We start from the raw sequence: 144,179 nt of genomic DNA on the forward strand, positions 1-144,179 counted from the left end.
GGCTAGCAGTTGTGGAAAAAACATAACGAGAAAGACTACATGTCGCCTATGTGACGTCACCCCATAAAGTTGACTTACCCGTGGTTTTCGCCAACCTCAACGATTTTGTCCTCTCCCTGAAAGAAGGCGGTGAAGTGCACCAAAGACACAGCCATGTCTAGCGGGATCCGTGAGCTAGAGCCGTGAGCTAGTGGTGTTGACGTTTCAAACGCGTCGAAAGCAGCGAAGAGTTGTAGTCCACAAAGTGCTCTCACACAAAGTCTACCCGTATCAAACTTCTACCCGCTAAATTGTAGCATTCTTCACACGAAAGATTATTAAAAAAATTCACAGACAACATATGTTCACATTCATGGCACAATTCAAACGGGACCAGAAAATAATTATTTTCTCCCATTCACTTGCATTGACGCTTTTTCAACTTTGAGGTCCAGCGGGGTTTTAAGGAGGGGCGGGACTTACCAGCTCTATAGTATTCATGGATACAGGAACGGTGTGCATGGAGGGGAGGGGCTGTGTGTGTGTGTGTGTGTGTGTGAGAGAGACGCGTGAGTGACAGAGAGATGGAGGGAGAGCAGGGAAAGGAAATGCAGCTGAACGAAGCTGCCTGTTTTAAATAGCGTTACAATTTTTTTTTATAAATAACGAAACGCAATATGTGGCGACCGGTGTTGAATCTGTGGCGCAACAATCCTTAATATACAAAAGAAAATAATACAGGTCTCTTAAAATAAACAAATTTGTTTTATTCACGCACACAACTGGGTCTGGTCAGCACTCTTTATTCATTACTATGTATTGTCTCGCCAGGATATGCCAGGTGATGGACTGGAGCAACCAATGGCCGTCTTTATCAGTGAGACAGACACCAGGGTTCTCATTGAGGGCACAGAGGTCCTCAGTAACGTGCCCTCAACCGCAGCTGCTGTAGCAATGTTATTTGGACTGACATATGTGCTAAACCTCAAGTATCCAAAAGAACTGAAATTCACTTTTGAGTTTTTTCAGAAAGTTTAAAAGGAACTTGACACAAGAAAAAGGACCCCCAAAATATGTCGCCTCTGCACACTGCTGCATACTCAATGACTGACTGACAGCCTCCATTACAGTGCTTTGATGAACACACACAAACACACAGGATGGCAGGAATGCCTTCACCCCAGTCTCCACTACATCGTAATAGTAGTTCAGTAGTTGTTTGTTGTTTACTGGATGTGGCAATATCTGTTTTGTATTTGATATACATTTATTTCTTCTGCCAAAAATTCCTGAGAGAAGCAGACCAATTGTTTTTATGTATTTGGTCTTATTTCTTATTCTTCGTCTTATTGTTTTTATATGATATATTCACATTTTAATAACTGCTATATATGAAATTCAACTTGAAATGAACTGATTGCTTGAACGGTCTCAGAATTACATTTGTATTTGTAAAACAATGTTTGTTTGTTTTGCCAAAAAAAGTATAATCTTAAAAACTTATTTTCATACAAGATTTAATAAATATTTAAAAGAACGTTTGATCTGACTCATTTATAAAAAAATATATATATATTTTGAGAGAATTTTAATTTTTTAGATTATTACTTGCAATGAATACATATTTCAGATTGAAGAAAACTCAATTTAGATCAAGATGGTTAAAAACCTTTTTTTATTATTTAAGCCAATTTAAAATATTAATTTACACCAAATTCAGAAAAGAGTTTGCATGAAATAAAGTTTGTTAAAAAACATTTTTTGTAATTTAAGCCAATTTAAAATATTGATTTACACCAAATTCAAAAAAGAGTTTGCATGAAATTGAGGAAATTAGTTTGAACTGAATGGTTTCTGAACATTAGGTCAATGTAAAATCTTTATTGTGAATGGTTACTTCAATTTTATTAAGTTAATCCAATGTTTCACTTTTTACAGTGTAGCTATAGTTAGTTACTTCGGATCATAGGCCTATATATACTATGATATATATATAAAACATGATATTATTTAGATATTTTTTATTTAAATGACTATTATTATCATAATTAGATAGGCTATCTTTGCCACAAAAACAGAAGAGACAAGCATTATTTCTGCCATCTGTAGCCCGAAATCATTGCCTGTCCTTTGGTTTGTATAATAGTAGCCTAACTTATACAACTACAGTTGGATTATTAGACAATGTCGAAATATAGTGTATCTGCAGAGTTTTGCATTTAAAGGCATGTAAAGGGAAACATTGACAGAGAAGAAAGAGTTAAAACTCTTCACATGTGCTCGCGCTGACCGCTAACTGAACATCTGAACACAAACGACGATCAAACGCACATCGACGGATCTTCTTCTCTCTGTTCTCCAAAATGTAATCAAATGTATATTTCTGCAAGCATGTTTAAACTGGTCAACAGTGTCTAAGGCAGGCAAAGGCATTCGTTTTCAAGTTGAGTTGGCACGCCACTGCGCAATACACACACATTACCGCGGGATGGCGGGTGTTCATTTCATATGTGGACAATGGTAGCTTATTTATATTGTATAAAGTAATGTGTCCAAAAAAAACGGGTAATGTCATACTTTGAAGTAGTGCTATCATATCGTAATAATCTGTTTGGTTGTAAAATGTATTACCTGAATGAAATTAAATCGAATATCGTCCTGTGGAACGATATTCGTTCCACAGGATATATCGTCCTCAGCATACGAAGATAATAGAGATCTTCATCGCTGGCAAAAATTATGCATTTGCAGATTTGCGTTCACTTGACTGTAGGCTACTGTAGGTCCACAGCCACTTCATCCAACGCTCTTGATGTTCTTAAATCTTCCTGTTACGAGTGTGAATTGAAAGCGCTTCAGACGATTCAGTGCGTGCAGGAAACTGAACAGATCATACAAACTGATTCGCGAACCGATTTAGACAGATCTGCCCACTTGTTTGATGAAGTCTTTGAACAGAATCGACTCAAAAGAGTGATTCATTTGTGAATTGAGCATCGCTCATGCCCAGAAAAAAGATACAGCGCGCTTGGAATAAACTACGCATTTAACAACACGTATTGCATTAAAATAAAGTAACGAGAGGAACATCGCTCAACGTAACGAAGTAAAAGTACCGTTTTTTTATTAGAAATGTACTCGAGTAAAAGTAAAAAGTACCCACATTTAAATCTACTCTTAAAAGTACAATTTTTCCCAAAAAATACTCAAGTAAATGTAACGAAGTAAATGTACTTCGTTACTACCCACCTCTGGAGAAACTTTACTGACACATGCAAAGAAGCACCATGGTATCACTGCATGAATATGGTACTAGAGTACTTTTCCCCCATTAAACATATTAAGTCCATAAAAATAAAGTTGTACAACAGATGGTGCACTCAAGTGATCACCAAAAATATAAACATTTCAATTAAATTGGTATTTTTATTGCTCCATATTTTATTTATAACTTCTGATTTTAAGCAGGATAAATAATGCAACCAGCAACAACACATTTTTATCATATCATTGAATATATAGTCTAGGCCTATTTATTTTCTATAGTATATTGTTTTTCATATAATATAATATTTATTATAATATATAATTATAGATTATTTACAAAATATGCATTTGACTCATACAACAACATTCTAAATCATTATTGTGATGTATGTGTTTAGGGGACAGCAGCATAATTTACCTCAACTACAGAAATATTGTTATTGATCTAAATGTGTTCCTATGTCAAGTTCTTAAAACGGCACTCAAAAAAAAAGGAAATTTGGTGGATGTTCTCAAATTATCAAAGGTTGTACATGATTTGTAGTCTGAGAATTACTGCTAAAGACCTAATAAGATCGAAACCATAAATAAGATAATGTGAAACTCAGCTAATATAAAGCACATATTTAAAAAAAATGACATAACTTTCATCTAAATATAAAACAGACATTACAGTATAAAGCAGTACAGTATCCATGTCCTGAATACCAGGGTTCACAGTCCTAATATTTCAGGCAATCTCTCTTATTATTATTTTTATAAGAATGGAGATTTACTATACCACAGGGAATATAGTGTGAATCTCTGATCCAAAAACAATAACCCAACAGCAGCTGCTCAGATTTTAAATATTTTTCTGAATGCCTTTAAACTGAAACATATCCAGAAGTATGCTGAGTACTCACGATTTGCTGCAGATCATATTGGTTGTGTTTGTTTGCATGATTTCATCAGAGGTCTGAAGCTGCTTATACTGTAGATGCTCCTCTCATTTCCTCTAAACCCTCCACAACCCTCTCATTTCTACACCTACACTCCCCCCTCCCCTCTCTCAGAGTTGAGATATATTCTTAGGAGACAGGTGTCTGTGCTGCTCATTTTAACTATAGCATAAGCAAAACTAACTTTTTGGCACTGCAAAGAAAACACTGAAGCGGCAAAAACATGAAACAGGAAGTGATGCACATCCAACTAAAATAAGCTGCACAAAGCCACAAGAAACCATAATTGATAAATTAAAGTGATATTGAAAAGAAAACATATTCAATATTATGCAGTATTTGGAATGGTGTGTAAAAAAAGCTTATACTCACGCATGACATCACCCTCTATAAAAAGACAGTAGTATTCTCAAAAACACCCTGTTGAAGCACAAGTTGCTGTGGTTTCTGTGCATTGTCTTGCATGTAGTGCTGAAAATAACCACCAGTCAGCTGGAGAACAGAGAGAGAGAGAGAGAGAGAGAGAGAAGCTGTCTGCGGTTAATATGAGCCTGTTAACACCTACTGACATGACAAGTAGTGTACGAATAAGGTTCACGTCCGCCTGATCCTCAATGGTCTCGTCCACTGTTCCCCGCCCCATGGTCTCGTCCTCTGGTTTACGTACCATGGCCTAGACCACTGATCCATGGTCCTCTGCTCCACGGTCCTCGTCCACCACCATGCCATGATCCAAGCCCACTTCCTCCTCATGGGCCTGGCCATCCATCCCGCTCCCTGGGCCTCCTCCACTCCACCACCCTCCTGGACTTTTCGTGTTTTGGTTTATTAGGTCTGTTCTACTTGAAGTGGCGCTGCTCAAACCAATCGGTGTACGACATCAAAGTACCGCGAGAGCGATTAGAGACCAGACGGCTCATATGCTTTCGAATCGCTCGCGGTACTTTGATGTCATACATCAATCGGTCTGAGCAGCGCCACTTCAAGTCGAACACACCTATTGCCTTTTCATGTGACTATCAGTTCTGTCTTCTCATTGGTTCATTGTGTTGATTACTTTCAGGTGTCTTATTATGTCATTAGTCCTTGTGTATATAGCTCTCGTGTTTCCATTGTCTCATGTTTAGGCCCCGTTTACCTATTGTCAAGTCAAGTCAAGTCATCTTTATTTATATAGCGCTTTTTACAATACAGATTGTATCAAAGCAGCTTCACAGTGATAACATGAAAATAATACAAAAAATAATTTCATCATCGTCCACCTTTAAGGCAGATCTATAATATTGTTGAATATTAAATGTCCCCAACTAAGCAAGCCAGAAGGTAAGTATTGTCTCATGGTTATTTTGAAAAACGGAGACATTTCCCTTCGTTTGTGCCCTTCGTTTACCTGCAAACGGAGAATTCGCCTCTCAAACGATTCTTTCTAAAAAGCCAAAGTGGAGATTTTGGAAAACTTAGTTTGCACGTTTGCATGTAAACTGAGAAAATTTCGGGATTCTGATTGGCTAACGTGGGCTTGAGCTTCTCGTTACACTGCCACCTACAGGTTTGGCATGCTCTTGACGGCATATGCACGTGTTCATGTAAACGAACACTTTTCTGAAAACTGACAGGTGTGCACAATGTTATTTTTGAAAACGGAGAGGGGTGAAATGTCCGTTTATGAAAATAGCCGTCCACGTGTAAACGTAGCCTATAGCTTTGTTAAATGTAACCCGCTGTTGGTGAGTCTTTGCTTTCATGGTTAATGGTCAAGTTCATGTCAAATCACTGTCTGGTTCTGTTTACTTGTATCTGTTCACGTTTATTTAAATAAACCGCACATGGGTTCAACTCAGTGGACTATCGTTACAAACTAAATTCAGGTCTGTATTTTGGTATTTAGTGCCATTGAAGTCCCACCCTAATTTTTTTTCTGTTAAATACCCTGTTTCGTTTGGAAATGCACCCCATAATGGAAGCAAAATGTGTTGTGAATACGGTTTTATGTTAATTTTAATTGCAGTCTAGTCAGCCTTATTAAATGCATTTACAGAAGCCATACGCTATTTCAATCTGATGATTAATACACCCTGATGATTAATAAAATATGTGTCTCTAGAGCTTTAATGAAAGGAGGTCATCCTTGTCTACATGGGTTCTCTTCCTTCTTCCCTCAAGTATTCTCCTGGGCTTTGTACTCTAAATGGGACATGCCTCAAAATGGCATCACGGGTCATTAATAGATCCCTGCTATTTCCATACTGCCAACTGCCAAACTGATAATGCAGTTTGACTGTAACAATTCAAAAGCAATTATGTGGTGAAGAAAGCAGCTGAGGCATTTATCACAAGGCACATGATAAATGAATGAGTTCATTAGCAATGAGAAGGATTCAATAGGCCTTGAGAAGCGTGGAGTGAATGAGCTTATATGGGCTCGAGTTGAGGGTGTTTATCTTCCGTTAAAGGTGTATTGAGCTTTACCTTGGCCTCAATAACATCAGCTGTTTATGCTTTGCTTCTGTTCACTGCTAAAATTTCAATCTGCAAACCATTACTTAGAGTAATGTGTCTACAAATGTCTTTAAACTCAAAATAGCTGTAAAACAGCCATTCAAAATTGACTTCTGTATTAATCCATCAAGCTGACATTGATTAACAAGCTTAGTTAAAACTAAGGCTAATGATCTATAGTCAGCTAACAGGGAACGTTCTGGCAAGGTTCTCTCAAAGTTATTAACGAACATTCTTCAAATAAAATTAAAAGAATAGTCTTAAATAATGTTCTCAAAACATTAGCACAAAAACCTTTTTTTGTTCGTGAAATTTTTTTCTGATATGTTTTAGTTCGTCTAACATTTAAATAGTATTACTTCAGAGAAAATTCAAAAGTAACGTTCCAATGTTTGCAGAATGATAAAAGGGAATGTTTCTTTAAAGTCGGCATGAAATCAAAATTGACCCTATTTACTTTGTTAGCGGATATTACTAGTCTTGTGGTGAACAATTAATCCGTGCAAGTTAATACACGGAAAAAAATTGTTTGCCGAAGTTATCTTTAATGAAAGTTTGAAAAGTTTTTCTCCGGGTCTGGAATGGTTCTTTTTCTGATGACATAGGCTTGACGGCTTGGGTTGGTTAATCTCTTAACCACTCCCCTCAACCCGTTACTCTGCTGTGGGAGAGAGATGGAGAGGAGGAGCGCTGAAGTAAAACCCTGCCCTCTGTTCAATATTCCCTTTCACTCGGAAATGCATCACAACACTTCAGAAAAGTCGTTTGCAACTTCCGGTTCACGCGGACTTTAATGTTTGCATATCCAATAACTTTTTTTATACATTTTTAAACCGTTTAAAAATTAAGAAATAATGTTTTCATAACTTAATGGGAACATAGTAAAACATTCTTAAAACATATTTATTTTAGCTGGGTTGGCAAAAGATCTGCCAACCGTTACAATAATCGCTGATGCAGCATTTTTATATTTTATCATGTACAGGCCAGGCTGAATAAAATATGTTTTAATGTTTTCCCCCACCTCGAGTGTTGGCCCACTGTCATATTTGAGACATACAAGTCTGGGGCCGTATTCACAAATAATTTTATCTTACCACTAGGAGTACTCCTAAATCGCACTAAAAGATTTTAGCTAGGAGTTTTCTCTTAAAAGTTATTCACAACGCCTTTCAGACCTACTCTTAGTAAGGAAAAATGACAACTCCTAAACTAAGAGTGAGTCTTCGTTGCTATGGATGACGTCAATTCTCATGCACGAGCTTCCTCGCAATGATCACGGTGATTGGTTGTTAGATGACAGGGCCATCATGCGGAACATAACACAGACGCACCAAATCATGGAATTACGACATCTAAATATGTCTGTGTCCTACACAAAATAATAATAGTAATGTCATCGAAATGCATATATAATGACATGTTTGTGCAGGCCCCAGTGAAGTGTAATTCTAAAAAGGCAGAGAGAGAGAGAGAGAAAAGTTGTGAATTAAATTAAATTAAATGAAATCAAGGTAGCCTAATACCCTAATGAAAACCGCCACTTGCCTAATAATGAAAAACGACACTTGCTTGGTTAATTGACATCCTATTAGCCTAAATAGACTACGTAAAGCAAGGAAATGTTGCTCCTATTGAAGTAATGTAATAGTTGAATGACGGTGGATTATAAACTCGCCAAAACGGAAAAGAAAGCCCAACTGGACGCAGGATCAGTTACTGCTGCTGGCCCAGTTGGTGCTGGAAAAAAATAACGTAATAAAAGGGAAATTCGGCACTGGGATACGGATACAACATCGAGAATTGTGAAGTTTGCATCGAACACAATCTGGGTATTGAGTGGGTTTTCTTTCTATTCACAAACATGTCCTCATCCTGACGTGGTGCATTATTTTAATATGTGTCCCGTCTATAGCACCGACTCCGGGCACACCGGCAATATCCATAAAGCTGGCTTTGTTTCTTTGGAGTTGGCGAATGTCTAAAGGAAAACTTTGTCGAAAAAGAACTGTCGAATAATGGGGTCTACAGAGTGTATTACACAATTGCATTTTCCCCGTTGCCAGGTAGCGAAGTGTTATCATACATTTAAATTCGGCATTGATTGGGTTATTGCGATTAGTTGGCGCTGTTATTGCATCCCTCACAAGATCCACAACAATCAGTATTCCCTCACGGTTAAGGCGGTATCTTTGTAATAACTCCGTGTCATTGAGTGTCTCCAATAACGTACACTGCGTCGCGCGGCGATTTTAAGACCCGTTGTGAATAGGTCTTAGTGAGTTAGGAGTCCTCTCGACTTCTTTTAAGCTGTCCCAGACTTAGGTGCTACTTTTAGGGCTAAAATGCTTCGTGAATTACTCTTAGTGAAAAAAATTAGGAGTCCTAAAGTTAGGAGTGACACGCCCATTATTTTTAGGAGTTGCTCCTAAATTCGCCTGTTAGGAGCCTATGGTTAGGAGCTACTTTTAGCCTTAAAATTCTTTGTGAATACGGCCCCTGATGTATTAAATATGATACTCAAAAAACAAAACAAAAAAACAACAAAAAGATTTTGTGTAAAGGTATGATGAACTGTTCCATTAAAAAAATAACATTTTTATTTTTTCCTGACCATTATTTCATGTCAGGCTTTTTTCCAAGTTGACATTACGATTAAAGGGGTGGTTAAATATGATTTCACTTTTCTAACTTTAGTTAGTGTGTAATGTTGCTGTTTGAGCATAAACGACATAGTTATGCAAGATTCAAAGTTCAAAGCAAAGGAAGATATTTGCTTATAAAGAAAAACATTTTTAAGGACTACATCAAGGCTAGTACCATACTGTCTATGGCTAGTACACGACATTCCTCCCAGTGAGTGACATCACCAATCCTAAAATTTACATAAACCCCGCCCCCGGGAACGGATTATCATGACAGAATATGCTAATCAATGACTAGAAGATAACTACCCATAAGCTACATAAATTCATCAACTAACCATTCAGAAATGTCCTGTTGCTTCTACATGTCACTTCTTCTTGAGTCCTTCTATTATTGTCTGACTCCGGTTTGAACATAAACATTGACATTTTCATTGCATGTCTGTGTGTGGTAAAAGGCCACAAGCTGTTGAAGCTTCGCACTCTGTGTCGTGTCAGCAGACAAAGACACGCCCTTTTGTGCCTGTCCCTCATTTGCATTTAAAGGGACAGGCACAAAAACCGTGCATTTTTGCTCACCCTCAAAAAATGACAATTTTAACATGCTATATACAAATATTTATGGGGTATTTTGAGCTAAAACTTCACATTCACACTCTGGGGACATCAAATACTTATTTTACATCTTGTGAAAAGGGCATTATACCACCCCTTTAAAACAATTTGTCAACAGATGGATGGATTTCAGATGGTTAATAATGAGTAATCATTTCGATTACAGCTATTCACTTTCACACAAGCAGCAGAAATCTTGACGTTTGTCACCTAGAGACACTCTCGAGGTCTTTTCTCTGACAGATTGAAGATACTGTATGAGGATAAATATACACAGTCTCTCTGTTGCGGTCCTGCAGAGGCTGGTTTTAGAACAGACAGATGCACAATCCTGAGTGACAGCAGCACACACACAGAAAGCCCTTATAAGGTGAACCTCCTTTACTGTCTGTCCTGAAGGATGTGATGCCCAAATCGGTTTTCCAGCAATCTAAGAATTCAACTCAAGCATTACTTATTCATAATTACTGAATCAGTTAAAAATTGTAATTCAGATCCTTAAAGACATTAATTGTGTTAACAGGGTTTATAACTAGAATGATATGTTCCTTTAATACAAATCTGTCTTAAAATGTAACTTTCTGAACAGTTGGTTACAGAACAGCTGACAACTTTTGAAACATTTTATGAGTTATAGCAACATTTTATTTACAATACAAATGCACAGGTAAAAGAACATCAGATGGTAGAAAGAATTTACAGTCGCTTCAAACAGGCCAACGCATCCTGTGCAAGACTCACAAGATCATCTATAGCGCATCACAGCCACACATACGTATAAAACACCAAGCACAACAGTGAACTACAGCAAAAATAAGACCAGTATATCTGCATGAATGCTTATTAAGAGATCTGAACAAACAATTATTTGACAATTGCAGTCAGAACGCTGTAGATGACAAGATATATATATAAAAAAAAGTTAATTTTTAATTTGGGGCTGGATCATAATTACCAAACTTGGTCTGTACATCAATCGAAACACAAAATAAATAAATAAATACATAAAAATCAATAAGAAAGTAAAACGTGCGAGCAATGCACTGTACGACAGTTATCGCAGCAGCTGAATATTCACCTTCAAATGTGCATTCAGTGTTCAGAAAACGCAAAGTAAAAAAAGCGAATTAAAGTTAGTCATGATCTGATCAACAAAACAAATCAAGCATTAAGAGTGAGACACCAGTTGGGAAATTAATTTGTAACAAAAGCAATACAAATAAACTGAAAATGATGGAAGCTCATTTTCACCATGGAATTAAATAAATAAAAAAAAACATAAAAAAGGTAATTGCAACCTTTTATCTCACAATTCTGACTTTTTTTCCCCTCAGAATTGTAATATAAACTAGCAATTGGAGTTAGAATTAGTTATATAAGTGTGAGATATAAACTCGGAATTGCGAGAGAGAAAAAATCTGAATTGCTAGTTTATATCTCACAGTTCTAACATTATTTCCAATTGCGAGTTTATATCTGACTTTTTTTCTCAGAATTGCGACTATTTCACAGAATTGCGAGTTTATATCTCACAATTGCGATTTCTCAGGATTGCACCTTTATTTCTCACAATTCTGACTTTATAACTTGAAATTGTACATTTATATCACAATTCTGGCTTTTTTTTTCCTCCAAATTTTGAGATAATTTTGAGATAATAATTACAAGTTATAAAGTCCAAAATTGTGAGATATAAAGTCGAAATTCTGAGAAATAAAGTCCCAACTAGGCCTACCTTTTTTTATTTTTTTAAACAATGGCAGAAACAAGCTTCCATAAAATAGTTGTTCAAAAGTTTGAAAGGAAGGTCATAATTGCACAAAAAAAAAGCATAAATTAAATACTTCCGTATTAACTATCTCGGCCAAGTGTGCAGGGATGTACCGCAGCGCAGATATACACATTTGGGACAGGCACGCAATTTTTTTTTTTTTTTACTGAAAGCCAACCTAAAACATCGAAAAGCACACATCAACACTGAAGAAACAAAACCTTAATGACTATGAACAAATGTACAACTGAGCATTGTGAACGTTACATGAAACCTCTTTACCTAAATCAAGAGTGTTAATCGGGTTAACCTTCCATTTACACAAACATAATCGACGATAAAATGCACACGCATGTGCCAACCTAAAATCTCTGAATTCACGTGAGTATCCATGCATGTTATTGTATATAATACTGTAGTCTATGCCACATGAAAACATCTCAAATGGCCCTGTTAGGGTGAGGTCCCTTAAACCAGTGTTTTTCATAAAAAAAAAAAAACAATTGTAACAAACGGTCTATGGGAGTACTGGAGCAAAAAAACAAAAAACTATTAATTTAGTTGATCTTAGAAGCCATCCTTCGTTTTGTTTTTTCCTTTTGAGCTCCTATTAAGACACATTAAGCACATCACACCAAATGCACAAGTTTCTCAAGAACTCGCCAAACAGTAAGTCGGTCTGTGTAAGACTACTTCTTCTTTAAATACAGGCAAAGGCGGCGCTGAAGACAGTAGTTTCACAGGCACTGTAGCATGTTGGCGAGTGAAGGCTGTGCGGATGAAACAAAGACTCTTAGTGTAAGCAGAGAGCAGCTCAACAGACCAGTAACAGCGTGTGTGTGTGTGTGTGTGTGTGTGTGTAACCCTCTAGGAGAGATTCACGCTTCTGAATCTGGGAATGCTGTCTTTAATCATGACGCTCCATCTCAAATGTCCTCTGTTCTCCTTAGTGCTCTGGAGTCTTCGGGAAGTAAGAGTTCATGCCTTTTGGCGAGGTCTCTGGTCTCTCTCTGTCATTGGCTTTGTCTCTTTTACAGTCTTTTCAAGTGTCTGTCCGAGGTCACAGGTCAAAGGTCAGTGACTTTATTCTCCACAGCTGCAGCGATCTGTTGGAGCCTGTATCCCAGCTGCATCTTTTGAGCTGTGGAGTCCTCCTCTAAAGCTGTGATGATCTGAAGAGACAAAAACACATATTTTAGACATGAAGAGAATGGGCCATCTTTTTATTTCCTGATGTCGGAATCATAACGCTGTGACAAACTAAGTTTGGCTGTGTAGTTTTTCAGACAATTTACACTTGTTTTTCCACCAAGGTCCGTTTCTAATGTTAATTAAGCTTAATGTTGAGATCCTTTCATAAGGATCTGGAGAGCGGTAGGTGCTACTCTGAAAAAAATGTGGTGTATGATTTAGCTAGGAAACTATTTTCACAAATTGCTAGTAGAAAGAATGAAATAGCATGTTCTTTTAAAACATACTCCATATCCATTCATATCCATCTGTCTGATATTTGAAAGTTGTGAAGGTACAGAACAAGCTTTTACAGTTTAGTTAGAAAGAAGTGTCTGAGTCCGAAATCGCCCCCATACCCTTAAATAGGGCACTATTTGAGGGGACAGTCAGTTGTAGTGGCGTCCGAAACCATAGTGGACGTTATCGAGTGCACTCATTCAATCCCACGATGCACTGCAATAACGAGTGTACAGCTGATGTACACACAATGGCTAGAGAATCAGAATACCCATAATGCACTGTGAGAGTCGCACACCGAATTAATTCCCGCGTCTTGCCAGAAGATGGCGACCGCAGAGAAATCATCCATCCATCTGTTTTCCAAACCGCTGGTCCAATGTGGCTACAGAGTAATATCATATAAACTCCTTTTTTAGTGATTATTAAATTGTTTAATTATAGGTTTATACATGATAGTTTCCATGACTGAGTTCAGGATAAATCTTGTCATCACTACTGGAGCTGCCAGTTTGATAAGTTTCAAATGATTATTAAACAGTAAAAACAAACTATGCAAAAGCGGCAGCCCTTCCCACACCCGATTCCACTCACTCGTTTTCATTCACTCCTTTAAGTCCTTCAATATTAGTGGAGTAATGCAGGGAATAGTGATTGAGGGAATAGGGGTGATTTGGAACACAGCTCGTGTCTTTGTCAAGTGACTGAATGTGACAGTTGTGAACATCTTGCTCCACGTTTACAAGTAGTCTATTTTTGTCACTGTGTATGATTGTTATGGTTACTAGGTTGCTCTGCTACCACTAAACACATGTGCCAAAGAATGAGAGTATGAAAAAATTTAAATAAAAACATGCTGTGAATGCCCTCATCACTATTCACACCAGAGCATACAAATATTAATAACTCATCTGAAGGATAAAAGCACCTGAAGCAGAAACAAAAGAACATTTAAATATGATTTCAGTTTAATAATCAAACATTTTCAATCATACACAAAACTTAATGCAACATTATTTTAATATAAAATTAAAAGTGTATATATATATATATATATATATATGAGAGGGGAGAGAGAAAGAGAGAGGGGAATAGACAGAAAGTCTCACCTGATCATAGTATTTGTTGATATACTTGTACAATTCATGCAATGCCACTAGATGATTGACTTCATTAGAGTAGTTCTGCAAGGGAAGCACAGCAGATTATCATCGATTTTAAAAAAAATTCAAAACGGCAGAACATTTTTACACAGGAATAAAATCTGAAATATATATTTTGTTGACTTAAGGATTCATACATAAACTTAATTATGCTTTTTTTTTAAAATTTTCATCATTATTTAGTGTCCATTGTAGTCCTCCTGAGTTTTTTTCCATAAACATACACATCACCATATTCCTCATTTAAATAATTCCCGCCCAAGGCATACGCAAGATAAACAGGACGAGGCTTGGATGCCTTAAGTTAAGTAGTGTGTTGAAACTCGCTGTTATGGTAAGGGGCATGACATTTTCATAACACGCTTGAAGCGGTTAACCAATCACAACACACTGATCCAGACGACCAATCAGAGCACATTGTGCTTTGCAGAAGGAGGAACTTCATAGAGGCAGGAACTAAACCGGGCGTTACTGACAGACTGGGAAGAGAGGTGCTGCTACATGTCAAATATGTGAAAAAAGTATGTATTTTTCGCACATTCAAGCATTAAAACCTTTTCTAGTAGAGCCCAAAAACATAATAGGTCCCCTTTAAAACAATCCCAGCTTTGCAGAGGATCACAACACTCACAAAAGGCAAATATGGTAACCCGAGTATCACAGCGGAAATCCCACAACTCACCCTAGAGAGTTCAGCAAGAGAAGAGTTCATCTCCTGATCACTGACAGGGATGGTCTGTCTTATATCTGAATAATATCTAATGAAATACAATCATCAAAATAGTGTAAGTACACTTACGCAAAATAATGGCATTATACATGAATTAAGTATTAAACTGCACCAAACTCACCTCTCCACCATTTGTTTGTATCGTGGGATGTCTCGAGCGTACAGGAGCTTGTTGATTGGGGAATCCTGTATGTACAAGACATAGAGCCAAACTCATTAGCAGCTGGTCTTTCTATCTGGCTTCTTCTTCTCATAATCCATCTTGTCCTGCTTCATTCGCACTTACCCTGCCCAGTTTGTGATCGGCTATAGTGCAGGAGTCCATGAAGGTCTGAGCAATGACTGACAGCACTGCATCTACATTGTCAGAGGCCTGGACATCGAAGATGAACTGAGGGTTCTTCAGGATATTGATCCAGAATCTTAGCGGCAAGCTACAGAAAGCCAAAATACAAGATGTGACCCAATTACCCATAATTCTTTTGCTCATCCTAAAAAAATAACAACAAGTGTTTTAACCAACCTGTTTGTTTTCCATATGTGGATTGTCTCTGGGTCCGTAATGTTGTGCTGTGTGGCCTGGTCATCCAACAGGTCGAAGAAATATTTCACGGCCATGGGAACCGGCTGACTGGTGCTCAGAATCACAGTGAACAGATCGTCGACGAACTTCTGCAGTGTCCCCTAAAACACACAGTAAACACGAGTGATGCAGCAGTGCTCCGTCTGCCCCTGTTGCCAGCGGAGTGTGACTGTGTGCGGTACCTTCACAGACAGCAGGCGTGTGAGGTAGATCTCTGGGATCGCCTTGGCTCTCTCGCGCTCTTTGTCTCTCAGACTGCCCCGTCTGTGCTTGGGTAGCTCCGCCTCTTCGTTTGCCTTCACCAGGTGCCACTGCTTTACCCCTCCTTCGTCTCCATCATCCAACATCGGGGTCTCTGGGAGAGGAACCGAAAGCATGTGAGAAAGTCTGTAATAGCGCTATGACCAAATGGTTTTCTTATAATTACTTTGGTTTGGTTTATGTGTTAAATCACAAAATTCATTGTTTTTGAAAAGTCTCTAACGCTCACCAACGCTGCATTTATTTGATCAAAAATAGAGTAGACACTGTAATAGTGAAATATTACAATTACTTTCTATTTCAATATTTTTTTAAATGGAATTATTTCAGGAGCCATTACTTCAGAAATCATTCTAATGCGCTGATTTACTGCTCAATAATTAGTTTCAAAGCTCGCTTGTTATTTGCTATCCTCTACGAAACTTGTGGCGTTGTTATTCGGAAGTCGTGAAAAAAAACTAAACTCGGAACAAGGAAACTCACTTTCCCCTGGTATGTAGTCTTGGCTGTCGTGGTGGATTTGCTTGGACTGTCGGGACACCAGTGTTACTGTGGCACCATCTGGGACCTGCAGGAAACACTTACAAATCAACAACGGCTCACAAAAAAAAATCAGCGTGTGAGATTTCACTCCACAAATTGAAGTCTTTAGATTGAGGAAGAACTTGAGAGACCTTGTAGTGCTGTAAAGTGTTGAGGCGTTTCCAGGACCCCTGAACCACTGACGTCAAGTCCTGATCTGACAGGATCAGATGACCAGCCGTTCCCGCCCTCCACTCTAGAAAACACAGGATTACAGGAATTTTAGGATTGTATTATAGTATTTAAATATTAAATACATATTCATTATAAAATAAATATTTTATTACAAATTATTTAATTGTATTATTTTAGTCAATTTAAGTATTTTAAGTAATAAATATGTGACCCTGGACCAGGAAATTGAGATTTATACATCATCTAAAAAAGCTGAATAAATAAGCTTTCCATTGATGTATGGCTAGGATAGGACAATATTTGGCCGAGATACAACTATTTGAAAATCTGGAATCTTAGGGTGCAAAAAAATCAAAACATTGAGAAAATCGCCTTTAAAGTTGTCCATTTATGTTGGCGATTGTGCTGCATTCACTCACAAAAATAAATGTTTTATATATTTACGGCAGGAAATTTACAAAATATCCTCATGGAACATGATCTTTACTTAATATCCTAATGATTTTTGGCATAAAAGAAAATTGGATAATTTTGACCCATACAATGGCTATTGCATATGTTGGCTATTGCCACACATATACCCGTGCGACTTGTGACTGGTTTTGTGATCCAGGGTCACAAATAGTAATTTCTTTGAATGATCAGCTTGATTTTTTTACATTATATCAGCTTACCCAGATGCACAGAGTCTGCGGAGGGTCTTTGGGTGTATGACATGCCTTTACATGTCTGCTCCACAATCTTCTCCTTCACTTGTGTGATGGTGTCACAATCCAGCACTTTGGTGGGGACCGTCTGAGACTCACCAGCACCTCCGTTGGTCACCAGGACATTCAGAGTCTATGGAACAACATGGAAATATGTTTTACTGCTCATGAAAAAGGTCCATAATCTCTTTTAGGATTCTGTAGATCATATGTGAATGTATACCATTGAGCAAAAACATGAATAATACATGAATAAAAGTTTAGATAATGCATAACACTTTCATATAAAGTTGATTTCTGTCTGAAACTGTGTGTCTCACCAGAGTGCGGTACTCCACGTCTTCCCGCAGCAGTCGGTTGTCGTTGAGTGTGTATTTGGCTTTGCCTGAAACCGCGTCCACTGGGCCTTTGTCCACCTGGTGCTTTATGGCTCTGAACAGCATGTAGAACGCCTCACCTGCTGTATCCTGACACAGGACAAAGAAACGTGGATACTTACTAAATGCATCAATAGATGGATGTGAAACATAAAATATTAGTTTTTTGTTATTTTATCTTGCTTAATCCTGTAAGCCTGACATATGAAATAATATCACATTCTTTAAAAATGGAATGGTTATATATAAAAAAAAAATTGTGCATGTGTTTTTTCATGTCATATTTGGCTCATTTAGTATGAAATAGTGAAAATATGGAGCTCATACTAAAGAAAAGGGGATAAATCAATGAGATCTTTATAGCAGACTACTTAAATAAAATGCAAATAAACATCAGTTGTCATTCTATATCTCCCATTAATATGTCTTAGTAAGATTATATTTAAATACTTAGTTTTATAATCAAAGCTCTGGATTAACACTTTATTTTAAGGTGACGTAGTTACATTGTACTTACTCAAACAAGAACCGAGTCATATTAATTAACTACATGTACTCACTATGGAGTTACGGTTAGCGTTTGGTTTAGGTTAGTTACTTGTTATTATTACTATAGTAAGTACATGTAGTAACGTGTAACTACGTCACCTTAAAATAAAGTGTTACCAAGCTTGTAAAATAAAGGTTCCTCAAAAGCCTGATGTATCATATACTCACATTTTAACATGATGTTTCTTAAAAATAATGTATGGATGATCAAGTAAATCTTAGTACCTAACATAAAAGTTATTTCTACATTTACTTCATGAAAATCAGAAAAGATTTCACAACAAAAATGGATGTTTTTAGAATTATACTAAAAGGCATTTTACTGAAACAGTAAAAACTATCAATCCGATACAACACAAATGAAAAATTTGCATATCAAATATGATACAGTAAGTAGGCTTTATAGGGTTAAAGATGACCCTCTATTCAAAACTTCCTAGTCTATAACAACAGTTATTATTATTCAATTCAAGGTACTTTTTCTCTATTACTTTTTCTATGCACTAGTTAAATTTTTTTTTTTAAGATTTACTTCTGCCATTTTCGCCTTTATTACTATAGGACGGTAAGCAGACAAGCAGTGAAGTGGGAGAGAAAGGGGGGGTGGGATTGTGAAAGGTCCGCGAGCCAGGACTTGAACTCGGGTCGCACGCGCTGCCCACGAGGCTATCAACACCGACACATATTTAATTACAATCACTGGCACGTCGTCTTCTATTTTATCTTCTCTCTTCCAGTTCTTTGTATTTCTAACTTACCCTTGTGAGCCAAACCCAAAACAAACCAAACATCACTCACCCTGAGGAAGGTGTAAAGGCAAATGGACATCCAATTTGTCAACAGCTTCTCCACCACAGACTCAGTCCTACAACAGATGAGAGATTTCCACTGAGAATCAAAGGTGCCATAATCATCAATTGTAAAAGATCTACATCCTGTTCATGTGATTTAACATTCTGTGATCACAATATGGACTTGAAGATAATGTCCTCCTCACTACTGACCTGCGCAGCATGAGTTTAGGGTTTTTAGTGGTGTACTGCTCCACCAGGTGACTAAGGAGAGTTTTTAGGATGTCTGTGAAGTACTCCAGCTTGCCGTGCAGTGCCACCGTGAGGAGGGAGGCCACATACGCCCTGTCCCTCGGAGAGAAGGTTCGCTGGGCTTCCAGAGTGTGAATGAACTGTGGGGGAAATGTAATGTGACGTATATGAGATGAGGACACACCCAACCTTAATGGTCCATATAATCTAGTTGGGTTGTTTGAATAATCCTCTCTCTCACAGGTTTAAGGAAAGCCTACCTTGGTGAGGAACAGTTTGCTGTTGAGCAGGTTAGAGAGCTGAACCAGGCCCTGCTCCACCGTGGCCCGGCGACAGGCGGGTACGTCAAGATCCCGCCTCAGTGGAGAATCGCGGTGACCCGGGAAGAAAATCCTCTCTGAGTATTTACGATAATCCAGGAATGGAATCCCAGAGCCCATGAGATCACTGGAGACATCCATCATCTCAGTCATCAGATCTGCACATAACACACACAGTTTATGATTATAAGGGATTTCAAGCATGCAGGCAAAGTCTGATGTTTGTGTGGGAGCGTCTGACCTGTGAATTCCTTTTTACAGCGGTCTCGGACACTCGTCTCCAAATTCTCCAGTTGGATCTGGACTTTTTTATAGTCTCTGAGTGCTTGCTTGCTTTTCCTCCTGTTAAACACACAGACAAATATTAAATACAAACATTAAAAAAACACCATACAATCACGCTGGATAACATGATCATCAAAATTTAAACAAATTACAGAGTTCATGCAGCTAGAACATAATTATATAAAACTATCAATTCATTATATTGCAATTATATGTATTAATTATATATAATTATTTGTAATTAACAATCAACTAGGTAATATAATATATTATTCTTTATTGTAAAGATAGAAATCTAGGTAGGTGTTTTATATAGGTAGGTTTTCATATAATATATTATAATATAATATAATATAATATAATATAATATAATGATAGCTTTCACTTTTTGACCCCACTGTACAGTAGAGGTGTGTCCAAAAGTGATGTCCGGAATGGATATTTGTTTTTAACAAATACAATTTTTTTTTTTTTTAATACAACCATCAAAATATTTTTTTTTAAATATGATGGAAGAACAGGTATTTATCTGACAAAATATTTTGGCAAAAAAGGCAAACTTACAGCTACAGATTTGATTTTACTATGAAAAAAAAAAAGCATAAAAAAACCCCGCTTACATTAATATTTCTTAATATTGCACGTGGTCATAATTTATTTGTATGACAGCCTGGCCAAAAATGATGTCTGCACAATTGCATTGTATTATCATAAATACAATTTTTTTACTTCAAGCACAACTACGCAATATGCTTACAAAATCTTTAAGACTTATTTTTTTATAACATTTGAATAAAGGATGAAAATTTTCTAAAATGTCAAATGTCTAAGGCTACGTTCACACTGTTAGTCCAAATCCGATTATTTTTGTATCTGATCAAAACGGATTTCCATAAATGTGATTTGAATAGGATTTCAAACCACATTTTGTATGGATGTAGCTTGAAACGTATTTGTAAACATCTCATTTCATGTGATTTTTTTGATGTTCACATTAGCTCATTCTGATCGGATTTCAATCGGATATGCACAAAAATCGGATTTGGACTGACAGTCTGAACGCAGCCTTACATTAGCAAGTGGTGCATGATACCTGTATATGAGCACGATGACCAGCACAATAAGAGCCACGATGGAAGCTCCCACCCCGACTCCCACCTGTGCCTCTAGAGGGAAGGCAGCGGGGCCCTGGGAATCATACTGCACCCGTCCCAGAGAAAAGTTCAGATTCCCCATCCTCACCTACACGAACACACACAAAAACAGATTCGCATACTGTATCACTGGCAAAACACCACAAACCCCTAACCAGTTCAGATGTAAGCTGGCGTACGGTGAACTCTGGAAGCGTTTCGGCGGCCTCTCGTTTCTTGGACGCTGCCACCGTCGGCTGCTGTGTCGGGGGCTCGCAGTACAGGTGGTTTCTGGTTAAAGTCTTCACAGCACATTCTCCATCACCGATCAGAGCAGCCACCTCCTCCTTAGACATGGCCAGGTCCAGTTTATCCCCCTAGAATCCAAATTCAGACAAAGCGCTTGCCAAAGAACCATTCAAGTGTGTAAATAACATAATGATTCACACACAGATGAGGAGAGACTGACCTCCACAGAGATGATGCTGCCGGGTTTGTGGCGGAAGGGCTTGCTGGGGTCGTGTTGATTGAGGCTGTGAAGGACCGGATTCGGCTCATAACTGAAGGGGCTGCCGCTGACCGCCTCAAACTCAAAGTGGAGGTTATCCAGGAGGAAACGCACACTGACGGAAGCGCGCAGGGCCTCGGGTCCCACCTCGGGAGTGAGACACAGGATCAGAGTCGAGCTGTTCACTGTGCACCGCTCCTCCACCTGATCAGGACATGAAGAAACAAGACTGTATTTTAATAACTGACATGTAAATGCTGGTCGGTTTGTTGATAGAAGGCACAAGCGCAGACTCACTTGTGTGAACTCTACCTGTTTGACGACACAGAGACTATCTTCAGGACAGTTCGGCTCTGGGACGATTCGACGCTCCCTTCTGAGGGGATCCGCACTCCTCCTCCTCCTCCTCCTCCTCCTCTTCTTCTCCAGAGGGGTCAGGGTCACGAGGATACGTGGCTCCTGAACCACGTCCAGATGCTGGCCAGACACTCGAATGATACGGCCCCCGCTTACACAAACACAGATGATTAATGACTTGGGTTTTATGTATGCTGACTAATAATAATAATAGCAACACATTTTTAATTTCCAAATCACTGATGGAAAAAAAGAACATTAATTTGTTAATTGGTGTGCATGTCTAAAATAACCATAATATCTACCTATAACCTTTCTGTAAATTAATTAAAGAATGACTATGACTTTAATGTTGAGAACAACCCAGTCCAAAAAGACAATTTATAGAAATCTTCTGACATTTGGCTAATAAATAAATAAATAAATCACATGACAGCATTAATTTGCATAAATTACATAAATAGGTCCTACTTGCCAAGTCTTAATTACTTGTATAACTTTATAAACATAAAATAAACAATACAAAAAAACAAACACACACATTTATATATATATATATTGAAATTTATTGTTGAGGATAACCCCTTGAGATGAAACATCTCGTTTTCAAGGGGGTCCTCATGAATATATATATATATATATATATATATATATATATAAATAAATTCAAAATTCTAAAAGCATAAGTACTTTAGAGCTGTAAATGTATCATTCCCTATATAGGAAGATTTTGATAGGTTTTTATTTAAATAAAATAGGCTCTAGCTTTCATTTATTAGCATTTATGATTCTATGAAGAACCTTTAACATACATGGAAACTTTTAATTGCACAAAAGGTTATTTATAGTGGAAAAAGGGTTCTTAGGAATATTAATATGCTCTTCACACTAAGAAAAACATGGTTCTTTTAAGAACTATTCACTGAAAAGTTCTTTAAGGAACTAAAAATGGTTCTATGTCATTGCTGTGAAAACATTTTTTTGGAACCTTTATTTTTAAGAGTGTGGGACAAGCAGTTTGGAAAATGGATGTAAAAAAAAAAAAGAAAAAGAAAAAAAAGTTAAAGTTAAAGTAAAAGTTAAATCCTTAAAACAAGATAAATTTACTTTATTGCATTAGAGAAAATATTTTTTCTTCATTGGCAAAATTGCTCTTTTATACTAAATTAAACTACGTTTTCTTCCTTAATTCATTAATGAAAAATAGACAATACATTTTCTCAAAAACAAGAGATAATAACTTTTGCAAATTGAAAAAAAAAGAAAAGAAAAAAAAAAGATATATACATATGATATATATTCAAAGATGTAAAAATATGATGTTCCTTACCTGAGGAAGCTTTTGGAGGGAGCAGCATGGGTCACATTGGGGTCTGGAGTGTAATGATACATCTTTTCCTGTAGATGGCGCTGAGCTCTACCAAACCGCACTGTAACGCCACTCTCTCCGGTTCTGTTACTCCCTCCAGTCACACATTCAACATGTTCGTTGTTGTACTGCTCGGGAGAACTGTTAGGAACACAAACTGTATTAATACTCTGATCAATCTAATGTATTGTTACCAAGTTTAAACAGGAATATAAATCACACACACACACAAAAATCCTGTGAAATTTAGGGAGCATATTAGATTTATAAATTGATATATTTGGGACATAACTCATTGTTTTGGATCTACCATCAGACCACATCAAGCAACATCTTTAACAGAAGGATGATTAATTATATGAGACATAATCAGCTGACATGATATCAGTTGTGACAATATCAGATAGGGTGTGTGTGTGTATGTGTGGTCGAGATGATATCATAATGAGATTTACTGATGACTTCTGTCAGATTGGACTGCTGTAGAGGACGATGCTCTCTCTACACAGTCACTTACATGTGACATGGGACTCCACCAATCAGGATGCTGATCTCACTGGCACGGCCCGTCAGAAGGTTCTGTCCCGTGATGGTGAGCGATGTGCCGCCTGACATTGGGCCTTTCAGAGGAGACACTCCCAATAACACTGGGTCCTTGAGTTTAGGAAAACAGAACACGAACACGCGTCAGAAAACACTGCCTTATAACATGGATCTCATCCTACTAAAGCTCATGAATGACACACATAAGACATATTAAGTAGAGCACAATTTAAAATAGATATCACTGTTTTTCCATGATTCTGAATACACACCTAAACAAAATAACATGTAAATAACTAGAGGTTCAGACAAAATGTTAATTGCTGCGGTTTTTTAATTTATTTTTTAATTAATTTGAATAAAAATAAAATAAAAATAAAAGTCGGTTTTAATGAATGATTCAACGACTTCATTACTGGATGAATCAGTGTTTTTGAACAAATCTCTTGAATGAACGATTCAATAACAAATACATTTTTTAACGGTCTTGTCGCCACCTATGGTGTAATAATGTAATGATCATTTCAAAAGTTCATTAACTCTTTTTTTTTTCTTCTTTTTTTTTATCACTGCCATATACATCAGTGTTTATATCTTAACTATAAACTTTTCTCCCAGTACTTCTGATAATATGAATATTTTTAACACCGAAATAAAACAGTTTGTGAAGCTTTTTTCATAGTTGATTCAAGCTGTTAAGATTTATACATTTTTAACTTCATTGGCAAATAATTTTTTCCAAGTTTAAAGCATAAATCTCACAATATTTCCTTAATCCTTTTCCTTCCATTTTTCCCTTAAATTAATTTTCATTTTATTTTTTAAATTAAAGTTTTAATACCTTTTGCAATTTTGTAAAATTAAATAAAAACTGTATATGGTAATTGTATAAGAATTGCTTTCAGAATTTTTTTTCTCTCACTCCACTGGCAAAATGTTTTGTTTTTTTTACTCCTTGTTTGAAGCGTAAATCGAATTATATTTCCTCCTTTAATTCACCACTGAAAAATAAACACATTCTCTTAAAATAAAAGGTTTTAATGAGGGCAAGACAGAAAAATGGTTTAAGAAAATCCATTTTTGCAGTGTTTAAAAACAGTCAAATACCTCCCTGCCTTTAATAAACACTGCATGAATTCCTTGCATATCATTCAGTCTTGCTAAACCACTGTTATTCCTTTAGTGGCATGATGGATTAATGGTTACCTGGTAACGGAAGCGCTGGGCAGACTGCCCGATTCCTCCGCCTTTAACCTGCACCGAGACATGCCCGTTCAGTTCCCTTGCGCTCGCTGTGGTCTCACAAACAATGCTAACAGGCACAAAAGAGACCTCCCATCAATCAGTGCAGCGGGTCAATACTCTTCATCACACTGTGGAACTCAATCGCCTGAAGCCACTAATACAATGTCATTAACGAAGGCTAGTAATTTACAGCAAGCCCTCACACAAGATCGTGTGGTGAGACACACTGCTGTTGGATTTACCTGGAGGACACCTCGTATCTGTCCGGGATGACGGTGCAGGGGACGCCCGCTACAGTCACAGACTGCTGGATGTCTTCAGCTCTCTGACCCAGATTAGAGCCAGACACCGTCAACACGGTGCCGCCCTCCACTGGACCAGAAAGAGGCTCAATCTGAGATCAAACACAAATGAGTAATCAATGTAATCAGTAATCTACCCAATGATATAACCGGTGAACATGAAATCCCATACATTTGCATTGCATGAGGGAATGGAGACTTTGTTTTTGAAAGACGTCTCTTTATGTTCAGTAAGGGTGCATTTATCAGATCAGAAATACAGTAAAAACACTAATATTGTGAAATATTATAACACTTTTAATACGCGTTTTCTATTTGAATATATTTAAAAATGTAATGTCTTCCAGTGATGCAAAGCTGAATTTTCACCACAATTACGCCAGTCTTTAGTGTCACATGATCCTTCAGAAATCAATTCACTTCTCTGTTTAAGATGAGATCGTTATGAAACAATAATGAATTTAAACGCATTCAAGAGACAGCAATACACACTGAAAAGAAGTTTGTGAAGGCAGCTCCGCTGAATAAAAATATCTGACTATTTCAATGCATGTGTATCAACCGAATTGAAATAATAATGTGTATAGGTTCACTAAGGGCTAAAAAGAATACATGTAAGCTTAATCTGTTTTAAAGCTTTATGTTAAAACTTGTATTTATAATATGAATATAAATTCAAAGTTTAATACTAATTGACAATTAATATAATAATTATATGAATATTATATGAATGATACAGAAATATAATTCATATATAATAAATCATTTTTTAATTATAAACTGCTTTAAAGATATACAGATATACAGGGGGAGCGGCTTATGTCACTTTACTCGCAGCTGATTGGTCCAGTTTTGGTTTGCAATCTCTAACACAGGGTGCGTAGATTGTCGTTTCGAATACAATTACTTAACTCGCTGCTTAACTACCATAGTATGAGGCATCGTTGAAGAAATCAACAAGCTAGTCACGGCTGTTTACCAAAACCGTATTGTCGCAAATTTGTAATTCAACCACGTTGGTTAAGGATATCATGCACGTGGTGGAGTCATTACTTCTTCTAATGAATCTGTTTGAGATCGAATTAATGCTAGATGTTTTGCTATAAATTACGGACATGGCATCTGAGGACTATTTCAAATTTTTTCCCTCAGTTATTTTGCTTTATTTCCAGATTCAATCAATACTAGAGCACGTACGCACATGCACACTCTTTAAAACAGTGTTTTAAATCTCTTGACAAACTAACAACCACGACACCCCCGCAACATTACTCACATTTTCTTCAGTAAGAAGCTTACGCCACTGCACGCAAACGTCATCTAGTTCACCGTGTCAGGTGAAATATTTGCTATCTCAATTCGAAGGCTGCATCCTCCAAAGGTCGCATACTTCATAAAGGATTGTCTTATTTCATAACAGTAACCATTATTAAATTGACCGTTATTCTCAGTGAAGCATGACTTGTAGTAATTTCTTAATGACTTTGAAATGTAGTGGTCAGTTTACTGAAATTATGCAGGCTCAATGACGTATGCGGCCTACAAATGCGACCTCATTATGATCTGATATGCCCTGATTTATTACAGTAGACAAAACAATTACTGTACAAACACACAGGTCAGCACGGAAAGGCCGGCCCCTCAGGGTGAGAAACAGAACCACATCTTCATTTAAAGGACAAGGGTCGCTCCTTCAAGGACAATCATGAATATTTCAGATGAAAAATCTTACAATGCTGTTTAGCCTGGCAGTTTTATTTCAATTTCTTGAAGGGACAGTTCAGACAAAAATGAAAGAGTTAAAGATCTTTTTTGTATGATATGGAGGGAAAAAAAATACAGAATGAGTGTGAGTAAATGGTGACAGACTTTTCATTTTTGGGTGAACTATCACTTTAACTGCCTAAGCGCACTGTGAAGGGCTCACAGCGAGCAGAAGGAAAGCGCGTGTCCCTCACCGTGTGTATGTGAGGTGCAGGGCAGGTCTGCTGGACGCGGCCGGTGCAGGAGCTCTTGAAGACGCAGCTGGAGCGAGAGCTCTCGCACCACACGCACCCGTACTCGCGATCGGCCGTGTGACAGCGACTGCAGTCGGAGCGGCCCACGGAGCAGTTATACAGCCGTACTGCAAAGACAAAAACACACGTGAAACAACAGCCACGTACACACTGCAGTTAAATTCAGCTGTCAATTCACCTTTTAGGGCTTTATCCTGTTCTGTACACACACACACACACACACGCGCACACACACACACACACACACACACACACACACACACACACACACACACACACACACTTAAGTAATATTACTTCAGTCTATTTAAAAGAAGTATCCAATTAAGAAATATTACAGAAATTGAATCAAATGAAAAAATTGTCTTTAGTGTAGGCCTTTTAGTGATTGCGATGCATCGTAAAAACTATTATATTCCACAGCTCTAGCGGATACCAAACACATGAAATGCCAGGACGTTGCTATGGTTACTACTAGTTTCGGGAGCGAGTCGGGTTCTGTACACACACAGAACAATAATTTAGGGGACTCACTTCTGTATTTAAATGCAGTTGTCATTCCTGAAACTTAACAGTGTGTACATGGCCAAATAGAAAAAAAAAACATTCAAAACAGCTAAGTGCCGGTCAACACAAACAATGGGTAACGTACCATGCAGGTCTTCTGGGTAATCCATCTGGAAGGAGTCCCTCCTCCTGACTGAGATCATGCTGCTGTATTCCTCCACGACAGCTGAGTATGAGTACTTTTTAACCAAGAAACAATCACAATCATTTTAAATACCATAACAAAGCTTTACACAGGCATGCAATAGTTATTGCTAGCAGTTATCGCTATTGCTACTAGCATTATTTAACACAATTCTAGCCTGATCTAACATGTTAGCATGTTTTAGCATTTTGCAAGCATGATTAGCATGTTGCTAGTATGTTTTAACATGTTGCTAGCATGTTTTAGCACACTGCTAGCATGTTTTAACACACTGTTAACATGTTTTACCATGTTGCTAGCATGATTTAACGTATTGCTAGCTAGAATTTGCTAGCTGTTTTTGATGACCACTTTAAAGTCGCATTTAGGTTGTGCTCGCGGACCTGGTGTAGCTGGCATGTAATGAAGAACAGAGATGGCTGAGTGTCGTCCACTTCCACGTAAGCGTCCACCACCACCGACCGGCCCTCAATCACCAACACACACTGGTAATCAAGATCTTTATCCTTAAAAAAAACACACAGACAAAATATTTATATTTCAAATAAATGCTGCTAAGTGAGCATAATCAGACATTATGCTCATAGTCATAGTCACAGTCTGACCACGCTAGACTATCAAGCTCCAACACGCCTCAAGACGTTGCATCACCTGATAGAGGTGTAAGTTGCGCCCCACCAGAGTGATCTTCCTCTCAACATCGACAGGTAGAAGAGAGCTTCCCTGGATGCTCTCCACACACGGACAGGCGTGAGAACCTCTGCTCATCAGTAAACTCTCTTCATCCTGATCACACACAGATGGACAATACACTTTATTACACACACCACTGCCTTTAAAGGAGCAGACATGGAATATATATTAGCTTCTGCTATATTTAGCAACACAGACTGACAGAACAACAAAAGTGAGTGTGTTAGACACAGATTAGACAAAAAACAAAATGGACAAATAAAGAATGGGGAACAGCCACCAGACCCAAATTAAATATTAAAGAAATGCTCTGGGTTCATTGTTCATTCAAATATTCATTCATTGTTTTGCCATAGGGATTGTTGTTGTTGTTAAATAATTATAAGCCATGAACCAACTGCCAGCTACAAGGTGAATCACATTACAAAAATTGATTTGACACAAAAAGGTATTGGAAAATTGGACAAAAAGGTACAAAACAGTGTCATTTAATGGGGAAAATAACTACAATATTAACAATATTGTATATATAACAATATAAATATTTAAATAACATATTTAAATATGTTATTTACATATGCATACAAATATTTAAGTAGTTTGATAGCTTAGGGAAACTGACTCGATTGCATCATTTGCAGCTTATGACATGATTTGCTGGCTTCGAATCCCTGTTTGGTGGAGATTTCTCAGCAGAATCATGTTAATGTGTTTATTTTTACCAGAAATTCCACTGTTAATTGGATTAAAAATAAGCTGAAATAATTTGGCCTGATGGATTCAACAAAAGGATATATCACTTCAAAGGTTTATGTTTTCGTTAAAAATCAATTCCCCTATGGAGAAAATTAATGGGATTTTTTTTACTTCCGGAACCCGACTGTTGCACTGAATAAAATTAGAAAGGATAGTTCATCCAAAATAAAAATAAACATTCTGTCATCGTTTACTCACCCTCATGTCGTTCTGTGTGACTTACTTCCTTCTGTGAAACATAACAGAATTTTTTTTGTCCATATAATTTCATCGTATGGACAAAAAAAAAATCTGTTTCACGAGACATATCTAAACATTTATTTTTCCATGTTTAACAGAATAACAAAAGTCAAACAGGAATGACATGAGGGTGAGTAAATGATCATAAAATTAAAACATTTTGGGGTGAATTATCCATCTAAACTTTATTTAGTGCATTACTATAAACTCGATTTTTGCTTGATTTAACAAACTGATGGATGAGTCAAAATTAATTTCTGTGCAAATCAACATCATCATGAACCCAGAACATCCCTTTAATGTTGAGACATTAAATGCCTTTAATATATAATTAAGGTTAAATTAGTAATAGAGCAGAACTGCTTTCATCTATTTAATTATACATCCCATCATTCACGCATATAATTCCCGCTTTATGTACGTTCAACCTCCAGCCTCTGCAGCGCAACATGCGAGCAGAGTTCCCCCGAGGAACCACACTCACCAGGAGGAAAAGGTCATCCGAGTCTGACTGGTAGTCTGTGTCTGGAGCGAGGGGGAAATCGGATGAATCAGGCCCTGCCTCGCCGTCGCCAGAGGGGGCGCTGGCTGACGACACCGGGACGCCCGTGTCTATGAGGGCATCTATATCCATCTCCGCCTGCGAGAGGGTGACCACTTCAGTGGAAGATGAGGGCAGCGCTTCACTCAACGGCCCCATTGTCACCACTTCCCCAGCTCTCAATGCGGGCAGCGTCACTTCAGCGGCCTCTTCACGCGATGAATGTCCCACAAGTTCTTCGTATGATTGCGGGGTCGGTGTCGACAGCAAACCTACCTGGATGCGCTCCTCCACCCAAGAGCCATTTTGCGAGAGGGTCGTTGCCTCTGTGAACGAATCGGTTGACTCTGTAGTGGCACTGGACGGGCGCATGGAGGACGTTGTGACGTGGTTGGGGGTAGTGGGTGCATCGGTGAGTGGGGTTGTGGTTTCCAGAGGTGTGGTGGGGGCGGCAGTGGGCTCTGGTGTAGTGGGAGGGGTCACTGAAGGGGTGGTCAGGACAACGGGTTCATTTGTAATGGCAACCTCAGTGGTCGAGAGGGTTGTTGTCGTGGGTTTGGAGGTGGTATACGTGTACGCGTCAAAGTCTTTTATTGTTCGAGGAGCAGATGTGGGGAGCATGAACTTTAGACGAACACAGGACAACAGAGAGAATGAGGGGAAAAATTAAACAAATGGCAACTGAAATAAACTCGAAACAATAAACAATGACGCTGAATTAAACTAAATCAAAAATCATAAAACACACAAGCAAGTGTTACATATAGGAACCAAAAAATGGTTATTCAAAGCAAAAAAGGAACTGGAAACACGTACAGTGGGGTCCGAAAGTCTGAGACAATATTGAATATAGCCAATTTAAAATTCAAGTGAATCTACGTTTTTAACAAAAGAAATTGAATGACAAATTGTATAATAAATATTTTACACTTTGCGCTCATCAATTATGCACTTGCACTTATCAATTATGTAAATTTGTCAAAAAGAAAAATCAGGACAAATCTAATACATATACATTCACTTCAACTTTTCATACACATTGTTATGCTGATTAAATAATGTATTTAAAACAAATTAAAATACACTACAGTTCAAGTTTGGGGACAGTCATTTTTTTTTAAAGAAATGGATACTTTTCTTCAGCATTAATAGATGCATTAAATTGATGACATTGATGCATTGATGACATTAAAGTGACAGACATTTATAATGTTAAAACATTTATATTTCAAATAAATGCTGTTGTTTTAATCTTAATATTCACCAACTGTTTTCGACATTGATCATTTTGCTTCAAATCATATTAGAATGTGTTCTGAAGGATCGTGTGACTGAAGACTAGCGTATTGATGCTGAAAATTCAGCTTTGCATTACAGGAATAAAATCTTTAAATATATTAAAATGGATAACAGTTCATTTAAATTGTAATATTTCAAAACATTACTGTTTTCACTGTATTTGTGAACAAATAAATGCAACCTTGGTAAGCATAAGAGACTTCTTTTAAAAAAAATGGTACAAACCCCAAACCTTTGAATGGTATGTAGATATAAAATACTTTGCTAAGAAATTATTTTAAATAAGACCCATGTAAAATTTGCACTGTTGGTCTTAGACTTTTGGACTGTACCACAATTGCACACAGCATATCAAACTCACTGATTTAACTTCACATACTACCAAAAACTTACATTCTGGTTGTAGATGATCGCACCGTGGTCACACGTGGACCGGTGAGTGCACACATGCTGGTGGATGCACCAGTTACATTTCCAACGGCTGTTCACACAACCACTACACCTAAAAACACAACAAGACAGAAAAGAATGGGCCGAAAGTTAGGAGTGACTGCGTTAATTAAACTCATCTACACCCCCCTGAGCATTAAGATGAAGATAGTAAAGCTGCCCTGCATTCAGAATAGCTGAGCTCTACAATTACACATGACTCCCCTCTAAACTCAAACAACATAGAGCTGAGTTCACAGCGTTCCCACATCGCAAATCAAAAAGCATCAGGGAGAGCCGTCCCATCAGCGGCTGTCTGCAGGGGTGTATGGGTAAGGGAGGATGGTCAGGGCAGAGGATATGGCAGGGCTGTGGAATGGTGGAATGTGGGAAACAGCTGTTAAATCATCAGGGATGTGTTACTGAGGTCCCGAGAGAGAGAGAGACAGCTGCCCTGCCCCTCTCACGCCTCTGGGACATTCTTCAACACACGACAGTCGCTTACCAATGGATGTTTTAATATTGCTCTTGGATGATGATGGCATGACACGGAAGTTGGTTAATAAATGGTTAAAAACGTTCTTACATGTATTTATGCTATAGTACAATTTTGCCCACTAAAGTATAGTAAATATATATTTTGAAGCATGTTTCCAATGTTTTTTTGGTCCTCAATGTTTTTCCATACAATTAAAGCCAATGGAATCCAAAACAACAGTGGACCCCCACTATGGCAGTTTGTTTCCACAACGAAAAAAAGAAAAAAGAAAAAGGTAATTGGGATTTTTCATCTCACAATTCTGACTTTATTTCTCAGAATTGAGTCCAAATTGTGAGATATGAAGACGCAATTGTGAATTGGTTCTCACTATTGCGAGTGTACATCTTACAATTGAGTGCAACAGTCGGGAAGTAAAAACTAAATTTTCTCCATAGGGAAACTGATTTTTAACGATAACTTATAAACCTTTAAAAACAGACCTACTGTGAGCTACGAGGTTAAGTCTTGAATTAGCCTGATGGGGTTGTATTTGCTATAACAACCACCTCGCTATACATTATCCCACTTATTGCATGGCTACCTACCAAATAAATCAATAATTTGACACAAAATATTGATTTAAAAAGGAGTTTATTTATTTAAAAACGACTGAATTGTTTCCGTTAAAGAACACCGTGTCCATGGCAATGCTCTGTTTTTCATGGCAGCGGTCTGTTATCAGGACTAACCGACCGCATTCTACATTAGAATTTAACCAAGCCATGTAATAATGGCTGATATTTGCTTCTGTTAAAGCAGTCAGCCCACATTATTTTAACTTATTTTTTTAAATAATTGTTGAACAGAGGAATTCTTGATGAAAAACTACATTAGTCATAACGCTGAATAGAAAATTTGACCAGACTCTGGGGAAAAAAAAGCGAAATTGGGCAGAGCTAAAGACCTGTGTAGCCCTCTCACATGAAGCACCGCAAATTACATATTCAAGTTGATCTCTCCAAGTTCTCAAAATACTTAAATATTTATATATATATATATATATATATATATATATATATATATATTAAATAGAGCAGTTTTATATTCCTCCATCTTTTTTAATTCCATTATGCTGTTTGCAATGCTTCATGGGATTGTTGTTCTTTCCCTAACTAAAGACGTTAAGTACACAGTCTTGTACCTTTGTATGTGTCAGATTTTCAGATTTTGTAATGTTATAATCCACCTCATAGCTGGTGGTTTAGGTTCATGGCTTATAATACTTTTTTTTTAAATCCCTATGGGAAAAATATAATGGATTTTTCCACAATTCTGACTTTATAACTTACATTCACAATTTTTTTTTATTCTTTTTTATTCGGTGCCGGAAACAAGCTTCCGTACCTTTCACTGGACAAAAACAGTTCAAGTGCTACAAGTTTGGAATGACATGGGGGTAAGTAAATATATTTTTTGGAGAACTGTCTCTTAAAAAAAAAAAAAAGTACTGTATTTCCGTGATTGCTTGAGAGATGTGACTTACGGCATGCTGCCCGAGAGCTGCTGCACCACAGAGCAGTCGTAGAAGGTGAAGTCTGCGCCCGCTACGGTGACAGTCCGGAAGCGCAGGGACAGTGTGACGGACACAGAATCTGTTATAGAGGATAAACATGAGAGAAGTCGAGCTCAAATGGCTAAATAGAGGTCACAAAAACACAAAGCTGAATTTTCAGCATCATTACTCCAGTCTTCAGTATCACATGATCCTTCAGAAATCATTATAATATGATGATTTGATGCTCAAGAAACATTTCTTTTTATTATCAATGCTTAAAACATTTGTGCAGTTTTTGTGGAAACCATAATAATTTCCCCCAGGATTCTTTGATGAATAGAAAGTTCAAAGAACAGCATTTATTTGAAATAGAAATCTTAACATATTATAATAATATAAATATATGATTAGTCCTTTCTGAATAAATGTATTAATTTATTTTTTACAAATCCCCAAACTTTTGGTAGGCAAGTCAATCTTGGACTGAAATGATATTAACTCGATTGGTGCTTGATTGATCCCAACTCATAAAACGGTTCACACACAGGTTTCTACACATGTAAACCAGTTCCTTAAGGACAGTTTTCATAGGGAATGACTCAAGGAAGCCAAACATCATTTGCATGAGGGTTGTCTTACCCTCTCCCTGTTGTACAGGTGGAAGTCTGTGGGCCTCAGGAGTGGCACAGGTGACCGTGGAGCCCTGGACTGAAGCAGCTGTTTCAGCGTCTTCAAAGAAACACGAGTACATGTCACCCTCTGACAGACTGGGCAAGCCCAGGACATCCACAGCGATCTATAAAAAGAAACATTAGTCACGGTTGTAGTCTCAAAATCATTGCCCAGTAAGACAAAACCATGCATATGTATATATATGTATATATATATATATATATATATATATATATATATATATATATAGCTTATTATGTCATATACACTATTGTTCAAAGTTTGGGTTCTTTTTTAAAGAAATTAATACTTTTATTCAGCAAGGATGTAATATATTGAAAGTGACAGTAAAGACATTTATAACGTTACAACATTTTTCTATTTAAAAAAACAACAACCTTTCTGTTTTCAACATCGGTAATAATCAGAAATGTTTCTTGAGCATCAAATCAGCATATTAGAATGATTTCTGAAGGATCATGTGACACTGAAGACTAAAAATCCAGCTTTGCCATCACAGGAATAGATTCAATTTTCAAATATATTAGAATTGAAAACAGTTATTTTAATTTGTAATAAAATATCACAATATTACTGTTTTTACTGTTTTTTTTTTAAATGAAATAAATGCAGCCTTGGTGAGCATATGGCATTTCTTTCAAAACCATAAAAACATCTTTCGAACCCAAACGAATGGTAGTACATAAAAGACATTAACTTGACATATTGTAGGATTTCTAATCCGACAATGGAATTGCTTTAGGGCTGAAGGGGGACTGAATTTTTGAAATTCACAACATCATCATTTCTGATTGAATGATTTTATACCAGTTTCTGTTCTCCAAGGCTGGCGTTATATCGGCTCAGCGACTCCACTTTCAAGCACTGCTGCTGCTCATCAAAACTCCACAGCCAATGACCTTCAACTGAGCCCAGCCTACAGTCTGAACGCATCCCACACCTGGAGGAGTGAGCAGAAAAAAGAAACACGTGAGATAACTGACAGATAGAGAGAAATACTGCTAAAATAAACTGAAAACTGCAAAGCCGAAACTCACCGGCCGTCAAGAACGCACCAACCACAGTAAGGGTCTTTCACTGCCAGACAGGAAGTGCAATCCGTGTGCTTATCACACTCTGCCACTGGCCTCTTCTCCACCTGACCACACGACACAGCAGGACAAATCATTTATTCACACATCACACAGGGATGACCCAGAGATTTCACTCCAGGCATACTGGTGAGTGTGCTCATGACCCACATTAAATCTGCACTTTTATATATATATATATACTTGTGTGTGTATGTGTGTGTGTGTGTGTGTGTGCGTGCATGTGTATGTATGCATGCATGCATGTATATATATATATATATATATATATATATATATATATATATATATCATTACATGTCTGTCTTAACCAATGAAAAGTATTAAAAAGAGCTTGTGACTGATCCTCATAATTCCATTGGATCCTTAAAATGTCAGTCAAACCTCAAAGCTCCGCCCACCTCTATCGTGAATGAGGTGCACACATTTTGGAGCGTCTCTGCTTGTTTGCAGTTCAATGGTAAATAAAGAACTGGTTCTTTGAAGAAGTAGTACAGCGTTTTCTTTACTCAAGTAACACTATATATAAAGGATAATGTTTATTACTAAGTCTAGCATTTGTTGTTGAGTCATAGCCAATACATTGCCTACCTACACTTTGACTTTAATAACATGAGATTTTGTCCAAATTACAAAAAACAAAACAAAAAAAAAGCTACAAGAAACTTTACAACCTGTCAGTTGGTGAAACCGTAATGCGATGCACTTACTGCCTCAAATGCGGCTGTTCTAATTATAGACAACATGTCAAGTATGTCAAGTATTTGCTGGTAACTCCATTTGAGCTTGGTTTTTGGTAAATGTTAATAATCCAATGACACATGCAAGTGTTTCACCATATATGAAGCCAAAATTTCAACTTTGACAATGCAGTGTTTAATTATTTAATAATAATTATTAAATAATTAATTCTGCCCGACAGCAACAATATAATTATTACAGAATAATTATTACAACATACCTAATTCTAAAACATACCTAAAAAACTGATCAAAGATATAAATTACATACAATTTTTGGAACAATTCATTTTTTTTTAAAGACGTTTCTTATGCTCACCAAGGCTGCAATTATTTGATAAAAAATTAAAAGTAAAAACAGTAATATTCTGAAATATTACCACAATTTTAAAAAACTGTTTTTATATCTAATTTATTCCTGTGATAAAAGTTGAAATTTCAGCATCATTACTCCAGTGTCACATGATCCTTCAGAAATAATTCTAATATGATCATTTGATGCTTACCGGTAGTTATGATAAATTATTATTGCTGTTCCATTATTTATAATGGTTCTTATTATTATTATCAATATGGAAAACAATATTGCTGACTTTTTTTAATCAGTTATTGCAGATTAATATTTTTTGTGGAAAACGTGATACGTTTATTTCAGGATTCTTTGATGAACAAAATGTTTAAAAGAACAGCATTTATTTGAAATATAAATATTACATTTTTATTTCTAATATTTAAACATTATAAATGTCTTTGTCAGCTTTTAAAATTACATTAAATGAATTAAAAAAAATATTCAAATATAAAATAGTTATTTCAAACTGTAATAATATTTCACAGTATTACTGTTTTTATTGTATTTTACAGATCAAATGAATGCAGCCTTGCTGAGCATAAGAGACTTAAATGCTTAAAAACCTTAATTATTCCAAACTTTGAGCGGTAGTGTACTTATGGTATGATTTTTTGAACTCACAGAATGGCTGGTCATGATATAAACGTGTCTATGGGTGGAATCCAGAAGTAAGTCACTGTTGATGGCCAAACCAGGTTGGATGAGAAGGGTGGAGTAGTTCTTCACCTCTCCCGAGTTATCCAGGAACAACTATCATGAGATAAAAAGCACAATGAACAAACCACGAAAAAAGTGATTTTTAATAAGTAACCTGACAATGGCTCCTAAGAACTTCCTCAAGGTTTAATTGCATATTTAGGCTTATGAAACTACATCAATTGCAACAGGACACCTTAGAGACACGGAGAGAACTGGATGCGGACAGGTCTAACTAAAAGTGCTGAAAGTGTCTGCTGAAAAGGTTTAGCGCTGGACGTACAATGATCTGAGCGAGGTGCCTAATGCCTCTTGAATTCTATCACAACTGGGGTCGATTTCAGCAAACCAGATTAGAATAGTGAGAATTCCATCAGAAGAGGAGGTATCCTGCTTAAGAGTCTCAGACACCTTATACCAAGAGCTGCTCACGCACTCCGCCCATTCAGGTTTGCCTTTTAACGGGATTAGCATTGACAAACTGTCGGCCACATTCTACTGCAGGAGGAATCATGCATTGCAACATTATTGTATTATGCAAGACTGAACAGTTGTGTGTATGTAAGTGTATGTAGAGGAGATATAACTGCATGTGTGTTTGTGTTGGATAAAAGCGTCTGCTAAATGATTAAATGTAAATATATTAGGGGTGTGACAAGACACTTATCTCACGAGACAAGACACGAGACACAAGATTGGGTTCACGAGAACGAGACGAGATTTTTGCACAATATTTTATAGACATCCTCAATGACAAAATTCATGACTGGAAAATAGTCTGCAGGTGCATTTTGAAATGTGTTAACTAATAACCTTGTAATGAATGTCATTTCAGTTCTACTTTGGGAGTATGAATTATCAAATGCATTGAAACACAACAATATACAAGCACTGTAAAAGGTTTTGCCACAAACTCAACTGACTGGCTTTTCTCCTGCATGATTTCACATGAGTCTCTTCAGGCCTTACTGTACGTTTATAAGCTTCCAGAACTTCAATTATGAGGTCACACACAACCTCAATCCCTTGTCTGTCGTTCTTCAGACGTTACAGTACTCTCTCAATATTCAATGTGCAAACAGAGACAAAAACAGCCACAACTACACAGTCCAGAGATAAGGTTTGATATTGGGAGACAGACTATTGAATGCAGCATAATTTGCGCGCATCAGGGAGCTTGTGTTTTACTTACACTTTTAAATTTGTACTTGTTGTACAGGGAGCAGCGGTGCTGAGCGCACATTCTACAAGATAAGGCATTTATCCGACGTTTAGGCTCTGTTGCGCAACGAATCATCCGCCATCGTCACGCGATCAGTGAACTGTGATTCGTGTGACTGCAACTCGTGCTGGATGAGCAGAGCAGACATTTACAATGGTTTTTAGATAAAAACAGCCAAACGACATGTAATGTGAATGTAGCGTGGCATATTCTATGCTGACCCACATTGTATGATTTTTAAGTAATTAATTTGCATTTTATTGCATGACATAAGTATTTGATACATCAGAAAAGCAGAACTTAATATTTGGTACAGAAACCTTTGTTTGCAAGTACAGAGATCATACATTTCCTTTAGTTCGTGACCAGATTTGCACACACTGCAGCAGGGATATTGGCCCACTCCTCCATACAGACCTTCTCCAGATCCTTCAGGTTTCGGGGCTGTCGCTGGGCAATACGGACTTTCAGCTCCCTCCAAAGATTTTCTATTGGGTTCAAGTCTGTAGATCTGGCCATCTTGAACTTCTTCCATTTTCTAATAATTGCGCCAACAGTTGTTGCCTTCTCACCAAGCTGCTTGCCTATTGTCCTGTAGCCCATCCCAGCCTTGTGCAGGTCTACAATTTTATACCTAATGTCCTTACACAGCTCTCTGGTCTTGGCCATTGTGGAAAGGTTGGAGTCTGTTTGATTGAGTGTGTGGACAGGTGTCTTTTATACAGGTAACGAGTTCAAACAAGTGCAGTTAATTCAGGTAATGAGTGGAGAACAGGAGGACTTCTTAAAGAAAAACTAACAGGTCTGTGAGAGCCGGAATTCTTACTGGTTGGTAGGTGATCAAATACTTATGTCATGCAATAAAATGCAAATTAATTATTTAAAAATCATACAATGTGATTTTCTGGATTTTTGTTTTAGATTCCGTCTCTCACAGTTGAAGTTTACCTGTGATAAAAATTACAGACCTCTACATGCTTTGTAAGTAGGAAAACCTGCAAAATCGGCAGTGTATCAAATACTTGTTTTCCCCACTGTATATCAGCAGCAGGTCATAGTCATGTTTAAAGTGCCCCTATTATGCTATTTTAAACTTTCCTAATTTTGTTTCCAATGTCTCCTACTACATACATCCAAGGTAAAAAAATTTTTTTCTTTTTCTCATAATATACATTGCAGCATCACCTCTTTTCTCACAGTGTCCGAAACTATTCGATAACGGATTCAGTCTCTAAACTGCTCCTTTCCAAGAGCTTCCTCTGCTCTGATTGGTCAGATTGTCCAGTCTGTTGTGATTGGTCTACTCTGCTCTGATTGGTCAGATGGCCCAGTCTGTTGTGATTGGTCTACTCTGCTCTGATTGGTCAGATGGCCCAGTCTGTTGTGATTGGTCTACTCTGTTCTGATTGGTCAGATGGCCAGTCTGTTTTGATTGGTCTTATTCTGCACTGATTGGTCAGATGGCCAGTTTGTTGTGATTGGTCTACTCTGCTCTGATTGGTCAGACGGCCCAGTCTGTTGTGATTGGTCTACTCTGTTCTGATTGGTCAGATGGCCAGTCTGTTTTGATTGGTCTTCTCTGCACTGATTGGTCAGATGGCCAGTCTGTTGTGATTGGTCTACCGCTTGCAGCACGGAAGTTAAACAACCATTAGCATATCTGAATTTCAGCTCAGGAGCTTCCTCAGCACTTGATACACAGTGATATGAACAGTAACAATGGCGCCAGTTTTACCATATCAATTCCAGTGCGAGTCCTTGCAAAGTGGATTTGCAGCGCTGAAAACTGTATCTTCTTGACATGTCGACAACACAAACCAAACTCTTCCAGGCCTCAGCTACAACTGTGTTTGAGGGTGTTTCAAAATAGACGTTGTTTACGAACAGCCAATTAAGACCATAGGCTGGCATTATGCAAATTTGTTACAAACCTACATATGTTTTGCAGAAGTGAGACTGGAATTGCTGACGACTTGTTTCGGTAGTTCAGAATCGATTCCTTCTTTGAACCAATAATTTTATTTATCATGCACTTTGATCTTTAAAACTTTGCAGACCTTTTACATTCACAAACAGCTTTATTACACGCTGTATGAAAAGCATAATAGGGGCACTTTATTAGCCAAACTTTAAAACCTTATGCATATACAGTAGTGATGACGGCTATTCAAAAACGTTGTCGTCTAAATGCGTCACTTGCCTTCCACTTCAAAAATGTCACACACGCTTGTGAACAATGACATTGACTTGCCAAAATGTGTCAAAATTGCAGAGAACAGTGTTTCACTGTCATAGGGAGGTGTGGGTCGTGTAATGTTGTCTAGAATTAACCAAACACTACGGTTTAACCTTTGACCATTGAGGCCTAGACATAACTTGGTCTGTGTTCAAATTTCAGCTCACGAGCCCTTTGAGTTTACAAGCAATGTCAAAATGAGTCAAAATGATTAGTGGTCTCTGAGTAATCGCAAACCCTGCAAATACACTGTTTTATATATTGTGGTTTGTGGTGAAGGCTGCTGAGCAGTCCGACTGAGAAAACACAAAAAAGCTTAAGGTATGCTGTATCAGCACCATCTCGGCTATGACACATTCGCCCAGAAGGCGAAATCTCTTTCCTGCTTAAGTACACAGATAATATTACCATATTAAGTGGGCTAATATTTCCCTAGCGGTTTAAAAGGCATACTATAAATCATAAATAAATTGTTTTAGATATGACCAGTTAAAAGAGCTCATTTTCATGTTACATACCTTCTGCAAATTGCCCCTGGAGTCACCCAGGAACACAATAGTGTGCCCCTCCTTCACACTAACGGCGACAGCAGTGAGACGGGCGGATGGGCTGTGAAATACGGCTTTGGCTTCAACTGGCTTCCGGCTGGCCATTGGGCTCGGGGTGTGGTCCGAGCCACAAGGATAAGCGTTCAGGGTGTTCTGCAGGACACAATAACAAGTTTTCGTGACTTTGGTTTTGGCAAAACCATTGTGACATAATCCAGTTTCATGTTGTGTAATAATAAACTCTGCAAATCTCAAGGGTTTTTTTGTACCGTAAGGGTTTAGTTCTCAGACTATTGCCTCAAGGCTGTCAAATCCTCTTAGTTCAGAAAGCCAGATTAGATGAAGATTATCTTGGTCTCACACTAGGATGGCAAGACTGCTCCTTTCTTTGAGACTAACGCTATCAAATCTGCTCCAGCGGTCTTTGATAAAATCTAGCCTGAATGTCATGCCATGTTCCCTCTTTATTTAAGGTGAGCTGTGATTCTGTTTGTGTACCAGACTAAAGAACATATGGGGATCAGGAAAATGTGTTTGAATGTTTGAGGATTTGCAAGAAACAAAGAATCATGTAATTGGGTGGTGGTGTTTGGCTCTGGATCCGTAACATTATACTGAAAACGATAGTTTACCGAAAAATGAAACGGGTTATTTTTTCACCCTTATGTTCTAAAAAAAAACTATATGACTTACTTTCTTCTGTGCGATATAAAATGTGAGATTTTAAAGAATGTTACAGCTGCTCTTTTCCAGTCAATGAAACTGTATGGGGAAAAGCATCTGTCAAGCTCCAGAAACGAACAAAAAAGCACCATAAAGCATTATGCAATTATAAAAGTAGTTTATATGACCTGTGCAATATATGCCAAGTCATCTGAAGTTATATGATAGCTTTGTGTTATGAACGGACCGACATTTAAGTCACTATTTTAGTAAAGCAACAAAAAGGTTAGCAGAATAATAAAATACATAGTGTGCGGCTTCAAGAGTATGGCCAATAAGATCCCATCTATGGTACAGTGGTCACTGGTTTATCCAATCTATGGTACCCTAACCCAAAACCCATCCTAACCTATGATACATCCTTTTTTTTTTTTTTTTTTTCATCCATCCCCATTCACTTTCATTGTATGAAAAAGAGCAGCATGACCATTCTATCTCCGTTAATGTTTTACAGAGAAAGTAAAGGCCCGAGTATACTTAATTTTCCACGTTCCACTCCTGTTGAGTGCGCAAGCCTTTTGAAAGTGTACTGCTTCGGCTATGTGCACACTATCTAGTGGACTTTGTTTTAAGCCCTCATGTCACTCGCGGACACAAAAATTGGGCTGCATGCGGACAGTGTATGACAAAAATTGTACCGCAGATGGCCAAAGTATACTTTGGGCCTAAGTCATACAGGTTTATAACAACATGAGGCTGAATTAATTATTACAGAATTTATATTTTTATGTAAACCATCATTTTAACAGGCAATTCTCATCTTTCTAGACGTCTTCTAGATATCTAACCCTCCTCAGACATGTATTTCTCCTTCCTACCCTCTCTTCTAGCAGACATCATTAGTAGTTTAAGCTTGTGGGGTTTATTGATCCGAATAACCCTGTTTAGGAGTGAGCAGGCCGGGTTCTGGATGCTGAATAGGCACATACATGGATGTCATGAAGAGGTTGCCTGTGAGCCCACATCTTTAAGGTCTTTGATTTGTCTAAAGATCTTGTTAGGACTAATGCTAGGTAGGCCTGTCTTATGCTCATCAAAGAGTAAATCATAATTCACTCAGATCATGGCAGGCAGAATAGTATGAGCTAAAGCAATTTGCCTGAGAATTAATGAGGAGCAATGCTTCTAAATTAGGATAAATGTTAGTTTGAACACACCGTTAGAGGAAAACGATGCGGCCCAATTCCCTAGAGATACATTGTGGGCATCCTTTTCCCATTTTCCCCATGCTTTTCAATCAAAGTTAAACTACTATGATGAGTATGTGGAAACGGTTGACCTCAAAACCTATTTATATGGATCATTTATAATGTTTCAATGTGAAGTGCATCTGTCAGATGTTCCTGTAAAACAAACACTGTACGACTGTATCAGAATCAAGTGTGATGAATCAAATACATATTTAGCATCATTTAAATGTTCTGGCGTCTTCAAGGCTTTTTTAACCCTCTTATTTAAGCCCAGCAGGTCAAGGCCACTTTTAACACTGGGTCATGTAGCGTTTGGGGTGCTAACATCATATTGCAAAACATCGTAGGCATACAGTGTGAAAAAATGTGGTGTGATATACTAAAACAAACTTTTGAGATATACTAAAACACACTTTTCAGACTCTCACCAGAGAGAAGTCTTATGACATCCAGTTATGACATTGTGATTGAGGTAAAAAAATAAATACAAAATTCTATGAAACATATGCATGGATAAATCGTTCACAATAAGATCTAACATTCATTTAGAAAATAAATAGGGTATATTTTCCTTTCTTTCTATAATATTGTGTCATGCATACTTAAACTACAGTTTAAGGGTATACTTGAAACTCTTTACTCACTGTGGGCAGGTTGGCACAGTTGGATTTGACGTCATACTCAATGTATGCCACCTTATTGCCGTATTTATCCCCATACTGCGTGTAGCACAGGTCTCGTGTAGCATCAATAGCGTTGTCCACTTTATCCAGAGAGTACACACACAATGCCGACTCCTCACTGGGTCCATTAGCGGCACTAACAGCGGTTGAAAAAACTCCCATCAAAACTTGCGAGTCTCTAGATTCCTCACCACCCACCTGCGCCCCCTGAAGGAAATTGTAGTTCCTTTCTGGCGAGCCCGAGTGACACATTAGCGGTACCTCAACGTAAGAGTAATACGCCTGATCGTCCAGACAGACCCGTGCCACATACGTACGATATTCCCGGGAGAGAGCTTTCAGGTCGCGCCTATAGAATAAAAAGTAGACGTGGTTGCGTCGAGCAAAGGTTGCGACAAAATTGTGATCGTACTCTGAGAGGCGTCCGGCAACGGCGAGCTTGGCAGTTTCCTCGTAGGAAAACACTGGCTCTGCCGAAAGTTGGCGAGTGGAGACCGGCGGGTGACTGCTGGTGTAGCCTCGGCCCACATACAGGACGGGATCCTTGTCTTGCGGTCGCACCACAAGCCCGACCGTTGACGTCGTAGGGTCGTTAGCTGCAACATACTGTGTATCAACAGGTCTTTCGGCAGAGAAGAGGACTTGGTTCACATTGGCTAGGCTGCGTTTCTGGCAGGTGCCCTGGTGTACGCTGCCACAGGTGATGAGCTGGAGGGAGTATGGATCCACCAACAGGAGCTTGTTGTGATTGCTAACGAGCCCAGCCTGAGGGCAGTTCTCCAGGGTTACCGGAGGCAGACAGTCCTTGCTGTCTCTCACCGGGCCGGTTCTCTCATCCAGTTCAAGACGGAGCCCATCGAGCCCAGCCAGCTGGAACAGATGGTCCCGAGCCCCCACGTAGACCGTTCCTACACTGGGGTCAGGGTGCAATGCCAGGTGCTGGAAGACTGTGTTGTTGGACGAGAAGCGAGGGTAACTGCTGTGGACCCCCAGAACACACAGGATGAGGGACTGAAGCAGGGTCAAGATGAGGGCCATCCCACACTGCACTGCAAACACACTGATCGCATATGATATGAGTCAGTATTACAGCAATATTAGCTCACAGCACAGTGCCAAACATAGTACAGTTCAACAAAGGCATGTTAGGGATAACTTTACACTAATTAACAATAATTATCAGGAAGTTTTAAGATTAAGACAAGTTCCAATGGGACTGTTTGAAACGAATATTAACAGAAAAATTTAATAAAAACAGAAAAAACCTAATAAAAAAGTACTGTGGTGGTACCATGGTACAGTGATGGTATATACATATACAAACAGTATATACTGCATAATAAAAAAATGTCCCATAAGCATTACTATGATACATTTCCCCCCAAAAAAGGATTATAGTATTATAGTTTAGTTATGCTTTTTTTGGACAAGATATCATGGTAAAATAACCATGTTCATACACATGTTTGTGTAGGTGTATACATATTTAAATACATATTTTTTATTTATATAAATAAATAAAAACATGATATTATCAGGCTACATGTACAAAAAAAATCATTACCATGATATTAGTAAAATAAATAAATAAATAAATCAAAATAAACAAATAAATCAAAACCAAGGTATTACCATGGTATAGTACCACCTCAAAAGCAATAATACTACGGTAAGTAAAATGTATTTCCTGTTTCTATAAGTGCATACATATATTATAAAGGTACTCAAAAGAGTATTATACCAAGCTATACGAGCAAAAAAAGTGTAAATGTGTTTACATATGAATGATGTGGTCAAAAATATAAATGAATTATGATTTAATAAGAAAACAATCTTCAGACAAGGCCTGTTAAAACAGCCACATTTAAGTATGATGGGGAAAAACAGACATACCATTTGTCAGACATATAATGTTCGGGAGGCTGCTGTCCTCTTGGTTATCCAGTGGCATAGCACATGCCTGTGGAGACAGTCTGTGAGGGTAGAAAAACATGCCGATTAGCTCTTACACACACCGGCATTGAGCAATCTGAAGAGAGGAGGCTTAATGCCACTGTGGCTCATGGGAGACACAGCTGTTGAGCTGAGCAATGCTTCCCTGACAGGAAATTGGATGATATGGGCCCTAAGTCACCATCGAGGCCCTAATGCATTGCGCTGCAGTAGCAGATTGGCAGAGATCTCGTACTCTGAGGAGGCAAACTGTCAATGATGTTTTATATGAATTAGATGTGATTAATAAGAGGCCATCATAGGGTAGAAGTCTCAGCTTTCTTGAGGCAATTCAAGCCGACCTAAACAATCAATAAGATAAAAAGTGAAATAATGTGATTTGATGACTTGTGTTATCGTTCAGCATCACCCGATTCACCATTTCCCTAAGTGGAGCACCTTTCTTTCATTACTCACATTCACTGATCTCGGTTTAAATGCACAGTAGAGAGACACTTACAAATCTGACTGCAGGTCAGTGAATAAGATGATTTTAGAGTCTTATTATTCATGATAAATATCTTTAGTTTGGCTATTTCCTGCTAACAAATTATTTGTGTGATAGACTATTAACCAGGCAATTACTATGGAGCAACTTTAAAAGTTTATTTTCCCTATTAAAAGACTAAAAGATAAAAGGAGGAAAGTGAATCAAAGCATTAAACCATTTTAAAGATTATTGTCCCTTAATGGTTCCATTAACGACTCTTTTTGAATTTAAGGAAGAAGTATTTGGAAAGCAGAAATGCTTTGATCATTTCAATAATAAATGTAAAACAACAAAGAACAAAACATGAGGTCACATTAATTGTTTTATGCATATCTTTAACTACACATTGTCATATGAACAACCAGTCAGTAACTACACTAATTAAAATGTCATAAGACGCAAGTACAATATAAAACGCAAGTACAAGTACAAAAGTTCTTGGCTCATGGAGTTTGGAAATCAGGGAATGATTCGGTTCAGGGAATGATTCTGCCCCAACAGATTCATAAAGTTTGTGATTCACTAAAAAGTAGCAGCTCATTAGAATAATTTGGTAAGTCTGATTCCTGAGCAAAAGTCTCTTACGGGCAGGCTTTTTTTTAATTGATTGCGCTGTGTTTTTAATTCACCAAAAATAATCGGCTTATAAGAGTCATTAGCTCAAGAATCAACATCACTGGTCACGCTGCTCATAAGAGAATAAGAAATGAGAAGTATTCAGCTGATCATATGATTTCAACATGGGCAGTCATTATGAGAGGAGACCACCGTTATGTAGAGTAAGACAGTGTTTTCTAGGCTAGTCATCTTATATAAAAGTACACCATTTTAGAGTCATAATATGTCATTTAAATTATAGTGCATAATAGTAAGAAGTTCTGTTTATTTCTTTGTGTAAACCTAAGTACCAAAATCAGTCTGAAGATGAGTTGAACGTTTATAAATGTTGGTAACTAACCAATGACAGACTTTTTAGCAACAGCATGCTAAAGCTAACCAAGTGAGTGCCTGTGCCAGGCCATACAAGACATACGTCCAATTAATTCACTGAATTTCACCCAAGTTACAAGAGAATGACTTGACCCCAATATAGTTACTTACTATTAACCAAACCAAACAAATAAAACTGCCCCAAGCTGACCTATTACCAGATTTTGGAGGTGTGTTCCAAGAAGTCCTGTTGAGCATTTAGAAACCCCCCTCAACATTAGGTTGCACCCTGAAAAGCAGCACAGACAAAGGGTCTCAAATAGAGCTCAACCTCCACAGTTAGCGAACAGCAAACCGAATAATAGAGGCTCGTTAGGCCGACTGCTTTTAAATCTTCACTAGAATAGACACGCAGGTGGTGTTGATTTAACACCAATGACAGTTAAGGCCGACACAATGCAGAATCTCCTCTTCACAGACCAGTCATAGAAAGAGAGGGGGGAAGGAGGAAGCGAGAGCGAGAGCGAGAGCGAGAGCGAGAGAGAGAGAGAGAGAGAGAGAGAGAGAGAGAGAGAGAGAGAGAGAGAGAGAGAGAGAGAGAGAGAGAGAGAGCAAGGATTCCACACAAGAATGACAAGCACTTCACCCTGTATTAAAGGATAAAACTCTGAGCCGGCCCCTCCGAATCATCCCTGGGCTGAAGGGAGTGTATTGTTTGGAAGCGTTCCCAGGGGCATAGATAGATGCCGGGACCGGCAGGGCAACGTCAGGCTTGTGAGGCATGCCTCACACAGCAGCACCAAGAGGAGACTGACCCCTCTGTCTCTCTGGGAGGGGTTGGCAGTGACCCCACATTTTTATGGCCCCTAACAGAATGTTACGCTGTCACGCCTCATTGGGCATGACAAATAACATGAAAAGTTGCCACTCTGGATGATTAAGAAAGCTATTTATCCATCTCGTGGGACAATGCGGCTATTCAGCACGTAGAAAGAGGACTGAGACATAATTCACAGCGTATGAGACGTCTTTTCAGATATCAAACCGATGTCGTTACCCTCTCCGCTAAAGAAGATTTGTCTGTAAAATATGGTGAATGGGTGTTGCGAACAATCTCCGGCTGTATTTCGGATTTTTCCAAGAAGGCGTGAGAATTGAAAGAGAAATGAGGGAGAGTAAGAGGGTGAAACAGTAGCATGCTCATGACAGAGAGAGTGTTATTAATAGAGCTCTTGAACAGAGGGGCATCGCAGCATACCCTGCATTCCAGACACTATTGTTGACCTTTCCATAGTCCTTCTTGCGTAGCCGGACTTTTCACTATCAGGATAATGTCTGTCCAACTTTGCAGCTTATACTAGCCAAGAACTGCCCACCTAGACAGGGGAAGTGCATCGGATCTAAAATAACCAACCATATTGTGTTATGATTGAAGTGGCGTTTGGAAGGCTGACAGTTCAGCGTGGGAAAAACTTTTTCAATTGAGTGCCCAGCAGTGTCCATCCATGTTCACAGAGATCATTGCCCCTAGCAGCGAACCATTCGAATTTCTAAACAATTATGACGTAACAAAGCCTTGTTTACTGAAATCACGCGACTTCTGCAGTTTGATACACACTCCGAATCACTGGTTTGAAACAAATGATTCGCAAAGGTTTCGAAGTTTCACAAAGCATGTTTCGTTTTTGAGCTTACACAAAAACCAATGAGGTTCATTCTCGTGTTACGCAGCACGTTTGGTCTTCTGCAAGAACCAATGAGGTTCATTCTTGTGTTACGCAGCACGTTTGATCATCAGCAAGAACCAATGAGATTAATTCTTGTGTTACGCTGTACGTTTGAGCTTCAGCAAGAACCAATGAGGTTTATTCTCATGTTACGCAGCACGTTTGAGCTTCTGCAAGAACCAATGAGGTTCATTCTCATGTTACGCAGCACGTTTAAGCTTCAGCAAGAACCAATGAGGTTCATTCTCATGTTACGCAGCACGTTTGATCATCAGCAAGAACCAATGAGATTAATTCTTGTGTTACGCTGTACGTTTGAGCTTCAGCAAGAACCAATGAGGTTTATTCTCATGTTACGCAGCACGTTTGAGCTTCTGCAAGAACCAATGAGGTTCATTCTCATGTTACGCAGCACGTTTGAGCTTCAGCAAGAACCAATGAGGTTTATTCTCATGTTACGCAGCACGTTTGAGCTTCAGCAAGAACCAAGGAGGTTAATTCTCATGTTACGCAGCACGTTTGGTCTTCTGCAAGAACCAATGAGGTTCATTCTCGTGTTACGCAGCACGTTTGGTCTTCTGCAAGAACCAAGGAGGTTAATTCTCATGTTACGCAGCACGTTTGGTCTTCTGCAAGAACCAAGGAGGTTAATTCTCATGTTACGCAGCACGTTTGGTCTTCTGCAAGAACCAATGAGGTTCATTCTCATGTTACGCAGCACGTTTGAGCTTCAGCAAGAACCAATGAGGTTCATTCTCATGTTACGCAGCACGTTTGAGCTTCTGCAAGAACCAATGAGGTTCATTCTCGTGTTTTGCAGCACGTTTGAGCTTCAGCAAGAACCAATGAGGTTCATTCTCATGTTACGCAGCACGTTTGAGCTTCTGCAAGAACCAATGAGGTTCATTCTCGTGTTTTGCAGCACGTTTGAGCTTCTGCAAGAACCAATGAGGTTCATTCTCGTGTTTTGCAGCACGTTTGGTCTTCTGCAAGAGCCAATGAGGTTCATTCTCGTGTTACGCAGCACGTTTGAGCTTCCGTTTATATTCGCTGATCAATGTTTATATGTGAATAAAAACCTAAATTCAATCTGTTCATCATACAAAGCGATCGAGTCTGAAATTTGGACTAAACTGCTCAATTAATATGGATTATTTTTACAATCTTTTTATGAACTTTTTGAAGCGTCAAAGTGGTGGTTGCGTAGCTGTCAATGGAGGGACAGAAATATCTCAGATTTCATAAAAAAAAACTTCATTTATGTTCAGATGATGAACGAAAGTTTGCGGGTTTAAAATGAGGGAAAATATTTCATGACAGCCTTAAAGGATAATTCCGGTATTTAACACCTTGAGTCTATATTGTAGTTTGTTTTGGATGAACAAGAGTGGTGGACACATTTTTTTTGACAATGGTTCCTCTCTCGAGTTTTTGACTATAAAATAATTGGCCATGGACCCATTTAACATTGGAGTCAATGGTCATGTCCGAAAATGTCATTAAAACAACCTTAAACATTAGTTTTCAAAACTGTGCAACTCACCGAGTGATTAGTGATGTTAGTTGATGTTCCAGAAACAAAAAGTGTTGCGAAATACAGTTTCTGTCGTGTTTTATTCGTCATTTTGTAAAATCCCATTGAATTCTGTTGAAGGACTGAGTGCTCGTTAATATAACTGCGCTACCGGAAACTGAAAGGGGGCTGTTTACATTTGGTCGATGTAGTCTTTTTGCTCGCTTCCGTTTCTCATAAGGTTAGCGAGCAGAGCAACTGTGCTCCGGGAGAGTAAGCGAAATAAACAATAATTTTTTTAGGAACTTTACCGCAGTTTTTGACCGCACAAATTCTAACCATATTGAAAGACGTGACCACTGACCAGTGCAATATGAAGTTGAACTCGACTGTGACCGTGAGTGTCCCGCGAGACATAAACATCGGTTATCGCCATCAAGTGGTCGGGAGTGTGTTAACGCTTCAGATTCAAATATTGAGCGGAAGTTACACGGTTGAAGTGTCTGAAAAAATAGTTCCACTATAGCAAAATAAACAGATTGGAATCATATATTGCGACGATATATTGTTTATAATCATCAACGAACACCACTAACCACTCGGTGAGTTTAACAGTTTTGTAAACGAACATTATTGGCTGTTTTAATGACATTTTCGGACATGACCATTGACTCAAATGTTAAATGGGTCCATGGCCAATTCTATTATAGTCAAAAACTCGAGAGAGGAACCATTGTCAAAAAAATGTTGTCCACCACTCTTGTTCATCCAAAACAAACTACAATATAGACTCAAGGTGTTAAATACCGGAATTATCCTTTAAGGTTCTTTAAGTGGACCTTAGGTTTTTATCTTGCAACCCATGTTTCACTAAGGGTACCCTTAACCTTATAACTTAGGGTTTTCTTAACTTAATGGCTTTCATGCAACCGGGCCCAGGACTTCCCAGCAGTCTGTCTGCAAAGATCAGCCATAAAAACAAATAAATTATCCATAGCAGTGTTACACTTAAACCCAGAGTTCTGACAGAGTGCCCCACTTCCTTCAAGCAGACGAACTTCCCATGACAGCTGGACCCTCAGCGCTATAAATATCCCCATCCTAAACCACCGATGTCACGGTTACAGATCGGGTGGAGACACTACCAAACTCACACAGCCAAGTCTTCTGTTTCTCACCAGTCTCACTGTATCTGCCTGTGCCGTCACTGTCATACTGTGGTCTCTCCAAGTCTCTTTCACAAGCTCGCCTGTGCCCACAATTACACTTGGCACAGAAACCAATGCGAGCGCCTTCATTTGTGCCTCAATGTGCCAGTGCACTGACAGAAACTCCATGATACCCTATAAATGCCACATCACATCACAGAAAGCAACTACAGTATGAGAACAGAACCACATGTGAGATGAATATGAACACATAATTCATATCATGAGTTGTATAGCATGATAAATGTGAAGTATGCTGAATTAGTAGGTGTGTCCCAAGTTGTAGAGTGGATTTTTAGAGTATGCACCCATGCATGGCATTTTGGGCTAATATTACAGACAACCCCATTGTTCAAGATGCAATTAGATTCAATACTAGCTTATATAGAGTATTCTTCTGCCCTGAGTATGCAAATGGAGACACAAATGCTTAGCCAACACATTGCAAGTGTGTGTGGTACTGTACTAAAGGGGGCGATAGAGTTCAACTGACTGTCAAAGTAGCTCCCCAAACCAGTGTTATTTTAGTATTATTTATATACTATTATATTATTTAATATATTTTTTAATTAGCTTTTATTTTTATATTTTCAGTTTTAGTAATTGTGTTATGTGCTTTTGTAATTTTTCCATGTATTTGTAATATTTTTATTTAGATTTAATTTATTTCAGTTTTAGAAATATTAATACTTCAACTTTAACTTTTAATTGTTTTGTTATTTTATTTCAGTTAAAAAAAATGATAATAATTACAATATTTGAATTAACCCTAGAATGCATAAAGGGGTGTGCATAAAGGACCCGACAGCGTGTGATTTTTTAAATATTAAATATTTTAAAACCATGAACTCCTCAAAAAAATTGTTTCTGATACCATTAATGTCTTTTTCATATTTCTTGTTCATAAGATGTGTGTGGGGGAGGAACATTTTTGTATCACTACCCCATTTTCTATGGAATTCATTGTGTTTTAAAACATTTTTTTATTATATTATAAAAAATATTTATATGCTTGGAACTCTATGAATTAATCAAAAATATGTTGTGACCTTTGATTCCTAACCAAAAATGTGCTTTAGAATCCAGCCACATGCCCTAATATATCTGAATTCACAGTATTCAGTAGGCATAAAGCACCCCGATACTGTAGGTCACACAAAAATGCTAACCTAGTACATCTAGATTGCATTTATACTACAAGCACGCATATTTATACTATAGTACATACTTTTTAATGGTGGCAAAGTCATTTTTCATCAAATGAAGTCCCTACTCAGACAGTATGTGATTTTGAATGGATTTGTAGAGAAAGGCCACAGGAAAAGACAACTGAATTTGTTTGAAGACCCAAACAAATCGCTAAAGTTATGCACAGAAAAGTACAAAATGTGTGCGTGAAATCTTCTGTCCTAGTCAACAAAGATCATTTTTACATTATCTATGAGAAATGTGGGGACTACAGCAGTTCTGAATTTGTTCGTGGATTACTTTCCTGAAGCTAGATGCGCTTTTTGGAGCTTCAAAAACTCAGGCTCTATTCAAGGCCATTAAAAGCTGCAAGAGCCAGGATATTTTTTAATATAACTCCGATTGGGTTCGGATGAAAGAAGAAAGCCATATACACCTAGGACGGCTTGAGAGAGTAAATTATGGGAAAATTTTAATTTTTGGGTGAAGTATTCCTTTAAATGAAAGCCAGTGGCCGAGGCCTATGGTGCGAAGATGTAAAACTGTCCTTTTCAAGTGATCAATAATGCAGAAGCACAACTGCTGATCTGAATCTTGGTTTATGTGGTGAAGTACTGAATACCAGGCAGCATCACAATAGCAATTGACAGCAGCTGCCAAACAGACCACCAAAAAACAACTGGACGCTGATCAAGAAAGGAAGGAAGCGGAATCAGTGATTGAAAGTGAGGAATAGAGGACATCTGCCAAGATGAATTACTGAAATTATATGTAATCATAATTAAACAGACTGCATTTCAGGATTTGGCAAGACATTGCGGACTTGTGTATCAGATGTCAGTCAGAGTTCAAAACTGATAAATCAAATTTAATGAGGCACATGTTAAACATCTCTCTAACACAATGCAAGTCACTTCGTTTGAAGAGCATTTAAAGGCCCCCAGCAGCTTCTTAATATGCCTGCGTGGCATTAATTTTTCATGGCTTTTCCCATCATAGTGTTTTTCAGAAGGGCGATGTCCGTCCCCCTCTGAGAAGCTAGCCTTTGTCCTGCCTGACTGACCAGAAAAGAAATCCCACAGCTTCAGCTGAGCGGTAAAAAAAAAAAAAAAAAAAAACGGAATCAAACTGCGAGATGGGGGGCGACCCGCACACCTGCGGGTGAGGGTGAACGGACACTTTTGGAGGCCTATCACATGTTCAGATGAAAAGAGGGTTCACGCGGCCACGTTTATCGGGGGAAGTCCTGAGACGGGCTTGTGGTTTGGGACGTTTTCAATTATTCAACACACTCTCAGCGTTTCTAGTGAACTCCAGATGCTGCTTTGGTGAATCGTACAGTACAGTGTCTGAGTGACCCCCGATGTGACAGGGACTTAATTAAGGCGTCTTAGGCTGGTGCCAAGCTGAGGTCAGTGAAGGGTCATGAGAATCAAGTCGCCATTTCCTAACATGCCTTCAAGTACATTTGAATATTAAAGTGATCGTTCCAGATCCAAAGATGGAATTTACTCATCATGTACTTGGCCCTTATGTCATATCAAATTAATTTGATGTGAAAGTATCTTCATGCTCTTTTTCAATAGCTTACCATAGTAGCTAATAGCTTTGTATATAGTAGTGTCAAAAGTACCAACTTTTTAAAATTTCATCACATACCCTTCACCATACCTAGAGATTGGTATGGGGTACTTTCCATAAGATCATCTCTCAATGCCACCATGCCAATCTCTAGGTATGGTGAAGGGTATGTGATGATGTGCGGCTATTTTAATCACAAAGGCCAAGGGAAATTTACCAGGATGCATAGTATCCTGGATCCATGAAATAACATAATAGTTACATTGTTACTCACTGGTAATCTTAAAAGTAACTACTTACTAAACTACTTGTATGATAAATATTTTTTATTTTTGTGTATTATGGCAATGGTTATTATGAACAGTTTTTTTTACGAAAAAGAGCAGCATTCTTAAAAAAACAAAAACATTTGCACTAAACATGACTATGCCTTTAAACATTCAGTTTGGTTGCATGTTGACTCCCGTGTCTAGACAAGACAACGCTGCGTACTGTGAGTCAGGGGACGTGCGCTGCGTCAGACAGAGGCAGTGACTGTACACATCAGACTGCTGGTAAAATGAAACACCATGCCAATGAAAAAGCAAGCTGATAACATTCACACTTGCCTGAATTATGTCGGCTGGTCATACGAAATCACATTCCTGCTGGACAGCTTCATAAATGGTTTACTGATTATGGCAGCTGAACAGGAGCCAAAGGCCTCAGCATAATATTGGCCATCCATATATAGTTAAAGCCATTCAAATCAACATGGATAAACACTTCATAGGCAACCACGAATCATTGTGAAACCTTTTAGCCTCGTGTTTTACCCTCAACTGGTTTGGTTCTTTTTGTGGTCCTACATGCCAAGATTTTGTACAGCATGTAACAACAAAAACAACCACACTAATAACAATTATAACAACATTTAGAAATTAACCTATTATTTTTGTTTTATAATCAGATCTCACAGGATTCACAAGTCATTATGAAGTTTCAACATAAAAAAAAAAATCAAAAATGATTGTGTATTCTGCTTCCACTTGTGCCAAAAATAATGATGAACTTTCCAGAAAGTTCACCGTCAGCCATTGGCTAGAGAAAAAAACGCTGTAAACTCGCACCATTGGTTGAGCCAGTGTTACCCGTCGGGATGCTTGAAAAGTCTCAGCATTTGTTTTAATGGCGTATAGTCTCTAAAGTTCAGTCATAGAGTCATTAATCTCTCAGCTGTCGGCTTCATTGTGACATGAGTTCATGTACGGGTGTGTGAGTGTGTGTCTGTGTCCATATGTAATCTGTATGACCATCTCCAAAACCAATTCATCTTGCTGACAAATGGAAAGCAAGGTTGAATGTGAACCTCTGTTTGTGGCTCAGATATGAAATGCGCTAGTGAACAGAACAGAGCAGAGTTAGCATGCTTATTCGTCTGTTTGCACACTAAATGAATATATTACTTCCCACCCACAACTCCAGCACAAAAGCCCCTCTCTCTCGTGCCTCTGAATGGGCCTGAGAAGGCTCTTTGTAGCTTGAGGTTGTCTTGACGACACCCCATGGTCCAGTGATGAGAGGAGTCAACATGGATACATGCTCCGGTCGGGGAGTCCATTAGCTCACTTCAAAACAGGGCCCCCAAAACCACCTAATATTATTAGCTAAAGTTTACACCCAACTGAGGATGAATGCCAACTTCAGTGTCCAATCACACTTTAAAATAACTAAATGTGTATTTGTAGTTTACAACATAACCACGTCATGTATATGTATTATATATATATATATATATATATATATACATACATTTAGATATATACGATTTAGTGTGTAGTATATATACACACACACACGCAAATTGTTTAAAATTTGTTAGTCGCCATAAAATCAAAAATCAAAATTTAAGTTTTATGGCTTTTAGTATGAATATGTTAGCCTTACTGTTATCTATAAGCTATGTGCTCCAAAAAAATCATATTTAGAAGATATAAGCATTCAAAACTTCAATATGAATCAATGAGTTTGATCACTCTACACTTCAGCTTCTCATCAGATTTTCTGTCCAATCAAATGGCGCTCTCTAGAATCGGAAGCCATAAATAGACGCTGAAGCTGCGGCTGAAATCTATCACTTGTTCACACATTCACTATTTTCTACATGGTTAATGGCACAATGGTGAGTGCACTATATAGGGGAAAGGGAACAATTCAGACAGTGTATGCATTGGGGTGAACAAAGTATGGTTTCACACTAGTTTCAATGGAATCGCCACAGCACACACACAGTCTGCTCCGGTCCCGAGACTTGACAGCGCAGAGCAGATCATATGCGCGAGTCGGCACAGACCACAGAACGCATCATTTGAATTCTGCACAGAATGCTATATTTTACAGCGATACGGAGGAGATTAAGAGGAGAAACGGTTAGAGATTAGGAGGAAACTGCGGCTTTACCGAGCTCAACAGCTCTGGCCCATGTGTGATATTAACGAAACACTATTGGCTGTTTTTAAAAAGGGGAGGAGCTGATTAATATGCCCCGCCCTGTCTTCCTGTTTCAGAGGAAATTACATCAACACATTGAATAATGCTGCACATTTCAAAGCACTTCAGTGGGCCTTTAACACAAACTGACAATAGCCGCGTTTCCACCAAAATTACCCGGAACAATTTGTCCCAGGAACTTTTTTCCCAGGAACTTTTTTTGCCCCAGACCGGTTGCTTTCTGCATTTACACCGCGGTCTAAAGTACCGGGAAGATTATAAACTGCGCTCGACAGCTCCTCCCAGTCTGCGACGGACAGTAATCAGTTTTGAGCGCCACATTTATAATAAGTATGGAGGAGATTCAAACTGTGCTGCAGTTGTTTGTGATGTATTGGTTTACTAACGAGGTAATTAACAAAACGGCAGAAAAGAGACGAGCACTGATACTAAAGCGTTTTCAGAAAGCTCGTAATGCTATACAATTAGACGATGCAGACATTGACCGTGAGATGGCTGGGACGAACGCGCAGAAAATTTCCTGTTACACAAATACGCTTAATAAAGCCTGAACCTCGTCGTCGGTCCAGCTGTGTTTTTAAAAAAAAAATTAAACTCCATATTTGCAGACAGACAACTCTTACTGCATGAAGCCACGAACCGCAATAGATTTTTAAAATGCCGGTTAAAATAGAATGCTGCGTGGAGTCATCCAATCAAAATGCGGCGTGAACACAACCAATCAGCACGTTCAGCGCACAAGTCCCGCCCCCGAAAGTTCCTGAACTTTGAAAAAGTACTACCTCGCCAGCAGGGACTTTCAGAGGGGGAAATATTTACCCGGAACTTCATTTAGACCCTGGTTCCTGCAGTGTAAACACACCGAGTACCACCCCAAAGTGCCTAGTGCCTGGGGAAAGTTCCCGCGGTGGAAACGTGGCTAATGTACTGTCGATTTAGAGAAAAAAAATAGTTCACCCAAAAAAAACGAAAAACTTTTTTTGAACACAATGGACACATGATCCGAGTTATTTTATTTTTTATAATTTCTGTAGTTGAGAGCATGGACTCATTTATGAATCATTTTTATAATGTGAGAATCTTTTTTTTTTTGTATTCCACTAAAGAAAGTCAAACCAGTTTGAAATTACATGAAGGTGTGTAAATGATGACAGATTTTTCTTACTGAACGAACTATCCCTTTTATATGCCAGGCAGAAGTAAGAGAAGTCACATGGAGGATAGCCACACTGAACACAGTGATAAGTGAGCATGATTTATGCACTATGTGGTGGAGATTGCAGGTGACGCCAGCAGTAGAGTCAACAGGCACTGTGAGGAGGTGATGTAATGGATGTGAATTCATTCACAGGTGCCGGAGACTGCGTTATTTTCAGAGAGGATTGCTGATAACAAGGACTTATGAAATACACAAGAGTCTTGAACCCCAACTGCGACAGTAATGGAGAACTCAACAGTTTAACTATATGGCCACTGTGGGACAAATGTGTATGTCTCATTTTTCAGCATTTGGAAATGAGAAATTCTGATTTACAGATTAGCCCCTTTCGCACCGGGTGGTTCTAGGAACTCAGTTCTAGGGACTAGCCACCAGAGTGGTTTCCCCGAAAACAAATGTTCCCCTAGGGCCATTTTCCTCATTGCATTCGCACCGGCAGTGGGAACTCTGAAGTGACGTAAGCCGCGCGCGCCATAGCATGAGCACACAGTCTTGTCTAATATGTTATTATGAAACTAAAATCCTTACCAGTTCCTGCGGTCCGAACACGCCAAAAAGCAGGTACTTACACCAATAGTTATCCGGTTCCTCCGGATAATAATGAAAATAGCAATAACATATCACAATTTTCTTTACACTCTGTGGTGTATTTGGAAAAAGGATTAAGTTTAAAGGAGTAGCTCACCAATTTTTTTTTTTTTTGTAACTTCTGTTATGATTTACTCTCCCTCGTGTCGTACCAAACCTGACTTCCTTTCTTCTGCTGAGCACAAAAGAAGATATTTTGAAAAATGTTTCAACTCTTTTTGTCCACATAGTTAAAGTCAATGGGGTTCAATAGGTTTGTAACAACATGAAAGCGAGTAAATGATTCTCATTTTTAGGTGAACTGTCTCTTTAAAGTTTAAGTTAAAACATCACTATATAATAAAGACTTAAAAGTTACAATGTGTGGGAAATAGTCACTAACAGTAGGTTGGACTTATACTATTCTTTTAAGTTAGAAAGCTAAAAATACTTTCCACACCATTAAACAAACTTCCAAAACATACTGTGTAATCAAGCAAACTTTACTATCAAGATTTATAGACCAAAAATGCAATACACATTCCAGTCCACCATCATAGATCCGGTTGCAATGTCCTTTTTGGTTATAATAGGTCAATGCACAATGGCAAGTTCAATTGCATGTGAGAAAAAAAGAGAAAAAAAATCAATAACGTACAGTACATAAAACCAAACATACTATTTTGTTCACATTTAGCCGATTATGTTTAGTTGGCTTGCTTTGATAATACATTCAAAAGTGGGAATTAAAATTAAAATGGTCACACTTTACAATGAGGTTCCATCTGTTAATCAATTACCATGAAATGACAATGAAAAATTGACTTATTAACCTCAGTTAATGTCAATTTCAGCATTTACTAATATATTATTAAAATCAAAAGTTAGATCTATCAATATAATTTTATAGACTAAATACATTATCAGTCAACCTTAAACTCCATCATTTATTGAGCAGCATACAGATCTTTTTGGCTGAATTACAGCAGCAGGTCTGGTGTGACTGCCCTGTTCTCACCAGTGTGGACAATAGTTTCTCACCCATTTGTCCAGTGTGTTGTTTGATCCAGTGCCAGAGGACCCATGCTGAAGTAATCATAAAGAAGCTTCAGTCTTTCATGCAGCTCACCACAACCAGCCTTTGGTTCAAATACCCTTTATCCTCTTTTTGCCAATCCAATCTAGTTATAAATGTACACCAAACACTGTAACATTACAAAAAGTTTTAGCAATAAAAATCAATACTAACCCCCAAAACAGCCTAGGGGCATACATCCTAAATGAATTAAGATCAAATCGACTCGACTGGGAAGTCAATTTGAAGTCAGTTGTTAAGCAAGGAGCCAAACAAAACAACCAGACACCGCCACTCACTGTGAAAATAATCTATTTTTTTTCCTGATTGATTTTTGAGTGGGCAAAACCTAGGGGGAAAATAAGCGTACATTGCCAACACAGCCATGCAGCTGTTATCGCATATGGATCATTTTAAACAAGGGAATTACTGAGAGCTGATGACATATGAATCCCAATCAATACTAGTTATTAGTTCAGATACGACACTTGCGTACTCTGCATGAGTTCATCGTTTTTAATATTAATGAGCGAGTGAGTAGGCGTCGCCGTTGATGAATTACTCTAAATACAGGACGACCGGCGGTCTAGGACAAGGTCAGAGTAGAGGGACGGCAAATTTTGGACCTGCATCACAATCAGCAGAATCTGCGTCAACAAAGAGGTCCACCCACAAATGAGCTTTTCAAGCGTAGGACGAAGGGAGCTTTCATGACCTTCTGTTCCAGTTTTGGAAGGGGGACAGCTTCATTTGAAAGACAATGGACTACCCCCGGACACACACATTGTCCTTGCTGGCAGATTGCAAATGAGAAGATTCTAAGCCATAGCGTTTGGAGTGGGAGGTCTACAGTTGTCAAGCACTTTATAAAATCCCTTCTCTTTGGTTTCATTCACTCACTTGGATGGAAACACGCTAATAAGCATGCGCGCAATCCCACGCCACACAATTAGACAATTGCGAGTGATCAATCTCCAGCCCGCAGACAGGAAATCGTTGCCGATCGATGTTCACTTCCCAAGTTGAAAAGCCCCGGTGTCACAGACTGTGGGTATGACCGTGGGTCGGCAAGGAGATCGACCCCTGTGGGTGGGTGGAGCTCTGCAGGTGGTAGAAAATAAGACATCTGTCTGTTTGTCTCCTCGGCGTGAGGGATGGCACGGCGAGAAATGGGCAGAAAGCGAGGATGTGAAGAGGTGACGAGTTCCGCCTGGGCTGAAAAGAGAGGGAGACTGGAGCTGAGGAACAAGAGGTGGTCTCTGAAAAGCACAGCAGATGCCTCCTCTCTCAGCGAGAGCTCTCCACAGCACTGTCCAGCAGGACGCTCGCATCTGCCCTCAAATCCAGGACAAAGGACACACGTTTGGGCATCTGCATCTGGCTGTCATTCAAGAAAATTGTAAATTTATCAGCCCACGCGCGCTAGTTAGCCTTTAACCTCACTCTTAGACCCGTTTCACATCACACACATAAGCAGAATGAAAGAGGACGGCAGTGTTTCAGCAGCTCTGATCTCTGGGCTACTACATTTCCTTTAATTGGATAGTTGGCCATATGATAATTATTACATACTTGAACATCATTACATTTATTTTACATCCAAAAGGTAATTAACGCTTTCCCCACCATTGACGGAAATGGTCACCATTTCCGTGTTTCAGTGTTTTCACTGTTATACGGTAGGGGGCGCTGTGACATCTTCAGCAGGAGCGATGTCATATGTAAACAGATGCTTATGTAAAATAACGCTATCACCAACATTAAATAAATCAAAAGTGCCTAATGTTACTGAATGAAATGTATAGGACTGTGCAAGCATTAGGGGTGTTGATGGACTCGATCTACTCCATCTGTGTTTTGATCATTGTTCTGAATGCGATCTGGATCTAGTCTTTGCCAAAAACGTGATTTTCTCAGCTTTTTGCTCAAAATGCTTTTTTATGAAACTTACCCACATTCAAGTGTTGATAAAAAAAATGCATTAAGCTAGAATAAAACTGGGGTTTTGGTTTAAAAGCAGAGGCTTTGCTCTTTTTTGATATTTTGAAATGTTCAGATATAAAAAATAAAAACATGGATGCCATGAAAATTTTGTGAAAGGATAAAAAATGCTGGCTGAGGCTGACAACTTCTTTTTTTTAAACCGCTGGCAGGGAAGGAGTTAATCTACACATATCATAACTTACTGATTAACTGAATCGAAAGTGTTTTTTGTGTGATTTTCTGCTAGCAATGAGGCACAAGTTTCTGCCTGATACTAAGTCTGGTAGTGTGCGAGTATGATGCCCAGTTTGATAAAGTAAAGTACGATGCCCGGTTTTTTCTTCTCTAATCATTTTCAAAAAATAACTGCTCAGATTTTAAAGTCAGGGAGTGTATTCCAGCCTTTGTCAAAAGAACCCACCATAAGTCTTTATGGCATTTAGTGTCTGTTTTATTGTCCGATAGATGAAAAATCTGATTGCTTTGAAAAGAAATAGCACACCTCCATAGGTCTGTTTAAATCTCTAACCCCAAGTATGATCAATAATAGCAATGAGAATAATATCATATGCACATATTCCAAAGTGTTCTCTGCATGGTACCCAGTAAACCATTCAGCGCACACCAAAACAAAAAGAGGTACAAAAGCGGGCACCTTTCAAAAGGCACTAATATTTACAATTTTGGTAATAAAATGTAGAGGTAAATAAGGTACAAATGTGTGTCTTTTGAAAGGGTGCCTCCTCAGTGACATCTTTTAAACCTCATTTTTCAGAGAGTGTATGATAGCATATTCTACATCATTCTACCATGGTACCGTCTCGCCACATTATGGTTTTTGTAAGAAAGAACTATGCAAAGATGTTTAAACCGAAACAAACCACAGCTGCTATAAATAAAATCCTGAATGGACACTCACCCAGCCTAATTTGAAAAAGCAACATTGGTGTTTTCATGTGATTTACTAAGAGAGCTTGTGACATGAATAACCAGACAGCAGCATGTGGCTTCCTCAATCTACAGGGAGCAAAGCGGAGCTAGACAGCACACGGCTTCCAGCAACATGGCTAATGGCTTAAGGAACCCTGCCGTTAGCTTAATTGAAGCAATCTTTCCAAAATCAGGGATGGAAAGAGATAGAGCGTGACAGAGGGTGGGAGGACGAGGCTGTAAACCCTCAGCTGGCATGAGTGGCCTCTTGAGATTAAGTGAGAAGAGAAGCAGAGAGGTTTGGAAGGATGAGAAGTGTGTAGAGAAGAGAAGCAGTGGGATTTTCCCCTGTGGTCACTGCAAGTCAGTTAATAGGCCAGACACCTGGGAACCACATAAATGATTAATATGAGCGGAGTCACTCGCAGGACAAGCTCTGCTGGGCCACAGACACAGGGATGCTCTGTTCTCCCCGGAATCAATCGCGAGAGCCCGATCCAGACAGCCTGATAAAGAACGCCATCGCAGTGCAGATTCTCCGCTTATCTATCGGAGCTTTGATTAAGACTGACACTGAATTAACAGACCATTATTCAATGCTCTACTCCGTTAGAAGACTTCCTTGGCATTGACCTTGAACAACGTCTTCTAGAAAGAAAGAAAAAACAGTGAACAAGGAAAAATTTAACTTAAAATATAAAGAACTGAACAGACAGTAGTCTAAACAGCCAACGGTACAATGGAGGGAGAAGTTTAATATTCAGTGCACAGCGCCCTGTGAGGTCGGAGACAGAGAGCGAACGCTCCCACACTCGCTTCAGCCGCCGGTCATCCCACGATCCCCCTCCTTCCCTCCCGTCCCTGACCGAGACCGCAGTGAAAGACAGAGAGGAAGTGGAGTTTTGGATGTGCTCTGCATGGAAACGACCGGATGCCTAAACGAGGGAGGCGGCCTGTCAGGTTTCTAATTCCTCACTCCTCCTCAGTCGAACCGACATGAGCCATTTGGTTTAGCCTTTAAGTTGAACGCTCCAAGGAACATTAACCTGAGTGATGGACTCAAACGCAGTTCTGCAAACACAGCACTGCGGGAAAGTAGGAGGACGGAGGATGTAAGGAGGAAGGAAGGAAGGAAGAAAGAAAGATGAGATCAAACTAAAAAGAAGTAAAAGAAAAGAAAGAAAGATGGAAAGTACAGATGGAAAGGAGGAAGCAAATTAAAATAATAGCCACAAAAAATGAAAAGGATGTAAGGAAAGAAGGAAGGAAGGAAGGAAGGAAGGAAGGAAGGAAGGAAGGAAGGAAGGAAGGAAGGAAGGAAGGAAGGAAGGAAGGAAAAGTGATAAAACAAAAATAAGTAAAAGAAATAAAGGAAAAAAGAAAAGAAAATAAAGTAATGGTAGGAAAGACAGGAAAGAACGAAAGGATAATGGGAGGAAAGAAAGAAAGACAAACAAACATGGAAAGAAGGAAATACAAATAAAAGGAGGAAATACGGATAAGAAAGATGAGATCAAACTGTAAGTAAAAGAAAAAGGAATGAAATAAAGAAAGATTTAAAGTACAGATGGAAAGGAGGAAGCAAATTAAAATAATAGCCACAAAAAAATGAAAAGTAGGAAATGAGAAAGTGAGAAAGGAAACAAAGCATGTAAGGAAAGAAAAGAGAATGATAATGGGAGGAAGGAAAGAAAGAAAGAAAGAAAGAAAGAAAGAAAGAAAGAAAGAAAGAAAGAAAGAAAGAAAGAATATATGAAAGAAAAAGAAAGAAAGAAAGAAAGAAAGAAAGAAAGAAAGAAAGAAAGAAAGAAAGACAAATAAAGGAAGGAAGGAAGGAAATATATATGAATGAAGGAAGGAAGGAAGGAAGGAAGGAAGGAAGGAAGGAAGGAAGGAAGGAAGGAAGGAAGGAAGGAATTCTTCAAATGAATTCAGAGTGAACTTGTTATTCATCCACAGGCCTCTTCACGTGAGCTCTTCTGTAGCTCTAACATGGGCAGGACAAACATCAGAGTGTGTAACAGTGTAATGTTGCGGTTCCCTTTAATGTACACACAGTGACTCAACAGTGTAAACAGCTGAGGCTACACAGGCAGTGTGGTGTCTGCTAATGCATGTGCTCAATACCCTCTATGAACACTACAGCAAAACACAAATCACAGGCAAGTTCAAAGTCCAAAAACTGCTTAATACTCAAACATTTGCCATACAACAGCAAACAACCTCCTACTCTTGATGTCTTTATGGATACATGCTTCTTTTTATGACGCTTCGGTTGCAGATTCCCCTCACATTAAGCAGGTTTCTGAGTCAGAGCTGGTTTAGATTGCAACAGTAACTGTAAAACGAGCATATCATTTTACAGTTTCACGCATTAAGACTCAATTTCGCATGCAGCAAATGGATGCTAATCAAACGTCTTTCTTCTGAAATACGGCTCATTTCCTCGATGCGAGCCAGATTGCAACTGTTGGCACGTTGAGAAAACACCTCCTTGAATATCCAGCACGTGACGCTGGGGGCAAAAACAAAAGACGGCGCACAGCTGGCAAAACAGTGTAACTGCACCGGGAGCCAAAAGCAACAGCAAAATCAACAACGGCCCAATCTAGTAGCAGACTCCTGCAGAGCAGAGCAAATGGAGGAGATCCATGCTTTAAATGGATTTCAGAGGGGATTTAGCGAAGAAAGGCTGCTAACGCTCACAGGAGAATTGCATGAAATACGAATAGTATTGAATAGGAGTTGTGAGCAGTCACATATTTAGTAGTCTTGTTTAGCAAGAGCGTTAATTAAATGGCATACAGTCTGGTCCATATTGCAGCTTATACTGGCCAAGAAATGCCTACTTGGACAACATCTAAAGTGATCAACCACAGTCTGTTTTGTTTTAATCTGCCATTTAAGGGTGGGTTATCTGAAATTTCTCTAGGATTTTATTACAATAATAGAGTGGCGTGGGAAAAATGTATAAGAAAAATGGTGTAGCAGTCTCAGACCAGCTGTATAAGTAAGCAATAAGGTACACGAGGCTGTGAAAACGGTTACCACATAATACAAATATTAAAGCCAAAAATATGTATTAGTGCAACTTTCACGAAGTTAAATCACTAAAAGCCTTCCTTCCGCTGGAAAAAATAGTCCCTGACCGTGACCGGCTGCAGAAGTTATTACATTATTTCGCCAGTAGATGGCGACAAAGACTGTCTTTGTGAGTGAGTGACTTTTATATTAAAAGGACAAACTGTTATATTGAGAGGACAAACTTAATTTGCAACTGACAAATGACTAGCATGTCAGGGCACGGGTAAACCCCTTAACTGTTAAAAGGACAATATATCGCAGCGAACATTCAAACTGATTTTTTATTACGAATATAGGACTGACCTGAAGGAAGATACTAAATCTACTGTAAATGCAGGTAGGCCTACACTCACTCACTTGATCTCTCACAATACTCAATGAGAACAAACATAGTGGTTGCTTGCTATAGGGCCGGGGTGTTGTGTAGTGATACATAGAACGGTTGGGTGAAGCGGTCATAGCCGTGTTTTATCGTGAATAAAGCACAGCTATTGACCAATCAGAATCAAGGACGGGAACTAACCGTTTTATAACTTGTAATATTAAGCGCAAAATGTAGTTCTGCTTGTGTATATCTAGTTAACTTGTTCCTAACCAAACTTTGAATGTGTTAAAAGCCACTAACCCTGCAAACTTTGGAAAATTCAGGAATCATTTCATTTTCAAAAGTGCTCATTATAACAGCTTTAAAACACAACTTTGTTTACTCTGTTTTTTTCTAGCGAAGAACCACAAACTTAAATGTAAAAGTGTAAAACAACTAGGCGTTAAACGGTACGCACCATAAGTAAAACCTACCTGTGCTCATCTTGCTCACTGTATGTCCCTGGAGGGATAGTTGAACAGCGTGAAGCCTAAGTGCTGCTTTAGCTCTTAGAGAAGTACTGTGGTTTTAAGAGAGAACGCTATAAATCCAGCTGACGGAAGCATGAAGAGAAAAATGATGAAGTGACGTGGGGATTTCAACATTTTTCAGCACACCACAGACCTTTGTCAGGCAATAAACTGTGCGACGGCCAATTAAAGAACTTCATCATGAGAGGGATGACCTTATATATTCAATAACACACCAAAACTTTGAAAGGATAGTTCACTCAAAAATTAAAATGAATGAGGAAGTTTTAAAAATGACGAACAGAAAGAAATTTAAGTCATAATTTATTGATAATCATTCCTTCTATGAACAGTTAAAAACTGAATCATTGAGTCAGTGAATAAAACCAGTTTGATTCAATACAGTTTGGTTTGTGAATGAATCATGCAGACTGATCTCGTGTTTGTTTGAGCTCTCTCTGAGCGCCAAAGGTTTCTATTTACAGTGCGTTTCTAAGCGTTGAGACTTGTAGCCAATTCGATTCATATCTGTTGAGTGTGTGAACGCAATGGCCTATCAGAGGTGCTAGTCAGTAAGTTAGTCAGAATCTGCTTAACTCCTAGCCTGGGAAAACCCAGACCCTCTCAGTTGTAACTGAGTAAGGGTCTGGCAAAGCTCCATAGACAATTCATTTCCACAGGGGCGTCACCAACGGACGTCGGAAAGATCTAAAACCAATCAGAGCGATGAATGACATGACGTATGCAGAGCGACGGAGAAACATCTCGAGACTCTCAGCAATTCTCTGTTTGTGTTAACGAAAATGACCATTTTAAATCGCTTGAAACAGACGCGATAGCTGATTCGAACGAGTGATGTTGTGATGTTCCACGGCGGCATCCATCTTTGTAATGTACAAAATCTGCGTCACCGTCTCTGCTCTGTCGTCATCGTGTAAAACGTTTCTGATTGGTGCCGCGATTTCGGCGGATTGGAAATGGGTTTCAATGGGCTCTTTGCCAGACCCACTTGCAGAGCAAATCTAAATTTGCCGGAAGTGGTCTGGGTTTTCCCAGGCTACTTAACTCCTGAAAACTCACAAGATCTTGTTTTGTTCATCAAGCCGCACGCTTGCGAATCCTTTCACTGTGACCAACAAAGTGTAAACACAATGTAAATACAAGTGCCCAGCCATGTTAGATGATTCCTTCAGAGTGAACACTGTGAATCTAACTGCATTAGATGTGAAAGATATGAATAAAAATTATGTTATTTCAGTGCACATACCTGTATTTACTTCCTGTTTTCGGCAATCGTTAAGTAAATACTCGGCAAACTCGACAATCGACTACTTTGGACTTCGACCGAAAACAGGAAGTAAATACAGGTATGTGCGCTTGCTGAAATAACATCATTTTTATTCATATCTTTCACATCTAATGCAATCAGATTCACTCGTGTTCACTCTGAAGGAATCACTCAACATGGCTGGGCACTTGTATGACACATCAAGGATGTTAAGAGGCTAAAAGCAGGTTTAAAACTTGCCCCATTCAAGTCAATAGGGTGCAAATTTTAAAAAGAGGATAACACGGTGTAGGCAACACTGATTTTTGTCGTTGTTCTCTGTATTGACAGCACTCCAAATTTACAAAAAAAATGAGCTCTCCTTTAAGGCAGCTTTTTTTATTATAACAGCCTTAGTGATTATAAAGGGAGGCTCTTCTCTTTTTTTCTGTTTATAACCTGTTCACAATCTGAATACAAGTTTTTAAGATTTTAAGGATTGACAACCGTATTTAAATGCGCAATTGAATCGGAAACAGCAATGATTGACATTGATAACCAATGGACGAGACAAAACGGGACTTTTTTTTTTAACAGTTTTTGCTCTGGTACCGAAATTGGTAGTCAGAGTCCGTCAGAGAACCATGCAATTTTTACTGGTATTGGTACAACCCTATACAAGTTTGTAATGACACAATAAGTGGCACAAAATTATTCGGTGAGCGAGCTGCATTGTTGTTTTTACATTTTCACCACATGCGGACCCTGATGCTGTAATGACAGCATTCAAGCATACTGGAAACAGAGCTAAAAATAAACGGATAAGATTCATAGCAGTTTTCCAGCAACTCTCCAGAAGGCCTGTTTGTTCCTTCAGAGCCTCAGTCAGTGTGTAATGTTTAACAAGCTCTGGCTGGGACACTGCGGCCTTTTTCCATCAGTGGGTCTCACTACAGTGAAATAAAGAGAGATTTGTGATGTTGGGAGAGAAAGTTTACCTTGGGCTGACGTGAATGGTCCTTCTGAGGAGGTCTAGCTGTTTTTGCATGGTTTCACCCATCACTAATGCAGTCACAACCGGCTGTACTAGCACCTTAGACAAGCACTTTGCCATTAGCTTACGCACTTAACACAAACACAGGCAATTATGCATGCCTTTAAACAGCGTTTTTGTGCTTGAACACCTGACAGGGAAAAATGCTGTGTACATGCTTCAGTTTATGACATATGGACACAATGAAGTCCATTAAGACTTCCTGTGGCTGTCACCCAATGAAGTATATGTGGAAAATTATGGCCTTGGTTAGTATTGCTTCAGTAATACACCAACTAGTGCCTTCATTCTAAATGACAGTGCTATGTCCCAACTGAGTATGTTGAAAACAGTAGGTCAAAGGTTGCAAGTGTCGCACACCATTCCTGTGGGATTTTCACACTATGCTTTCGTGCAGCAGGGTTTTATTATTAGCTAATATCAGCCACAAGTTGAGGGATAAGGAGTTTGTGACTGTTCCCGTTTGACTTTTTTTTGTCAGTGTTTAAACATAAAGTGTATGTTTAAAGGGCTGGTTGATTATGATTTCAATTTTCTAACTTTAGTTAGTGTGTAATGTTGCTGTTTGAGCATAAACAACATCTGCTAAGTTACAACGCGCAAAGTTACAACGCTCAAAGTTCAAAGCAAAGGAAGATATTTGCTTTTAAAGAAAAGGGAACACGCAGTCCATGTTGAGAAGAGGAAAAGTTGTTGTATAAGAGTACATTTGTGAGTCAGCTCAAACTTTAGCATCCATCTTTTCACATGCAATAGAAAGTCACTCTGCATCTCACAACAGTTCCTATATGAGTGATTTATAGATTACCATGAAAGGAATATGCTAATTGAAGATGGTTAATTCCACATCAGCAACATACATTCATCAACTAACCATTCAGAGACGTCCTGTTGCATTTTACATGTTGTCACTTCTTCTTGAGTCTCTCCATCATTGTCTGACTCATAAAAGGCAGAACCGTTTCTGTCATTTTAGTGTGTGTCTGCCGCTGCGTGAGGTAATCGGAGCTGCTAACACACAGGAGCTCTTGAAACCCCGCCCTCTGCAGCAGCTCATTTGCATTTAAAGGGCCATGCACAAAACGGTGCGTTTTTGCAAACCCTCAAAAAGTGACAACTTTAACATGCTATATAAAAATATCTGTGGGGTATTTTGTGCTAAAACTTTACATCAGAGATTTATATTACATCTTGTGAAAAGGGCATTTTACCACTCCTTTAAAGGGGTGGTTGATTGCTATTTCACTTTTTTCATTTTAAATAGTGTGTAATGTTGCTGTTGGTGCATGAACAGTATCTGCAAAGTTGCTGCGCTGAAAGTTCAACGTAAGCAGAGATATCGTCTTTTGAAAATCAGGAAGTTTAATGCCTACAAAAACGACTCGAATGGGACTACAACGAGATACTTCCCGGGTTTTATACGTAGCTAACCCATACATTTACATCAACCCTCCCTCCGGAATTTGCAAAAAAATGGGGCGTGGCCATATTTCTGCGGCGTTGTGGAAGAGGAAGAGTTATAGTGGAGAGCTGTAGCCATGCCGTCGGTCGAAAGTGTGTTATTTTCACCCAGCTGTCAGGTCTTCGGTGTTCGGGCTTCCTATGGACGCTGTAGTTCGTCAACAATGGCTACAATTTCTGTTTTATTATGTTCCTGAAAATTACAATCGTAGCTCTCTGTGCTGCGCATTTTACGGAAGACGCAGCTTCCAGAATCTCCACGAATTCAATGCCGGATTAAACAAGAAACTGTTTCTAAAACATGAAGCAGTTAAACCCAGAGGCAGCCGTTGTTGGGCCACAACCTGTAAGTAAGACTTAATAATTTTAAATGTATTTGCATGTATAATTTCAGACGTAATGTTTTAGTTTGATCAAGGACGTAAACAAATGCCAGCGCTCGCGTTATAGCCACTTAAGTTACGCTATTTCGTGTGTATAAGACAAACGTGTATAAAGTTAAAAAAAGTATATGTAATCGCAACAGCAAACTTCAGCTGCGGTATTACTCAGTCATTTATTCTGTTATATGAAATGCTTAATCGGGAGAAAACCGTATCTCAAAAGCTAACAAACAGCAGTGGCATTTTCAAGTAACAGCGTATCGAAATTATTATATAATAATAGTAGAATAGAATAATAATTAAAAAAAAATTTACCTTTCAGAAGCGTTTTGTAAGAGCCGTGTTTGGGGAGGTTCTGCTTGACTCTCTTCATTGCCGCTTTCTGGGTCTGACTCTGGCTCAAACTGTACGGTAGTATTGACACCATTATTTACATTTGACCGGAGCACATGCGACTTTCGCCGGTAAAGGTAATGGGCGTGAAGTTTCCGGACAACGTGCACTAGCAGTTTAGCCAATTACAACACACCGGCCCAACTAACCAATCTGAGCCCTTTGCCTGTTTCTGAGGGAGTGGTTTCATAGAATCAGGAAGTCAACCGGTCGTTCAAATGACAGAGGAGAAAGCGGCTTACAATAAAGGGGAAATTTATGAAAAATAAGGCTTAAAAAAAAGAAAAAAAGACGGAGACATGTTATATTGCACCCCATAAACACAATCATGTAAAGAAAAAAAGCAGTAAACCACCCCTTTAATTAACTTTAATGAGTTTAGCTCTACGCCAAAGCTTGTATGCAAACACAAACGGTACATTACAAAATTTAAACTTCATCAAAAATACAGTAAAAACAGTAATGTTGTGAAACAGTATGACAACTTAAAATAACCATTTTGTTTAATATATATTAAAATGTAATTTATTCCTGTAATATCAAAACTACAATTTCAGCATCATTACTAAAGCCTTCAGTCACAGACATGATCCTTCAGAAATAATTATAATATGCTGATTTAATGCTACAAGAAACATTTCTCATTATTATTAATGTCTAAACTGTTGTGGTGCAGCTTCATGTTTTTGTAACAATGTCTTTACAGTTATCAACTTAATGCTTCTGGTAGTATATAAACAGAAGTACTTTTTAGTATATGTAGCTCACATGTACGTACTACTTAAATAAATGTAGCATATCATTAAATGTCCAATCATAATGCTACACTCCCTTGGCCATGTAAGCAATAAGTAAGATGTAGGTCATGAGTGCACATATTTTAATGTGTGCATTCTTTAAAAATATATACTGATCTGTCTATGCAAAAAGACATATGGATAGAGAACATGAATATCCTGAGAGGTTGTGCACATGAAGCAAAACAGATGCCAGCGATCATCGAGAATCTGTCTCTGTGCGGTTTCAAAGTCTAGCGATGCCATAAGTCTCCGATTAGGTTGACATACTTTTTTAAACATATTAAAAGAAAATCAACAAGGAGGAGACAGTTTTGCTGAAATTTAACTGTACCATGTAAACAGTGAAGAGATATCCCTGCATGCAACGGTGCTGGCCAAGAAGTGGCTGAAGATAACATGCTCCTCAGTGGTCATAACATGGCTTGCAGAGATTTCCTCTTTACTGACCAAAAGCTGGAACAAACAACATCCCGAGTCCTCAGCCAACTTCTCCACTTAATTACAAGGCTCAGCAGTTAGGCCATGAAAATCTCTCTCCCTCCTTTTTTCCCCCATTCCACCACCTTTATTTTTCCCTCTTCCACCATAACACTAAACTCAGTGAGTGGATCTTTCATAGGAGGGTTCACATCTCATGGTCCATGAAGCAAAACCCAGCCAGTAAACACAGTAATTTAAATCCACTCTCCTGGTTCAGTGTAATCATCAGTATTGCTGAGAAGGCCTCAGCCTGGACAACTCCAAATCTGTGTAGGAGGAAAACAACAACTCTTTGCATCCACATAATGACAGGCTACACTTTATTTTAAGGTGCTGTAGTTACACTGTACTTACTCAAATAAGTACCGAGTGATATTAATTAACTACATGTACTTACTATAAAGTTACGGTTAGGGTTACTTGCCATTATGCAAAATTCACTGTTAATATAGTAAGTACATGTAGTAATGTGTAACTAGGTCACCTTAAAAAGCGTTACCAAATGATATTCAGCAAGCCCATATGAAGGGCTCATGCAGTTTAATTAACACTGGTAGTAACACACTGGATTGATTACTGATTAAAAGCTAATGAATTAGCTTTGTACAATAGGCTTGATGCGATAGTCGGTGTTACCGGTGTTAAGCTGCCCACAACAACGGTTACATCACTAGTTACATTAAACTTTATATGCGTACTTGAAAAAATTAAGTTATGTGGAATTGTCAAGTTCACATAACTTAATTTTTTCAACTACAAGAAGTTTTTTACTTAATAATTTCAAGGCAAGGGGTTTACTCACTTTTTTAAGTTAAGTCAACTGATCACTTTTTACAGTGTGTAACATGCTTTTTATGCACTTTTTACATGCTGTCAGACTTTGCAATGACAGCAAGAAACTAGGGCTTTGTGATTTCACTGCATTTCTTTCCTTCACAGCGGTGCGCTTTCGTTCCTCCCTAAAAGCCCAAACTTAACACCCAAATCAGTGATTGCAGGACGTTGTCGATAATCATTCAAACATTTTTCATGAATTTGATCATGTTTATCATTATTTAGGCAGTAAAAGTCCCCTAAAAATAAACTTTGTATAACAAGGATTAGGCACTGGGAAGATAAGCAACAAGCAGTGTGTACATGGCCTTGCACTACTGTTATGGTTAGTATGGAACACAGAAGTTGAATTAGATTACAACATTTTATGAGGTTTATTTAGAGACAATCACACAACCATTTTCATGAGTAGACATTCAAGAAAATGTGACTGCGACAAAATCTAATGAAAGAGTATATAGCCATGATGACAGACTGCAGAAATTCACTCTAATTCTATCAGCAGAACACTGCTGTCACTATCCCATAATAAAGACATGCAGCAGATTCATGGAGACCATGGGAAAGGGTTTCAAATCCGCTTTATGTCTCTTGCCCTGAAGGCACAGCCCTGGCATAGGAACGCATCATTTCTTCCTTTATGAGTACGTTTAGTTTAATTTCTTGTCAGGAAATCCATTAACTTTTTCACCCGTCTGTGTGGAATACAACTAATTCTGCAATAAAATAGAAACTGGAACACCCTCAAGACAGGGAACGAATCTTTAGCCAAGGCTGACACAAGCCAACATGATAGTAGCAAGACATTCATTCATCTACATCCTCATTTTAAGTTCTTTTATCTTTCTTTTATGAATGTTTGAGGCTCATGAACAAACATGAAACAAACGTTTTGTTTTACAAGCAGCCGAATTGTTACTTTGGCTGAGACTCAGAAGGCAGAGCTTAGCCTAAGAATCTTTCAACGACAACAGAATCAAATCAGATATATGCTTTGAGCTTTTTAAAAGTATTTTAGCCCTGATTTGACTTTGAGAGATAAGACAAGCGCTGGAACATCCTCACAGCAAGAATGTCTTTGAACCAACTCCAAATCCAAAGAAAACATTCCCTTCATTCAGCAGTAAATTCAGATGTATGCTAACTGTAAGTTGTTACATAAACACAACCCATTGGCATGTCCAATGTGCATTTATTTTTATAGGTGATAATTTATATGGTAATATGATTTATATGATGATGATTTAATGTTTTTGTAATATGTATATGTAATATTTGATCTTTTATCCATTCAAATGTGCAGAGACTACGTCAATAACAAACAAAGTTTCCATAGTAAAGAACAATCTTGTTTAGCAGAATAAATTACTAGTTTAAATTATGAGTAACAATCTTTATATTTATAGAAATATAGAAATAGAAAAACTGTATTGATCCCCAAGGGGAAATTGCGGTGTTGCAGCAGCAAAATTGACACAAAATACAGACCAGACATATTACATAAACTAACACATAATGTACAAATTTCCTAAATAAATAAATAAATAAATACAAAATATTTACAATATAAAAAGTGTATTTATATATACTTTTTATATTGTAAATATATTGTATTTATTTATTAATTATTTTTTTTCCTATGGTTTTGAAAAGTGTAAACCATTTACGGTACATTTTAAAAGTTTCAATGTAATGACCTTAAAAATGTCATGTGATATAACCATCAAGTAAAACGGTAAAAAAATATGAGTGTACACATTTTACACATTATTTTGAAAATGGTTTTTAAATATATTTCTAAATGGAAACGTTTTTTTTTTTACTATCCATTCATAGTGGATATCATTAAGTTGTCTTTGCACATTCAACCTGAATAAAAGCATTTAGACAACGTGAAAAAATACACACTTTGCTTTTTAATAACTGTTCAACTGTGTCTGTCACTATTCTTGAGCTACAGCAGTCTCCGCATGCCTTTAATACTCTGTACTCAGCTATGTGTAGCACGGCTGAAGTGGTAGTTATAAATTGATCAGTTGATCAAGCAGAATTATTGCCAGAGCCAATGGGATTAAGGGATTATGGAGCAGGCATAACTGGAGAGGAGGGTGTGTTGAGTCAGTCCAGCATCCCACCATCTCTCTCTTCCCCCACTCTCTTCATTATCCCGATCATTTGAGATTTGGGTAAGGAAGGGGGTGATTCTGCATTGAGAGTTATAATCCTCCTTTCTCTCTGAGGGTGTGATTGAAGTGAGAGGCAGATGCTTGGGATCGACACTTGAAAGGCTTGTTACCCGTGCAATGGTTTGGCCTCATTGATTTTAGCCATGGCATAGATCTTTTACAGCTTCCTGCCAAATAAGGTTAACTCAGCCAGCTTGTATTACTGTACAGCGGTGCCTGCAAGTGGAACTGAGTGCAAACTAACCACATTTAAAGCCATTATAAGCGTGGAAGACTGTGTTAAATAGCACCACTATGGCCTTATGAGTAATTCACTCATGCATGCGTAATAATGACAATTTGCACTTTTGCATGCATTTCCAGAGCTGTGGTTTATATGGCAAGATTAAGTGCGCACCATTAGGTTTCCCAAAGCCAATTGGACGAACACACAGATCATCCCACCCTGAACTGCATTGGTTAAGTGTTTAAGGATCAATTACAAAAAGCCCCTTTTTTTGGTTTTGGTCTAATAATTTATTCAAAAATACAGTGCTATTCATACAATGTACATTAGTGATGCATTGAAATTTCAGCAACCAAAAATATTGGGCAAACTTTTTTTTTTTTTCTGAAACTGTGACATTTAACTAGCGTTTCTCTGTCAGTGTCTATTTGGTGCACATAACATGGATAAGCTACAACAGGTTGTGTGGATGCTAGGGGTGGGTTGACAAAATGGATTTCTTTTCAAACTTAATCAAAGATGAATCAATGTAACTCCACAACAACTAAATAAATGTATTCAGTATCACTAACCTTTCAGAAACGTCCAGGCGCAGTCTAAAAGTTACAACCTATTCCTGAGTCTCTCTGTAAGACTGCTCTCCGCTACTGCTTATTTATGAGGTTTTGGATGAATGAGAGATTATTCGCAAATTGTTATATATAGTATCCGAAGCTTGTGTAAAGGATCAGCCGTCTTCTGAACGGGGCGGGAGCAACAGCTCATTTGCATTTAAAGGGACACACACAAAAACAGCACGTTTTTGCTCACACTCAAAAAGGGTCACATTTTAAAAGCTATAGGCCTAATAAATTATCTGAGGTATTTTGAACTGAAATTTCATGGACACATTGAGGGGACACCATATATTTATATTACATCTTGTGAAAAGGGGCATAATATCATATGTCACCTTTAAAGCAGATGATTCCTTTCTCTGAGACACTTCAGATGCACAATTGCGCATGTTCACCATGATGGTTTTGAATTGCTTGAAATATGATTGGAATCTCTTCGAAAAAGGAAAATACAGTAAAGTGCAACATGTGCAGCGCAAGTCTGTTATATAGGTTACATACAATTACAATAAGAGCATCATTATAATTGCCCACTTGGGACATGGCTTTTAATAGTGAGACTTTTGTTTTTGTAATAAGGCTCACAAAAATTATATAAAAACTTGGATTTAGATTTATCGGCCAATATATCGGTTATCGGCTTTCAAATATAAAGAATTATCGGCTTTTGGTATCGGACAAAAAATTTATATTGGTGCATCCCTACACTGTAAAAAAAATTGCTGTGATTATTTAGCACAACTTAAAATCCAACATTGTTTCAACTTTAAAAAGTATGTGTTCAAGCTTGACTTAAAATATTAAGTTTAGTTAACTTAAGTTTAGTTTGGTTAAGTTGGATATTTAAGTTATCTCAACAAATTTTAACTAATCGCAGCCACATTTTTTACAGTGTACTTTCAATGTTGCTGTATATTTGAGCAGTCTGACATGTCAACTACTGGCTCAACCAATGGCATGTGTTTGGCTGAACAATGGTAGAAGAGTTTGGGAAACCCACGCACTGATAAAATATAATAGCTTTCTTATTTTCAGAACAGTAGGAGCCCTATTTACAAAAAAGAATAGTATATGTATGTATGTATGTATGTATGTATGTATATATATATATATATATATATATATAGCCTATATATGTATATGTGTGTGTGTGTGTGTGTGTGTGTGTGTATTATATTCAAGCACATTTTTGAAAACTCAAAATAAAATGTATATACTTAATATTGTGTCATTTGTCTTGCTTTATTCATGTCACACTTCTTCCACACAACAGTTTAGATGCTTTCCTTTCAGTAAGACATGCAATTACAATAATGGGGTGATGCTAGCTGCACAGATGGACTAGCTGTTACCATCTGCACTGCGGTCTGTGAGCAATTAACTAACTAGCTGAGGTAAACAGATAATGAACTATACCGCTGATCCATGACACCCGGTGAAATCTTAGTCATAACAACAACTTTCTCTAGGCGTTTTAACTTGCATACGCAAATGTACAAACTATACTCTAACAACATAATGTAAACAACACATTACATTAGATTTCAACAAGAGATGTACATGTACAGTACATAATAATAATGTAATATTCATATAAAAAAATAAGAATGCAAGTAAGATTATAATGTGACTAAAATCCTGTCTCAAAAACGGCCTCTCCCCCCCCCCCCCCCCCCTTCCCCCTTTACGCAACTACCCACCAAAAGGTCGCTGGCCAACTCTGGTACAATTGCTTTGCTTCAGTAGTCAAAGTTAATATCCTCTCACCCAAACAAATATGTGAGTCACTGTGCGGATGTCCACAGATAAAGCCAATATATTGTCAAAAGGACCCCAGGTCAAACCCCCTCCAGTGACTTGTAACATTTCAGCTAATGGATTAGGCAAAATGAGAGCAGATGCAGCTGTCATGTCAGGCTGGCTGTCTGTGACACAGACCCGGCTTACTGTACTTACATGGAGCCATATTTCATATGGCTGGCATAGCTCTGCAGGGGACAAAGGCAAGTGGGGTATGTCAAATCACCTCCTTTATAGTTCATCCAAAAATGAGAATTCTGTCATTGTTTGCTTACGCTTATCTTGTTCGAACCTACACAATGTAATTTTTCTTCATGCAGCTCTTTTCCATTCAATGACAGTTTGGCTCCAAATACGACACCCAAAACTAACATGAAAGTGAGCTGTGAATGAGTCAGCGAGTTAAACCAGAGAACCGACTTGTTCTTTGGATTCTTTGAAAGTTATTTTTAATGAACAGAATGATCTGGCAATTCATTAATGAATCAGTCCGATTTGCTCACATTGTACAAAACACAGCTAAACTCTCCAACTCAAAGGAGTCTTCAAAACGTCAAATTATTTTTACATGAAGAAAAAAAAGGGGGTTGGAACAGCATGAGGAAGGGCAAATAAGGGCTGTTGGATGAACTATTCCTTTACAGTTCAATGTCACAGGAAAATAAATAAAACAAGAAATGAACTGTAGCCAATATTACAGGCGAAGAAACTGGAAAACACAAGAGCGGACATGAGAAGAAGAAAAAAAAGAGTATAAACAAAATTTTCGTTTAGTCTGGTGTCAGATCAGAGAAAACATTTCATATTTTATGAGCTACGTTCTCCAGATTCACCAAAACCTCACGTAAAAACTCCATACATGGCCTCCACAGGAAAACACACTTATGTCACAGCACATATGCAACACTGAATATTTTTAGCTCAACAACTTGCCACACTTGCATAATATATCATGGAGAGGAATCTGTGTGTGTGTGTGTGTGTGTGTGTGTGTGTGTGTGTGTGTGTGTGTGTGTGTATATGTGTGTGTGTGTGGGGGTCAGTGGGAGAGAGACTGACAAGTGTGAGTGGGAGACAGTAAAAGTGTTTTCACACATTCGACACCCACTCAAATGAACTGAGAATAAGCAATCACCCACCCTGAAGAGATCATGCATTGCTAGCCACAACTGTCCTCGCCTCTTAGCACAGGCAACACCTCCACATGCTTCCTAATATCTGCAAGGGCCTCTGTCAAACCACAGTCTAGATTAAAATACAGGAAAAGCTCACTCTGGTAAAGCAAACACTTAAACCGTGTGCGCTCATGAAAAGGGTTATTTATGGAGAGGGCACAGCTAGGATGGTTGTTGGCACACTAGCCTAGCATTTGAGGTTTAGTTTCTCAGCAGGGCATTGAGAAATGAGGTGTACGAAGTCATTTATTCTCAGAAGATCAGCTCTCTTATAGAAAGAATGAAAAAGTTACAAGTACAGTAATCATTACAACTAGTGTGGTTTTATAGGCTGTAAAGTAGTGGAAATGCTAGAAAGCTGGTGTGTATGCTAATCTGAGGGTCGTTAGTGTAAAAGTTTACCCAACAGGAAGAAAGGAGAGGTATGCAAGGCCTTTACACGTGACCAGAACTAATGAGAAGTCCCGGGTGGGCTTTCTTTTAATACATGCGCACACGCACACGCACACACACACACACACACGCGCGCGCGCGCGCACACACACACACGCACACACACACGCACGCACGCACACACACTCACTCACGCACACAGGAAACAACATGATTTTAATATACAATTATACTGTGGGATAGGGATAATTCACTTCAATTAGCTAATTCTACATTTTCCTATGCTTGGGTTTTTTTTGTTTTTGTTTTTTTTTTACGAGTTGATATGTGATTACCAGGGTGTTTTGGGTTGGTCACTGTGGTGTTCAATATGTTGACTTGCAAGATTTTCTGGTCTAACCATAAGTATGAGCAATAGTAATGCACAACTTATTAACTTTTATCCCACTTGCATTAATTTCAATAACATTGCAAATGGTAGTGAGTTAAAGGGTTCAGGAGCTGCTCCGTCCTGGTATACAGTGGGTCGAACTGACCTGAACTACAACAATCAAAAGAGCAGGCCAATTTCAAATCTCTTTGCAAGCTTTCATCTGTTTGCCAGATTATTATTAGTGAGCATCTGATCTTCTAACCAATCCTCATGTTACTCGCTGTATGTCCAACAGCTTTGAGCAAACTGACCTCGGCATGGCAGCACGGGCATAACATTAGAATACAGAAAGATTTGTTCTTTCTTTTTTTTTTCTTTTTTTTCTACCTCGAGGCTTTTTCCACATTCCCACACATCCCTTGATAAATAAACACTAAATATGATTTTTCTACTTCCCATTTTCCAGTTCTGCATAACCTTCTATGTGTGGGCTTGGAAAGCATTACTCGGGTTAAGAAAACAATGACAGAAAGACCAGGGACCAAAAATGTTAAAAATGTAATGAAATAAACAAGAATATTAGAAAAGGAGAATGTCTGATTGTTTAGGCATATATATCATAGGCATCAGGTAAACACATCATTTACCGATGAATTTTTATATTTGAGATGAAAAAATATTTACAAAAAGGTCTAATTTGTTAACAAAAATTAAAACTTATTGTGTTACCATGAACATAACTAGTCAAATTCAGATTTACTGTCTTTCAGATTTCATTAATTTCTATTACTTTTCCTTGCCTGGAAACCACAATTTTAAATTCCCTAATACAGTATGTCAATGTTTTATGATCCCTGTTATTTGGAAACACAAGCTTGCGTGTGTAACATCATCTAGTTCAAATAGATCGACTTTCACAAACAAAACTGACCCATCCATTAACATGTACTCTGAATTAGAATAAATCTAGATGTCTTGTGTTGTGATGCATTTAAAATTCAAATGCATAATCTAAACTCATTCTAGTTGAAAATATTATATGATCACAACATTGTACAACAAATATGAGGTTGCTTTGAGTATCTTGGCTGCCGATGTACCAGATCACTAAAACGTCAAGTTCAGTACCTCTTGTTCCTCGCACCATTTAAAACAAAGCATTAAAAAAAAGCTAAAGCAAAAGACCAAAAACTAGAATGCAGTGCACTGTACGATCTTTCAGTTTTCACTCAGCGACACATAAGTTGATGACACAGTGCTGATCGAATCGGCTGACCTGACAGAATCAATATCACGGACCACAAGTTTAAATGACGAGACCAGTGTTTTAGGCGAAGCGTTTGCATGAGAGGGCCGACCCTTCAGGATCCATGTCTGCTACCACCTGTTAACCCTGGCCAACACCCTCCAGACCAGTGGTTTCACGCTACAACCATCCCGTTCTGCTCCACACCACACTCCCATAGAACATGAGGTGAGGGGTTAATCTGATATTGTGCTGAAGGAAACTACAAAGCAGCGAGCAGATGGTCATCTTTGAGCAAGGTTTCTGCTAAATCACGAAAGCCAGAGATGGAAACAGGAGAAGGATTTCTATTTTACTTAAACCGCAACATTTTTGTCTCCACGTTCACATCTTTGTGCAGATAATGAAGAGATAAAACAGCGCAAATGCACATAAACTGAACCTAGAAGTGTTCCTCTATGGGTGGATGTGGAAAAACCAATAAGGGATGGGTCAAATTAATGAATAATATGTGTATTTTTATCATTTGGACCTGAAAAAAAACTGCACTTTAGTTTACTTTGTTGGTCATACACAGATAAATTTAAAGATTTACAATCAATTTAAGATGATATATAAATTTCCGTGTAGATCTGTTAGTCTGACTTCACATAACCAGACTTAGGCCAGTTGCTTAGCCACTATGTTAAGACTGTCTTAAAAACTAGTTTGTCTAACTAGCAGTTAATCAGTCTTACTTTTCCAATTCAAATTAGACAGATCTATCTTTTCATGTAACTTAGGCTACTTTAAAAAAAAGTTAGGACCTCTTGAAGAAAAAAAACGTAATGACTAATTGTTAAGACTAGTCTAAGCAGTTTATTCAACCGGCCCCAGACTGGTAAAATTTCAGTCAGACTAACAGGCCTAACGTCGTCTAGTTCCATCGGACTTATTGTTGTTATCGAATTGACGCAACCATTAACCTGTACAGAAGGAATTATAATAAATCTAGATCTCTTGTGTCTTATTTAAAATCCCCCAGTATAATCTAAACTCATTCCAGTATGACAAAATTCACAACACTTTAAAATAAATATGAGGCTGCTTTGTGTTTCTTGGCTGAAGCATGAACGGTGCAGATGTACCAGATCACTAAAATGTCAAGTTCAGTGCCTTATGGTTAAAAGGCATCTGAAGCCCTCATGCCACAACGAAACACACAGATGAAGAATGCACCACAAGGCAACAGATGCTGGGAGGCAGATTGATGACCTTCTAAAACACATGCTCATTAAAAACTCTTGTACTTCACACCTTCCTACAGCGGGTTTTTGTGTAGTTAAGCATTAACAGTTTCCATCTTTCAGGATATGGATGAAGCCCAGCTTGAATCGCATTCACCGACTTCACAAAAACCAGGGCTGCCTTTCCCAAAAGCATCGTGAGTTAAGTTGATCATAGACCATCGGTGGCAACGGCTCTACGAGATCGGTGCGATTTCAGTCAGAAAGTGTTCACACGACATTTTAAAAAGACTGCTTTCTGCTTTAGTCTGACTGAAATCGAACTTTGAAAGTGCATGCAAACACATTGCTGAGCATTGGGATGCAGTGGATCCATTTTCAAATGTGAATTAGTGAATGGAGTACTTGAGCTTCGTGACGCACTTCCGTTTTGGGTTTCCGTTTTACAACTCATTTATTTCCGGCTTTTTATCAGTCAAATTAATTTAAACTAAACTCAACAGTGATCAGTAAGAGAAAAACACTGTTAAAGGAACGCTCCACTTTTTTGGAAATAGGCTCATTTTCCAACTCCCCCTGAGTTAAACAGTTGAGTTTTACCGTTTTCGAATCCATTCAGCCGATCTCCGGATCTGGCGGTAGCACTTTTAGCATAGCTTAGCATAGATCATTGAATCTGATTAAACCGTTAGAATCTCTCTCAAAAAAATGACCAAAGAGTTTCGATATTTATCCTATTCAAAACTCTTCTGTAGTTACATCGTGTACTAAGACCGACAGAAAATGAAAAGTTGCGATTTTCTAGGCCAATATGACTAGGTACTATACTCTCATTCCTGCGTAATAATCAAGGTACTGTGCTGCCGTACCAGCAGGCGCAATGATATTACAAAATTATTAGTGCCAGTCACGTTGGAAGTTACCGAGCTGGGGACTATTTTCAGGCGCTGCGTAATATCATTGCGTCTGCTGGTACGGCAGCACAGTACCTTGATTATTACGCAGGAATGAGAGTATAGTTCCTAGTCATATTGGCCTAGAAAACCGCAATTTTTTATTTTCTGTCGGTCTTAGTACACGATGTAACTAAGGAAGAGTCAAGTTTTAAATAGGAAAAATATCGAAACTCTTTGGTAAATTTTTTGAGAGAGATGCTAACGGTCTAATCAGATTCAATGATCTATGCTAAGCTATGCTAAAAGTGCTACCGCCAGACCCGGAGATCGGCTGAATAAATGGATTCGAAAACTCAACTGTTTAAAGGTGCTCTAAGTAACTTTTTTTTACGTTAACCGAACAGCTTCGGAGTCATTGGAATAGTTATATGACTTTTTTCGGGTTGAATCGTGGTCGTCTCGCCCCCCCGAGCGCCTGTGAGCGGAAAAACCACACTTGCAACTTTGGGCCGGCGGGCCGCCGGCCTCCGCGTCAGAAAGTATCGCGTGATATCAAGTCTCGCGATGTAACGAATTGCTGTACGGCACTGCACACGTACATTTATATGATATCATTCTGAGTATCATACATACCTCAGTTGACATGGCTCTGTGCGTTCGCCGGCGGCTTCTCTGAAAACAAATGCACGTGACCAGAGGGAGAAGATGGGAGGGGGGAAAGTTGCCAATGGTTTTACGACAGTTTTCTCAAATATCTATTCCGAAACTATAGGGGGAGCTCTAAAACGAAACCTGCGAGAAAACAGCGAAGACATTTCCAAACCTACTGAGTGCTGCTTTAACTCTAGGGAAGTTGGAAAATGAGCCTATTTCCAAAAAAAGTGGAGTGTTCCTTTAATGAGAAGACAAGCACTTGACTGCTGCAGGTTAGTGGTGAAATATATTCATTTATTATTAAAAATTTACAAAAAGAAAATATATTTATAGGAACATTTCAGCAGATTCAAGATAATTCACGTTATCGCAGAGAACATTAGTTGTCTTAATCAATTGAAAGCCATAAAACGTTGTAATAATGCGCTTTTACCCGAATCCCCAGAGTTGTAATAAGTAGAACGTGTTGTGCAAGCAGTCCATTACTGTTAAAAGTGCACTCAGTATTTTATTTTCTTTACTGACACCTACTGGCCTGGATGTATGAAGTTTTACTACTTTACATCGAAACTTTGTCTTGCCTTGTAAGTTGCCTTGTAAAGTGGGCTACTGGCTGAAAGCTCTGTATGTAAACATTATTAGAAACGATAATAGTAGCCTAGTACTTGCAATTTAGACAAATGCATGCTGGTCAGATTAAGTCAAACATGGAAGGGATGGCCTGATCCATGTCGAATCAAACATCTTTATCTAGAAGGTCGATGTGTCTAGAATCTTCATATTATGTTAGTTTACATAATTTGAATGCTATTTCACATGAGTACCATTCATTACTTTAACATTTTAATTTAGAAAAAAAGGACTCTTGTGCACCTTTAAGTGCAGCTGTTCATGACAGCAAGTTCATTGAGATTATATCTACAGGTTTCACAAATCCTGACCACTTTATCATAAATATACTGTAGGCTAATCTGATACACCAGTGTAAACATTAACATTAAAACAACAATTATGAAACAAAACAACCTCTTTCCAACTGCAACCTCTGAATGAGCTCCTCCGTCTAAATAAAGCAACTAGGCTACACATCAACATGACAATACAGACTGACAATTCCTAATTCATGAAAATGTTCTGTTATATGTATATATATATATATATATATATATATATATATATATATATATATATATATATATATACATTTAAGCGCAGTTTTCACTTAAACGCTCATATATTCAGTGTTATTCTATGGCAAAAGACACAGACATGTGCATATTCAGGTATAATTGGTGTTGGCAACTTTTGTGCCTCTGATATGATATAATCTGCGTCTAAACATTAGCAGCAAACCACAGAAGTTAAAGTGCACTAATAACAGATTAAATCTAGCACGCAACAACAGAAAGTGTAAAATGCACAGCAGGTTTGAAATCAACAGAGTGTTATTATTTTCTTACCTGCATTTAAAGCGATGAAATCTTTTTGTAAAGAAAAAAACGCGACGCTTCTCCTCCCAACAGACTCGCAGTGATTTGAATCCCGATTAATCCGCACGAGCGAGGAGACTTTCAGTCTATAACTTCACCGGGAGCGCTCGTGCCCGACCCTGTAACGTTACACACGTGTGTGTGTTTGTCTGTCTGTCTCTCCACGCAATGAATGGATTTCCTAGAAACTAATGAGTAAAATGAGTCCCAGTGTATTTTAGACGCTCAAACTCCGGGAAGCCCGTCTCTTGTCTATCATCCGCGGCTGTGCTGCGTGTGGATTCGGTGAGGGATAACGGGAGGTGAGCGTCAGTTCACAGTGGAGTTATTGTCCGCTAGTGCGACCCGGCGGCCGCTGATGGAAGAGGGCTGGGCTTCAGACATCGCCTAGTCCAAGTCCATACACGAGAGACACAAAAACAGCCGTGATTATTCATCTCAATGTTCTCTGAGAGTCTACACTTTTAAAAGTGCTGGTTGTTTGTTACAATAACGATCAAACAAAGACTTGTGTGTTTATAACATTTAAACAGAAACATTTGTTTGTTAATATAACATTCAAACAAAGACTTGTGTGTTTATTAATATAAAATTTAAATAGAAACATGTGTGTGTGTGTGTGTGTGTGTGTGTGTGTGTGTGTGTGTGTGTGTGTGTTTGTTTGTTTGTTTGTTAATTTAACATTCAAACAAAACATGTTTGTTTGTTTGTTTGTTTTTTAATATAACATTTCAACAAAAACATGTTTGTTTGTTTGTTTGTTGGTTTGTTTGTTAGTATCACATTTAAACAAAAACATGCAGGCCTATATTTGTTCTTTGTCAATATATAATTTAAACAAAAATATGTTTGTTTGTTTGTTAATATAGCATTTAAACAAAACATGTTTGTTTGTTAGCATCACATTTAAACAAAAACATGCAGGCCTATATTTTTTCTTTGTCAATATATATTTTAAACAAAAATTGTCTTTGTGTATCTATCTATCTATCTATCTATCTATCTATCTATCTATCTATCTATCTATCTATCTATCTGTACTTGTTTATTTCACATTCACTTATATCAGCTCAAGTAGGTCTTCTTAACACTAATGTGAAATGGAAGCCTCATTCAGCTTTATAGAGGGGCTGACATGGGCAAGGTCATGTTTGGCCTAACTATCAATCCAAACAATGAAACTGAGTGGAAATGCTAAATAAAAAGTGTAGGGATCGAAACTGCAGGATATTTTAAATCAGTCGTCTTATTTAGGAAATGTCATAAGTCCACCTCTGATTTAATTACCCAACATTTTAAATATGAAACCTTTGCCTGTATATGTGTGGAATAGCCAGAGAGAAGAAGAGCCATGTTATGGGCTCATGGTCACACAGATGGTGGGTGTGTTGAGTAGGTGTTTGTTTGAGTGGGTGTGTCTGTGCGGTGGGAGTTCACAGTGTGCCAAAGAAAGAACACACAAACACATTCATGAAAACACACCCAATCGTGCCACACCTCTCGCCCAGCATCACAGTCATGCGACCAATCCCTATTCACCTCACAGTGGGCATCACAAAAACACAACCAATCTCCTGCCACCTCTGTGCCTCATGGGCAGTGAGTCTCCCCCACACCTTCAAAGTAAACCGACATCAAGGCCTCACTCTTTTCCACTAACACATCATGTTTATTTGACCATATCACACTGCTTTAATTGCTTTGAAAATCACTGTGTAATGGTGTATGTTTTGAATACGTGTATTGCAGTTATGGACACTTTCGGAGTACATTATCAGACGTGACAAAGAGACCTAAAGCCAAGATTGATTTCTACTTATATATTAGCCTACCATATATATATACAATCCTCCCTAAAATGACATTTACTTACCAAGCATTACCTGACTGAGCTGAATTAGAAGTACAAACGCCTAAAGATAAAAAAGAAAAGAAAGAAATGAATCTCACCTAAAACTTGTAATGCTGCCTAAAACCAGAAGAGGCCACCGTTGGTCAAATATTCAATTTATTATGACAGGCCCTAATTACACAGCCAACTTTTAGACACTATTCATAAATTATTTGCCTAAAAATACTATATATATTGTAGTTATCACTATTTACTACATTGAATATTATGATCATGTTTTTTTTAAGTCCAAATAAGTTTACATTTTTCTCAATTTTGCCTTGGGGAAAAAAAGACATTTTACATTAATGGGGAATGCTGGTTTCACAATGGTTTCCATTTTTATAACTTGCGACCTAAGTTAATATAATGGAATTTGACATTGATATATTGACATTGACTTGAGAAAAAAAAAAGTCTGTGTTCAACAGTTCATGAAGCAGTAAAAACTGAAGAGGAAAAAAATATATATATATCAAACCATTATTTTGCACACTTTTGGTAATTTAAACAATTATATATATATATATATATATATTTACAATTTTCTTTGATTTTCTTAAACAACCTGCCCCAACCTGACATGAAAAAAACCTGCTTTGTCATTGACCAGGTACTACAAAAATAAAAATAAAAATTTCAAAACAAAATGCTATTATAATTGTACATGAATATCCAACGCGACTTTCAAAAGAGCCAATAACAATATTCATAACATAGAAATGCCAGGTTTAGACAACCAGATTAGGAAGCAAGCAAGAAAAGAGGAGAAGTGAATGTGTGTATTTGTTTTATATGATATTGATCGTGGTGATATTATGAACATGTTTTTGCGTGTTTGAATTTGCCTTGAAGAACTGACCTTTGACCTTCTGTGAGAGAGTCTATTTATTCCTCTGAAATCCAGTGTTTTCTTACACACTGAAGCCAGAAGAAGAGGAATCTGCAAACACTACCTCTGTTTGATGTAACACCTGTATGTGGAAAACACATGTAACTGAATCACCTCAGGATTGACCCATTGCTAAACCCCGCCTTATAAAACCTTTCAGGCAAACCTTGGCAAATGCTGTCTGACAACAATGGATCTTGTCAAATGTGTGTTATTTTTATGTTTTGATCCCATCTTCTTTTGTGTTCTGCAGAAGAACGAATGTCATACAAGTTTAGAACGACATGAGCGTGAGTAAATGATAACAGTTTTCAAAGGACCAATGAGACAATTGTTGTACATGCAGCTTGAACTAATGTTTCCCGGAACCTCATGACTCTCTGACAAATAACAATGAGTCATATTATCTGAAGCAATGCCAACGTAGGCCTGTGTGGGACTGATGATCATCATCATCATCATCATCATGGCCTGTGTGGGAACTGATACGTAGGCTACGTATCATCATCATGGCACACTTTACCCTAGTGAATGTCATCTCTTCATGTCTTGTCCTTTGCTCATTTGCTCTATGGTCATGCTGGATGTCATCAGTCTCAGCCTCAAACGTCACACAGTCCGCCCACAGTCTGATCCATATTGCACACAAATCTGGAAAACACTTTTTTGATATAATAAGTTTCGATCTGATTTCCTTTTTATCACTCTGTCTGGAAACAAAGTTGAGTTACAAAGTCGGAGTAATACAACAGGTGCTTTTGAAGATGAAATAAGGTTAGTGACATCAAATCTCTAAATGATAATCAAGGTTTTATTTGAGACTGCCACAACATTATTTATGCGTTATAGTTTTTCCCACAGTTCTAAGGTATAAACATGTTTGATGGTCTCTTGCTGTTTAAGTGGGAGGTTCTTGACCAGACTTTATAACGTCAGGTCAAAGATAAGGCTACACAAGAGACAATACTGTTGAAAAGTTTGGGGTCCGTAAGATGTTTTTTTTTTTTTTTTTAAGAAGTCTCTTATGCTCACCAAGTCGGATCAGGATCAGGGTCCCCTGGTCTTCAGAGTCACATGGTCCTTCAGAAATATTTATAATATGCTGATTTGGTGTTTAAGAAACATTCCTTATTATCAATGATGAACAATGTTGTGCTGCTTAATATTTTTTATATAAAAAAATGTCAGGAATCATTGATGAATAGAAAATTCAAAAGAACAGCATTTGTTTGAAACAGAATTTTCAATGTAAAAGTATTTACTGTCACTTTTGTTCAATTGAATGTACCCTTGATGAATTAAGCATTATTTCCTTAAAAATAAATCTTGCAAAAAAATTGAACTGTAGTCTATAGCCTATAAAGTCTATAACAGATGGTTTAAAAGGTTCCATTGTGACAACTTACCCCAAATAGTGTGACAAGTAGTGCCCTGCTGCACTTTTAACATAAAGCTACCCAGTGAAATACACATTCAAGTAAACTGTAGGGCCTGTTCACGACACCGTTTTCAACTAAAAATGGAAAACTTTGTATGCGTTTTGGCCGTTCATTTACACGACAACTGCGTTTAGGGGACCAAACTTGTGAAAAAGGGTTCAAGCTGCTAGTTGTTCTCTTTGTAAAATAAAAAAATGCAAATTTGTGCGATACTGTGTGACGTCGTGCGCATTCGTAGTAGGCTACATGTTCACAAAGGGAGTCGGGACCATAGATAGGTCGGGACATCGGCACGCCAACTACTGGCCTGGCATGAATAATACAATACAGCGGATTTGCAGCTGAGTGGATTTGACATAATGATACACTTCAATGATCATCATGGGATTGAGAAAGATAAGGCATAGGCTACTTCATACAATTGTAAATATTAATGGGTAAGTTTCACATTCATAAAAATGAAAATGGTCGAGTCCAAACCTAACTTTTCTTGCTTTAAAAATGAGTTCAAGCTTTATTGTTCTGTTTTGTGTAATTGCACAAGTAAAAAGGCAAGCAGAGCTTATAGCATTGTAAACTGGTATGAGTATAAAATAGGCCTAGCACCCTTTTTCTGTTGTTTGTTATAATTTTTTTCTTGTCCGGCATTGTTTTATTTATTTATTTATTTTTACTTTGAATGATTATGTCTCAATGTATTGTTTGGTAAATGGCACCAAAAAAAAAAAAAAAAACGCAAAGGAAAAACGTGTCCGTTTTTATATAGGCCTAGTATTATATGTTTTAAAACCTACACAGGCTATAGTCTTCAGAAAGTGCAGAAAATATTAGGCCTATAGACTATTAGGACAAATATTTTAATATTTTCCAGTACAAAAAGATAGCTTCTACCAAAACACAGTTATACCGTTACCATGGCTCTAAATGGAATTTACCTCAAAGTGTTTTCAACTTCTTCCTGATATTTTGTTCAGTCTATTTCATTTTTTATGGTATCCCTGTGGTCAATAAAACCCTCAACTTCCTTGAAGTTCAACACGTTGTTGTTCAGGAATAAAGACAGAAGACAGTCAGGGTTATTCGACGCAAAAGACAATTGGTAACTGTTAAAATAATTTTTGTTGTTACTCTGGTTGGGCTTGAGCAGAACACAAGGACCCTCACCTTGGTCACGTGACGGTGAAGGTGCGTGGAGGTGGGCGTGTCCTCGCGACTCTGACTGGCGCTCACCTGGGTCTGGTCATGCTGTGATCAATCCGAGTGGTCGAACAGTGCTCTTCGACAGAAGTGGACACGAAGAATAAGGTGCACGTCTCCATGGCATCACCTCTGAAAACGGGATTCTACAAACTGGAGGTCCAGAAAACTACATGGGATGTTCCTGACCGATACACCTCACTCAAGCCCGTTGGCTCTGGAGCCTATGGGACTGTATGGTAAGAAAGGGGGCTTATGCTACTGTAGGTCAGATTTATATATGTGAAAGGGGAGCTTATATATGTTAAGGGGGGTTTATTCCACATGATAAGCGGCATTTATATATGGTGTTGGGCAATTAGAGATATTAAAAGATTTATATAGCCTATAAAAATGTTTTATACATAGATATAAAGGGGATTTATACATGCCAAATTCTGGAACTGATTTGGAATATGAAGCATATGAACACAGCCCTATTCAAATTCGACTATTCTAATAGTAAACAGTACATTAACAGTAAAAGTAGTATAGTAGATGTAATAATTCTGTCTTGAGTTTGCATGATGCATCATTGTTTTTACAAACACTGTCGAGCACCACAAACTACTGTTATGTTTATTATGCAGATGTAGAGATTGAGTAATATGATTTGCTATATGCATCTATGACATAGACTTGAGAGTGAGTGAGCCTTAGGTAAAATAAACAGCTGTGGACTCGCATACTTGAGGGACAGGTTTCAGCACGTTTGCTGATAACAGAAATTCCACCAAAATACTGACACTGTCTCAATCAATATAGCTCTCCTCAGTTATGAGCCTGTATACGTTTATTAATTTATAAGGACAATACACATTAGTTATGTGCCAGTATTAGCTAATCTCCAACTGTAGTCCTTTGGCCAGATGTTAAAACAACTATAAAACATTACAAATTACAGGCATTTTATTTTATGTAAAGAATATGCTTTAAATACCACAGTTGTTTTGGTATTGGAATCAGACCTTGTGATAATACAAATGTCTAAACAAATACAATAAAAGCTATTAAAAAATTTTTTTTAAAACCTCAAGCAAATATCAGAACAATTCTTGGCACAAGAAGTAATGGCCTTTAGCTGTATTTTTTAACTGTTTACAGTATAGCCTTTATAGTATATAGCAACTGTTATAAGTTATATAAGATTCAACTCATTGTTTTAAAGTCAGTTTAATGTTATTTAAGTTTAAATGACTTAAACATTCAAGTTGATTGTACTTAAAAAAAAATATTATTATTATTATTTAAATATACGCATGAAAGCTACATCTTTAGCTCTAATTTCTATAACATTTCTTTATACCGTGATTGAATATAGTGAAAATATATTTGAGTTTTTTTAGCTGTATGATATAGTGCTTGCATGCCATCTCTCTGTGAAAATGTCAAATGAATGTGTGATGTGATGGTTTCTAATGATAACTTCTGTGCAGTTCTGCAGTCGACCAGAAGACAAAGGAACGGGTGGCCATTAAAAAGCTTTACAGACCCTTCCAGTCTCTGATCCATGCCAAACGTGCCTACAGAGAGCTCCGGCTGCTCCGTCACATCCAACACGACAATGTAAGTCTCAAATTCCCAAGAGGAGGACAAGAAATCTAGGATAGTATTAAATATCGTATGTTTCTGTATTTTTTACAGAAACTTCTTTACAGAAAGTCTTCCTTATGGCAGCCTCCCTCATAATTGATGAACTTTCATCCATCATTTAGACCAGAGCTTTAACATTTGTTTTGTATGTATGTAGTTTGTAATAGCATCATAATCCTTCCGTCAATTGAAAGAGAATGAAAAGATTTCTTGACACTACTGTTGTGAAAGCCCCCCTTTATCTTCTCAAACCGGTTTCTGTGCTTAGTAAACAGTACGCCTGACCTCACACTGATGTAGGTTTGTAGAGGTTTTAGATTCATTTATGCAATTTGTTATCCAGTTAAGTTACTGGAATTACAAATTCATTGTTATTTGTTTGAAAAGTTTTTGATTTTTTTTTAAACAGCAGCAAATAAACATTTATCTGCAAGCAGCAATTATAGGATCAAGCACAAAAGTACATTCAGGTTCGCATACATTTGTGTGGTCATGACAAGTGTTTTTGAATACAATCAGTTAAGAAGATCAATATTCCTTTTAAAGGGATAGCCCACCCAAAAATGATCATTCTGTCATAATTTACTCACCCTTGTGTTGTTCCAAAACTGTTATTAATTTCTTGCTTGTTATAAAAAATATGTTATTTAGAAGAATGTTGTTAACCAAAGAGTTTCTGGTCCTCATTGACTTTCATAGTAATTTATTTTACACTATGGAAGTCAATGGGGGACAGCAGCTGTTTAGTTACCAACATTCTTCTAAATGTCTTCCTTTATGTTCACCAGTAGGAAGAAATTGATCGTGAATAAATAATGACAGAATTAAAAGATTTCGGTGAACTATCCATTTAAATCCAATTCTGTTTGGCTTGGTCTGCAGATGATCTAAAGCACTTTATAGGAGGAGTATTAACAGAACACTAATCTGGTCAAATTGTTGACCTTGACTATTTTTAATCATTGTAATCCATTCTTGGGATAAATTATATTGTCCTTCGAATCATAATGAATGATGTTTAACAATTCATTAATTGGTAATGAATATTCTTCTTCCTCTAGGTGATCTGCCTCCTCAATGTCTTCACCCCTCATTCCTCGCTGGAGAAATTTGATACTTTGTGAGTGTGGGGATGAACCGAACGCATTCCTGTGCAGAAAGATTGCGCTTGTCACGACAGGCTGAGGGATGCAGTGCATGCATGTGTGTGTGTGGATGTATTTGTGTGTGAGTGAGAGGATGTGCTCCATACAGAGGTTTTATGGCCATTTAAAGTTGATTTGTGTGATTTCTTTTTTGTTCTTTTTTGAATCCCAGCTTCACTAAATTAGAAACTTTAGCACTGAAAATGCTTACATTTTCTAATGTTTCCCCCCCCCAGCTATATGGTGATGCCATTTGTAGCGCAGGATCTTAGCCTCATAATGAAGAAGAAACGCTTAACCAACAAAGTCATCATATACCTGTTCTATCAGATACTGCGAGGACTCAAGGTCTGCCTTGTTTCTATTTAAACTCTTCCTTTCTTCTGTATGTCCTTTTTTTTATGCCTTCGATAGATGTCATACACTAACTTCCTTGTAAACCACTTATTGATGACATTGACACATGAATATTGAATGATATTGCAGCTAATAATATGTTTTTCCTCAGTATATCCATTCTGCTGGGATTATTCATCGGGTATGTACTATGTAGAGTAAATATTCATAAATAGTCATAAATATACACTACCGTTCAAAAGTTTGGGGTCAGTAAGATTGTTTTTATGTTTTTGAAAAAAAGTTTGCCTTTATTTGATACAGTAAAAATAGTAATATTGTAAAATATCAATACAAATTAAAATACCTGTTTTCTATTTTAATATATTTTGAAATGTAATTTATTCCTGTGATGCAAAGCTGAATTTGGAGCATCATTACTTCAGTCTTCAGTGTCACATGATCCTTCAGAAATCATTCTGATATGATGATTTGATGCTCAAGAAACATTTCTGATATTATAAGTGTTGGAATCAGTTGTGCTGCCTAAGCAGTGTAAACTGCTTTTTTTTTTTTTTTTATTATACTAGATTATTTGATGAATAGAAGGTTCAAAATAACAATATTTATAACATTTTAACATTATAAATGTCTTTACTGTCACTTTTGATAAATGTAGTGTGTGTGTCTGTGTGTCTGTGTGTGTGTGTGTGTGTGTGTGTGTGTGTTTGTTTTTTGTGTGTGTGTGTGTGTGTGTTTGTTTGTTTTGTTTGTGTGTGTGTGTGTGTGTGTGTGTGTGTGTGTGTGTGTGTGTGTGTGTGTGTGTGTGTGTGTGTGTGTGTGTGTTTGTTTGTGTGTGTGTGTGTGTGTGTGTGTGTGTGTGTTTTTGTGCATGTAAATGCAGTCCCTGATGAAACTTGATGAAATGACACTAGTATCTTGTTTCAGGATCTTAAGCCTAGTAACCTCGCAGTGGATGAGAACTGTGAATTAAAGGTAAACATAATGATCATGAAATAAAACAGCAAAATAATAGTAAATATATTACAAATAATATTACAAAAATTATTATTTGTTTCACTACTGCTTTCCCCCCTCCTCATTAAACCTTTCCTCATTCCTTGAAAAAAAAAAAGTATTTAAAGGGGCCATATTATATTATATTATGCCTTTTTCAAAGTATTGATTTAGTTTTTGTACTCTACTAGAATAGGTTTTCATGCTTGAATGTTTAAAACATTATTTTTCACATATTTGACATTGTTGCTGCACCTCTCTTCCCAGTCTGTCAGTAACGCCAGAGATGGTATTGTTATTGGGAAATACGTGGCTCTACCACTGGAAAAAGCGTAACGGCTAACTTGGATCAGGTGTTTCTTGATAACCAATCACAGTACAGCCTTCAATGTCATTGAATTTGGTTTCAGAGTTGTGCGACAGTCGATCACTGTTTGCGGATAGCCGGATACCATAGAAATGAATGAGAAGTGCTGTAAACTGAATCATTCCTGTCGCGCAATTTTCCGTGACTTCTCTTATAACAGCATTTTTTTTTTCGGCCTAAAAATAGATCAATCCAAAACTAATGTTTACGAACAAACATGCTGAAGATTGGCGAACAAGCTGTCGATTCATTAAATTATAAGCTATTTCCTCACAAAGGTTTTTTTTTTAGCATGGTGATGTCCTCCATTGACATCCATTTAAAAAACGGCCTCTTGTCTCCTTCTCTGCGGATCCCTTTAAGCAATAAGAAAGGTTTGGAAAAGTGGCTTATGTGGCCTGTTTTTACACTATTTGTTAGATTCTGGACTTTGGACTGGCAAGACACGCGGAAACTGAGATGACGGGCTATGTGGTGACACGCTGGTACAGAGCCCCCGAAATCATTTTCAACTGGATGCATTATACTCAAACAGGTGACCTTTGACCCTTTCATCATTGACCCGCCCAACACATTGTGTAGAAGGCGATTTAAAGTCACATTTTTACTGTTCTTTGTTTAGTTGATGTTTGGTCTGCTGGCTGCATCCTGGCCGAGATGATAACAGGAGAGGTGCTTTTCCCAGGCAGTGACAGTATCCTTTCTCTTTCCTCGCTTTTTAAATATGTCTGTCGAGCAAAAGACTATTCCTTAACGTTATTGTTTAGGTATTGACCAGCTGAAGAAGATCCTCAGCCTGACAGGCACACCAAGCTCAACGCTTGTTATGAAAATGCAAAGCAAAGATGTAGGCATATACCGTCAGACGTCTGTTATTGTCTATTTTAGGAATATTTTTCGAGTCTGTTTGTCGTTATTGTGTTGATGTGTTGGCAGGCTCAGTCATATGTCCGCTCACTTCCAGTCCAAAAGAAAAAGGCTTTCAAAGAGGTCTTTTCTAGTATGGATTCTACTGGTATGTTAACAACTATATTCATTTCACTTTTCTAAACATTTTAAACCTAAAACCAATAGCACCCAGTAATTATTAACTAACAGCTTTATGTGTGTGATATTGCATTGTTTTGAATGGGTAGAAGTCGCCCTCTAGTGGTAGACTACTACATTAGCTACTATATTGCTATGATAGGTGTTATTATTTTGGCTTCGTAAAGCCAGTATATAAGCTTGTCCCATCTCTGTTGCATCTTTAACTGTATTTCAGCTTTGATTTAATGCGTGTTCCATCCACAGCCACTGATCTGTTGGAAGGCATGCTAGTTTTGGACCCGGAGGTCAGACTTACAGCAAAAAACAGCCTTTCACATCCATATCTGTCTGAGTACCATGACCCTGAAGACGAGCCTGTGTCTCCGGCATACGATGATTCTTTTGAGAGTCTGGAGCTGGCCGTCAGCGAATGGAAGAGTGAGAGCACACACGCGCACACACACACACACACACACACACACACACACACACACGCACACACACACACACAAGACTCACTTAAAAGTCTTCTGTACTCTGTTGAACCTGCTTTAAATACATTTCTAAATTATCATGTTGTTCTTGAGGTGTATTTGTATTTAAAGCTACTCTGCCTTTTTTTATGTCTCACAGGTCTTATCCACATGGAGATCATGACTTTTGACCCAGACAACCCCAGAGTGACTGCAACATAATACCTCACCTTTACATCACCAGAACACACTCTAAAGAATTACAGACACTGATGAACTATTGTTTGCTGCTTTTTTCAAACACCATTAGCCAGATATCTTTAACACCTGTTGTTATCAAGCAACAGTTTACTAGATATCTAGATATAAATCCCTTTTTGTTATCAAACACTTAACTGGCTATCTTCAAACATAGATATTGACTACATCAAGTGTGTAAACCAACTTTTAAAGTAGGCTATGTACTCAAGTATTTTAAGATAATGAAATGAGGAAAGATAAAAGTGTAAAAAATAAATGATTATTTTCTGGATGTCTGTGTGCTATCTTTATATTATATTATATAAAATTATATTATATTGACGTATTAATATTATATTGAGGTAACACTTTATTTTACAGTGTCAGTTATAGATTTTACATGTAGTTACTGTAGTAATACTATAAATTATGCATAATTACATGGAATTAACCCTTATCCTGACCCTATATAAGTACATGTACTTAATTTTTATAGCTCAGTACTTACATGTATAATAAAAAAATTACATTTTTAGCTGTTTCCTTTTCTACTCCTAACCTAATTGTAATGTATTTACTTATTTGTTGTCTTTTTACTTGTTTCATTTCTTTTTACATTTTTAAAAATATATATTTTCCATGAACCTATTAAATTAACCCATAGGCCTACTTTCTTTAATAAACAATCGGGCGTTAGTTAGACGTCTAGGCCTAGTAAAATTGACAAATACCCGTTAGGGGACGCTATTAAGTAAAGTTAGTAATTTTAAGTTACAAGTTTCCATTGAACAATTCCGATCTGCTTTGACATTTCCTGCACCGTTAAGGATGTAGCCTATATTTGATTTTGAATCTGCGGGATGATAGTCAGTGTGTCAAGAAGCTGTATCAGGTTTGTTTGTTTGTTTGTATTGGTATTATTTGACCTGCTCGCGAGGTCTTCACTCTGATAAATCAATCAACGGCTTTCAACAGAGGGTAGTTATCTCTCAAAGGACATTTACTATCAGGTTTATACACTTAAACAACAACAGAATTGTCCTTTTAAAGCAGTACGAGTAATACTGACCAGCCAGCTAAACCCTCACTGAATGGAAGCTTAGTTTGCCTGTTGTAACCAGATATCTTGGCTCTGCTTGGTTGGTCAGGTGTGTTTTTAGGTCCTATGGGAACGTCTTTGAATTGTGTTTGGCTAGTGTTTATCTGTTTAGCCAACACATGTTTAATGTGTAGTGTACATTTAACAGCGATATTTAACCCTCTGAAGTGTTGTGACTTTTGTAACCTGCATGTTTTCTGAGTGTAGGATTGGATATTGAGTCTGTTGCCCTTTCCACCCTTGAGGTGACGACGTCATTTTCCCCTATTGCACCAGCGTCAAGTCCTAACCTAGTCAGTATTGAGAACAGTAATGGATGAGTTTTTCGATATTCAGTTTGAAACGTTTTACATTTGTTCCCCACAGACTCCAACAGTACATATATGGATCTAGAATAAAATAAATGTTCTTGCTTGTACAACCCCAAATCTAGAAATGTTGGGGCGTATTGTAAAATGCAAGAAAATCAAGAATCTGTGATGTTAATTCTCTTTAACCTTTATTTAACTGACAAAAGTACAAAGAAAAGTTTTCACTGACTAACTTGAGAGTATTTTGTGTTGCAAATTTTGATTTTGATGGACGCAAAACACTTAAAAAAAAACTTGTGACAGAGGCATGTTTAACAACGTGTCACATCACCTTTCATTTTAATTAAACGTTTGGGAATTGAGGATGATAATTGTTGAAGTTTTGCAAATGGATTTTTGGCCCAATTTCACCTGATAAAAGTCAGCTGCTCAACAGTCTGTGGTCGTCGTTGTCTGAATGTATGACCATGATGGGTCATACATTTTCAATAAGAGACAGATCTGGACTGCAGGCAGCCAGTCAAGCACATCCGCTCGGTTTAGAGTGTCTAGGAGCCACTCTGTTTTAGCATGTGCAGAATGAGGCCTAGTACCTGGTACCTTCACACATGCAAGCCACCCATGCCGTTTGCACTGATGCGCCCCCATACCATGACAGATGTTTGCTTTTGCACCTGTCGCTGATGAAAGTCTGGATGGTCCCTTTCGTCTTTGGGACTGAGAACTCAAAGTCAGTTTTTCCCCAAAACAAGCTGAAATGTGGACTCATCTGACCGCAGCTCACGTTTCCACTGTGTTTTGGATCATCTGAGATGAGCTCGGGCCCAGAGAACTCGCCAGCATTTCCGCATTGAACAGATGTATAGCTTTCTCCCTGCGTAACAGAGACTCAAGCGGCATTTCTGGATGCAGCAGCAGACTCTGTTTAAGTGACAATGGTTTTCCAAAGTACTCCCGAGCCCATGTGGCTGTATTTAACAGAGTAGCATGATGGTTTCTCATGCAATGCCATCTGAGGGCTCAAATGTTTCCTGCCTTTCCCTGCATGTACAGAGATTTCTTGGGATTCCCTGAATCTTTTCACAATGTTATGTATGGTAGAAGGTGAGAGACCTAAATTCTTTGCAATCTTGCATTTAGAAATGTGATTTTTGAATTGTTTGACAAATCTTTCATGATAGTTGTCGCAAAATGATGAGCCATGACCATCTTTTGCTTGCAAAGACTGAGATGCTCCTTTTACACTCAATCATAATATTACATTCAATTAAATTCATGTTTATTTGTATAGCACTTTTCACAATACACATACTTTCAAAGCAGCTTTACAGAAAGTGCATGAGTCCATATTACAATTTAGAGTGATCTGTTATCAGAGGTAACTAAGTTATGTATTTCAGAAATGTACATATACAAAATCACAGTTAGCTAAAAATGAATTTAAACAATGTAATAATTGCAGAAACAATGAGCTCATTGAAGTAATGAATACTTGTTTGTTAACAAATGATTATAAATAATACCCTCACCTACAATTCACCTACTTATTATACTTATTGGACTGTTTCATAAGTGTTTAATTTGGATATTCTATACGCTTTTCACTTTTATTTAGCCTCTGTCCCAACTTTTGTGGAGTGTGTTGCAGTCATCAAAAACAAAATCTTTTGTCAGTTAAAGAAAGAAAGATTAAAGAGAATTAACAAATCATAGATTATTGATTTTATTACATTTTACAAAATGTCCCAAACTTTTCTGGATTTCGGGTTGTATAATTATTTTATTTATAATTGCTGGTCTTGCAGCTTTGTCCCTTTAAAAAAACATAGTCCTCAAGGTATTTAAAATAATACTGTGGTATTACTATGGTACCTTTGTTGTATGTTTTGGTACATTTTGTTACTGATCCATGTTTTTTGAAAGGATGAATTCAAAATATGTGTCAACAATTTCAGGGTGATAACTGTCCTGTTATAATAATGAAGACAAAACAGCTAATTAAAAGAATGAAATGATATATATATACTTTTTACCTGGTAGTATTTAAACTTTTTAGATTTAAACTTTTTGTGAAAATGGTATAAAACGTTTTTGAAACCATAGACTACTTAGTTTTTTATATTCCTTTTCTTGATTGTGGACACTACTGGATGTCATTGACTCATATACAGTTATGATTAAATTATTTAAGTTGCATTTGTATTTTCCTATGTTGTGTAAAAGAGAAAGGTCGATGAAATAAAAACTAAAGACAAGTGATTGTATATAACCTTGATTTATTGATGGATGAATACAACATTTTTGACAGAACAGCTCATCAGCCCATCATCCAAAATCAGGGAAAGAAAAAAGTAAAAGTTACTCCTCTCTGTGGGAAGTAAAATCTCAAATGAGTAGCTTTTGTTGCACTATAATGAAGCAGAAGCATTATAAATGCTGGTTGTAGTGACAAGGAATTTTAAGTCAGTTGAAAAGCCATTTATTTTATGTGCATTTAATGCTTACATGCTTTGACAGAGCAACAAAAGCTATTCAGCCAGAAAAAATACTTGAGCTCCATGCTTTGTCTCTCTTATTAGCTCTTTTCCGCATCCCCTAAAGGACAATTTTTACTCTGGCTGAGGAGCGATGCCAAGAGGAAACAACTAGAATCAAAAACAGCACGGTGAATGTGAAAAGCCGCTCCGCAGGTACAGTATATAACACTTTGACATTAGAGTCTCTTTGGGTCACTGTGGATTGTGGGGGTTAAACGCATAAAAAATTTTATGAACATTGAAATGTGAAGTGAAAAGATCTTGTTGCCCAGGTGGTAGATGATATTAGGTAGGGGGAACTGGGTGGACGAGTTTAGAAGCGACGCTTCTGGCTGGACTGCACTACAGAGGAGCGGGACATTGACATTTGACCACCGCCGCCGCCGCCACTCATGCTCATGCTGGAGCCACCGCCATATCCAAAGCCACCGCCGCCGCTGCCACCACCGAAGCCGCTGCCGCCACCACCGTAGCTGCTGCCACCACCGTAGCTGCCGCCGCCGCCGCCACCGCCACTGCCGTAGCCGCTGCCACCACCGAATCCGTAGCCGCCACCGCCGCCGCCGCCACCACCACCTGTGAACCAACAAACAAATACATTAGTTATACCGAACACCAATGCAGTTTATAACAGCAATTTATGTGCTGAATCTGATAATGTATTTTTATCTAATTTAAAGATAAAAAATATAGTAAGCTTACTGCTGCTGCTCGACTCCTGAATGTGGATGGTTGCAGAACTTCCACCAGAAGCAATCCTGACAAAATGAAAAGAAAATAAATGTCAATGTCTACATAAAGATGAATTTCAAGAGAAATTAATTTTTTTGAAAAGTGACTGACCTGGTCTCCTCTCCTTCCAGAAGCTTCCTGTATGTTGCAATCTCAATGTCCAAGGCCAGTTTGACATTCATGAGCTCCTGGTACTCACGCACCTGGCGCGCCATATCCTGCTTTGCTCTTTGTAGGGCCTCCTCCAGTTCCTTAATGCGGAGCTTGGCATCCTTCACTGCCAGTTCTCCACGTTCCTCAGCCTCAGCGATTTGAGATTCCAGGTTGGCACGCTGAGCAATTCAAAGAAGACATTACAACTTTAGTTTTTAGCAGCACTTCTACATTATTCCTGTTCTTTTCTGTAGGAACTCCTTTACATTATTCCCAACATAACATACACGATCATTTCGATCATTGGAAAAACCTTTATTTAAAAGTACATTTAGTATACACTAAGGAGTTGGTTGTCAATCTAATTCAGGCCAAAACCTCATCCAAAGACTAACACTAAAGACTAAAAGACTACTTACTTGTCCCTTGACAGCTTCAATTTCATTCTGAAGTCTGCTGATCATGCGGTTCAGCTCAGCAATTTCAGCCTTGGTGTTGCGAAGGTCATCTCCATATTTGCCAGCAGATGACTGCATCTCCTCGAACTAGAAGGTGAAAAGAGAGGCATTGTCATTCGGATCTGTCTGTTGGTTGCTTAAAAATAGTGTTTGTTTGATACTTGAAGTCTTTTTCTCACCTTCTGTTTGTACCACGACTCAGCTTCAGCGCGGCTGCGGTTGGCAATGTCCTCATACTGAGCACGGACCTCTGCAACGATGGAGTCCATGTCCAGGTTGCGACTATTGTCCATTTCCACAATGACTGATGTGTCTTTGATCTGTCCCTGGAGTTCGCGCAGCTCCTAAAATTGCAAGGATAAGGTATAAGGCATTGAGATAAATCTAACATTGAAAACTAGCATTGCAGTCATCATAGTTCCATCAAACGCTCACCTCCTCAAAGATGGCTCTAAGGAAGTTGATTTCATCTTGAAGGGAATCAACCTTGGCCTCAAGCTCAACCTTGTTCATGTAAGCAGCGTCAACATCCTATAAAGAAATGTACAATATAAGCTCAATATAATGGGTGGACTCTACAATCAAAATAATTTGAATATAATAAAAAATTTAACCAGGGGGCCAAGAAAGTAGCCAGTGGTATTACCTTCTTGAGCAGGACAAATTCATTTTCCACTGCGGCACGCTTGTTGATTTCATCCTCATATCTGCAAAGATAAGTTTTCCATTTTAGCAAATTCATTGTGAAATTATACTATTCACACAAAGTGTGTTCTTGCACAGCTACTGTACTTACTTGTTCTTGAAGTCCTCCACCAAATTCTGCATGTTCTTCATCTCTCCTTCTAGCTTCATCTTCTCATTACCAAGTCCATCAAGCTGTCTGCGCAGGTTGGAGATGTAGGCCTCGAACATGGCATCGATGTTGGAGCGGGTGGTAGTCTGGTCCTGCAGTAAACTCCATTTTGTCTCAAGAACTTTGTTCTGCTGCTCTAGGAAGCGCACCTGTATTTGAAATAAACCAATAAAGGATTTTAATAAATGGCTTTATTAGGGGAGAAAAGGCATCAAGACCTTTTGATATGGCATTACTTATGCCACAGGATGTGTCTTCTGTAATTATCAAGCACACCTCTTATTGCATATCCAGACTTGTATTGACACACCTTTGGCAACTTAAAAAAAAAAAAATAGCATATGTGACATGCCGTGTTGGCCAGCACAACTTCTTGGAGTAACTGTCCTGTTAATATGAACACTCCCCTTTGAGATCATAAATATGACACCACAACATGTTTAGACTCTCTGTGCTATTAAAACAATGTTTCCCTCCCGGCATAAAGGCGAGGCTCCTAGGAGACCTGTGCCAAATGGCAAGCCTTAACAGAGATGATATGCCACACCTTTACCCCCAGGTGCTAACTGTACTCACCGTTCTGCATATTCATGAGATGTAATTAATAATGTTTACAACCTCACAATTACTTTAAACGTGCAGAATTCACATTAAAAGAACAAAGCAGTGATGGCATCAGTAGTTATTTGAGCTACATGATTGCTGATCATATCTCTTGTCAGAATCATACAAATGGGTGTAGCACCTACAGTAGGGGTGAAATTTACAAGGTGTGGTTACATAGTGAACTCCCCAAAGGTCTCAGAGAATCAAAATAGGAAAATAGGTTTGTTTAAGAAAAAAATAAAATGATTATTAAGACCTACATGAAGTTACAGCAATGAGATTTTTAGGACCATTTTATGCCAGGTATTACTTTGAGTACTGCACACATCTGCATTGCTGCCATAGGGATAGAAGAAAAACTTGATCCATGCCCTTATTTGGATTGGATCAGTCATTGGATCTCATCTGGCTTGGGTTTCCAAACTCACCCTCAAAGAACAAGAACAATTGTATACAAGGAAAGCAACTCAAGCCTGTGCTAAGATATAGACTTTGACTGCTTGACTGAAGTTGAGTGATAATGAAGCATATGCAATGGCACCCAGTCTCCTACTGTGTGTACTTACTGTTACACTGAATCTGACACTAGCAGGATTTCTGGGTGCAAGTGACTGGCTGTGAAATATTTAATGAGCAGAACCCAGATCATATGAAGGCCCTTGAAATGTGTGCACGTAAACCAAACGTTCAAATGAATAGTCGAAATGTCAGATGTGCAAGATCAGATTGTTGTGTTGTACAGCTGTGTAAGTTTGCAAAGAGAAGACTAACCTTGTCAATGAAGGAAGCAAAGCGGTTGTTGAGGTTCTTGATCTGCTCTTTCTCCTGGGTGCGGACAACTTGGATGTTGGGGTCGATTTCTAGGTTCAATGGAGCTAGGAGGCTCTGGTTGACTGTGACAGCTGTGATGGGTGCCATACCGCCTTGACCGAATCCTCCACCAAATCCACCACCACCACCGCCGAATCCTGCACCACCACCGCCGAATCCACCACCACCACCGCCGAATCCACCACCGCCGAATCCAGAACCACCGCCGAATCCAGAACCACCGCCGAATCCACCACCACCGAAGCCACCTCCTTGACCTCCTCCAAAGCCACTGCCGCCGCCGCCAATGCTGTAGCTGTAGCTTTGTCCAGATCCTCCTCCAAAACCTCCGCCACCGCCGCCACCACCACCGCCGGAGCGACGGAATGACACAGAGCTCATCCTGCTGCCCATGGGTGCTGCGCTGGCAGACATGCTAGAGAAGCTCTTCCTAACACCTCCACCACCAAAGCCGCCGCTCATGCTTCCACCACTGGAACTGTAGGAAGTTTTGATCGAAGTCATGACTGCTGTTGTCTATGAGGGGGTGAGGATCGGACAGAAAAAGAGCAGGAGGAGACAGAGAGATCCAGAGCAGGTGAGCTCACTAAGAGGAAAGTTAAATCCCTCTAAGTGCCTTCTTCAATGAGTGCAGGGGCTTTTATACCTCTTGTGCCACGGGAGGGGTTCATCTGGCCACTCCTCTTTCAGCCTCAGGCTCCTGTCCTTTCGCCCCTCTCCAAGTGATACATACACCCATCTTGCTAGGCTGGTATGGGAGTACTTTCAGCACAGAGGGCCACACCCTACCTTACATGCACACACACTCACATAAAGTGAAGAGATTAAGGAGCAAAAGGGAGTAGAAAAACAAGGTCACAACTTTCTGAAATTCTACACAGCCTCTTTTTGCACCTACTACAAAACTTTTGTATTTTACAAGTGCTCTGTAATCCAAAACACCATAGTTATTGGCCAGATGGCATTCTATAAATTAATGCATGGTAAACTATAAACAACTCCATGCATATTTCATGAATTTGGGAGGGACAGGGCTCTCTGTTTGCTTTAAGCAGCGTGCAGGAGTATTAAATAGGGGAATATTTGATGAAGAGCTTGAATGTTGAAGCTTGGCGCTCGTCCTGAAAGCCATTGTGACCTGCAGGGTCCTCTTTCCAGTCAAACAATCAAGCTACTGTTCTCTCACCTCAATGGCTCTGTCACGAACACTACTTCACCACCTTGTTCATGTGGTTCCCAGAGGGCTGATGCAGTTGCATGCAAAGTAGATTTTTATGTTAGCTCGTAATAAAACACATGGCGCAAACTTTAATGGGATTGTATACAGCATTGTTTTCATTTTGATAGTTACAGGTAAGTGTCAGAACTCACAGCAGTACATGGTGACTGCAAGCGCAGTGTGGTTATTTTTGTAGCTGTCCTTAGGTGGCATTATTTAGCAACGTGTGCTGCTTTTGTTAGCATGTCAGTATCACCCTTATCATGTTTAAATGGCTTAGAACTGCAGACTTGCTGCTGAAGTGGACAGGTCTGAGAGATTAATGTATAATCCATGTAAATATTTAACAGACAAAGTAGAGCAGGGAGAGAGAATGTCATGTTTATTGACATGAGAGTGTGAATACATTAGCAGGGGCCTCTATAAGCAGTTACAGAGGGGAAAAACAGGTATTTCTTTGTAAAAAAATTCAGGAGGAGTCACTTTAATAAACATTTTTGTACATGGAATTTTGTCCCCCAGTGAATTTTTTTAAATGGCACAGCCCATGGTTAATCCATTGATCTGAACAGTGATACTGTCAAGTCTTTGTCAGATGTTGAGTTGGTTTTGGTGGAGTTTCACCCCGGCATCTTCTTTGAATACAATGCAATCTATCAGGTGATACAAGTGCAAAATAAAGTGTTTGCCGATATTAAGCAGACAGTCTACTAATCTCTAATGAGAGTTAGCTGACATGTAGTTGCAAAGTTAATTATAGTCAGTAGAATGTCTAAAGTGGACCCTCTAAAAAAAAGTGTTGCCTTCCCTTTTAAAAAACAAAAAAAAGATCGGTATCAACACACACACACACACACACACACACGCGCGCGCACACACACACACACACACACACACACACACACACACACACACACACACACACATATACATAATCAGATATTTAATTGTGAATGCTCATTTCCTCTATTTTCGATCACTTATAGTTAATATTAAAAAAAAAAAAAAAAAAAGTTAAATGTAGGCTAATATTTAGTAAATATCAGAATACATTTTTTTTTTTTTCATACCGGACATTATAATTTTATGATGCTTAAATTCACTTGATAGAATTTGAAATTATTCATTTTAGTTTTTACTGTTTTTGTAATTTGTTATTTATTTAGACAAAAAAGTATATCAGTCTATCACAACAGGATAAAAAAAAGGCAAAACAATTAAAATGGTGAAGCAACAACGTCTCAGGCAGGACATTGTGTAACATTTGCATTACAAGCGTAAAACATAAAATAGGATAAGTGATATTATAAAACTGACTCTAAATTATGATTGCTGGAGGCACATTTGAAGAAAATTCACAAAAATTGGATTTGGACTGACAGTGTGAACATAGCCTTAGCAACACCTCAATAAAATTAGACCAGTCCAATTCCGTCTGTCTTATGTCTTCCTTCCTCTGATTATACCTGTGGTGTCTGTTATACCTTTTTTCAATAGACATTGTTTTATGCACATATTTATCTCAAGACATTTCTCTAAAGAGCTTTCTCTAAAAAACTCTTTGCCTTCACTAAACCGCTTTTGTGTTAAAGCCACAAATTCACTTTGGTTACAGTCTGCACGCAACAGTCATGGAGAACCATAAAAATCGTACAGTGTGCACTCGACTTAATTCAGGCTTTGTGTGGCATCACCAGACTGAGCAACAAAGAAAAGTGAATCGTTGATCGGTTAGTCATACCGAGTGTGTTTTGCATTGTCTGGACATGAAGGCTGTAATTTTTTTGTACACATTAGGTGGGGCCCAAAAGTGCCAATAACGCAATGCTTGGAATTTGTCCAGATCAAGATTTTTGCAAGTATTCACTGTCTTGTACACTGGCTTGTAACTTCCACCGTTGAACTTGATACTTCATACTTTTTTACATGATAATTTGTCAATAATTTATTACATAGCTGCCATGACTGTAGCAAATGTATCTATTTGCAATGATAAAAAGATAAAGTTATGGGAACAAAATTTGGTCAAATCTTAAAAAGGATTACAGGGAAAGACTCTTGTTTCCGTTAGATTCAGTTTTATTGAGAAATTTCAGTAAGGTGTACAGCGATGTCTTGATATTGAAGAGCATTTGCACTTGATATTTTCATGATCAGATATAGTAAAAAATTATGTTTTATTGTCATTGTGTTTGGTTTTCCCTGTCTGCCTGCCCGTCTGTTTTCCTAGTCTCCTTGGTTGTTAATTCTGTTTGTTACATCTGTTTATTACTCTGTGTATTTAAACCCTTATTTCTGTCTGTTCAGTGTCGTTTGTTTGCGTTTAACGTGGTTGTGTATTATATCTCCTGAGATTTCCTGTTATTGAGCTGTTTTATCATTGCTGCAAACTGCTTGCTTACACCATTGCTAATACAGTGATATTAACTATGTGTGCATCTCACAAAAGAATTAGTGCAATTGGGCTACAATGAAAAATGGAAACCACATTTTTACCTAGTTTACTATAATGTATCATGTATTTTCAGGGTCTTCTATGATTTATGATAGTGTGGAAAGTCAGAGTAGCTCTGGAGTTGAAATCCGAGAGTTGCATGCTTGCTTAGACATATTTGTCATGTTGAAACAAGGGATGGCTTCCTTTTCATGAAAGCCCACCAATCACTAGAGAGTAAGAAGGGTGCCACCCCTCCAGACCACGCCCCTTAAACCACACCCTTTTCTTGTCCACACCCAAGCCTTTGAGATTAATTTCCAAATATGGTTACAACCATTCATGAAACCATGGCCTTATGAGCTCACTGTCTTCATGAAATAAAATAACATTTACTACATGGGTGGAGTAAGGTTTGTGTGCATGTGTTCTGAAGACCGAAATCTCCCAGTTTGTATTACATAAAGGGAGTAAATGAAGAGAAGAAAATGTCCTGGGTATACCATACACATTGTGTACACTGTCACTTGCACACCACTATGTCAAATAATATCAATGGTTTCTTGTAGATAAGATTAACTGTGCGCAAATCAACCGTTTTGTGTAGATCAGTGTGTGGGGCTGTTTGCTACAGTACATAAATTTTTGCTAAATAATCACTTTTCTTATGTGTGTTTTCAATTATTCAGATGCATTTTAAAAGAACGGAGAATGAAAGGAAGAATTGCTGTGCTTTGAGAAGCGTATACATGAATTAGCTGCAAGAACGATTTGTTCTGTCAAAAGGCACCAGAAAACAAAACTATGCAAGTAAAACCTCAAAGCATGGCCTTTGTTGTTTTACCCATTTAATTGATAGAAGTGCCTGTGTAGTCCATTCTATAGAGCATCTGTTCCTGTTCCTCTCATTAAGAAACCACCAGATCCAAATTAATTGGCAAATTACAGACCCATTTTAAATCTTCCATTTATGTCTAAAATACTAGAAAACTTTGTCCACTCAATTGTGCTCCATCCTGCAAAAAAAAAAAAACGAAAAAAAAGGTATCTTTGAAAAATTTCAGTAAGGATTCGAGACCCATCATAGCACAGAAACTATGCTCGTTGAAATGACAAATTATGCACTTTTAGCTTCTAACCAAGGCTGCATCTCAATAGTTTCACTTGATCTAAGTGCTGCGTTCGACATTAGATCATAAATTACTCTTTTTTATAAAATCTCTTAGATCGATTACAAAATTACACCAGTATTCAGGGAAAGGCAATAAGAGTGGTTTAGTTAATACCTTTCTGACCGTTACCATTTTGTTTATGAGGGGCAAAATCTAAAATAACATCAAGTTATCTTAACAATGAAACTCCAACAATGGAGTGCCACAAGGGTCTGTTTTAGGCCCTCTGCTATTTTCAATATACAGTACATGCTGCCGTTTGGTAATATTATTAGAAAACATGAAATTATTTTCCACTACTATGCCTATGATACTCAGTTATACATTTCATCACGACCAGATGAATTCTTCAAAGTATTCAAGTTGACAGAGTGTTAAGGATATAAAATATTGGACGACCTATTAAATTCAGATGACTGAGGTATTACTAAATGGACCAAAAACCTGTACATAGAATCTCTTAGAATAAAATTTGCATTTAGAAGGGTGCACTTCTACTTTATCCTCTACCGTTAAAGACCTGTGTTATATTAGACAGCAACTTTTTTTTCGATAATCATATTTCATATGTTACAAAAACAGCCTTCTTCCACCTCAGAAACATTGTTAAGCTCCAGGACATACTCTCTGTTTCTGATGCAGGAAAGTTAGTTCATGCGGGGTGAAAGCATGAACAATTAAATAACCACTTGACCAGTAACAGATATGCTAAAGATATATTTTGTTACATTGAACAAGTGGGTTGAAAATGGTGAAAACAATACATGACTTTTCTTATTCATTTATTTATGAATCTTGATGTGGAGTTAAAAATACATATTAATGGTTTATATATATATATATATATATACAAGAGTATTTTAATATTGAAAAAATTTAAAATGACAGTTAAGCTTAACATTTGAAACATTAATCTTCTACGTGACTTATAATAGTTGCTGGCTTTGCCTTCAAGCTTCTCATACAGAAACTTTGCAGAAACATTCTGTTGCCTGTCAGCACAGGCTGAGGAATGCTTTAGGTGTCTCCTAAAATCCTTGCAAAGCACATGGTTCGTCGTAACACCATTATTTTACATTTCTGTATAGTGAGAAACATCTTTTATATTTCCCTAAGAAAACTAAGTGTGCTTTAGCATAAGTTTGCATGTGGTGAAGCATGCGGCTCATCTTTTGAAATAAAGAGCCCCCATGTGCAACTCTTTGCAAAGACTTTTCCCATGGGAGTGCCTTTAATTATTCAGATGAAAACTGAAACGTCCTGTTCTGTCTCAGAGTCTCCTGGCTGAGTCAAAGGGCTGGGCCGACAAGCTATGAGAAAAGGTGTGAGATCGAGGCCCCTTTTCACTCATAAGCCCGACTTAACATGGACCAGGTGTGGTGATGGGCGTCTACAATAAATGTGATATCACATGGGAATTGTTTTTTTATGAACTCAATGATTTGGCAAAGTGTACCGTTGCTTGGGTTTCACTTGGCTTCTGTATCATCTTAAGTGATGCAGGAATTGCTAATTCCACTTAAACTCACACTTTCACATGCAGTCTGTTAGGTTATCTGTAAATCAGAATATAATATACATTCTGCTTACTGTTAATTTTTTGTTTGAAAGACACTGCATTTGTAAACACCAGTTTCAAGATTTTGTGAAATACTCTTACGTAATTACTACTTAGAAAATTGGACATATCTTGCTGTTAATAGTTGACTAATCCCAAAAGAGTGGTGAGCATGATTGGCTGAGCATGATTGGTTTATTGTACTGACAGATCTGCCAGTACGATTAGGCCTACGAGTTATCCCTCTCTAAACCTCACTGTAGTGCTTCTCTAGAATGAATAGTTGAACAATGTTAAACAATTACTTGTCAAATTTGACGGTATTCACCAATGCAAATGAACGTTAAATGCAGACAATTCACCTTTCTTTCACTCTCATCAACCACAACTGAGTGCACCTCAGCAAAAATGGCTGCCCTGTGTGTGTGTGTGTGTGTGTGTGTGTGTGTGTGTGTGTGTGTGTGTGTGTGTGTGTGTGTGTGTGTGTGTGTGCGTGTGTGTGTGTCTGTGTGTGTGTGTGTGTGTGTGTGTGTGTGTGTGTGTGTGTGTGTGTGTGTGCACTTAGATGGGTGAAAAGTGCAGAGCACAAATTCTGAGTATGGGACACCATACTTGGCCACATGTCACTTTCACTTTCACTTTCATTTTCAAGCATGCAGACCTGCAAACTCCTCAGAGAAAAAAAGGTGACAGCGCGGGGGGGGGGTGCGCACATGTACCTTATGTCTCTTTTGTACATAAGGTAAATTTGGCATGGCCTATCTACTGATAGTGTATGAGTCTAGCTGTGCTATATACTGTATAATGAGGAGTCCTCATTAAGCTCCCTCATTCTGAAATGAAAAAACACGATAAGCTAGCCGATCTCATCGGTCCAAGGACTGATCTGTTTCGAGATACACGACTACTTGAATTCTGAGCTACAATACAATGTAAAGATTTCAAATGATAGACTTGGATGCAAAATGTAGCCCTTTAAAGAAATTTGCTGTTGGTGTATTACCCTAAAACACACTCGCCAGATTGTTTATCTAAATAGCCCTATGTTGTTAGAAATGCATCCCATGCAACTAGTGTTGTCACGGGACCAAAATTTCAGTATTCGGTACCAATACCGGTGAAAATCCACGGTTCTCGGTACCAATTTCGGTACCAAAGCTTAATTAAATTTACATATATTAAAGTGTATATCACGGTTAGAGATGGAAACTGTAGAATTAAAAACACTTTACAATAAGATTTCATTTGTTAGATAACATTAGCTAAAACGTCCTAACAACAAACAATAGTGTAGCAATTATTTACCTAGGGGTAAATTAAAAATGTAGGCCTACTAATACATTTTTTAAATCAAAAGTGTTATCTGTTCATTATCAATGCACAATGGATGAAGTGAACAAACATGAACAATCAAGTGTTTGTATTAACATTCACAAACATTAATTCATGTTGTAAAAAAGTACTGTTCACTCAATTGATGTTAGATAAGGCATTAAGTAGGCTAAAGTTAATGAATGGTAGCCTATTGTAGTGTTGCCAAACTACAGGAGATAAAACCCCAGCCAGCAAAAAAGTCGTCTATTAGACGTTGAATAGACGTAATTTTTACGGTCTAATTACGGTCCACTGAAGGTTGAAAATGAAAATTGAAAAGACGTCAAATTTGTCCGACTTTTCAACGTTTAAATTTTTTTTATAACTTTGACGGAATATGTAAAACTCTTTAAATTTATTTGAGATAATAATGAACATGGTTTGGTAGTTTGTTTTCTCTGTTGTTTTAGCATGTATAACAGACTTATCCTAGCTGTCTTAGATTATCAGTTGAAAACATTTTAGATGATCAGTTGAAAACACGTAGTCAAACAGTCCGGCTAAAACTACTTAGTTGAAATCACGTCGTAAACCAGTCCAAGGCGGACCGACATATTTTCAACCATATTTCAACGTTGAAAGACGGTAATTGTTTACTTTATTTGACTTGACTGTACTTTTATTTAATCCAAAACTACGTTCATATTACATTTTTAACGGTCTTTTAAACTACCCAGATACAACCCCACACGATACCATTTTAGGGGTCGTTCACATATCGCGTTTTGTGCGCGTGCTTATTTAAAATGCAGTCGCGCGGCATATAACAGAAGTGACCGGCGCATCGATCATATACAGGCCAGGGTGGCTTTTTATTTCTCATATCCATGAATATATCTAGTAGTAAAGCAATGCAAGGGCTAAAAATAAATTAATTATTTGCTGATACTTCCTCATCATAGCGCAGTTTGCACCGCTTTCTCGTTGCGTCTGTCGTTGCTATGCTACCATTAGGCGCGTCTGGAAAGCGAATTTGCCTATTTTTTAGTCTATGGAATTTGCACGCCCAAAAAACGCGCTATTGTATTGTGAACGGCCCTTTCTGGCAACGTGATAGCCTAATCCAAAATATCTCCACATGTGGCTGTTTCCTCCTTTCTTGTAAACAAGTGGATTCAGAGCCACCGCATTATCAGTGCCGCCGGTCGCCACGTCTGCCATGGGCACCGCAGTGCGAGCCTCCGCTGACTGCGCGCGGATCTCCCCAAAGGGACGAGGCATTTACTTGACGCTACTGTTTTAGACTGAAAACCAGATCATACCACCGATTTACACGCGCAAACTGGTTGCCTGTGTGATGAGATGTACTAATATCCATCTGCTCTGGCAGATTCGGCTCAAAGTCGTGCATCATCGGATGCGGAGGCGCGCGATGTGATTCAAGATTCTGACGTAAGTGCTTAGATACCGATTGGCCCAGAGAAATGTCAATTATAAGAATTACCCAATAAAGTTTCGCAATTCTAGCCTGCATGGCATGCAGATGAATGACAGCCTACCCCCCCCCCCCCCCCTCCCTCCAAAACAAAAAACTCTCCGGTTCTACGCGATTCACGTAAATGACCTAATTGAGCAAGAAAACGGCGATTGTCGCCGAAAAGCGACAAGTTTGCAGGTATGAAACAACAACACAAAACAAATATATGGTCCTTCTTATAACTGTCAAATCTTAAAGCACAGTATGATGTCTTCACAACAGATGGGGCCATCTGACCAATCAGAGCAGGGTAGACCAATCACAACATACTGGTCATCTGACTAATCAGAGAAGAGTAGACCAATCAGAGCAGACTGGGCCGTCTGACCAATCAGAGCAGGGTAGACCAATCACAACATACTGGTCATCTGACTAATCAGAGCAGGGTAGACCAATCACAACATACTGGTCATCTGACTAATCAGAGAAGAGTAGACCAATCACATCATACTGGCCATCTGACCAATCAGAGCAGAGTAGACCAATCACATCATACTGGCCATCTGACCAATCAGAGCAGAGTAGACCAATCACAACATACTGGCCGACTGACTAATCAGAGTAGAGTAGACCAATCACAACATACTGGCCATCTGACTAATCAGAGTAGAGTAGACCAATCACATCATACTGGGCATCTGACCAATCAGAGCAGAGTAGACCAATCACATCATACTGGCCATCTGACTAATCAGAGTAGAGTAGACCAATCACATCATACTGGGCATCTGACCAATCAGAGCAGAGTAGACCAATCACATCATACTGGCCATCTGACCAATCAGAGCAGAGTAAACCAATCACATCATACTGGCCATCTGACTATTTAAAGTAGAGTAGACCAATCACATCATACTGGGCATCTGACCAATCAGAGCAGAGTAGACCAATCACATCATACTGGCCATCTGACTAATCAGAGTAGAGTAGACCAATCACATCATACTGGGCATCTGACCAATCAGAGCAGAGTAGACCAATCACATCATACTGGGCATCTGACCAATCAGAGCAGAGTAGACCAATCACATCATACTGGCCATCTGACCAATCAGAGCAGAGTAGACCAATCACATCATACTGGCCATCTGACTAATCAGAGTAGAGTAGACCAATCACATCATACTGGGCATCTGACCAATCAGAGCAGAGTAGACCAATCACATCATACTGGGCATCTGACCAATCAGAGCAGAGTAGACCAATCACATCATACTGGCCATCTGACCAATCAGAGCAGAGTAGACCAATCACATCATACTGGCCATCTGACCAATCAGAGCAGAGTAGACCAATCACATCATACTGGGCATCTGACCAATCAGAGCAGAGTAGACCAATCACATCATACTGGCCATCTGACCAATCAGAGCAGAGTAAACCAATCACATCATACTGGCCATCTGACTAATCAAAGTAGAGTAGACCAATCACATCATACTGGGCATCTGACCAATCAAAGTAGAGTAGACCAATCACATTATACTGGGCATCTGACCAATCAGAGCAGAGTAGACCAATCACAACAGACTGGCCGACTGACTAATCAGAGCAGAGTTGGCTTGCGAGGAGGGGTTTAGAGACTGAATCTTCAAACAATTTTCAGACTCTTTGAGAAATGAGGTGATGTGTAGGCTAATGTATTATGGAAAAAATAATCTTCAAAATAGCACAATAGAGGCATTTAAAAAAAGTGATGGGAAACATGTCAGGAGTCATCTGATGAAGGAAACAACTTTCTCTTCCTTCACTCATCATGTAGACCCCTTCATTGTCTATGGTGTGATATAAACCACCTGTTCATGGTCTTAGGAACAGCAGCTCTGAACACACCAACTCAGCTGGGACTTGAACCCACAACCTCTGTATACAACAGTCTGTGTTCTTACAGCCTGAGCTAACACATTCACACGTTAACCCACAGGACTTTAAAGCCATCTTTGCCATTCCCTTGCTTGTTGGAGGCAAAACATGTTGTCTGTTCATGAACTCAATGGATAAAACGGGTGATCGCATGTCTTTAGAAAATTATATGACCTACTTAAAAAACGAAAAGACTGTTATAAAAATAACCCTGAAATAAAATTATAAATTTAACAGTAAACAGTAAAATAAAAAATTATAAAAGCACACCAAAATGACAAAAAAAAATTTAACTGAGAAGATAACATTAAAGCTTATTCAAAATATGAATAAAAACTATAATGGTATAAATAATACTAAAATAAGACAAGTGGTAACAAAATTATGAATGCATATATTTATTATTTATATATTTTTCTGTGTATTATGGCATGGAGACCATAAAGGGACATGCTAAAGGAAAAAATATATGAGTGGGGAGGAAATATTATTTGGCAATGCTTTTGCGTTCTCTCGCAAATGATTTGCATTCCCCCGAGAAACTTTGATTCGCTTGCAAAGAACACAACTGTTTTTGCGATGGAATGCAAAGGTTTAGCAAACCAACGCAAAGTTTCTAGGGCGAGAAACTCCCATCTCATATTTTTTTCCCACCAACATGTCCCTTTAGGGGCTCCGTAGGTCTTCATTATATTAGACTAATAAAACAAAAGTTTCAAAATGTACCACTGCAACATCGCCCCACATTATAAAGAGCAGGCCCGCATCAAGAACACGGGCTCTAGGGACCCCTTCATCTTGGTGACACGTTTTCTACCGCGGAAATAATTAGTATTTTAAAAAGTCATATCTTCAATGTATTGTATCTCTATATAAAATGTGAAAAAATGTCCAGGCTACAGTACATTAACAGCATAAATGCATTAACACCAAATATGAGGTCAAAGCAAACCGGTTTCCAGAAACAGCAGCAACTTTTGCACATACAACTGCCTTTACAGTAAAGTTTACTTTAAATAGTTTCATCATTAGAATGTCTTCTTTCAGGCCCTATAGAGGAGAATCATCAGAGTTGGACTGTCCAGCCCACACGTTTTCCTATGAATGTTTCTGGGGTCAGTCCTTTAACCCTTAAACACATACAGCACCTCGGGTGTTTGGTGGCCCAAGACGTCATTCAACACACTCCTCCTCATTCATTTTTTAAAGTTAGACATCAACCTTCTTAGTATTCCTCAATCAACTCATTATAAACAACATAAAAATAAAAAGTTTTCCCATTATATATATATAAAAAAATTATGTCACTAACGACCCAAGGTGAGTAATTTTTTAAATTATATATATATATATTATTATTGTACATAACAAGTATATTTTTAAATATATAGCCTACTTCAAATGTATTTAACTCTAACATTTTACTGCAAGGTACTTAATTATTAAATTAATATTTTTAAATTATAGATTTTTGCTCAGGCCCTGGGGCTTCAGCCCCGCCCAGCCCTATTGTTGATGCGGCCCTGATAATGAGGCATCAAAGATAACTCAAGTTATTTACAGTTCCTGACATGGATCAAACTTGCCTTTGATAATTGTCATAACCAGTTTTTTTAAGGTGCAAGGTCCCAACAATGCTTTTTACCTCTTGAGACCCAATCGAACTGGCATGATCCAGCTTGTAGTGAAAAATGCAAACCTGACAATGGGAGGGCTCTTTTCACTTTCCTGAATCACACATTTGGCCAGAGCACCATAAGACTCACAAAGCATCCACAGAGAGAGTGTCTATTAGCTCACAGTTGAGACTTGCCCTCACCGAGTCATAAATGAATTGTTTTTTTATATTTTTTTATTGTAAAACCTGTTGTCGCTTCTAGCTATTGGTGTAGCGAGTGTCACTGATGACATGACCGAATTCACAAAATGCATAGCCTTTACATAAAATAATTGTTCAAATTAAACAAATTCTATTTAGTTTGTAGAATTCGCTGTTTATTGGCCTAGTTTATTTAGTTAGTTAGTGAATTGACTAGGTTTATGATTTAGGTATCATGAACAAACAGAACAATATATGTTTACAACATTTATTAATGTCAAATTATTATTTATTATTTTATGAATCTTGTTAATTGTTGCAATTCAGCATCCCAACAACCTAAGCAGTTTGGAAAATTGATGAATGGATGGAATCTAAAAGGTCAAATGGGTTTACTTCAAAATTTCTTCAGTTTACGAGTGGAACTCATTGCGAAGTAAATCACTTTTAGCAGTCAAATGTTTTGTTAGTGCATGTGAGCAATCGTGTTCTAACTATCGTTGACATTCAACTTTATTATAAAGTACTACCGTTTAGTTTAGTTCGAGTTCTTCAGTCACGGTATCATGTCTTAAAACTTCTTCTGGTCTTTTGCACATTTGACTGTGAAACGCTTTCTACCCTGCAGTGCTTTGAGCAGAAGGCTCATAGTACTACAATGATTTGATTAGGATGACATGTTGGACACACCTCTATCACTATGGCATTTGCTGTTGGTGTGCTGTGTGAACATGTTGCCTCTTTTACTGTAAGTGTAAGAGAATCTACTAGAATATTTAATTCAGAGTTTTAGTCCATTAGTAATGATGTTTGTGCTAATGCTACAGTAGACCATCGTGTGGATCTTGACAATGTCACAACAGGCCATTCTTGATCACTCTCTGGACCAATAGAGTTTTGGGTTGTTCACTATACATTTTGAGGCATTTGCTACTGTAAAGAATAAACATGTATTGTGAAAAGTGCCATGCAATTAAGTAGCCTCTTAGATTGAAACAAAAGCAGATAATGTGTGAATCAATTAGCATAAAGTGGTGTAGATGGGCCTGTTTTATACCAGTAGCACTATCAATAGGCATGTTCAGGAGGATCTGTCACATTGTTCTGAATCTTCGTTATTATGTCCTCTGGGCTAGACTGCGAATGGACATCTGAAACTTTGTAAACCCTCGGGTCATATTGACCACGAAGGCGTGGTGGCCCGGATCTGTTTTGTGTTGGTTTCAGGATTCAGAAAGCATTCAAACCTGTAACTCTTGATGGTCTTGACAAGCACATTTTCTACAAAGAGAAAAGAAGGGCAACAGGAAGATGTCCGACAGACATGTACTGTATGAACCTAAAATACCACATACTGTACACTGCAGTAATACACCACAAATCTAAAACTAACATCTGGTATATTTGTGTTATATTACTCACATTAGTCATATTACTCTGTTGAAGACTCTTCAGTACAAAAAAAATATGTCATTATAGTCAACTATTTTTTGAGTTTCATCTTCTGGTTATGAGCTTGGTGTGCATGACTGAGCCTGCAACTTCTGGATCATTACATAAGTGCTACTTTTCCTCCAGGCTTCTGCGATGCTATGCATCTTTTTAATAATTGCAGTGACAAGAGTGCTGATGCTGAACTAGACTTTTCAGTAAATGAGGCTGAAAGTGAGAAAGCAACATGATTTCAATTTGTACACTAAATGTGGTTCACATGCACCTTTCATGCTTTTAAATAGATACCGAAATGTACATTATGAACAACAGCATCTAAAACAACAGCATTTGATTTATGAACAACTGTGATAGTAAGCATCTATGATAGCAAAACATGCTGTGTTAAAGACTAAGGAGCAGATAGCAGATCCACATAGCAGATCTAGAAGGGTGGCAGTGCCGGGGCGGCAGTTGGCGGCAGTGGCGGGGCGGCAGTGGCTCATGTAGCTTGTCTACAAACCAGAAGGTTGGTGATTCTATCCCCGGTTCCACCTGACCAAGTGTCGAGGTGTCCATGAGCAAGACTAACCCCAGCTGCTCCCGACGAGCTGGATTGCGCCTTGCATGGCTGACACCGCCGTCGGTGTATGAATGAGTGAATGAATGGGTGAATGTGAGGCAATATGTAAAGCGCTTTGGTGGCCATGGGTCTGTTAAAGCGCTATATAAATACTGCCCATTTACCAATTAGACAGGTGGTGCTGGGGAGGAGGAGGGGTATAGACATAGACTGAGCTCTATCTAGTCGGACCGAAAAAAATAAAGAAGCGATCTATTGGCTGAAAAACTGGAGAAGTGACAGCCAATCAGCGGCACTGAAGAGTTTCATGTCTGAACTTGATATAAATGTTTACAGATTCCTTTTTGCTTCACATAATTTTGACTTTATGGGAATATTGACTTCAATAGGCTGATTTTACAGTGTATTAGATTTTATATGATTATATATCACATTTTATTGTATTTATTGTAAAAAAAAAAAAAAAAGATGTATCCATCACTTTAAAATGTAAAAATGTTTTGCTAATCATTGCTTAGCCATTTCATTCTTATTTTGTTTGCCACAAGACGCCTGAAGCTACAAGAAAATGGCAAACACACTATAAAACGGTAACTGTACAAAATGTAACTTTATAATGGTATAAAATGTAAGTGTACCAATATTTTTTATAATATAATATTCTTAAATATTTTTACATTTCTAAAGCTGTGCATACGTTACAGTTTTTTTCAATCGCTAACAAGCGCTTACCCATACTTCAGATACTTTTTCTAAACTCTTAACACAGACTCACACCTACAAAACACAATTGGCCAAATGGATAATTTTCTTCTCAAAAACACATTTTGTTAAATATATACTAAATCTTCATTTTTAAAATAGAACACATCTTTCTCTGCACACACTAACTTTACCAAAACACTGGAAATCTGACTCAAAATTAAATTATTCTGTCAAAGAATAACACTTGTTTTCACTTCACAAGGTACATGCAGTCAATCAAAGTACACCAGGTTTCAAAATACTGGCTATTCTTGACATTACAAAAACTGCATAGACTTTTATGTTCCTTGGTTGGGAACTGTATGTCCACATGTAGTAATGTTCACATTCAAAAGCATTCCAGTAAAAAGCAAATCCTTTACTGTTTACTACAGGAGGTACAGTAGAAACACGGTATGATAGAACAGAAAAACTGTTACAGTATTGCTTACAGTGAACAAAATATCCATGAAACACACAAGAGCATTCTGAACCAAAAAAAAACAACAAATTTTTGTAGTACTTTTTTTTTGTACTAAAAAAGCACAAAATTACTGTATCTAGTCTCTGCGATCTTCAGGGTTAGGCCACATGTTTTCATCAACATCACATCTGATATTATCCAAGGCGATGCAATCAAGAACTGTGATGTCCCTGCACCAGCATCCATGGCTTCAAGGGGGGACATCTGGTCATGTGGCTGATGGTCATAAACCGTCCACCTCCATGCAGAAACGAACTCCTCTATGGGGTTGAGGAAAGGTGAATACGGTGGAAGGAAGAGACTTGCCAGTCTTGGGTGGACTTCAAACCGTGTTGTTATTGCTTGAGAATGATGGAAAGCCACATTGTCCCAGGTAATTACAAAGGTCCTCATGTTTTCATGAGAACCAGGCGCTGCTCTGGAACCAGGCGCTGGTGGAGATCATTGAGAAAGACAAGGATGCGCTCGACATTATAGGGTCCACTGGCTCACTGCATCTCTCACTGGGCCTGCTCTTCTCCCTTCTCCTCCTTTTACTGTATAAGTGTCAATGTAATAGAAAAAAATAGCCCCTGCCACTCTAAGCCACTCTAAGCCAGTCTGGAGTCAGCTGTGGTTGGCACAATTTACCCAACATAAATCAGCTCTGTGTCAATTATTCAATTGTTTGTTTATTATCAGCTGAGATATATTGTTTTTGAACTGATCATTGCAGAAGCAGAGGTTTTTATACTGTATCTAAGGTTTGGAATATTGTTTTTGCTATTGTGGGATGTTGTGTGTTAACATTCGTAAATACTACAAAAACAATCCATAGTTTTGTTGGGAGGTATAGGTTGTCTGTTAAGAACATGTAAGCATTATGGAAATGTGTTCACTGACTGCATATTGTTTGAAAACGACATGAAATGTGTGAATGTATGGCCACAAAATACCGATGCTGTGCTAATTGTGTTTAGAGTTTTGAAAATGTGACAACTGGCTGGACAAACGCTTGTTAGCGACTGAAAAAAACTGTAATACTCCCATATTTTAGATGCTGTTAATATGTTCATATTGTTTCAGTATATATCCAAATGCATGTAAATGCTTCGTATGAACACCTAACAAATACAAATGAGATCAGGCAAGAGCATAGAAAAGAGTAAATTAATGGAAAATGTAATTATTTAAAGCATTTTTCTCCTGAAATATAAGGTCACTATATAATGAAAAGCCTGTGGCACTGAGCCTACAATGAGCTCTAAAAGATTCCACATTTCCAATTTCAAGGCATTTTTAAGATGCACAGCTGTGCAAGTTGACACGAAGGAGGGACCACAAACTTTGCAATGTCAAACTAGCTCACACTCTAAAAAACGCTGGGTTGTTTTAACCCAATTTTGGGTCAAATATGGACAAACCCAAACGTTGGATAAAAAATGCAATTTAAAAATGTAACCCAATGGCTGGGTTTGTCCATATTTGACCCAAAATTGGGTTAAAACAACCCAGCATTTTTTAGAGTGCAGGTTATTGTGAAATCACCTAAAATTATAAAAAATAAAAATAAAGTTTGCTTTGTTTATGCATCTGGTTAATATTCTGGTCACCACAGTGCATAATCAGGTGTAACTGGAGAGTCAGTCATGCAAAGCTAAGCAGAACCAGGTTGCCCTGGATGTTTGAACCTTGAAGACATCACTTAGGAGGAGAAATGACAAATTATTTTTGCTGAAGTAAAGGGCCATTTGTGCCTCGTGTTTGTTCTCAAACCTATCTGTGAAATATGTAGATGGTGTGCAGAGAGTGTTGTTTTCAGTTGGAGGAGGGGGAAATATCTCTTAATGTGTGACATTTCACTTGAGGCACATTCTTATTTAGTAAAATGATTTAGTTTGTTGCAAAACGTGAATGCTCTACAACTTTCTTTGAATTTCGTTTGACAGGCGCCTAAGTGATTTATATGTTGGCAGTAACTAGTAATACTTCTATTCACAAGTGGCTACTCCAGTTGTTTATTTGGGAGTGAAAGAAAGGTGTGTCTGCATTTGTATCACGCACGATTACGATAAATATAAATGTAAATGCCCCAGTCTATATGTTTATAATAATGGCAGTTTTTAATCTAAGATAATTAATACATGGTTTAAACAGATGGAGGTGTTAAAAGTTAAAAAATGTGGGTTATGACTTGGGTTATTAATATATGAAATATTCTGATAGCATTTGTTTTACATGATTTACAGGTGTTTTTGTTGTTCTGTCAGTGTCTTTCTCCCACTAGAAAAAATTTCAGACAAATTAGAAACACATGTGAACAAACACATTTAAATATGGATGTAAACTTATTTTTTACAGTAGAACGAACAAATTAGTGTCTGAATGCTTGAGACAAAATCGCCATCCAAAAAGTTCTAAAAACTAAATTAAGTTGTAGAATTATTAAAATATATATAGGCTATATATTTTTTAAACATTTATTGATTTATAAAGTATTTTAAGTAAATATTAAACTAAAAATTAAATAAAAAAATAAAAAATAGTTGTTTTTGTATATGTGATCTGTCTTTACAGGTTAGTGGAGTCATCTGTGTTTGTGTGCATATGGTGCAGCAACAGAGCATGAGAAAATGGTTTGAAAGGTGTGCTGTGAACAAAGTGACTCTTGTTAGATGATGGAATGCAGAAGGTATGACTACATCACACCCAAGCTGTGCAAAACAACAGCCCCCATTATAAACAATAATACACTGCAAGGGTAGCAACATCAAGAATAATGGGAGCTATTTTGTTTTATTGCTCTGCAAAACTGTTCCTGTAGCTCAAACAGTGGAGCAATAAGGTCGGCTCACACCAAGGATGAAAACTATATGATAAAGATGTAAATATCGTTCTAACTGTAAAAAAAAACAAATCGCAGAGCCCATACCACGGAACGATATTGTTGGAATCAATTTCACAGTAATTTTTTGCCATGTGATAGGCTATTGCTGCATTTCATTATATCAACTAATATAGGCCTAATGTAACGATTACATATTCAAAAAATAATTTGAGTGATTCTTTCCTGTACAAAATGAGGTGCTATTTATAGCATTTTATAAAATGTAGTAGGGTCATGATCCCACCCTGTCTTGTGTGGGGACATTTGTGTTACTTCCTGTTTCTAGTGCCATGTTGCAGTCGCTTTGTAGTCTTAATTGGTCCCCTTGGTTGCATACAGGTGTGTCTTGTTACCTTGTTAGCGTCTCTATGTATAAATAGCCCAGTGTTTTAATCAGTCTTTGTCAGTCGTTGTGTCTATGAGGACGTAGCGTGTTTTGCCTTGTTTTCCTTGTGTTTCTTCTTTTATTAAAACACTGCTTGCCTTTGGATCCAGCCTCTTCTCCTCCTTGAATCGGCTATGTTACAGTTAGCATGTTGCTATTCATTTGCCAGGGTGTTATGGATGCTTACTAGTTTATGAGGCATTTTCAAACACTTTATCTTCCATCAAGCAGAAATAAATTCAGTGTGTATGATAAGTATGGTATAGTTATGGCATATGTCTCCTTAATAAATTGCATGATTTGTGGTCTTAGGAGTTTGCATCATGGCATCATTTTATGAATTAAGCTTTAATTAATTAATTAAATTAGTTATAATTCACATTTCATTTTAATACAAAATTTCCAGGGTCTCCAGCATGGGAGGCGGGTGTGCTAACAAGGATACTAAAGACCGCAGCCGCTAGCATCGAGTAGTATGAAGCTGCAGACTCGGAGCCTGCCGCATCTACAGTCCCCGCACCCAGAGTCCCGCATTCTCAGTCCCCTCGTTTTTCGAGACAGCGCCACCTATCAAATTGGATCGGATAAACACATAAACACGTGAAGAACCGAAACGTGAGTATCGTCAATTTTATTCAATGATTTCTTTTTTTAATCAAACTACTTTATAGCTCATCGATACACCAATATATGAACAGTCTATTTAATATTTGTAATGATAGTTTGTAACAAAATTTGAGCCGTTAACATGTTTTTTCGCCTTTTTCCCTAACGTTAGCCTTTAACCATGGACTTATTGTAGACAAGCCATTGTAAAAAATTAGTTGACATTAAAGTTGACCAATTAAATACATTATATGTGTTAATATCAAAGAATGTCATCATTAATTATTTAATCAGATTTACCTTTTTTTAATTATCGGAACTTTTCTCCTAAAACTATTGAATTAATTAATGCCGGAGTAGTTATTTTACTTTATATAATTTATGTAGACTACTTAAATTAGTTCTTATAAAACGTAAAGTATTAAAATGGATCAATATTAATTTTACTGTGATATGAAGTTGTTGCCAGCCATTCACAACTCATAGGTTACAGTTGCCTAATAATCAAATTTGCTATGCCTTCACTATGTATTAACCAGTCTATGGTATTAACATGTGAGTTAGAATGTGTCATTTGGTCTTTTTTTGAGGGTTCCTTGTTTTAATTTGTATTTACTGAAATTTGACTGTATGGGCTCTGTGGGGTGGTCTTACATTTTTAATGAGTTTGACTCTCTCTTTTTTTTTTGAAGATGGATATAACAATTCAAACGGGGAATTCACTTCCAGAAATACAGAAATGTATTAAATGCTGCAGTGATTTTCACTGCCCATTCTGTGCCCCGATATATTTCAATCCGACAAAGTTGTCCAAAGTTCAGAAACATGTTAAGGGACACTTCAACAGAGCAGTGCAACATGAAGGTAACATTAGCAAACATCTTTTTTTTTTGCTTTTTGAAAGATCATAAGACTGTGTGTGACAGTGCAATTGTATGCTGTTGTATTCCAGGGTACACCGTACATCGATGCGGTCGCCCCTGCCGAACCCAGCAACATTACCATTGCTTGTATTGCCAGTCCACAATTTTAAGAAAGCCAGATTTATAAATGGAGGTTTTTTGAATGCAATTTAAGACACAAATAAAGTCACTAACACAATTCTTTTTTCCTTTTTTTTTTGCTTTGTCCTGTTTACAGCAAGATGACAGTGATTAAGGTGATCGTTAAATAAAGTACAGAATTGTTTATTATTGGTGTTTTGTCTATTATTTGAGTTTTGCTTCACATGCAAAATATCAAAAAACAGGTTTTGTAATGTTAGCATGGTATAATGTTAATTAGACCATTATATGTTGAACTGAAAGAAAAAATGGAATTTGAAATACAAAAACAAACTAAAACATTGTAGCAATATAATATCACATCATATTTTTCAGATGATAGTTAAATCTGTATTTGTATCTGTTACATCAGTAATTTCCTTTCAATTACACCCACGCTCAAAAAATAAATACTGGGTAATTAGTTAGTTTGAGAACACAATGATTTTTTTATTTTTTTTGGTACATGCATCAAGCAGGGAACGCAAATATTTATTTGGATAACTTTAAATAAAAAGAGACCGTAATCTTGCATTCCAATGTTTTCAATGGCATTTGGATAAGGGTGTTATACGATCTTCCGAACAGCAGGTGGCGCTGTCTCGAAAAACGAGGGGACTGAGAATGCGGGACTCTGGGTGCGGGACTGTAGATGCAGCAGGCTCCGAGTCTGCAGCTTGATAATGTTGCTAGCATCAGTTGCTAGCGCACCTCTTGAGGCAAGGGGAGTGAGGTAAACACGCACAGCTTTTACTGGCCTACGTCAGTTACATCAAGAACTATATAGAAGGTTCTATACCCCATTGAACCTTTATTTCTAATGCCGGGGATACACTTAACGACAAGCTGAAACAATCTAAGACTGAACTGAACACACTTACAGACTGTTTTCAATTACTGGAGCAGATTTTAAACACAACTTTGAACGCAAATGTCTCTGACTCGGCGAGTTTAAGCATGATCAGTCGTAAGTATCGAATTACATTCATAATCGGCCAGTCGTAAGTGTGTCCCCGGATTAAGAGTGTAGTAGTCTTGCTATTAATAGTACCAAGAACCACTCAGAAAGGTTTTAAATTTGACTGAAAATCATATCAATTACAGACAAAGCTATATACAAAAACAAAAAGCTCATGTTGTCTACAGAGCCTTAAAGTCATTATAGTTCAACTGCTAGCAACACCAAGGCCATGGGTTCATGTAAACATTTACCTTGAATGAGTGTATTTTTCTTTGGATGACTGCATCTGCAGAATGCATTAATGTAAGGGGGGATTCATTAAAATAAGGCATTATGAAGAGAAGAGTCTGCCACAGGTGCATCGCTAACATGGGCAATATAGGGAGTTACACTTTATTTCGATAGTCTACTTTAGACATTTTAATACTATAAGTAACTATAAATACTATAAATAAATCTAATTTATTTTAAACCACGTCAACTAACTCAATAGAGTATTAGACTTAAGTTAGGGTTTGGGTTAGCAGAATAAGTTGACATGTTGTTACCAGTGCTGGGTAGTAACTGCTTACATTACATAATCAGATTCCAAAAATTAAGTACAGTACAGACTACAGTTACTTTTCTACTGATTCAATTATTACATATTATTCTCACAATGGCAGTACATTATTCATAATTCATTGATTCTACTTCTTTGTTATGTTACATTTTTCTTTTCTACAAAAGTCTGCTTGTATACATTCAGAAGGACTTCCAGGTTTGTGGAATTGCACACACAGACCAGCCACTAGTCATGTGCCTGCAACATTGCATATCTTATCAGTCAGAACACATTACCTAAAATGAGTTATCAGATTATTAACTACAATTTGTGTCATGTAATTTGGAATCAGAAACTGACTACAATTTGTAAGGAACCTACCCGGCATTGCTTGTTACTTATAGTTATGTCTAAAGTGGGCTATCAGAATAAAGTGTTACCCAACAGGGCTCTCTGGCACAGGATCAGAGAGCCAGAGGGTTGGGATGTGGCAGCGCATTAATTATTAGGTGGAGAAAAGAAGAAGGAGAGAGGATGGGAGGGGAACGGAGTGAATAAAGGAATTCATTTTAAAAGATTAAAATAATGAATGGTTCGATTTAAATTCTTTGTAATAAGTTTGAACTTAAACTTTTGAAACTAAAATACATAGAGGAATTGAGGAAACAGTCAATTTGCATATTTGTCATGCTGGGATTTTAAACATCAGTTTGCATTGTATTCAATGAATTACAGTTATATCATTACAGTAGAGGGACTGCCCTGTCGTTGTCATTTTGTACAACAATCTTGTTGAACCTAAATTTTTACTGGTTCAGGATAAATTTCCCAGTTTATTTCAATTTAGTGAGTACTAAATGATAACACATTATTCAAATGCACTTGAGAGCCTTTACATATTAAAAGCAATGCAAAAGTAATTGCACATGGAGGTGAATATATCATGCAAAGCTGTGGAGAAGCGCGTGAGATCTGCTTCTTGCCAGGCAGGTTATGTCACAGGCTTATGTCCTCTGGGCCTCTGAGTTTCTGTCAGTAACATTGGTGGGATAACTGATTCATGTCAGGACTTAACTTGACAGACTAATAATGTTATTAAGGTTGTGCAAAGTAAGTTATTTTGCGGTATTATTTCTGTGTGCAGTATCTATAACATCAGTTTCACATTTATGCAGACACTTTTATTCAAAATTACATGCATTGCATTCAAGATATACATTTTACCAGTTCATGCATACCTTGGGAAAAGAACCTTGGCAATTGCTAGTGTGAAGGGCTGTTCAAACAAATAACGATAACTAAAAAAATAACCTGTGGCGGGGTAAGTTACTTTTAAAGTAATGGATTACAATATTGCGGAACTCCCATTAACGGCGTTACTTAATTTTATGGAAAGTAATGCGTCACATACTTTTGTGTTACTTTTTCCTCACCTGAATGGGCTTGTGCAAATTCATGTCTTTACAGTAGAAGGCGCAGCTCAAATAAATATCAAAGCCAGCAAAGGATACATCTATGCTGCCTTCAAACCATAGCTTCAAACATCGATCAGATGAAGGTATCTCAGGAGACAGGAAGTGAAGCTAACATTGGATTAGGACCTCGATGCCTTCCAAGTGAGATGAGTAAATACGTGCTCATGCTCTGACTGCAAATACATGCTCTACTACAATAAACATCATGTTTGCACAGCACACAGCACACGCAACACCTCTGCACTTACTCACGATTTCTCTCAACATGGGCACAGGAGAGCTGTCAGTCAATAAATGGGAAAACAAAGTAACTTGCGTTAGACTACTTGTTTGAAAAAGTAACCCCGTTATTTTGTTGTCAATTTAAAAGTTACTTGAAAAAAAGTAATCCGATTACTAACTCGCGTTACTTGTAACCCCAACACTGACAATAACTATATAAGTGTCCACACTAAGTTATGTTTATTATAAGCATATTGTTTTGTCATCTGCCGCTTTAAATGCTGAAGCTCTTTAAAGCAGGATGGATTCTGATTGGCTGTCAATGTTCTAATTGTTTTAGGACATTGACATTGATATATATATATATATATATATATATATATATATATATATATATATATATAATATGTATATAAGGTTGTAGCACTGATGGAGTTAACACCCTTAACATAAATTACATCGGTGCCACAACCTCGACTGTTTTTGATTTACATTTAATTGCCAGTGTTTGAATGGAAACAGCTCCATAATGTACAAACAATCTGAGACATGATCTGTGCCGATTCAGCATTCCTTCATCTCGATTTAAGATAATTTGTTATTCTGATGCTGGCGTCAGCAATGCAAAGACAATAGAGCTGTCAAAGTTTTGGCCGTACTGAAACATTTTTAAGAATAAAAGGTGTGTAGTTTCAAGAACTTGAAACCCTGAGAATGGCAGAAACTCTTAAGCGTTTTAGATTCCTACTGCCTACTTTGTGTGTTTGTCCCCCTGCAGCTAAGCAGGCACAGGCATATGTTAATGGTGGAATTTTCTCGTCCTCTAATAAAAGACCGCCGAGTATGGTCAGGGTCTGTTTTTAGGAGCATATGTATAATATGTGTGTGTAGGGTTTTGCATAAACCTGTCCTGTACTGCAGGGTATATGCTCCTTCATGCTTAATAATAAAAAAACAACCATGTCTCCTACTGACAGACTGCACTGTGCTTCATCAGAGCTGTCAAACCTGTGAATTTGACCCCCGAGCCATTTGCTCTCTTACATAACATGAACGCTGTATCATAACATACGTATGTGAACATGTGCTAAATGCATGCATTCAGTGGGCACACAATTAAATATAGTTCAGTCATGAAACTCTAGAGAGCGCAGACTGATACTGTAGGTCCTTTACATATAATCTCCAAGCAATCACATAATTACCGCATGGCACAAGCTGATTGGCCTCTGCTGATCCTGCAGCCAATGAGATTACTTGCTCAACATTTAAACAGTCTGGTTCAGTGTTTTCTGTAGGTGTTTGTAATCAGAGTTCCTCTAAAACCCTCCACCTCCCCAGCTCCACCTGCCCAGATCTGCTGCGGGATTGATATATGTCTATTTATGCAACAGCAGAATATCTACATGCTCACAGCAGCGCGTCTGTGTATCTATTAGCAGTAGCAAGTTCATACTTGCTCTACAGCAGCAGCGTAGCAGATCAAGTCCGCCAGGACCAAATCCATTAACATTGCCATATTAAGTAACATGCTAGAACTATTCAGAGAGTTGTCATGATTGAAATATGTTTCAGAAAACATGAATATCTTCATAAAAAAAGAGGGTAGTAATGTACATGCACATCAAGTTTTGAAGGTCGAAGTACATTATGAATTGTGACAGATGACCACAGAGAAAATGACACAAAATGTAGGGAAGGTCAAGATACTAGTCAGTTTTTTGTTTGTTTGTTTTGTTTTTTACTTTAAGATTTTTTATTTTAAATATGTTTAAACTAAATCAACACTAAATTCAATTAAATGAATCAAGCTGCCTCATATTGAAAGTACATTGCATTGAGAGGGTCTGCCCCCTCTGGTACATACTCCTAATAATCTCTGTAAAACGAGGTCAATGTAGTGGTGACCTTTGAGTGATCCCCAATAAGCAGAACTCACTCAATCCACCAATGGGACAGCAGTTTGTGCAAGCAGAGCCATAGGCCTAACGTCAATCATCAGTAACTAACAGTTTTTATCCCTACGGCATGACGCCTGTAGTACCGCAAGCGAGTTTGACAACCCAAAATCAACCAGCAGGTATGGGAACCTATAGATTTAAAGCTCGCATTTGCTCTAAATACAAAATATGTAGACTTATTACATTTACTATTAACAATTATTTAATTTTATTTGTTTTAGTGATATGAATGGGCCTTGCATAAAGTAAAAAAAACAGAGAGTAGGCAATTTTAAATGGTTCTCTTTTGTCTTTTACTCAGCATGCTACACTATAGGCAAATTAACCACCATCTCACCGATTATGAAAATAGATGCCTCTGTTTGACGACAGATATGTTTTTCATATCATGAGATGGTTTCATATTATAGTACGTTTGAGCTTGAACTGCTGATTTGGCCATATAATGAGATATATTTGGCAGTCTGTCATTGCAAAAATGGTTGCACTCCCCCAGGGGACAACCACACATACCATTTGGGAACACACTGAAATTAAGTTAGAAGTCTTGTTTGAAAGCAACTGAACACAAATATGGTACAGTGAACTCCTTATTTACTGTTGCCATGACTATGACTGAATCAATACATTCATTAATTAACATAGAGCAGATGTAATGACTGATTACAACTTGAGATAAGTGCTGACACATCAGGAATGGTCAAGGAATAGGCCTGAATGCAAGTTTACTTTTGAAACTATCCAAACACGCAGGACTTCAGTTGGCAAATTTGATGATGATCATGCACAATATTTTGTACTTTTTTTCTTATAGCTCCCCCAGGGCCCGAATTTGACAAAATGTAGCTGTCCTGAATGACCTGGTTTCAATGTGTTACTATCATCCTGTAATAATTAACCTAACCCTGGATTCAGAAGGATTGATTTTTGAATTTTGATTCTAATCCTTGTTTAGGTTGATACATTTTTTTAAAAATCCTTTATTATAGTGCCACCTAGTGTCAGAGAGATATCGGTTTACATTCTCATGAGCCAATCTGTCATACAGCATGCCTAGTAAAAAAAAAAAAAATTGCTTACACACTAGCAGTGGGACTTGAGGCCCACTCAGTGAAACCATTCACTCATGTACTGTACCTAATCTTCAGACCAAGTCTGCAGAACTGCAAGCACATTACGTGCTTTACACTCAGTTTGAAATTGAAAAACAAACTCTTTGCAAACCTCTAAACACAGTTCTCTACATGACACACCCAATTATCATGTGCGTGTTACAGAATCAGACTCACAAGAAGAAGATGAAGGTAACAGGAAGTTTATTGTGACAACAACAGAGCAGATGAACACAACACAAGCAAGTGGTAAGTGCTGGGAGAGTAGTCCTCATCATACGAACGAGACCGGACAATGAACTGTGGTGGAGTCAGTGTGAGTCTAAATAGTGCCAGTGATGAGGGTGATGATGACTTGCAGGTGTGTGTGTGTGATTAGGAATGCCGTGCAGGTGGGGACATTGGAGAGTGATGGGAGATGAAGTGCAGAAATATACATATACACACACACGCCTGCCTGCCTGCCGTGGCATATGATTTGTTTAAAAATATGCATGTTTAATAAAGTAAACATATTGCTTCAGTCCAGTAAATGTTTATCTTGAAGTATTACTAAAAAAGACCCAGCTGACCTGAGCACATATCATTCTCCCCTGTTCTCTTTCTCCACAAGTGTTTCTACGGCAAAGGCCACTTACTAAATCATGCAGCACAGGCAGATTGAACAGCTGATTTAACAATATCATTTAACATTTTTTGAAAGAAAAGGAGGAAGAGAGACTGGTCTGGTTTTCAACTGCTGTCTTAAAGGGCACCTATTATGGAATTTTGAAATTTACCTTTCATGTAGTGTGTAACATAGATCTAAGTGAACAAAAACATCCTGCAAAGTTTGAAATATGAAAGTGCACCGTATATAAAGTTATTGTCTTTCAAAAGTGAGAGTCGACTCTGAGTCATTTTTATGAATCGTTAGAAGACCGAAGCTTTTTCTCTGACTAGATGACGTCAACTTGTCAAGTTATTTGAATACGATACGCCCACTTATTGCGCTCCAAGGCCAGCAGGGAAAATATCATGGCGACCAGACGCTGTGTTCTGAAGTGCGGCTCAAAAGCAAACTTTTTTCATCTGCCCAAGGAGGAGCATTTGAAGACTAAGTGGCTACAATTCATATAACTATACCACAGAAGTATACTGAGCCTTGTGCTTTGTTCGCGTCATTTTGAAGACGATTGCTTTTTAAATACTGGAGAGGGAGAAAATGGCGGCGTGAAGTTGACAGCGTGAGTGAATCAGTCCGTGAATAATTGTCTTTAAACATGTAATTTTAAGTTTTTTTACTTGAAAGCACTTTTTGATCATTTAGGGGTCTGTTTACTTATTTTATTTTATTTTTTTCTGCTTTTGGGATGTTCGTTATCGTGAATTAGGCTTATCTAACACTTGAACCTTCTCGTCACCTTCACTTTGTTCGTCAGAGTTGCGTGCTCGCACTGTTGGAAATTTTTTTTGGACTATGACAAAGGATAAAAAGCGCAAGTCTAAGCCGATGGATGCATCTTTAGATCTCGGTGCAAGTGTTACTGTGGACTTCGACTCGTGCTCTGGTGCAGTCGCGCGCGCGCCTCTACCTGAAACTCCGATAAAAGAACCATCGCACAAAAAAGGCAGGAATGATGATGATGGTGATGAAGATCTGCATTCCCCTTTAGCCATGATGATAATAACATCTCTCAAGTCCGTCATTAATGAAAGAGCTGATATCCTAGACAAAGGCATCGAAGAAGTGAAGGTATCAGTCGAATTTCTGGCAGAAGAAATTAAAGATGTAAAAGGTAATGTGGAGCGAGTTGATAAGCGGGTGACAAATGCCGAAAGACGAATCTGTGATTTGGAGAGTAAAGTACAGGATCTCTCCAGATACAAGAGGAGATGGAATCTGCGGCTCCACGGTCTACCTGAACAACCAGGAGAAAACGTCAGACAGAAAGTTTTGGATATATGCGAGGCTGTTGTCCCAACTTTTGCTGGTAAATCTCACGAGTTAATTGATGTGGTACACCGTTTGGGAAAAGTGAGGAGCGACGACACTCTGCCCTCTGGAAAAAAAAAACAACCTCGCGGAATTATTCTTCAGTTCACAATGCGTTATTTTCGGGATGCTCTCTGGAAAGCCGCAAAGAACTCTCCTTATCTTGCTACGCACCACTTGCGTTTCACAGAAGACCTGTCCCCCGAGGATCGTGTGCAACGTAACAAACTTTGGCCACTTGTTGAGAGAGCCCGTCAGCAAGGACACCGCGCTTACTTCGTTGGTCCAAAGGCGTACATTGATGGTAAAGAACTTCTTTTGCAAGACATGGAGGTTGTTGAATGATTTGAATTTGATTTAGTTGCTAGTGGTACTGGTCTGCCTTTTATTGTCATGTTTCTGACTTCAGTAACAGTTCTTCTAAATGCTTACTGAAAGGGTAGACTATTAGAAAAAGTTACTTTGAGGTTCTTCTGCAGAATTATTATGTTATATATAATTATTATTATTATTATTTTTATTTTTTATTATTTTTATTTTTATTTATTTTTTGAATGACCCCAACCTTGTTTATATTTACAGGTAATTGTTTTCTCATTTAAAGCATGTCATGGACTGGCTCACTTGTTACAGTTCAGGTGTCATATTGTTCTAATGTTTCCTAATCTTTCTGTTTGTTCAATTAACACAAGAGGGTTACGTAATGATGTCAAACGTAAAGCTATTTTTCTGTATGCTAAATCTCTTAACACTGATTTTTGTTTTATACAAGAGTCTCATGCAAATTCTAGCGATTTTAAGTTTTGGAAATCACAATGGGGTGATGAGTTGTTTTCTTCATATGGTTCTAATCTTTCAGCAGGAGTCTTAACTTTAAAGCACAAGTTTAAGGGTAAAATAATAGAGACAATTTCTGATCCTGAAGGTCATTTTCTTTTTTTATTAGTTACCTTAAATGATTGTATCTTTGTCCTGGGTAACATTTATGGATTTAACAATGCAAAAAATAACTTTAAATTGTTTAATTCAATAGAAACGCATTTAGACTATTTCAAATCTAAATATTCTAATTTGCATGTTATTTTGGGTGGAGACTTCAACCAAACTATAAACAGCTCTTTGGATAGATCACCACCTAGAATATCTAATGGTTCATCAGGTATCTGTGAGTTGATTGCCCGTTTTGGTCTGACTGATATTTGGAGGGAAAAACATCCTCATGCTTCACAGTTTACCTGGTCTAACAGCTCTGGTTCATTGAGGTCTAGGATTGACTTTTGGTTAATATCTGACTCTTTATCTGATTATGTCACTAAGGTTGAAATTTTGCCTTCTCCACTGTCCGATCATAAGTCTATTATTCTGTCTTTTGATAACCCATCTTACTCAAGAACATATAGTTCTTATTGGAAACTAAACTCTGCTTTATTAGTGGATGAGGAAACTTGTCAATCTGTAATTTCTAAGATTCATTTCTTTTTTAATAAAGCACAAGCTGAAAATAATTTTGGCTCTAATTGGGAGCTATTAAAATACAATATTAGGTTAATGTTGTTTAAAATTGGATCTCAAAAAGCAAAGCAATACAAATCAGAGGAACTTAACATTGTTAAAAGAATTGTCTGTCTCTCTTGCATCCCCTTTGAAAATTTATCACTTGTTCAGAAATTAGAATTGGCCGAACTTCAAAACTCATTAGATAACTTGTATATCGGTAAAGCAAAGGGTGCTTTTGTTCGTTCAAGAAGGAGATGGATGGAAGAGGGAGAGCGAAATTCCAATTATTTTTTTAAGTTAGAGAAACAACGTAATCATCTCAATTCTATAAATAGTCTTAACATTAATGGAGTGGTTTTAAAAGATCATAAAGAAATTTCTAATTATTGCGAAGAATTTTACAAAAATCTTTATCGTTCTAGACACGCCCAACAAAAGTTGGATTTATTTTTTAATTCTCTTGACTCAGACCGTATCTCCAAAGTTGATGATATTGGAAAAACTCTGTGTGATGCTCCTATTCAAATTAAAGATGTTTCTGAGGCGATCGATAAGCTGAAATTAAATAAATCTCCTGGAAATGATGGTCTGACCACAGAGTTCTATAAGAAATTCTCAAATATTCTTTCTCCTTTTCTTCTCCAAGTGTATTTAGAAAGCCTACTTAAGGGAACTCTCCCAAGCTCCATGACTCAGGGTGTTATTAATTTGATCCCTAAGCCTCAAAAGGACCCTGCGCAACTTGAAAATTGGCGACCTATAAGCTTGCTAAATAATGATTACAAAATACTAGCTATGATTTTTGCTAAAAGAATTAAATGTGTTTTAGATAATATAATAGATGACTTTCAATCAGGTTTCATGAAAGACAGACTAATTGCAAATAACATTAGACTTGTTCTTGATATTTTAGACTATTCGGATATGATCCCTGACGATGGTTTCTTGTTTTTTCTTGATTTTTATAAAGCTTTTGATTCTGTTGAGTTTCCTTTTATTCTTAAATCTTTGAATATTTTTGGTTTTGGCCCCAACTTTATCAATGCAATTCAAACTCTGTACAATAACGCCAATGCTTCAATTAAATTACAGCATGGTACTACTCATAGATTTAATATTGAAAGAGGCATCCGTCAAGGCTGCCCAATATCACCATATCTTTTTCTGCTTCCTATGCAATTATTAGCCATCCACATTCAAAATAGTAATTTGAAAGGTATCTCTGTTACAAACCAATCAATATGAATAAGCCAATTGGCTGATGACACAACTCTGTTTTTAAATAATAAAGATCAAGTTTCTGTAGCCTTAAAGATAATTGATCTCTTCTCATCTGCTTCTGGGTTATTTCTTAATGTGCACAAATGTGAACTCTTAGCTATTAAACAGTCCATGGATGTTAAAGTCTGTGACATTCCAGTCAAATCCGAAGTTAAATACTTGGGTATAATCATATGTAAAGATCAGAAAAAAAGATCAAAACTTAACTTTGAACCTCTTATTCTTTCTATTCAACGCAAATTCAATTCTTGGTTACAGCGAGATCTGTCTATAACGGGTAGAGTGTTGCTTTCTAAAGCTGATGGGTTATCTCGGGTTATCTATCCTGCAATGGCTCTAGATGTTCCTGTGGAGATTTGTAGAATGCTGGACAAAATGATAGTAAACTTTGTTTGGAAATCTAAAAAGCATTTAATTAAAAAAAGTGTTATGATAGCTGATCGGACAATGGGTGGCTTTGACTTAGTGGACTTTTCCACTCTTAATAACTCTTTCAAGATTAAGTGGATACAATCTTTTTTGAACAATCCTACTTCTTCTTGGAATATTATTCCAAATCATATTTTCAATTCAGTTGGTGGATTGCATTTTTTATTGCGCTGCAACTATAACATCTCTAAAATACCTTTAACTCTTTCTACTTTTCATAAACAGGCTTTGCTGGTCTTTAATATATAATTATAATTTTTCTCCTCATAGATATTTTATATGGAACAACCAAAATATTAAATATAAAAATAAATCTCTTTTTTTAGATAATTGGTTTGATAAAAAAATACTTTTAGTGAGTCAACTTTTAGATGAAAGGGGTGTCTTGCTCTCTTATGAACACTTTATGCAAAAATTCTCTTTTCCAGTCCCCCCAAGAGAGTATGCCATTGTTTTTGGTGCAATTCCTGATAGTGTGATACCTTTAGTCAAACCTGACCCTAATGGTCCTTTATTCTCTCCACTTATTTTTGACAGCACTAATATATTTGTTGATCAATGTCCTCTCAGCAGCTTGTCAAACAAGAAAATTAGCTCAATTCTAAGCAGAGATCAGATATCTTTGCCTGCTTGTGTAAGCTTTTGGAATAACAAATTTGATGATATAGTATGGGAAGATTTCTGGTTTCTTCAGCGAATTTTTTTTTTAACTAATAAAGTGGTTGAAGTCTCTGTCAAAATTATTCACAATTGCTACCCAGTTAATTATACATTTGCTAAATTTAATAATAGTATTTCCCCTTTGTGCTCATTCTGTCATCAGTTTGATGAGACAATTATTCATTTATTTTGGGAATGTGTGTATTGTAAAATATTTTGGCTTGATTTCTCAAACTTTGTTAAAAGGAATATATCCTTAAACTTCTATATAAGCCAGAAAATTGTATTTTTTGGTGACTCTCTGAAATTAGATCCTTATCATTTTAAATTTGTTCTTAACTTGCTACTTCTTCTTGCCAAATTTTATATTCACAAGTGTAAATTTTCAAAGAAAACTCCTTCTTTTTTTATTTTTAAGAAAGATTTTGATATATATCTAAATTCTTTGAGGAACTCTAAAAACTCTATTGCTTGTAAGACTCTACAATGGTGTAAATCATTTAAGCTAGTTTAATATTCCTTTTTATGTAACCCTCTGTACTGTGTATTGTTTAGTATTGTGTATTATTATATTGTTCTCTGTATTGGTTATTGCAATATAAGAATAAAAAAAAAATAATAATAAAAAAAAAAAAAATAATTAAAAAAAAAAAAAAATGCAATCAAACTTGGATTCGCGAGCCGCTGATATTGAAGGAAGGTTCAGTTCCAAGTGTATTTGCATCAGCTTCCTCCTCCGTATCACAACCTGTAAGTGTTATTAATAATTTTTGCTTTTATATTTTATGTAGCATGCTTAATAATTATTTTGTCTGTTGTGTAAGCACCGTTTAGCTTCTAGGTCTTCAATGACAATTGTATTAAGATATGTGAAGTGTTTGTCGTTGTTTTCGGAGTTGTCTAAAGAATAGAGTAATACCTCGTAGTAACGTAACTGCATTTTTTTTTTGTAAAAACGTTATTTTTATGCATCGGGCTAATGCAAACAAAGACTGATTGTGCTTTTACAATATGAACTCTGGGCTATGCTCGCTAACATTAAATTCTTTATCTTATTTTTCGTTTTTTACTACAAACTATAAAGCAGTGGACTATAATCATTATTATAATACAATTTAATTGATAAAAGCATCATTGTACTCCGTGTTAAAAATAAGTATTATCTCTGTAAACACTGCTGGGTCATCTGACCAATCAACGCAGATTAGCGTCGCGCAGAGGAGGGGTTTGAAAAACGAGTCGTTGAACGAATCATTTGGGAGTCGGTGAGCAAATCAGGTAAAAATAAATGCATATTATACGAAAACAAAAGTGTTTTTTGTCATTGCATGCATGTAAAACTGTTGTTGGGGACTCCCACAACAACATTAGGAACATTTTAAATGTCATAATAGGTGCCCTTTAAATGTTGGCTTTTTGGACAGGTGTCTGAGGAGTTGCTGATTGTGTGTGCTTCAAGATAAACATTTACTGGACTGAAGCAATAGGTTTACTTTATTATACATGCATATTTTTAGACAAATCCTGCTAAAACGTTATCAATATGCCACAATAGGCTTTTGAGGAATGTTAATTGGTTAATCTAACAAAGCATTTAACTATCATCTTAATAAGACATAATATTAGGAGATATATAGTGACAATTGATATTTATATGGATTTCATGCGCAGCAATCTGCTATACTAAAGATCTTCTGCTATACTAAAGATCTTTAAATACTAAAGATTTAAATTAAATCTTTAATTTAAAGATTTAAATTACACGCTTTTTACTTTTTGGCCATGTAAATATGAGCAACTGCCTCACATTGCACATTTTTGCTCATTTTGGGCCTCTGAATAAATTTGAGGTCTTTTTCTATATTATATGCTCACTACGGCCCCGTTTACACGTAGCCTACATGGTTATTTTGAAAAACGGAGACATTTCCCTTCGGTTCTGCCCCTCGTTTACACGCAAACGGAGAATTCTCCTCTGAAAACGATTCTTTCTAAAAACTCCGGCCAGATTGGAGATTTTGGAAAACTCCGTTTTCACGTTTGCATGTAAACGGAGAAAACTGAGTTTTAGCAGAGAATGTCTAATAAGTGGAGAAGGTTCACTCTCACTATACTTGTTGCAGTGGTTGCAGTTCCACTCTGATTCCATATGAGGGCGCTCACAGGACGAGTGCAGAATGAATGGTGGTCTATGGAGCTATACCCCTCAAAATCCACTTTTCTCAAGATATAATTTTTTGTCTAGTAATTTGAATGTTGTATTCGAAAGGAGATGCAAAGAAATTGCACATTGCTGGGTGTTAGATTTTTTAGTAACTTATTTGCTTTAAAAAGTCTTTAAAAATGTCAATGACGTCATACACATCGTACGACCAGAGATACTGCTTTACGGCAATCCTTCAGTCACTTGGGTGTTTTCGCGCTCTGCACTTTCTTTTCTCTCGAGGCGTCGCCAGCACAGCTGACACAGGTAAATACACGTGCTAGAAGAGTTTCTGCTAGAATACATTCTGTTCCCGCTTCGGATGCCATGATGCCATCAAGCGGTATCTCTGGTCGTAACCAGTCCTTCACTGACCAATCAGCGTTCATTAGCAGAATGCTAGCGTGTTATGGGCAACAACAACTCAACCTGTAAGAAATCGAAAGGACTTAAAGCTAGAGTAGGTAATGTTGGAGAGCTAGCCAGATTTGAAAGTGGCACCTCTTCTAAGCTCCGCCCCCTCCTGTCAGTGCTCCGTCCAAAGCTACGCCCCCCCACAAACATGAACGCGCATCCACATTTGGAGTCAGCTGCATGTACCTACCAGTGATGCGCGGGTTGATCCAAAATGAGCGGGTGCCTGCGCGGTTACGAGTCATCCAAAAATATTTTTAATGATATTCGGGTCGCGGTCGGTCGGGTCGTTTACCTTTGTAATTTATATAGTACTAGACACAATGTTCTATGAAATACATAGGTCTACACTTTATTGTCTGAATGCGCGAGGATGACGCACGAGCAGTCTGCAGATGAAAGTGGGAAATCCTTATTTACCTTTTGAATGTTGAGCGCGTTATTAACTTTTGAATAAAAGCTGACGCGGGACAAAATGCCCGATTTCCCAACGCGTTGAACTGAGCGATGCCATTGTGCCATTTTAATAGGCTACTTTTAAACGCATATAGCTCAGTAATGTCAGTTTTATGTAGCCTATTTGCTGAGAGGGGGCGGCGGGGGGGATTTTTGTTGGGAAAGTCGGGGGAGAGACGCACACGTCGATTAGACTGGATAAACACATGCAGCATCTTAATTGTTAAGAAAATGAAACGAAATAAATGAATAAATCAAGCCTTTATTACAAAACACTAGGCTATATCATACAGCATTCTGAAGAATGCGCACCTCTAGTTCCTCCGTCTATGGCCCATGACGCGATGAGCATTTACTATAGCTACTTTAAAAAACGCGGGTCGGGTACAATATTTTCTTTCTTTTTTTTTGCGGTCCGAGTTGCGGGCGGGTTAGTTGAAAACGTCGGTCGGGTGCGGGTTGTTTATACATTGACCCGCGCATCACTGCTGTGCACGCAGTGGTGTTCGGCCACGAGACATGAAGGCATCTGATTGGTTCTTTACATTCGCACCGAATGGCAGTGATTGGTCAGAGTTTTTACTGTCCTACAGCTGCTACAGTGGTCAGATTTTTTTCATTCCTTTTTCTGAACACATAATGTATTGACTACTATCAGAATGGAAGGACCATTTCACCCAGTATAAAAAAAAATGTTTCTGAACAGGATTACCAACCCTACCTTTAAGTACTCGTTCATTCAATTTTCGACCTATAACCCATGTTGAACTTGCCAAACCTACAATCAAATCTGAGATTTCTCAACGGCAATCGGGTGAAAGAGACACATTTAGCCGTCTAGCCCCATAGACTCCCATTCATTTTGCACTCGGGCGATCGCCCCCAGTGGAACTCTGGTGGAACTACAACCAAAAATTCGGTACAATAGGACTTAATAGGGAGTGAGCAGGCTCTCCGTAGACGGGCTCTGGTTTTAGGCAGTCGACGTCACAGTCTGCGACAGAACTTGCACTGCGTCAAAAGTGCGACCTATATTTTCGGGATTCTGATTGGCTAACGTGGGCTTGAGCTTCTCGTTACACTGCCACCTATAGGTTTGGCATGCTCTTGACGGCATATACACGGGTTTGTGTAAACGAAGACTTTTCTGAAAACGGAGAGGGGTGAAATGTCCGTTTATGAAAATAACCGGCTACGTGTAAACGTAGCCTACATCATACGAACTGAGCCATCAAAGCCTGATCATCAGACATGATACTCAACAAATAAAACATATAGCCTAAGTGGAGGAAAACGGGCAAGATCCACAGAATAAGAGAAAAAAATGTTTTCTTGTGCTTGTGTGTGGATGACAAAATCAAAATCATCTTCATTTTTACAGAAATCCAGCCGTCGAAGATGTAATTTGAGCTAAGCGCAGACGTTTATGGTTGCAAGCTATTAAATGGACAGACTAGACTGATGAAACCTGTGACGATTACCCTACTGTCAAATCATGACTTGATGTAAACAATAGATCTACATAATTCTGACTTTATAGCTCGCAATTCCGAGTCGCAACTGGCAAACTGGTCAATGGTTTCATCTTTTTGGTGTAATTTGCAGAGAAAATGCAGGCTCTTTTTTTTTTTTTTTTTTTTTTTTTTTTACTGCCATCTTCTGCCGCCAGGTAGGCTCCGCCCACAAAATACATAAATGCTGTTTGCAAACACCATGAATCAATCTGGAGCAGTTCAAACGAAAACCAAGAGAAAAAGAAGCCTGTTTGTTTTTGTGACATATAGCAAACAATATTTTTGTGACAATGTGGCAATTTCCCCCCATATCGCATTATTTTACACTTTCACAGATGTTTCACTTTTTGAGTTTGTAATTAGGCTATTCATTCTTAATTATGATTCTCATTACTGTAATTCAGCACTATTATCAGAATAAATTAGGCAGTTAAAAAATTAACACCATGTGTATAATACTTTAAATCTAATTATACCATGGTCTGGGTGAATACTCGATTCTGATTGGCTGCAGGGTGTCCATTAAAAAGTGATGTAGGACACCTAGTAAAGGAGTTCTAAAACCGTTAGATTTCGATTGTAAAAATAATTAAAATATAAACTAATATTTAAAAAATTTGTTATTTGGCAAGTGAACCTGGTGAACCTGGATATATTTTATAATTATTCATTCTATTTTGTGTGATACTGGTAAGAACAAGTGCGTAACTGATTTAAAGCAACACCATGTAGTTTTTCAACCTTCATAATATATTTCCAAGACCCTTGTGATGGTACATCGACTTACATAGCCTGACGGGGTCTGTATCGCTTTTACTGGCACTATGGAACTTCGGGGTTCGGGTAGTAACCCGAGCACAAAAAAACTACAAAATTCGACTGCTTTACGGCATACCTCACTTCCCCCACTTCCTCAAATTCGGACAACTAGCGTTTGTTTGCCGGCTGGTATAGCGTCTCTATGTTGTTGTCATGGCCGAAGCAGCAACTAAACCGAAGAAGGCAAAGGTTTTGACGGAGGAGACTAGGAAGAGAAAAAGGGAGAGTGATAAAATCAAAGTCCGGTCGAAGTTCGGGGGTATCAGCTTGTCAACAAATGCACGTGTATCCCCTGGTGTAACCATGACAGATTTT

General features: G+C 37.9%; 5 protein-coding genes across 10 annotated transcripts in view; 2 read left to right on the plus strand and 3 right to left on the minus strand.

Moving 5' to 3' along the window:
* Positions 1 to 4,243, minus strand: part of LOC306985522 (SRSF protein kinase 3) — a 14,796-nt gene extending 10,553 nt beyond the window's left edge. The window contains exon 1 of the mRNA XM_079587875.1: positions 4,152 to 4,243. Coding sequence (XP_079444001.1) covers positions 4,152 to 4,189 — 38 coding nt within the window. The 5' untranslated portion in view covers positions 4,190 to 4,243. The remainder of the gene's footprint in view (positions 1 to 4,151) is intronic.
* A 6,319-nt stretch (positions 4,244 to 10,562) lies between these two features.
* Positions 10,563 to 90,428, minus strand: plxnb1a (plexin b1a). 4 transcript variants are annotated; one of them, XM_079587850.1, is made up of 44 exons: positions 90,232 to 90,428; positions 89,858 to 89,905; positions 89,349 to 89,486; positions 88,992 to 89,072; positions 88,796 to 88,907; positions 87,582 to 87,658; positions 86,013 to 86,429; positions 46,171 to 46,250; positions 44,239 to 45,337; positions 41,652 to 41,834; positions 37,601 to 37,729; positions 35,834 to 35,934; positions 35,604 to 35,736; positions 34,743 to 34,899; positions 34,092 to 34,200; positions 32,032 to 32,140; positions 30,283 to 30,963; positions 28,761 to 28,895; positions 28,493 to 28,615; positions 28,050 to 28,143; positions 27,338 to 27,504; positions 25,320 to 25,471; positions 25,039 to 25,144; positions 23,807 to 23,943; positions 23,251 to 23,430; positions 21,876 to 22,071; positions 21,525 to 21,767; positions 21,256 to 21,432; positions 21,016 to 21,164; positions 19,879 to 19,979; positions 19,578 to 19,795; positions 19,279 to 19,457; positions 19,073 to 19,139; positions 17,669 to 17,815; positions 17,316 to 17,481; positions 16,599 to 16,702; positions 16,408 to 16,492; positions 15,846 to 16,018; positions 15,604 to 15,764; positions 15,367 to 15,514; positions 15,202 to 15,266; positions 15,033 to 15,108; positions 14,297 to 14,371; positions 10,563 to 12,889 (listed from the first exon to the last, which is right to left on the minus strand). In XM_079587850.1, exons 8-44 carry the CDS (start codon positions 46,182 to 46,184, stop codon positions 12,785 to 12,787), a joined length of 6,444 nt encoding a protein of 2,147 aa, XP_079443976.1. In that variant the 5' UTR covers positions 46,185 to 46,250; positions 86,013 to 86,429; positions 87,582 to 87,658; positions 88,796 to 88,907; positions 88,992 to 89,072; positions 89,349 to 89,486; positions 89,858 to 89,905; positions 90,232 to 90,428; the 3' UTR covers positions 10,563 to 12,784. The 4 variants fall into 4 exon arrangements, with proteins under 4 accessions (XP_079443976.1, XP_079443975.1, XP_079443974.1 ...); XM_079587849.1 differs by having other exon boundaries at positions 21,861 to 22,071; XM_079587848.1 differs by having other exon boundaries at positions 21,525 to 22,071; positions 89,349 to 89,476.
* Positions 90,429 to 90,550: 122 nt separating this feature from the next.
* LOC306985524 (mitogen-activated protein kinase 14A) lies at positions 90,551 to 97,990 on the plus strand. The gene is made up of 13 exons (XM_079587877.1): positions 90,551 to 90,701; positions 91,412 to 91,700; positions 92,937 to 93,066; positions 94,155 to 94,213; positions 94,475 to 94,586; positions 94,747 to 94,776; positions 95,523 to 95,570; positions 96,379 to 96,493; positions 96,581 to 96,652; positions 96,726 to 96,805; positions 96,895 to 96,973; positions 97,252 to 97,425; positions 97,621 to 97,990. The coding sequence occupies exons 2-13, from the start codon at positions 91,582 to 91,584 to the stop codon at positions 97,680 to 97,682; spliced, it is 1,080 nt and encodes a 359-aa protein (XP_079444003.1). The 5' UTR covers positions 90,551 to 90,701; positions 91,412 to 91,581; the 3' UTR covers positions 97,683 to 97,990.
* Positions 97,991 to 101,369: 3,379 nt separating this feature from the next.
* krt5 (keratin 5) lies at positions 101,370 to 106,015 on the minus strand. 2 transcript variants are annotated; one of them, XM_079587864.1, is made up of 9 exons: positions 105,224 to 106,015; positions 103,787 to 103,995; positions 103,637 to 103,697; positions 103,426 to 103,521; positions 103,170 to 103,334; positions 102,952 to 103,077; positions 102,491 to 102,711; positions 102,350 to 102,405; positions 101,370 to 102,223 (listed from the first exon to the last, which is right to left on the minus strand). In XM_079587864.1, exons 1-9 carry the CDS (start codon positions 105,785 to 105,787, stop codon positions 101,961 to 101,963), a joined length of 1,761 nt encoding a protein of 586 aa, XP_079443990.1. In that variant the 5' UTR covers positions 105,788 to 106,015; the 3' UTR covers positions 101,370 to 101,960. The 2 variants fall into 2 exon arrangements, with proteins under 2 accessions (XP_079443990.1, XP_079443991.1); XM_079587865.1 differs by having other exon boundaries at positions 102,353 to 102,405; positions 105,224 to 105,911.
* Positions 106,016 to 133,814: 27,799 nt separating this feature from the next.
* LOC306985520 (uncharacterized protein) lies at positions 133,815 to 137,847 on the plus strand. Of its 2 annotated transcripts, XM_079587873.1 has the most exons (3): positions 133,815 to 133,842; positions 133,990 to 134,895; positions 136,735 to 137,847. In XM_079587873.1, exons 2-3 carry the CDS (start codon positions 134,076 to 134,078, stop codon positions 137,331 to 137,333), a joined length of 1,419 nt encoding a protein of 472 aa, XP_079443999.1. In that variant the 5' UTR covers positions 133,815 to 133,842; positions 133,990 to 134,075; the 3' UTR covers positions 137,334 to 137,847. The 2 variants fall into 2 exon arrangements, with proteins under 2 accessions (XP_079443999.1, XP_079443998.1); XM_079587872.1 differs by having other exon boundaries at positions 133,815 to 134,895.
* The last annotated feature ends 6,332 nt before the right edge of the window (positions 137,848 to 144,179 follow it).

Source organism: Phoxinus phoxinus (assembly GCF_949152265.1).
Source record: "Phoxinus phoxinus genome assembly, chromosome: 18".
Classification (NCBI taxonomy): domain Eukaryota; kingdom Metazoa; phylum Chordata; class Actinopteri; order Cypriniformes; family Leuciscidae; genus Phoxinus; species Phoxinus phoxinus.

Coding starts and splice junctions, on each gene's coding strand:
- plxnb1a (XM_079587848.1), bottom strand. Junction 28,896..30,282: donor CGGATGACCTTTTCCTCCTG/GTGAGTGTGGTT, acceptor GTGTGTGATCAG/GATGAAGAGAGTTTACTGAT. Junction 23,431..23,806: donor GGTGGAGTCCCATGTCACAT/GTAAGTGACTGT, acceptor TGTTCCTAACAG/TTCTCCCGAGCAGTACAACA.
- LOC306985520 (XM_079587872.1), top strand. CDS start 134,076: ATGACAAAGGATAAAAAGCGCAAGTCTAAGCCGATGGATGCATCTTTA. Junction 134,896..136,734: donor TCCAAAGGCGTACATTGATG/GTAAAGAACTTC, acceptor TTCTTCTCCAAG/TGTATTTAGAAAGCCTACTT.
- krt5 (XM_079587864.1), bottom strand. CDS start 105,787: ATGACTTCGATCAAAACTTCCTACAGTTCCAGTGGTGGAAGCATGAGC. Junction 102,712..102,951: donor TTGAAGCTGTCAAGGGACAA/GTAAGTAGTCTT, acceptor TGAATTGCTCAG/CGTGCCAACCTGGAATCTCA. Junction 102,224..102,349: donor TCAGGAGTCGAGCAGCAGCA/GTAAGCTTACTA, acceptor GTTGGTTCACAG/GTGGTGGTGGCGGCGGCGGC.
- LOC306985524 (XM_079587877.1), top strand. CDS start 91,582: ATGGCATCACCTCTGAAAACGGGATTCTACAAACTGGAGGTCCAGAAA. Junction 94,587..94,746: donor AGATACTGCGAGGACTCAAG/GTCTGCCTTGTT, acceptor GTTTTTCCTCAG/TATATCCATTCTGCTGGGAT. Junction 94,777..95,522: donor CTGCTGGGATTATTCATCGG/GTATGTACTATG, acceptor ATCTTGTTTCAG/GATCTTAAGCCTAGTAACCT.